Consider the following 126168-nt stretch of genomic DNA (forward strand, 5'->3'; position numbering starts at 1 on the left):
TGAGAAGAAGAGAGAAAAAGCAGAGAAGACAGCTGACTTGAGAAGAAGAGAGAAAAAGCAGAGAAGACAGCTGACTTGAGAAGAAGAGAGAAAAAGCAGAGAAGACAGCTGACTTGAGAAGAAGAGAGAAAAAGCAGAGAAGACAGCTGACCTGAGAAGAAGAGAGAAAAAGCAGAGAAGACAGCTGACCTGAGAAGAAGAGAGAAAAAGCAGAGAAGACAGCTGACCTGAGAAGAAGAGAGAAAAAGCAGAGAAGACAGCTGACTTGAGAAGAAGAGAGAAAAAGCAGAGAAGACAGCTGACTTGAGAAGAAGAGAGAGAAAAAGCAGAGAAGACAGCTGACTTGAGAAGAAGAGAGAGAAAAAGCAGAGAAGACAGCTGACCTGAGAAGAAGAGAGAGAAAAAGCAGAGAAGACAGCTGACCTGAGAAGAAGAGAGAGAAAAAGCAGAGAAGACAGCTGACCTGAGAAGAAGAGAGAGAAAAAGCAGAGAAGACAGCTGACTTGAGAAGAAGAGAGAAAAAGCAGAGAAGACAGCTGACCTGAGAAGAAGAGAGAGGAAAAGCAGAGAAGACAGCTGACTTGAGAAGAAGAGAGAGGAAAAGCAGAGAAGACAGCTGACTTGAGAAGAAGAGAGAGGAAAAGCAGAGAAGACAGCTGACCTGAGAAGAAGAGAGAGGAAAAGCAGAGAAGACAGCTGACCTGAGAAGAGAGAGAGAAAGCTGAGAACAGAAACAGGGATAAATAGAGCAATATTCTCAAGTACTTGCTTTGTCTGTGCAAACTGTGTTTCAAGTTTCTTGTCGTGCAAAGGCGAGAATTAGAACCCACCACCAGCTGATACCCCGCCAGAGTGGCTGGTGATGTTTTTCATCACACTGGCGAGTGGACCAACAAGTTAGTTTCAGGCAAATCAATCAATTAAAATGTATTTTATAAAGCTCTTTTTACATCAGCAGTTATACAGATATCCGGCCTAAAACCCCAAAGAGCAAGCAATGCAGAGGCACGGTAGCTAGGGAAAAACTCCCTAGAAAGACGGGAACCTAGGACAAAACCAAGAGAGAAACCAGGGCCTGCTTACTGTATGGGTATGAGAGAGCCTGGAGCTCAAGCAGTAGTCCTGTCTACTGTCCACAGAATAGGACTATAGGAACAATGTAGCACCACTCCTCAGCCACTGTGCTCCAGGTGGCAGGCTGACTCACCCACACAACTCAGTGTCTGAGAGCAAGGCTCATCTAGGTTAGTCCAAGTAGCATCTGCTTAGTACCCAGGGGAGAAAAGGGCCTCTCCCTCTCTGCAGTGTGAACCAACATTACAGGACTACAGAACTAAATAATTCACTACTTGATTGAGTTGCTAAAAATAATATTGGAAACACCAAATGAAATGAGTGTTTCCAAGAAAAAAACAAGGTAATTTACTGTATGTAGGTTGCATAGGAGATGTACAGGCTTGGTATGCACACATGTGCATTTTGTGCGTGTGCTTTGCATGTATATGCCTTGTGTGCGCTGTGTTTTCCCGGTATACCGTTGGCCAGGTGGCTGTTTGCACCGGGATGGATGAGGTCACCCAGACTCTTCTTCAGTTTCTCGTAGCAGGCGAAGTAGAGAGCATGCGCCGGTCCTGCCCCCACGGCCGTGGCATTCAGCCCTCTCATTGGTCGCCAGACACCCTCTGTGGTTATGATTCGCCGAAGCGCGTCCATCACATTCCGGTAGCGGGCGGCAGGCTCAGGCTGTAGGCTCTGCATTCGCGTCTACACAGGGGAGAGGTTAGAGGTAACAGACCTACTGGTTACCCAAGTCATAACCTAACCACACACTTCTCGCCATACCATAATCTAACCAGAATGTTTCAATTACATTTGAGAAACTTCCATGTTGGAATAAAATCTTAGCAGAGGTGGGATGAGTGCAGTAGTTGTAATATATTCAAAAAGCCAAGTCATACTATTGGCAGTGCTTCCACATGCTAAATAGTTTCACGTTTGAACATTTTGAGTGGTCGTGCCCACCCCTAGTGTTAAACAGAAGGAGACCCAAGGTCAGAGGGACATAAGCTGCCTTTCAGTGAGCCACTCCCCCCAGCAGCACTCACACGCCCTGCCCTTACACAGACTCCTTATTGCTGGGCCAGTGTCCAGGTTCAGAGTTCATCCCGTGAGGCTTAGGGTTGCACATTTTGGGGAATATCCAGAGTTGGAAACTTTCCATGGGAATATATGAGAATTAACAGATATGAAAATTAATACCATTTAAACTGTGGAATTATTTGCATTGGATATATTTACCATATCATACAGAGACAAACAATTTACCTTATCATAAGACATAATTGCAAATTATTAAATCCTTCCAATAGAAAAAAACCAAAAACAATTGAGTGACAAATTGAACTTTAATTAAAGGAGTTGACTCTTCATATGGGATGATTTCACTGAACAACAAAAGGGAATATTGAATTATCTCCAATGATCCATCGTATCTCCCAAAAATTGTATTGGGTCAGTCTGTTGTCTGCTTTGGTGTGTGTGTTCCCAAACAAGGACCAGTTGCGCTCTGATGCAGCTGATGTTGGTGGGATTTGGAGGATAATGGAGGCAACAGGGGAAAGAGCCTCAGATCCACGAAGTCCCTTCCACCAGGTGGCTGATGAGATGTTGGAACGACTGCCATATTGCATCTCCATCCCAAAGCCCTTGCTTGGAAGTGTACTTCGCCAGACTGCCAAGAACCTTGCCCTCATCCAGACCAAGGTGGCGAGACACAATAGTGATGACACCATGGGCCTTGTTGATCTCTGCACCAGACAGGATGCTCTTGCCAGCATACTTGGGGTCCAACATGTACACTGCAGTGTGTTTAGGCTTCAGGCAGAAGGATTCATGCTTTTTGTTGCATTTCAGAACTGAAGTTTCCTCTGCTTGGCACAACAGTGAAGTGGGCAGGGAAGTATGGATTTATTATATTACATCTGCAAGCAGAGTCTGAACAGCAGACAGGATGGCATTGTCTCCCTCAATCTGTGCAATGGCTACTGCTATAGGTTTCACTCTGCTTACCACTCTTTCCCAAAATACATCATCCAGTAGGATCCTCTTGATGGGGCTGTCCATATCGGCAGACTGTGATATGGCCATTTCTTGGAGACTCCTTCCCATCCAGGAGACTGTCAAACATGATGACAACACCACCCCAACAAGTGTTGCTGGGCAGCTTCAATGTGGTGCTCTTATTCTTCTCACTTTGCTTGGTGAGGTAGATTGCTACTATAGCTTGATGACCCTTCACATACCTAACCATTTCCTTGGCTCTCTTGTAGAGGGCATCCATTGTTTTCAGTGCCATGATGTCCTTGAGGAGCAGATTCAATGCATGAGCAGCACAGCCAATGGGTGTGATGTGAGGGTAGGACTCCTCCACTTGAGACCAAGCAGCCTTCATGTTCACAGCATTGTCTGTCACCATGGCAAATACCTTCTGTGGTCCAAGGTCATTGATGACTGCCTTCAGCTCATCTGCAATGTAGAGACCGGTGTGTCTGTTGTCCCTTGTGTCTGTGCTCTTGTAGAATACTGGTGGAGGGATGGAGATCTAGTTAATTATTACTTGCCCACAAACATTTAACCACCCATCAGAGATAGGTTCAGGGTTCATCCTCTCTCTGTGAGGCTAGGGGCCAGTGTCAAGGTTCAGGGTACATCCTCTCTCTGTGAGGCTAGGGGCCAGTGTCAAGATTCAGGGTTCATCCTCTCCCTGTGAGGCTAGGGGCCAGTGTCAAGGTTCAGGGTTCATCCTCTCTCTGTGAGGCTAGGGGCCAGTGTCAAGGTTCAGGGTACATCCTCTCTCTGTGAGGCTAGGGGCCAGTGTCAAGATTCAGGGTTCATCCTCTCCCTGTGAGGCTAGGGGCCAGTGTCAAGGTTCAGGGTTCATCCTCTCTCTGTGAGGCTAGGGGCCAGTGTCAAGGTTCAGGGTTCATCTTCTCTCTGTGAGGCTAGGGGCCAGTGTCAAGGTTCAGGGTTCATCCTCTCTCTGTGAGGCTAGGGGCCAGTGTCAAGGTTCAGGGTTCATCTTCTCTCTGTGAGGCTAGGGGCCAGTGTCAAGGTTCAGGGTTCATCTTCTCTCTGTGAGGCTAGGGGCCAGTGTCAAGGTTCAGGGTTCATCTTCTCTCTGTGAGGCTAGGGGCCAGTGTCAAGGTTCAGGGTTCATCCTCTCTCTGTGAGGCTAGGGGCCAGTGTCAAGGTTCAGGGTTCATCTTCTCTCTGTGAGGCTAGGGACCAGCTAGTGCTGTGAAACGCATAGAGGGTCTTCTAATAACGTCCAAAGGAGAGGCCCGAGCTACAGCTGAATGGACAACACATGCTGATTGCTTGCTGCACTGTGTATGTCAGTGTGTTACAGGAACTGTAAAGCACTGTGGAATGCCGGGCCTGTAAGAGAGAGCAGACTCCTACACGTCAACCAACCATGCATAATGTAGCAGTACCTGGATGGGTTTGAAACCTTTAGAACATCGCCATCTTGCAAGATATTTGATGTCAATGTTTCAATGAGACTTCGGTATGAATCCATGTTAAAGGAAATGAGAACAGTTCTCTCAGCCACGACACATTTATATGTAGCCTATGGTTGTGTATTGCAGAGAGCTTAGCTTGTCTAGAAAGAGCCTTTTCAACCTCAACCTTTGGAATGAGTGTAAACAACGACTTGACATTATCTCTACTGTGCAATCTGTGTGACAACCACTGCAAGCTATTTTCAGAGGATTATCAACTGTTAGTCCACTGGGGTCAGCTGTCAGCTTGAGCTAGTAGGTCCCCTCTGTAGAGATCTGCTAATGTGTTTATAAGTAAAGACGGTCAATGCCATGTTGTTTGACAGGTGACATGATTTATAGATCAGTGAGTCTGTGTCTCAGGCTGCCCTTCCTCTGCAAGCAGACTGTTTCACTGTCTGGGCTGCACCTCAATACTTTAAAGACACACGCTTTCCTAGTCTCCTTTACTTCGTCTGCGCGCATTTGAAAACTCAGTATATGTGAAAGCAACATGGTGGCTGGATGCCAACTGGGAACATGCTTTTTTTCCGACTGTCCTGTTCTTTCATGTCGGTGAAGAGAGGAGACGGGGAGAGGAAGCCATTTTAGACTACTGAGACGAAGCCCAAGCTGTGTGAGCAGCACCTGGATCAGAGGTAGGAAATACAGCTGGGAAAGACAGATGAATCTCCGCTTTGTTCTGAGAGAGCCCTGCTCTCCCACCTGACACTAACAGCTGACTCGTCTCCCTACCTGACCACTCTGACTCGGTTGCTCTGTCTCTGCTAACTGCATAGTTGTACACAATGACCGCAGCGGTCTACAAATCTCCCTGAATCTTAAATAACTACTCAATATTATTTGTAGATCAGTCAGTCACAATTTACCGTTGACACATCACGGGTTTCATGCTCCCAAACACCACCAATCATTTCCATCAGTGACCAAGTCATGACTCTCTCTACAGGGACCACAAAATATACCAGACAAAACACTGGGCTCTCATGTGCAGAGCAGACCTAAATCAGTGAGAGGGCCTGTCAAAACAGCATAGGTTAATGTAACTTAACACATCTTGTTTACATAACACCTAAGTCATCCCGGCTAAGCACTTCCTCCAATACGAATTTAAAGTCTTATAACAATAAACAGAACTATGGTTCTAAGAGTGTGCAGTGGTAGAGCCAACCTGTCAGCCTAATTCTGCATAATGAGCACAGCAACATAGAAGCATTGTGCTCTTAATCCCAGAACATCCAGCCCGGTATTTTCTGTAAACAAAGAACAGTTCTACCCCATCTAAATGCTGCCAGGTAGCAATTAGCATTGCAAGTTCGTTTTGCATGGCCCGATGCCCCGGGTGCACGGAGTTTCGACATTGTACACCATTGGTTTCTATTGAATCTCCTTCCAACCGCGGAACCGGGCCATGCAAAACGAACTCACCCATTGACAATCTAAGACTTTTTGACAGAATCCAGGGTGCCTGTACTAACCTATGGGTTCTCTTCTTGAATACAGGGACAGTTTGGAAATACAGGGAGTTACACCTAGAAGCCATATGCATGCTAAAAGCAGTTTGGAACGTTTTCAAATGTAACGTTAGCTACTAATCGATCACATACTCTTCTACGGTTACTGTTCACCTAGCTAGCTGGTGGGCGACAGTGGTGGGCAACAGTCAACGGGTGATGTGTATACATGTACAGGAAAGGGGGCACATGTGCTGCTTCATTCCACCTAACGGTTTCCTTTCTCAAAGCGAATAATAACTTTGCGTGTTATTAGTATGACAAACTACCTGGGGGGTGCACACTAATGGCAATAGGGACCATAGTAAATTGCAGTAGAAAATTGTTAAGCCTAAACCCATTATATCAGGCGCCAACTAAATAGCTGGCTACAGTACTAGCTAATCATCATGCAACCCCAGACTCGAGCCGATACACAGTCAGAGGCCGACCTTGCGGTTTTGGTTAGCTAACTAACAGCTAAAATGGCTAACGTTAGACAGCTAGCTAATAAGATGACAACAACGGCAATATTAACTTCCGAAAAGTTTACCTTTCCATTTTTTTGAAATTCTGTATGCCAAAGTTAATGAATATGGCGACTAATTATGTGACAAATCTAACTTGTGTGCACTGCAGTAACTAACTAGCTAGGTAACGTTACCTAATCTCGCAAGTAGAGCAGGCTCGATCCACTGATATTCGTAGTGGATGGAAGTTAGCTCGTTAGCATGCTAAGTTAGCGTCCTAGCTGAAATGTTAGCCTGTCTGGTTTCGACCTTGCCTCATATGTGCTGTGACTGACAAACTTATTGACAAGGTGGCCACCAATCGGATTCGCATGATTGCTGAAGCCACATCATGACGAGCAAAGTAATTTCTAACCCTCCAATGTAATGTGCCCAAGCTCCAAGACCAGTCGGTTAACTATCTAAGTTAGCGGCTAACGCTAGCCCAACATAGCCTACCGCGTTACCTTGACACAGTCGATGGGGAACATCAGGCAATGCTCCATGATTCCAGCCACTGCTCCTGCAAACATGTGGGTGCTGGTGGAAGCGCCTTGCGGCAAACCCTCATACTCCGGTTCCGAAGCATCTGCTATTTCAGGAGGGCCACCGCTAAACTGAACAGTCTGTATCTCTGCCTCGCCTCCGATCCGGGGAGACAAATTCCCAACGAGGCTCTCCGACAATCCCCAGATCCTTCCACTGAACCATCGGACCTCTGCGCCGGCTGAGGCTCCAGCAACCCCGGCGTTCCCGCCTGCTGTCTCCGCTGTCATCCGATGCCTTCTCGGGAAACCATCCGCTTCCATTGGAATCTCGATGGACAGTCTTTACTTTATGCCCCGATGGCACTCCGTTTCGTGTTCGCGTACCGTTGGTAGTTTTTTACATTCCCGTCCCAGATGTTTACCGGTCGTACACCGTTTCCACGCCCCGCCTCCCTCAGTCCCCAGAGCGGACAGGTCCACGCAGTGTTTGGGAAAGGCTTGCCTCTACCGAAACCCCAACAACCGGATGTTCCGGTTTTCAGGGGAAGTGGGAAGAGAGCCTGTGACGCGACGGCCGCTTTTGGACGTTAACGTAATGTGGTTGGTTGTGGTATAGCTATCTTAAAAGATGAATGCACCAACTGTAAGTCGCGCTGGATAAGAATGTCTGATAAAATGTAAATGCAGGCTAGATGTTAAAGAATCAGTAATTTGGGTATATATTTGGGCACTTTTTCGCCACTTTTCTACAAAATCTTTAAAGGATACATACATATGGCATACTTGGGCCATTTTATTGTGTTTTCCAGACCCCCTCAAACATTTTAAGACATCATTGGGGTGTATGTACCAATTATTTATGGAGATATGGCCATGTGAATCCTAGCCAATATGGCCATGTGGATCCTGTCCAATATAGCCCAATGGAGCTGGTTGGGTGGTCATTTTAAAAACTGTCCCTTTAGAGTATGAGTATAATATGTTAAATCTGCTATGGAGCTATAGCTAGACATCTTTATTTATACTCTTACTTACTTTGTGTAAAGGCTGAAAGGTCTGTGGGATTCTGTATTTTACATTATAAAAGTGTTTATGTAACCGATGTGAAATGGCTAGCTAGTTAACGATGGTGCGTGTTAATAGCGTTTCAATCGGTGACGTCACTTGAGACCTTGAAGTAGTTGTTCCCCTTGCTCTACAAGAGCCGTTGCTTTTGGGTAACGATGCTTCGTCGGTGTCAGTTGTCTATGTGTGCAGAGGGTCCCTGGTTCGTGGACGGACTAAAGTTGTACTGTTACAATGGGTTTACCCGTCCCTCTCTGCTGGACATAATGCATTCCTATGAGATTTTACCCAAAGTGACAAGTACAGGGTAGGTTTTTTTGTTACATTTCTATAACTTTTTTTCAAAAAGGACTTCTTTAGACATGTGTGTCAAATTTGGTGGACTATCACAGTTTAAACAAATTCACGTAGCTGCTGGGCTACAGTCAAAAGTACCTCAACATGACCTCAATGAAGGGCTTAAGAGTACTTTATGATCAGAAGTATTTTCTATGGCCTCCCGAGTGGCGCAGTGGTCTAAGTCACTGTAGCTTGTGGTTTGATCCCAGGCTACGTCACAACTGGCCGGGACCAGGAGTTGACCGTGTATTATATGTGGGGTTTATTTAGTGGGTAGATGACCCTATTTTCATCTAGAATGTGGCTGCAAATACAGATGTTTCGCGGTCGCCACCCCTCAGGCCCCCACGGAAACTGCTTTCTCAAAGCTAAGGATCCGGATCACGTTCTGTGCTTGTGTTATTTTATGCACACTGCATAGCTGCTGCTCACACTCCCCCTCGTATGTTTCTCTCTTTACTCCCCAGCCTCTCTGAACCATGATGAAGAATCTCTACCTCATATTTCTGAACAGGTGAAAAAAAGAAACTGGCGATTTGAACGAACATTCCCCAAAATATTTATTGAAGGCTATACAACCTTCTATATCAGTTGTAACAGATATTGCATTTGCACAATAATTGCTGCAAAGAAACAACTACTAAAGGACACCAATAATAAGAAGAGACTTGCTTGGGCCAAGAAACATGAGCAATGGATATTAGACCGGTGGAAATCGGTCTTTTGTGAGACACAGAGTAGGTGAACGGATGATCTCCGCATGTGTGGTTCCCACCGTGAAGCATGGAGGTGGTGCGATGGTGATTTGCTGGTTACACTGTCTGTGATTTACTTAGAATTCAAGGCACACTTAACCAGCATGGCTACCACAGCATTCTGCAGCGATACGCCATCCCATCTGGTTTGGGCTTAGTGGGACTGTCATTTGTTTTTCAACAGGACAATGGCCCAACATACCTTGAGGCTGTGTAAGGGCTATTTGACTAAGAAGGAGTGATGGAGTGCTGCATTAGATGACCTGGCCTCCACAATCACCCGACCTTAACCCGATTGAAATGGTTTGGGATGAGTTGGACCGCAGAGAGAACGAAAAGCAGCTAACAAGTGCTCAGCATATGTTGGAACTTCTTTAAGACTGTTGAAAAGCCTTCCAGGTGAAGCTGGTTGAGAGAATGCCACAAGCGTGCAATGCTGTCATCAAGGCAAAGGGTGGCTACTTTGAAGAATGTAAAATATAAAATAGATTTTGATTAGTTTAACACTTTCTTTGGTTACTACATGATTTCATATGTTTCGCTGAGTCATGGCTGAACGACAACACGGATATTATATAGTTGGCTGGGTTTTCCGTGCTTCGGAAAGACAGAACAGGTAAATCCGGTAAGCCAAGTGGTGGTGGTGTGTCTGTCTGTCAATAACAACTGGTGTGTCTAATATTAAGGAAGTCTTGAGGTATTTCTTGCCTGAGGTAGGGTACCTCATAAGCTGTAGAACACACTACCTACAAAGAGTTTTCATTCATTTTTTTCAGAGATGTTTATTTACTACCACAAACCAATGCTGTCACTAAGACCTCACTCATCGACCTGTATAAAGCCATAATCAAACAAGAAAATGCTCACCCAGAAGCGGCACTCCTAGTGGCCGGGGACTTTAATGCAGGCAAATTTGAATATGTTTTACCTCATATTTACCATCACGTCACATGTGCAACCAGAGGGGATAAAAACTCTAGACCACCTTTACTCCACACACAGACATTCGTACAAAGCTCTCCCTCGCCCTCCATTTGGAATTACCATAATTCTATCCTTCTGATTCCTGCTTACAAGCGAAAACTAAAGTAGGAAGTAGCAGTGACTCACTCAATATGGAAGTGGTCAGATGACGCGGACACTATGCTACAGGACTGTTTTGCTAGCACAGACTGGAGTATGTTCCAGGATTCATCCAATGGCATTGAGGAGTATACCACGAGCAATGAAACAGGCAAAGCGTCAATACAGGATTAAGATTGAATCCTACTACACCGGCTCTGACGCTCGTCGGATGTGACAGGGCTTGCAAACTATTTACGGAAACCCAGCTGCGAGCTGCCAAGGTACGCGAGCCTAACAAACGGGATAAATGCCTTTCATGCTTGCTTCGAGGCAAGCAACACTGAAGCATGCTTGAGAGCATCAGCTGTTCTGGATGACTGTGTGTCTCCATAGCCAATGTGAGTAAGACCTTTAAACATTCACAAGGCCGCAGGGCCAGACGGATTACCAGGATGTGTACTCAGAGCATGCACGGATAAACTGGCAAGTGTCTTCACTGACCTTTTCAACCTCTCCCTGACCAAGCCTGTAATAACTACATGTTTCAAGCAGACAACCATAGTCCCTGTGCCCAAGAACACGAAGGTAACCTGCCTAAATTATTACCGCCACGTAGCACTCACATCGGTAGCCATAAAGTGATTTGAAAGGTTGGTTATGGCTAACAACACTATCATCCCAGAAACACTAGACCCACTCCAATTCGCATACGGCCCCAACAGGTCCACAGATGAGGCAATCTCAATTGCACTCCACACTGCCCTTTCCCACACGGAGAAAAGGAACACTTATGTGAGAATGCCGTTCATTGACTAGGAAAGGCAAAGACAAAGGGGGATACCTAGTCAGTTGTCCAACTGAATGCAATTCAACTGAAATGTGTCTTCCGCATTTAACCCAACCCCTCTGAATCAGAGAGGTGCGGGGGGCTGCCTTAATCGACATCCACATCTTCGGCACCAGGGGAACAGTGGGTTAACTGGCTGCAGCTCACTGTTCAACACAATAGTGCCCACAAAGCTCATCACTAAGCTAAGGACCCTGGAACTAAACACCTCCCTCTGCAACTGGATCCTGGACTTCCTGACGGGCCACCACCAGGTGGGAAGGCTAGGCAATAACACTTCTGCCACACTAATCCTCAACATGGGGGCCCCTCAGGGGTGCGTGCTTCGACGCTTCCTGTACTCCCCGTTCACCCATGACTGTCTGTCCAAGCACGACTCCATCACCATCATTAAGTTTGCTGACGACAAGGTTTGGCACTATGTATTCAGGTAGGTAGCGATCTCTTGGCATCCGCCAAACCCAGATTCGTCCATTGGACTGCCAGATGGTGAAGCTTGATTCATCACTCCAGAGAATGCATTTCCAAGGTGTTATGCAATGTAATGTCATATAATATTTTTAATTGTATCTACCTGCCTTAATGTTGCTGGATCCCAGTAAAAGTAGCTGCTACCTTGGCAGGAGCCAATGGGGATCCTTAATAAACACCAGGAAGATTACCTGCTGCCTTGATCAATAGCTAACGGCTACATAATCATCTCCTCCACCAGACTTCTCTCTGCCAACATGGAAACTAGCTAATTGTGTTTCAGTCCAGAGCTGTTTTAACTTAACACTATTATCTATTCTAGTCCCTGAGAGGACCTTCAAGGCAGTGCAGTGTTCAATTTCTGCCGACCAAGGGGAATGAAGTGTTAAGTTCTGCTTACAAGAACAAAAGCCACTGGTTCTGATCAAGTTAGAGTCGATTGTGTGTTGTCCAAAGGCGCTCCTTAAAGGAATACCAAGCCGGAGAAGGGTCATCATTCTCCATTGACCCTAATGTCTCTCTAACACACTCTAACATGTCCTGGGAGAGAAGTGTTACAGGAGGCGAGCGGGAAACCTTAGATCGCTTAGACCCCCCCCCCCCCCCACACACACACACACACAGAGACCATATATCACTCATAACATACTACTTAATTTCCTCTCCTGTGGGACAACAGGAGTTATTTTACCCAGCATAAGCTAAACAAGACAGAAAATTCACATTACACTGCCTGAAAATTAGACGATAACCTGTTTACGTCCTGCTGTTTGGTTGTTTTTGCACATTCAGTGAACACTCTTCCTTGAGTTACAGAACAGATACCTTCCGCGTTGGTTTTCTGTATTCCCTTGGCTGCTGCATTGTTAACTGGCATATTACCTATTATTGTATTTAACACAGGCGTTGGACTACTGAAGATGCTGACGGAGCTCAATGTGACACATTAGGAAACCATCTTCTGTTATGGAGACTCTCAAGGTGGGCCCTTCACTTAAGATGGTTTCCTTTAGTGCTCTTATGGAAGATGTCTGTCAGGGCTCTGTCATGATTTTATGTGGTCCTGTAAGGCTCAGTTGCAACAAGATTATCGTGTGTTCAATTTCTGGGACCACCCATAGTTGAAATGTAGACACACATGACTGGAGGTCGCTTTGGATTAAAGCCTGGTAAATGTTATATTATGTACATGATTTGACGTCTGGCAACTTCAGGCCTCTGAATTTTTCCAATGTTAACGAAAGCGCTTTAGATGTATGCTAAATACTATTAAAATAGGTCATAGAAATGGTTAGAATGGAGTCAAGGCTTACTGGAAAATACTTCAGTTATCTTACTAACAAAAATATTTCTGCATCAACATGCCGTTCACCTGAAAACATATTTATTTAAACCTATTTTCAACATTGTGAAATCTTCTTTTTCTTTAACTGGAATTAAAAGTTGAAATCGCTCACTCTACTTGTTCGTCTATCACTGGCTGATTCAGAATCAGAAAAAAATACTAAAACTATTTCTAGGATTGTGTCAGTGTTATACGAAGCTAAACATTGAAATCACACCATGATATACAGTAGGTCAGTGACATTGTTGAGTGAATAATGTGGATTTGGCCTATGTTAAGTCCAACTGCAGTAAAGGGTTCCATGTGTAGACAATGCCCATTATCTTATCGGTCTGAGATGCCGTCTGTGTATTCAGGGCCTGGATTTAAGTGGAGGACATTGTTGGTTTTATGCAACAGTTGCACCACCATGTGGAAAATAATGAAATGGCAAACAAGAATATATATATTTTTTAAACTGTACACCTATTATTTATTGTCTTTATAGCCATGGATATAAATCAGATTGTATTTGTTTGACTCCTTTGTAAATACCTTTGTAATAAAGTGCAACCCGGTCCTAAACCCAACACAGAGCGAGCAGAAAGAAGCCACACCTTGCAGGAGTTTAACAACCCAAACACGTTGCAGCACAGATGACAGGATAGATAGGTAGAATTCATAGAGGACTCATCTTTGTATCTGGCCATCTCCATTTTGAAGTTGTACATTTTCTTAACGATAGGCTGACAGTGCCTTGCAAAAGTATTCATCCCCTTTGCGTTTTTCCTATTTTGTTGCGTTACAACCTGTAATTTAAATTGATTTTAATTTAGATTTCATGTAATGGACATACACAAAATAGTCCAAATTGATGAAGTGAAATGAAAAAAATGAACTTGTTTCAAAAAACTCTAAAAAATCTAAAACTGAAAAGTGGTGCCTGCATATGTATTCACCCCCTTTACTTTGAAGCCCCTAAATAAGATCTGATGCAACCAATTACCTTCAGAAGTCACATAATTAGTTAAATAAAGTCCACCTGTGTGCAATCTAAGTGTCACATGATCTCAGTATATATACACCTGTTCTGAAAGGCCCCAGAGTCTGCAACACAAGAAAAAAATAAGCAAACACATTTGGTGTTCACCAAAAGGCATGTGGGTGTAACGGTTTTCTTGTGGTGAAGGAGAGGCGGACCAAAACGCAGCGTGGTGATTATTCATGGTACTTTAATAAAGAAAACTACACATGAATAGACTAACAAAACAATAAACGTGAGAAAACCTGAACAGCCCTATCTGGTGCAAACACAGAGACAGGAACTATCACCCACAAACACACAGTGAAACCCAGGCTACCTAAGTATGATTCTCAGTCAGAGACAACTAATGACACCTGCCTCTGATTGAGAACCATACTAGGCCGAAACATAGAAATACCCAAATCATAGAAAAACAAACATAGATTGCCCACCCCAACTCACGCCCTGACCATACTAAATAATAACAAAACAAATGAAATAAAGGTCAGAACGTGACAGTGGGAGACTCCCCAAACATATGGAAGAAGGTACTCTGGTAAGATGAGAATAAAATTAAGCTTATTGGCCATCAAGGAAAATGCTATGTCTGGCACAAACCCAACACCTCTCATCACCCCGAGAATACCATCCCCACAGTGAAGCATGGTGGTGGCAGCATCATGCTGTGGGTATGTTATTTTCATCGGCAGGGGCTGGGAAACTGGTCAGAATTGAAGGAATGATGGATGGCGCTAAATACAGGGACATTCTTGAGGGAAACCTGTTTCAGTCTTCCAGAGATTTGATACTGGGAGGGAGGTTCACCTTCCAGCAGGACAATGACCCTAAGCATACTGCTAAAACACTCGAGTGGTTTAAGGAGAAACATTTAAATGTCTTGGAATGGCCTAGTTCAAGTCCAGACCTCAATCCAATTGAGAATCTGTGGTATGACTAAAAGATTGCAGTGTTAGGCATTGTGTAAATCAAATGATACAACCCCCCCCCCCAAAAAAAAAATACATAAAAAATACTAAACATTTTAATTCCAGTTTGTAAGGCAACAAAATAGGAAAAAATGCCAAGGGGGTGAATACTTTCGCAAGCCGCTGTAACTCGATGACTCGGTTGGACATGACTCTAACAGGGTCATCATGAGGGATTAGCCAGTGAAGTTGGAGGTCCCACCCAGTTGACTGCATTAAAATGGTGGAAGCTAATACTGCCTTTTGGCCACTAATGGCCTCTATCATTCTCTATGGGAGCATCTCAATTGCATACTCCTTGCACACCCTCTCTCCTCGCATTCTCAAAACCCATTGGAGGAAAAGGTCAGAGGGGAGGGACCTCTGGCTTTCTTATTCAATGGGTTTTGAGAAGGAGTTGAGGGAATGCTAACATAGTCAAAGGCCGATAGATTAGGAATGGGCTAATATCAGCCCAAAATACCATCCCAACCGATTGTCGGTCGGTCTCTAGTTGGCAGCACTTTTTACAATTTTCTTCACACTCATCTCTAGTTGGTCAAGTTCCTTATTCTGCACAGGTGTAAAGATAAACTATTTCCACTCCATAACAGAAGTGATACGTAGGGGGGGGGGGGCATGTGTACTAATGATGCAGTGAAGAAATTCTACTCAAACACAATATGGATTTGTTTGACAAACTACATTTATTTTTTACCACTTCTGCAATTGCAATAAAAAGTGTATTTTGGAAATAAGTTATTCAACAGCAGAATTGTTACAAAAAAACAAGTGCAAATAGTAAAAGGAATGAACAGGACAGGTGAAAATTTATATAGGTAGGTCAATCCTACTCGGATTCATCTTTTGCATTGTTCAACAAAGTGCCTGAAAGAAATCACGTGACGTTTGTTCACTTGAAGTGATTTACCTGAGAAAGTGGAACATGTAGACAGTTGAGTCCCAAATGGCACCCTGCTCCCTATATAATGCACTACTTTTGACCAGAGCCCCATGGGACCTGGTCAAAAGTAGTGCACTACACAGGGAATAGGCCGGGGTGCCATTTTGGATGGAATCTTGGTCCAGTCTAGACGACAGGCAGTGGGTGTAGACAGGCACAATTCTAAATGGAAGCAGCCAGGTTATCTTCCATTGCATTCTTCTTTGGTTTCTTTCTGCCTCCTTCCTTCATATAATCTTCATCCCTCCTTTCTGTGCTTCTCCCAGTCTCTTCCTTCAGTTCGGTGCTTCTCTCTGCTTCCCTTGATTCTCCACCTCTTTGCCCCATGTCTGAATCTTTCTGCCTCTCTCCTCAGTCTCTCCCTTCCGTCTGTTCTTCCCTTCTCTCCTCTACCGCTGCTTCCCTCTTTTCTGTGACCCTCAGTTCTACTTCTGTCCTTTCTGCCACCATGTCTTCCATATCTGGTTCCTCATCTGAATCCTCTCGCGTAAGTTCCACCACCTCCTCCATCTTTAGGAATGTATCTTCTTCGTCCCCCTGAATGTCCCTTTCTTCCTCCGCTTCCTCCATGACTAAGTGCTTTTCTGGTGTCTTCTCTTTCTCATCGCTCTCATCCTCCATTGCCAAAGTCTTCACTGCAATCCTCACCTCGTCCCCCTCATCTTCTTCTCCTTCCACCTCCATGACCCTGTCCCTCTCTCTCTCTTCCTCCCCGTCGCTCTCCCTGTGGGAGTGTTGGCTCTCCTGGCTGCTGCTCACAGCATCCTCAGGCGGAGGCTGCCAGAAGTCATACAGTTTATCCTAGAGGCAATACACACATTATAAAACATATCACATTGCTATCAAACACATAACCACAGCTTACCCTGTAGGGAAGAAACATAATATTATTCTAACACTTTTACTCTGCAATAATAAACACAGCATTAAACCAAACACATACTGCGATACTATAGTTACCCTGGGAATACTTCCCCGAACTAACTAACTAACTAACTACACACACACATATACATACAGTAACAGTCATAAGTTTGGACACCTACTCATTCAAGGGTTTCTCTTTATTTAACTATTTTCTACATTTTAGAATAATAGGGAAGACATCAAAACTATGAAATAACACATATGGAAGCATGTAGTAACCGAAAAAAGTGTTAAACAAATCAAAATATATTTTAGATTCTTCAAAGTAGCGACCCTTTGCCGTGATGACAGCTTTGCACACTCTTGGCATTCTCTCAACTAGCTTCATGAGGAATGCTTTTCCAACAGTCTTGAAGGAGTTCCCACATATGCTGAGCACTTGCTGGCTCATTTTTCTTTACTCTGCGGTCCAACTCATCCCAAACCATCTCAATTGGGTTGAGGTTGGGTGATTGTGGAGGCCAGGTCATATCTGATGCAGCACTCCATCACTCTCCTTCTTGGTCAAATAGCCCTTATACAGCCTGGAGGTGTTTTGGGTCATTATCCTGTTGAAAAACAAATGATAGTCCCACTAAGCCCAAACCAGATGGGATGGCATATCGCTGCAGAATGCTGTGGTAGCCATACTGGTTAAGTGTGCCTTGGATTCTAAATAAATCACTGACAGTGTCACCAGCAAAGCATCCCCACACCTCCTTCTCCATGCTTCAATGTGGGAACCACACATGCGGAGATAATCCGTTCATCTCCTCGGTTGGAACCAAAAATCTCAAATTTGGCCTCATCAGACCAAAGGAGAGATTTCCACCAGTCTAATGTCCATTGCTCGTGTTTCTTGGCCCAAGCAAGCATGTTCTTCTTATTGGTGTCCTTTAGTAGTGTTTCCTTTGCAGAAATTTGACCATGAAGGCCTGATTCACACAGGAGCGGCAGGGTAGCCTATTGGTTAGAGCGTTGGACTAGTAAACAGAAGGTTGCAAGTTCAAACCCCCGAGCTGACAAGGTACAAATCTGTCATTCTGCCCCTGAACAGGAAGTTAACCCACTGTTCCTAGGCCTGGTAAAATAAATAAATAAATAAAACAGTCTCCTCTGAACAGTTGATGTTAAGATGTGTCTGTTACTTGAACTCTGTGAAGCATTTATTTGGCTGTTAACTCTAATGAACTTATCCTCTGCAGCAGAGGTAACTCTGGATCTTCCATTCCTGTGGCGGTCCCCATGAGGTCAAGTTTCATCATAGCGCTTGATGAAGAAACTTTAAATTCTTGAAATGTTCTGGTTTGACTGATGGACTGTCATTTCTCTTTGCTGTTTTTGGACTTGGTCTTTTACCAAATACGGCTATCTTCTGTATATCCCCCTACCTTGTCACAACACAACTGATTGGCTAAACCACATTAAGGAAAGATATTCCACAAATTAACAAGGCTGGTTGAGAGAATGCCAAGAGTGTGCAAAGCTGTCATGGCAAAAGGTGGCAATTTTGAAGAATCTAAAATGTTAAATATGTTTTGATTTGTTTAACACTGTTGGTTACTACATGATTCCATGCGTTATTTCATAGTTTTGATGTCTTCACTATTATTCTACAATGTAAAAAATAGTCAAAATAAAGAAAGATTGATTCCAGGGTTTATCTACACACACACATCTAGCTATGGCTTTATGTACTATAGCTGTACTGTATCTCTCTATGCATGTCTACCTGGAGAGGCCTGGTTCTCTGGACCAGCACGTGCCACTTGGTGTAGATCCTGGCAACAAGGTCCTTCACCTGGAGGGAGAAAGAGTGAGCGATGAGGAAGAGAGAGCGAGAGGTGGGGTGGATGAGGAAGAGTGCGGAGAGAGAGGAAGAAGAGAAGAAAGAGGGGGGTTAAGAGCTGTTTAACTAGAGAGAACATATCATCATTAATGCATTAATGTGGGTTACAGTTCCCATAGAAAGGTTGTCTATATGGAAGAAGTAACTACATACCCTGCTCCTGTAAAGCATCTTCTCACTCTCCCTGATGTCACTTTTGATGTGTTTCTCCAGCTCAGCACTTAGCAACAACAACTGGTTCTTTTGCTCCGAAGGGAAGAACTCAAAGTTGGTGGCTTCGTTGGCCAAGGCCAGGAGGCTGTAGCATAGGTAGTAGGCCTGAAAACAACAGTGTGTTCATTAGGCACCAACCGGAAGAAAACAGGGATGACTTTGACAATTGGTCATATATATATATATATATATATATATATACACATACACACACACACACACACACACATGTACATATATATATATATACACACAGTTGAAGTCAGAAGTTCACATACACCTTAGCCAAATGCATTTAAACTCAGTATTTCACAATTCCTGACATTTAATCCAAGTAAAAATTACTTGTCTTAGGTTAGTAAAGATCACTACTTTATTTTTAATAAAGTGAAATGTCAGAATAATAGTAGAGAGAATCACTTATTTCAGCTTTTATTTCTTTCATCACATTCCCAGCGGGCCAGAAGTTTACATACACTCAATTAGTATTTGGTAGCATTGCCTTTAAATTGTTGAACTTGGGTCAAAAGTTTTGGTAGCCTTCCACAAGCTTCCCACAATAAGTTGGGTGAATTTGGCCCATTCCTCCTGACAGAGCTGGTGTAACTGAGTCAGGTTAGTAGGCCTCCTTGCTCACACACGCTTTTTCAGTTCTTCGCACACGCTTCATTCATCAAATGATGTCAATCAGCCTATCAGAAGCTTCTGAAGCCATTACATAATTTTCTGGAATCTTTCATGCTGTTTAAAGGCACAGTCAACTTAGTGTATGTAAACTTCTGACCCACTGGAATTGTGATACAGTGAATTATAAGTGAAATAATCTGTCTATAAACAATTGTTGGAAAAGTTACTTGTGTCATGCACAAAGTAGATGTCCTATCCAACTTGCTAAAACTATAGTTTGCTAACAAGACTTTTGTGGATTGGTTGAAAAACGAGTTACAATGACTCAGGTCTAAGTGTATGTAAACTTCCAACTTCAACTGTATATACACTTCCCTTGCAAACCACTGTCGGTTGTGTGACCTAATGAACACAACCCCAGTTCTCCTGATTTAACCGGACAACAAGTGTAGTCACTTTGAACCAGACGCAAACAAACCTGGGAGGAACTAGCTGCTGCTCTTGTCCAATAAGAAACTCTTATTTTGTTGCAAAACAAATTGTTGCAAAAATACCCTTATATACACCCTGGTAAATAACCCTTTGTTGACCTGCTGGTCCAGAGAGGCACAGTCCTCCTCTTCCTCCCGCTCTCTGTTTGGGTGGTGACTCCTCCTGTGGCAGGAGGTGGCCAGCCCCCGGAGGAGTGAGGAGGGACGCATTTGGGAGAGGTAGGGGCGCAGGTCTGACAGCTGGAACTCTGTGTTGGAGGGAATGTAAGTGCATCTGTTGTTTAGCAGCTTGGAGATGGCCGACACACTGAGGTGTCTCCTGAGTTGCTTGCCGCGCTTGCTGTCTGGCAGGAGCTCAACCAGCCAGCGCAGGTTGTGGTGGTCGTCAGTCAGGGCAATCAGCGACATGCAGATCCTGGGTAGCTACAGAACAGGACAGGAGATCGATCAACATCAACAATCAGACAGGAGAAACAGACACACAACACAGTGAGATGAGTTTACCTAGGAAAGGAAAGAAATAAAGTTCAAACTAGCAAAATAAAGAAATGGTGACAAGCATTCATTCATCTCCAGCATCAAAAGTATTGGGACAGTAGCTAGGTTTCCATCCAATTTGTGACAGATTTTCATGGGAATATTTAAAAAAAATCTGCATAGAATAACATGCTCATTTTCCACCAGAGATGTGTTTCCATCAAACTAACCTTTTGCGGATAAAAGGCTGTGCACGATGATGTAGTGCACATAAAAATAACTTTTGCAGTTAAATTACAAGTTAAATGGGTTTCCATGGGGCCTCCCGAGTGGCGCAGCGGTCTAAGGCACTGCGTCGCAGTATTTCCTCTGACACATTGGTGCAGCTGGTTTCCATTGGTGCAGCTGGTTTCCATTGGTGCAGCTGGTTTCCATTGGTGCAGCTGGTTTCCATTGATGCAGCTGGTTTCCATTGGTGCAGCTGGTTTCCATTGGTGCAGCTGGTTTCCAGTGGTGCAGCTGGTTTCTGGGTTAAGCGAGCAGTGTGTCCAAAAGCAGTGCGGCTTAGCAGGGTCGTGTTTCGGAGGACACATGGCTCTCGAGCTTCGCCTCTCCTGAGTCCGTATGGGAGTTGCAGCAATGAGACTGTAAATACCAATTTGATCCCACGAAATTGAGAAAAAAAGGGGTAAAAAGTAACATTATATTTGTATATAAAATATGAGTTTCCATCACATTTTCAACTTTACTGATGGTTTTGTAACAAAATTTGTTGCGCTATATTGCAAATGTGCCCACTCTAGTCTTGGCACATGCACATTAACCAACATCTCGCAGATACAGTGCTGGTAGGCTACCTACATTATGAGATTATTATGGAGAAGAGTGATATTTTTTGTATTTGTCAAACGGCAGCCAAGCATTGATGATCATGTCACCAGAATAAGACCCTCGATATTCATTGGAAAAGAGCATCAAGCTCATCACCTTGCACTTTCACCTCCTAACTTAGTTAATCTGTAGCCTAATAAACAGCATGGTTTACAGATTGGTAGTGGGAGGACCACACAACATCGCGTGCCTCCAAGTTTACTTAAAAATGATGGTTATATTAATATTTGCTAATAAAGGCATTTCCACTGCCATTTCTCACATCATTTATTTTAGACTTAAAAAGATCCCACCATGTCGAACAAATTGTCTGTTGGCATTTATAAAATTGTACCGGCATTTCATGTTTCCATCAGCCCAGTGTGAAGGACTTTTTTCATGCGTCAGGTAATTCAGCTGCATGAAATGGTTGACTGGAAGCCTGGTTGGTGACACATTTTTGGGGTTTAGGCTATGGTCTACAGCACTTTGGATTTGAAATGATACAAAGTTACAGAGGCACAAACATCATACCCCCTAAGAAATGCTAACCTCTCCTGTTCTTGTAGTGGTGAGAGGTTAGCATGTCTTGGAGGTATGATATAAAATGCTAATCTCTCCTGTTCTTGTAATGGAGAGAGGTTAGCATGTCTTGGAGGTATGATATAAAATGCTAACCTCTCCTGTTCTTGTAGTGGTGAGAGGTTAGCATGTCTTGGAGGTATGATATAAAATGCTAACCTCTCCTGTTCTTGTAATGGAGAGAGGTTAGCATGTCTTGGAGGTATGATATAAAATGCTAACCTCTCCTGTTCTTGTAGTGGTGAGAGGTTAGCATGTCTTGGAGGTATGATATAAAATGCTAACCTCTCCTGTTCTTGTAGTGGTGAGAGGTTAGCATGTCTTGGAGGTATGATATAAAATGCTAACCTCTCCTGTTCTTGTAATGGAGAGAGGTTAGCATGTCTTGGAGGTATGATATAAAATGCTAATCTCTCCTGTTCTTGTAATGGAGAGAGGTTAGCATGTCTTGGAGGTATGATATAAAATGCTAATCTCTCCTGTTCTTGTAATGGAGAGAGGTTAGCATGTCTTGGAGGTATGATATTTTAAAATGCTAACCTCTCCTGTTCTTGTAATGGTGAGAGGTTAGCATGTCTTGGGGGGAATGATATAAAATGCTAATCTCTCCTGTTCTTGTAATGGTGAGAGGTTAGCATGTCTTGGGGGGAATGATATAAAATGCTAATCTCTCCTGTTCTTGTAATGGTGAGAGGTTAGCATGTCTTGGGGGGAATGATATAAAATGCTAATCTCTCCTGTTCTTGTAATGGTGAGAGGTTAGCATGTCTTGGAGGGATGATATAAAAAGCTAATCTCTCCTGTTCTTGTAATGGAGAGAGGTTAGCATGTCTTGGGGGGATGATTTTTGTGCATCTGTAACTTTCTCATTCATCATTTTTCATCATTGGGGCGGCAGGGGAGCCTAGTGGTTAGAGCGTTGGACTAGTAACCGAAAGGTTGTAAGTTCAAATCCCCGAGCTGACAAGGTACAAATCTGTTGTTCTGCCCCTGAACAGGCAGTTAACCCACTGTTCCTAGGCCGTCATTGAAAATAAGAATTTGTTCTTAACTAACTTGCCTAGTTACATTAAATAAATGCAGTGCCTGTTAATTCATCATCGAATCACAGCCTACTTCGTCAAACGGGTGATGATTTAACAAGCACTTTTGTGAAAAAAAGCACTGTTGTGGCACCAATGTGTACCTAAACATCAATGCCTTTCTTAAAATCAATACACAAGTATATCTTTTTTTAAACCTGCATATTTAGTTAAAAGAAATTCATGTTAGCAGGCAATATTAACGAGGGAAATTGTGTCACTTCTCTTAAGTTCAGTACAAGCAGAGTCAGGGTATATGCAGCAGTTTTTGCATTATTTAAACTAAATTGTTTTTATTTATGTATTATATTAAGTTAAAATAAAAGTGTTCATTCAGTATTGTTGTAATTGTCATTATTACAAATATATATATAAAAATCGTCCGATTAATAGGTATCGGCGTTAAAAAAATCATAATCGGTCGACCTCTAGCCAACACACCGTAATGTTGTTGTCCACCATCCTTCTTCCATCTTCATATTTGACAGGGAAGCCTAAATGCTCCCACCCATGAGACTTAAGTGAAGCGGGAGGCTTTTCCAGTTCTTCAGCTCCTCCTCCAGCCATGGCTGTCACCTCTCTTTTCTTCTTAGCTTTTTGCAACACGAGCATCCAGGATTGATACGTTGGGAATCAACATGCCCTGTTCACGTGAACAGTAAACACAACTGCTTTTAAACAATTATTCAATCAGGCTTCAGAGCAAAACACAGCATCTTTTCACTGCAACTTTGCATCGAGATTTAGGGAATTACTTTAAAAAGTAACAGCAGCAGTAAAATCACACTATGATGATTAAACTCTGCAATTGATCTGCGGTTCACATGCATGCTGAGCCGTGGGGGGTGATCCGTACGGACCACGGATCAACTACGGTCCGTTACATGGGACCGTGTTTAAAACAAGTCAGTGCTAACTCTGCTCCGGAGCAGGGCCAGCTAGCCCTGGACAAAGGATGGTGCTAGTCCACTTTACAATGTGCAAGTGTGAACACTCCCTTAGCCCTGGGCTTATTTAGACTGCAAATAACTGGATGGGAGAGACAAGCAAGTAGGAAATGAAGTTCGAAACACTAAAGCAGGGATTGAACCCACAACCATTGGGTTTGCACATGTGCACGTGTTTCTACGGCACCACGCAGAAGACACAGAAGAAGAAAGAAATAAAACAGTTGACTGACCATGATGTTCAAGTCCCTTATGCTGTTGACCAGGTTGTGCAGTAGGGAGCGGAGGTGCTCAGTGGGCTGGAGGGCGAGCTGCGTGTCCAGGCCCACTCTGCTCACCACCGTCAGGAGTAACAATAGTTCTCTGTCACTGTAGACCCGCGGGCACAACGACGTAGAATGACACATGTACTTGACGACATTGTCAAAGTTGTGTTCAGGGAAAGTTCTGATCTCCTTCTTGCTGGACAGGCTCTCTGTGCTGATCTGGAGGTCCTCTCTACAAACACACAGGTAGTTATTATCTGTCTATCAGAAAAATTGTATGAATAAAGTAGTTATTGACACACACACAGACTTACATCAGGTCTCCCTCAGTGAAGGGGGGTTGTAGGTTCTCCAGGGGGAAAAGGGTGACAAAGGGAACCCCCATGTTCATGAAGACCAGGGTCACGTCTCCAATACTGGGCACCCACACCTCAAACCTCTCACTCTTATTCAGCACCATGTGTTCAGCAGCGGAGCAGGCAATATCTCCAAGGGCCTTTAGTACCTGATGACAGGTCAGCCTGTCTGAGTGGACTGACATCATCTACAGGAGGGGGAGAGAGAGAGAGGCTGACGTTTTGTCTGTCTTTAATGAGCCATCCTCATTTGATTAAAAACACTTACGTACCCCCTGGTTAGTCCTCCCCCTATGTTAGTCCCCCCCCCCTCGTTAGTCCTCCCCCGGGGCGGCAGGGTAGCCAAGTGGTTAGAGCGTTGGACTAGTAACCGGAAGGTTGCAAGTTCAAACCCCCAAGCTGACAAGGCACAAATCTGTCGTTCTGCCACTGAACAGGAAGTTCACAAATTGTTCCTAGGCCGTCATTGAAAATAAGAATTTGTTCTTAACTGACTTGCCTAGTTAAATAAAGATAAAATCTTAGTCCTCCCCACAAAAAAAAAAGAGTTGCAAACCACCAGACATTGATCAATTGCAATTATACAAACAAATCAATCAATGTGATTAGTCAAGAGCAGGGACAGGTAAAAGGGGGTGTAGAGTAGTACCTGGAAGAGCCAGCGGGTCACCTGGGGAGGACAGGGGGAGGAGCAGTAGGCTCTCTGGAACAGCTGGGAACTGACCTGGGTCCTGAACTGGTCTGGAGAGGAGCTGAGAGACACAGAGGGAATGAGAGATGGTAGAGAGAGGGGAAAAACACACACCAGAGAGATGAGAGGGGGGAAAACACACACCAGAGAGATGAGAGGGGGAAAACACACACCAGAGAGATGAGAGAGGGGAAAAACACACACCAGAGAGAGGGGAAAAACACACACCAGAGAGAGGGGAAAAACACACACCAGAGAGATGAGATGGGGAAAACACACACACCAGATTGATGAGAGGGGAAAAACACACACACCAGATTGATGAGAGGGGAAAAACACACACCAGAGTGATGAGAGAGGGGAAAAACACACACCAGAGAGATGAGAGGGGAAAAACACACACCAGAGAGATGAGATGGGGAAAACACACACACCAGATTGATGAGAGGGGAAAAACACACACCAGAGTGATGAGAGAGGGGAAAAACACACACCAGAGAGATGAGAGGGGAAAAACACACACCAGAGTGATGAGAGGAAAAACACACACCAGAGAGATGAGAGGGGAAAACACACACACCAGAGAGATGAGAGGGGGAAAACACACACCCGAGAGATGAGAGAGGGGAAAAACACACCAGAGAGATGAGAGGGGGGAAAAACACACACCAGAGAGATGAGAGGGGGGAAAAACAAACACCAGAGAGATGAGGTGGAAAACACACACTAGAGAGATGAGAGGGGAAAAACACACACCAGAGAGATGAGAGGGGAAAACACACACCAGAGAGATGAGGGGGAAAACACACACCAGAGAGATGAGAGTGGAAAAACACACACCAGAGAGATGATAGGGGAAAAACACACACCAGAGACATGAGAGGGGAAAATACACACCAGAGACATGAGAGGGGAAAAACACACACCATAGAGATGAGAGGGGAAAAACACACACCAGACACATGAGAGGGGGAAAAACACACACCAGAGAGATGAGAGGGGAAAAACACACAACAGAGAGATGAGAGGGGAAAAACACACAACAGAGAGATGAGAGAGGGAAAAACACACACCAGAGAGATGAGAGGGAAAAACACACACCAGAGACATGAGAGGGGGGGAAAACACACACCAGAGAGATGAGAGGGGAAAACACACACTAGAGAGATGAGAGCGGGAAAAACACACACCAGAGAGATGAGAGGGGGAAAACACACACCAGAGAGATGAGAGAGGGGAAAACACACACCAGAGAGATGAGAGGGGGAAAAACACACACCAGAGAGGGGGGAACACACACACCAGAGAGATGAGAGGGGGAAAACACACACACCAGAGAGATGAGAGGGGAAAATACACACCAGAGAGATGAGACGGGAAAACACACACCAGAGAGGGGGGGGGGAACACACACCAGAGAGATGAGAGGGGGGGAACACACACCAGAGAGATGAGAGGGGGGAAAACACACACCAGAGAGGGGGGGAAACACACACCAGAGAGATGAGAGGGGGGGAACACACACCAGAGAGATGAGAGGGGGAAAACACACAAAAGAGAGATGAGAGAGGGAAAACACACACCAGAGAGATGAGAGGGGGAAAACACACACACCAGAGAGATGAGAGGGGAAAATACACACCAGAGAGAAGAGAGGGGGAAAACACACACCAGAGAGATGAGAAAGGGGAAAACACACACCAGAGAGATGAGAGGGGGGGGAAACACACACCAGAGAGATGAGAGGGGGGAAAAACACACAACAGAGAGAGGGGAAAAACACACACCAGAGACATGAGAGAGGGGAAAAACACACACCAGAGAGATGAGAGAGGGGAAAAACACACACCAGAGAGATGAGAGGGGGGGGAAACACACACCAGAGAGATGAGAGGGGGGAAAAACACACACCAGAGAGAGGGGAAAAACACACACCAGAGACATGAGAGAGGGGAAAAACACACACCAGAGAGATGAGAGGGGGGGGAAACACACACCAGAGAGATGAGAGGGGGAAAAACACACACCAGAGAGATGAGAGAGGGAAAAACACACACCAGAGAGATGAGAGAAGGGAAAAACACACACCAGAGAGATGAGAGAGGGGAAAAACAAACACCAGAGAGATGAGGGGGAAAACACACACCAGAGAGATGAGAGAGGAAAAACACACACCAGAGAGATGAGAGAAGGGAAAAACACACACACCAGAGAGAGGGGAAAAACACACACCAGAGACATGAGAGGGGGGGGAAACACACACCAGAGACATGAGAGAGGGGAAAAACACACACCAGAGAGATGAGACGGGAAAACACACACCAGAGAGATGAGAGGGGAAAACACACACCAGAGAGATGAGAGGGGAAAAACACACACCAGAGAGATGAGAGGGGAAAAACACACACCAGAGAGATGAGAGAGGGGAAAACACACACCAGAGAGATGAGAGGGGAAAAACACACACCAGAGAGATGAGAGAGGGGAAAACACACACCAGAGAGATGAGAGGGGAAAAACACACAACAGAGAGATGAGAGGGGAAAAACACACAAAAGAGAGATGAGAGAGGGAAAAACACACACCAGAGAGATGAGAGGGGGGGAAAAACACACACCAGAGAGATGAGAGAGGGAAAAACACACACCAGAGAGATGAGAGGGGGGAAAAACACACACCAGAGAGATGAGAGGGGGAAAAACACACACCAGAGAGATGAGAGGGCAAAAACACACACCAGAGAGATGAGAGAGGGGGAAAACACACAAAAGAGAGATGAGAGAGGGAAAAACACACACCAGAGAGATGAGAGGGGGGGAAAAACACACACCAGAGAGATGAGAGAGGGGAAAACACACACCAGAGAGATGAGAGGGGGAAACACACAAAAGAGAGATGAGAGAGGGAAAAACACACACCAGAGAGATGAGAGGGGGGAAAAACACACACCAGAGAGATGAGAGAGGGAAAAACACACACCAGAGAGATGAGAGAGGGAAAAACACACACCAGAGAGATGAGAGGGGAAAACACACACACCAGAGAGATGAGAGGGGAAAACACACACCAGAGAGAGGGGAAAAACACACACCAGAGAGATGAGATGGGGAAAACACACACACCAGATTGATGAGAGGGGAAAAACACACACCAGAGTGATGAGAGAGGGGAAAAACACACACCAGAGAGATGAGAGGGGAAAAACACACACCAGAGTGATGAGAGGAAAAACACACACCAGAGAGATGAGAGGGGAAAACACACACACCAGAGAGATGAGAGGGGAAAACACACACCAGAGAGATGAGAGGGGGAAAACACACACCCGAGAGATGAGAGAGGGGAAAAACACACCAGAGAGATGAGAGGGGGAAAAACACACACCAGAGAGATGAGAGGGGGGAAAAACAAACACCAGAGAGATGAGGTGGAAAACACACACTAGAGAGATGAGAGGGGAAAAACACACACCAGAGAGATGAGAGGGGAAAACACACACCAGAGAGATGAGGGGGAAAACACACACCAGAGAGATGAGAGTGGAAAAACACACACCAGAGAGATGAGAGGGGAAAAACACACACCAGAGACATGAGAGGGGAAAATACACACACCATAGAGATGAGAGGGGAAAAACACACACCAGACACATGAGAGGGGGAAAAACACACACCAGAGAGATCAGAGGGGAAAAACACACAACAGAGAGATGAGAGGGGAAAAACACACAACAGAGAGATGAGAGAGGGAAAAACACACACCAGAGAGATGAGAGGGGAAAAACACACACCAGACACATGAGAGGGGGAAAACACACACCAGAGAGATGAGAGGGGGGAAAAACAAACACCAGAGAGATGAGGTGGAAAACACACACTAGAGAGATGAGAGGGGAAAAACACACACCAGAGAGATGAGAGGGGAAAACACACACCAGAGAGATGAGGGGGAAAACACACACCAGAGAGATGAGAGTGGAAAAACACACACCAGAGAGATGAGAGGGGAAAAACACACACCAGAGACATGAGAGGGGAAAATACACACCAGAGACATGAGAGGGGAAAAACACACACCATAGAGATGAGAGGGGAAAAACACACACCAGACACATGAGAGGGGGAAAAACACACACCAGAGAGATCAGAGGGGAAAAACACACAACAGAGAGATGAGAGGGGAAAAACACACAACAGAGAGATGAGAGAGGGAAAAACACACACCAGAGAGATGAGAGGGGAAAAACACACACCAGACACATGAGAGGGGGAAAACACACACCAGAGAGATGAGAGTGGAAAAACACACACCAGAGAGATGAGAGAGGGGAAAAACACACACCAGAGAGATGAGAGGGGAAAAACACACACCAGAGAGATGAGAGAGGGGGAAAAACACACACCAGAGAGGGGGGGGAACACACACACACCAGAGAGATGAGAGGGGGAAAACACACACACCAGAGAGATGAGAGGGGAAAAACACACACCAGAGAGATGAGAGGGGGAAAACACACACCAGAGAGATGAGAGGGGGAAAAACACACACCAGAGAGGGGGGGAACACACACACACCAGAGAGATGAGAGGGGAAAACACACACACCAGAGAGATGAGAGGGGAAAATACACACCAGAGAGATGAGACGGGAAAACACACACCAGAGAGGGGGGGACACACACCAGAGAGATGAGAGGGGGAACACACACCAGAGAGATGAGAGGGGGGGAAAACACACACCAGAGAGGGGGAAACACACACCAGAGAGATGAGAGGGGGAAACACACACCAGAGAGATGAGAGGGGGAAAACACACACCAGAGAGATGAGGGGAAAACACACACCAGAGAGATGAGAGGGGAAAACACACACACCAGAGAGATGAGAGGGGAAAATACACACCAGAGAGAAGAGAGAGGGGAAAAACACACACCAGAGAGATGAGAGAGGGGAAAAACACACACCAGAGAGATGAGAGGGGGGGGAAACACACACCAGAGAGAACACACACACACCAGACACATGAGAGGGGGAAAACACACACCAGAGAGATGAGAGGGGAAAAACACACAACAGAGAGATGAGAGGGGAAAAACACACAACAGAGAGATGAGAGAGGGAAAAACACACACCAGAGAGATGAGAGGGGAAAAACACACACCAGAGAGATGAGAGAGGGGGAAAAACACACACCAGAGAGATGAGAGGGGGAAAAACACACACCAGAGAGGGGGGGGAACACACACACACCAGAGAGATGAGAGGGGGAAAACACACACACCAGAGAGATGAGAGGGGAAAATACACACCAGAGAGATGAGACGGGAAAACACACACCAGAGAGGGGGGGGGGGGAAACACACACCAGAGAGATGAGAGGGGGGGAACACACACCAGAGAGATGAGAGGGGGGGGGAACACACACCAGAGAGGGGGGGGAAACACACACCAGAGAGATGAGAGGGGGGGAACACACACAAGAGAGATGAGAGGGGAAAACACACACCAGAGAGATGAGGGGAAAACACACACCAGAGAGATGAGAGGGGGAAAACACACAAAAGAGAGATGAGAGAGGGAAAAACACACACCAGAGAGATGAGAGGGGGAAAACACACACACCAGAGAGATGAGAGGGGAAAATACACACCAGAGAGAAGAGAGAGGGGAAAAACACACACCAGAGAGATGAGAGAGGGGAAAAACACACACCAGAGAGATGAGAGGGGAAAATACACACCAGAGAGATGAGACGGGAAAACACACACCAGAGAGGGGGGGAAACACACACCAGAGAGATGAGAGGGGGAACACACACCAGAGAGATGAGGGGGGAAAACACACACCAGAGAGGGGGGGAAACACACACCAGAGAGATGAGAGGGGGGGAACACACACCAGAGAGATGAGAGGGGGAAAACACACACCAGAGAGATGAGGGGAAAACACACACCAGAGAGATGAGAGGGGGAAAACACACAAAAGAGAGATGAGAGAGGGAAAAACACACACCAGAGAGATGAGAGGGGGAAAACACACACACCAGAGAGATGAGAGGGGAAAATACACACCAGAGAGAAGAGAGAGGGGAAAAACACACACCAGAGAGATGAGAGAGGGGAAAAACACACACCAGAGAGATGAGAAGGGGGGAAACACACACCAGAGAGGGGGGAACACACACACACCAGACACATGAGAGGGGGAAAACACACACCAGAGAGATGAGAGGGGAAAACACACAACAGAGAGATGAGAGGGGAAAAACACACAACAGAGAGATGAGAGAGGGAAAACACACACCAGAGAGATGAGAGGGGAAAACACACACCAGACACATGAGAGGGGAAAACACACACCAGAGAGATGAGAGGGGAAAACACACACCAGAGAGATGAGAGAGGGGAAAAGCACACACCAGAGAGATGAGAGGGGGGGGGGGGGGGAACACACACCAGAGAGGGGGGGGAAACACACACCAGAGAGATGAGAGGGGGGGAACACACACCAGAGAGATGAGAGGGGGAAAACACACACCAGAGAGATGAGGGGAAAACACACACCAAAGAGATGAGAGGGGAAAACACACAAAAGAGAGATGAGAGAGGGAAAACACACACCAGAGAGATGAGAGGGGGAAAACACACACACCAGAGAGATGAGAGGGGAAAATACACACCAGAGAGAAGAGAGAGGGGAAAAACACACACCAGAGAGATGAGAGAGGGGAAAAACACACACCAGAGAGATGAGAGGGGAAAATACACACCAGAGAGATGAGACGGAAAACACACACCAGAGAGGGGGGAAACACACACCAGAGAGATGAGAGGGGGAACACACACCAGAGAGATGAGAGGGGGGAAAACACACACCAGAGAGGGGGGGGGAAACACACACCAGAGAGATGAGAGGGGGGGAACACACACCAGAGAGATGAGAGGGGGAAAACACACACCAGAGAGATGAGGGGAAAACACACACCAGAGAGATGAGAGGGGAAAACACACAAAAGAGAGATGAGAGAGGGAAAAACACACACCAGAGAGATGAGAGGGGGAAAACACACACACCAGAGAGATGAGAGGGGAAAATACACACCAGAGAGAAGAGAGGGGAAAACACACACCAGAGAGATGAGAGAGGGAAAAACACACACCAGAGAGATGAGAAGGGGGAAACACACACCAGAGAGAACACACACACACCAGACACATGAGAGGGGAAAAACACACACCAGAGAGATGAGAGGGGAAAAACACACAACAGAGAGATGAGAGGGGAAAAACACACAACAGAGAGATGAGAGAGGGAAAAACACACACCAGAGAGATGAGAGGGGAAAAACACACACCAGACACATGAGAGGGGGAAAACACACACCAGAGAGATGAGAGGGGAAAAACACACACCAGAGAGATGAGAGGGGGAAAAACACACACCAGAGAGATGAAAGAGGGGGAAAAACACACACCAGAGAGATGCGAGGGGGAAAAACACACACCAGAGAGGGGGGAACACACACACACCAGAGAGATGAGAGGGGGAAAACACACACACCAGAGAGATGAGAGGGGAAAATACACACCAGAGAGATGAGACGGGGAAACACACACCAGAGAGGGGGGAAACACACACCAGAGAGATGAGAGGGGGAACACACACCAGAGAGATGAGAGGGGGAAACACACACCAGAGAGGGGGAAACACACACCAGAGAGATGAGAGGGGGAACACACACCAGAGAGATGAGAGGGGAAAACACACACCAGAGAGATGAGGGGAAAACACACACCAGAGAGATGAGAGGGGGGAAAACACACAAAAGAGAGATGAGAGAGGGAAAAACACACACCAGAGAGATGAGAGGGGGAAAACACACACACCAGAGAGATGAGAGGGGAAAATACACACCAGAGAGAAGAGAGAGGGGAAAAACACACACCAGAGAGATGAGAGAGGGGAAAAACACACACCAGAGAGATGAGAGGGGGGGGAAACACACACCAGAGAGATGAGAGGGGGGAAAAACACACAACAGAGAGAGGGGAAAAACACACACCAGAGACATGAGAGAGGGGAAAAACACACACCAGAGAGATGAGAGAGGGGAAAAACACACACCAGAGAGATGAGAGGGGGGGGAAACACACACCAGAGAGATGAGAGGGGGGAAAAACACACACCAGAGAGAGGGGAAAAACACACACCAGAGACATGAGAGAGGGGAAAAACACACACCAGAGAGATGAGAGGGGGGTGAAACACACACCAGACAGATGAGAGGGGGAAAACACACACCAGAGAGATGAGAGAGGGAAAAACACACACCAGAGAGATGAGAGAAGGGAAAACACACACCAGAGAGAAGAGAGGGGAAAAACAAACACCAGAGAGATGAGGGGGAAAACACACACCAGAGAGATGAGAGAGGAAAAACACACACCAGAGAGATGAGAGAAGGGAAAAACACACACACCAGAGAGAGGGGAAAAACACACACCAGAGACATGAGAGGGGGGGGAAACACACACCAGAGACATGAGAGAGGGGAAAAACACACACCAGAGAGATGAGACGGGAAAACACACACCAGAGAGATGAGAGGGGAAAAACACACACCAGAGAGATGAGAGGGGAAAAACACACACCAGAGAGATGAGAGGGGAAAAACACACACCAGAGAGATGAGAGAGGGGAAAACACACACCAGAGAGATGAGAGGGGAAAAACACACACCAGAGAGATGAGAGGGGAAAACACACACCAGAGAGATGAGAGGGGAAAAACACACAACAGAGAGAGATGAGAGATGAGGGGGAAAACACACAAAAGAGAGATGAGAGGGGAAAAAAACACACACCAGAGAGATGAGAGGGGGAAAACACACACCAGAGAGATGAGAGGGGGGAAAACACACACACAGAGAGATGAGAGGGGGAAAACACACACCAGAGAGAAAACACACACACACCAGAGAGATGAGAGGGGGGAAAACACACACCAGAGAGATGAGAGGGGAAAATACACACCAGAGAGATGAGACGGGAAAACACACACCAGAGAGATGGGGAAACACACACCAGAGAGATGAGGGGGGAACACACACCAGAGAGATGAGAGGGGGGGAAACACACACCAGAGAGGGGGGGAAACACACACCAGAGAGATGAGAGGGGGAACACACACCAGAGAGATGAGAGGGGGAAAACACACACCAGAGAGATGAGGGGAAAACACACACCAGAGAGATGAGAGGGGAAAACACACAAAAGAGAGATGAGAGGGGAAAACACACACCAGAGAGATGAGAAAACACACACACCAGAGAGATGAGAGGGGAAACACACACCAGAGAGATGAGAGAGGGGAAAACACACACCAGAGAGATGAGAGAGGAAAACACACACCAGAGAGATGAGAGGGGAAAATACACACCAGAGAGATGAGACGGGAAAACACACACCAGAGAGGGGGGAAACACACACCAGAGAGATGAGAGGGGGAACACACACCAGAGAGATGAGAGGGGGGAAAAACACACCAGAGAGGGGGAACACACACCAGAGAGATGAGAGGGGGAAACACACACCAGAGAGATGAGAGGGGGAAAACACACACCAGAGAGATGAGGGGAAAACACACACCAGAGAGATGAGAGGGGGAAAACACACAAAAGAGAGATGAGAGGGAAAACACACACCAGAGAGATGAGGGGGAAAACACACACACCAGAGAGATGAGAGGGGAAAATACACACCACACACACACAGAGAGATGAGAGGGGACACATGAGAAAAACACACACCAGAGAGATGAGAGGGGAAACACACACCAGAGAGATGAGAGGGGAAAACACACACACACACACTAGAGAGATGAAAGGGGGAAAACACACACCAGAGAGATGAGAGAGGGGAAAACACACACCAGAGAGATGAGAGAGGGGGAAAACACACACCAGAGAGATGAGAGGGGGGGAAAACACACACCAGAGAGATGAGAGGGGAAAACACACACAAGAGAGATGAGAGCGGGAAAAACACACACCAGAGAGATGAGAGGGGGAAAACACACACCAGAGAGATGAGAGCGGGAAAAACACACACCAGAGAGATGAGAGGGGGAAAACACACACACCAGAGAGATGAGAGGGGGAAAACACCAGAGAGGGGGAAACACACACCAGAGAGATGAGAGGGGGAAACACACACCAGAGAGATGAGAGGGGGAAAACACACACCAGAGAGATGAGGGGAAAACACAGAGAGATGAGAGGGGGAAAACACACAAAAGAGAGATGAAAAAAAACACACACCAGAGAGATGAGAGGGGAAAACACACACACCAGAGAGATGAGATGGGAAAATACACACCAGAGAGAAGAGAGAAAAACACACACCAGAGAGATGAGAGAGGGGAAAAACACACACCAGAGAGATGAGAGGGGAAAATACACACCAGAGAGATGAGACGGGAAAACACACACCAGAGAGGGGGGGAAACACACACCAGAGAGATGAGAGGGGGGAACACACACCAGAGAGATGAGAGGGGGGAAAACACACACCAGAGAGGGGGGGAAACACACACCAGAGAGATGAGAGGGGGGAAACACACCAGAGAGATGAGAGGGGGAAAACACACACCAGAGAGATGAGAAAACACACACCAGGGAGAAAAAAACACACAAAAGAGAGATGAGAGAGGGAAAAACACACACCAGAGAGATGAGAGGGGGAAAACACACACACCAGAGAGATGAGAGGGGAAAATACACACCAGAGAGAAGAGAGAGGGGAAAAACACACACCAGAGAGATGAGAGAGGGGAAAAACACACACCAGAGAGATGAGAAGGGGGGAAACACACACCAGAGAGGGGGGGGAACACACACACACCAGACACATGAGAGGGGGAAAAACACACACCAGAGAGATGAGAGGGGAAAAACACACAACAGAGAGATGAGAGGGGAAAAACACACAACAGAGAGATGAGAGAGGGAAAAACACACACCAGAGAGATGAGAGGGGAAAAACACACACCAGACACATGAGAGGGGGAAAACACACACCAGAGAGATGAGAGGGGAAAAACACACACCAGAGAGATGAGAGAGGGGAAAAACACACACCAGAGAGATGAGAGGGGGAAAAACACACACCAGAGAGATGAAAGAGGGGGAAAAACACACACCAGAGAGATGCGAGGGGGAAAACACACACCAGAGAGGGGGGGAACACACACACACCAGAGAGATGAGAGGGGAAAACACACACACCAGAGAGATGAGAGGGGAAAATACACACCAGAGAGATGAGACGGGAAAACACACACCAGAGAGGGGGGGGAAACACACACCAGAGAGATGAGAGGGGGGAACACACACCAGAGAGATGAGAGGGGGGAAACACACACCAGAGAGGGGGGGAAACACACACCAGAGAGATGAGAGGGGGAACACACACCAGAGAGATGAGAGGGGAAAACACACACCAGAGAGATGAGGGGAAAACACACACCAGAGAGATGAGAGGGGGAAAACACACAAAAGAGAGATGAGAGAGGGAAAAACACACACCAGAGAGATGAGAGGGGGAAAACACACACACCAGAGAGATGAGAGGGGAAAATACACACCAGAGAGAAGAGAGAGGGGAAAAACACACACCAGAGAGATGAGAGAGGGGAAAAACACACACCAGAGAGATGAGAGGGGGGAAACACACACCAGAGAGATGAGAGGGGGAAAAACACACAACAGAGAGAGGGGAAAACACACACCAGAGACATGAGAGAGGGAAAACACACACCAGAGAGATGAGAGAGGGAAAACACACACCAGAGAGATGAGAGGGGGGGGAAACACACACCAGAGAGATGAGAGGGGGGAAAAACACACACCAGAGAGAGGGAAAACACAGAGACATGAGAGAGGGAAAACACACACCAGAGAGATGAGAGGGGGGGGAAACACACACCAGACAGATGAGAGGGGGGAAAAACACACACCAGAGAGATGAGAGAGGGGAAAAACACACACCAGAGAGATGAGAGAAGGGAAAAACACACACCAGAGAGATGAGAGAGGGGAAAAACAAACACCAGAGAGATGAGGGGGAAAACACACACCAGAGAGATGAGAGAGGAAAAACACACACCAGAGAGATGAGAGAAGGGAAAAACACACACACCAGAGAGAGGGGAAAAACACACACCAGAGACATGAGAGGGGGGGGAAACACACACCAGAGACATGAGAGAGGGGAAAAACACACACCAGAGAGATGAGACGGGAAAACACACACCAGAGAGATGAGAGGGGAAAAACACACACCAGAGAGATGAGAGGGGAAATGAGAGGGAAAACACACACCAGAGAGATGAGAGAGGGGAAAACACACACCAGAGAGATGAGAGGGGAAAAACACACACCAGAGAGATGAGAGAGGGGAAAACACACACCAGAGAGATGAGAGGGGAAAAACACACAACAGAGAGATGAGAGGGGGGGAAAAACAAACACCAGAGAGATGAGAGGGGAAAAACACACAAAAGAGAGATGAGAGAGGGAAAAACACACACCAGAGAGATGAGAGGGGGAAAAACACACACCAGAGAGATGAGAGGGGGAAAAACACACACCAGAGAGATGAGAGGGGGGAAAACACACACCAGAGAGGGGGGAACACACACACACCAGAGAGATGAGAGGGGAAAACACACACACCAGAGAGATGAGAGGGGAAAATACACACCAGAGAGATGAGACGGGAAAACACACACCAGAGAGGGGGGGGGGGGAAAACACCAGAGAGATGAGAGGGGGAACACACACCAGAGAGATGAGAGGGGGAAACACACACCAGAGAGATGGGGGGGAAACACACACCAGAGAGATGAGAGGGGGAAACACACACCAGAGAGATGAGAGGGGGAAAACACACACCAGAGAGATGAGGGGAAAACACACACCAGAGAGATGAGGGGGAAAACACACACCAGAGAGATGAGAGGGGAAAAACACACACCAGAGAGATGAGAGGGGAAAACACACACCAGAGAGATGAGAGGGAAAATACACACCAGAGAGAAGAGAGAGGGGAAAAACACACACCAGAGAGATGAGAGAGGGGAAAAACACACACCAGAGAGATGAGAGGGGAAAACACACCAGAGAGATGAGACGGAAAACACACACCAGAGAGGGGGGAAACACACACCAGAGAGATGAGAGGGGGAAAAACACACACCAGAGAGATGAGAGGGGGGAAAAACACACCAGAGAAAACACACACCAGAGAGATGAGAGGGGGAAACACACACCAGAGAGATGAGAGGGGGAAAACACACACCAGAGAGATGAAAACACACACCAGAGAGATGAGAGGGGGAAAACACACAAAAGAGGATGAGAAAAACACACACCAGAGAGATGAGAGGGGGAAAACACACACACCAGAGAGATGAGAGGGGAAAATACACACCAGAGAGAAGAGAGAGGGAAAAACACACACAGAGAGATGAGAGGGGGGAAACACACACCAGAGAGATGACACATGAGAGGGGGAAAAACACACACCAGAGAGATGAGAGGGGAAAAACACAACAGAGAGATGAGAGGGGAAAACACACAACAGAGAGATGAGAGAGGGAAAAACACACACCAGAGAGATGAGAGGGGAAAACACACACCAGACACATGAGAGGGGGAAAACACACACCAGAGAGATGAGAGGGGAAAAACACACACCAGAGAGATGAGAGAGGGGAAAAACACACACCAGAGAGATGAGAGGGGGAATAACACACACCAGAGAGATGAGAGAGGGGGAAAAACACACACCAGAGAGATGAGAGGGGGGAAAACACACACCAGAAAACACACACACACCAGAGAGATGAGAGGGGGAAAACACACACACCAGAGAGATGAGAGGGGAAAACACACACCAGAGAGATGAGAGGGGAAAACACACACACCAGAGAGATGATGAGGGGGGAACACACACCAGAGAGATGAGAGAGGGGGGGAAAACACACACCAGAGAGATGAGGGGGGAAAACACACACCAGAGAGATGAGAGGGGAAAACACACACCAGAGAGATGAGAGGGGGAAAAACACACACCAGAGAGATGAGAGGAAAACACACACCAGAGAGATGAGAGGGGGAAAAACACACACCAGAGAGATGAAAAAACACACACCAGAGAGATGAGAGGGGAAAACACACACACAGAGAGATGAGAGGGGGAAAACACACAGAGAGAGAGAGGGGGAAAACACACACCAGAGAAAAAAACACACACCAGAGAGATGAGAGGGGAAAACACACACCAGAGAGATGAGAGGGGGGAAACACACAAGAGAGATGAGAGGGGGAAAAACACACACCAGAGAGATGAGAGGGGAAAACACACACCAGAGAGATGAGAGGGGAAAACACACACCAGAGAGATGAGAGGGGGAAAACACACACCAGAGAGATGAGAGGGGAAAACACACACCAGAGAGATGAGAGGGGGAAAACACACACCAGAGAGATGAGAGAGGGAAAAACACACACCAGAGAGATGAGATGAGAGATGAGGGGGGAAAACACACACCAGAGAGATGAGAGAGGGAAAAACACACACACCAGAGAGATGAGAGGGGGAAAACACACACCAGAGAGATGAGAGGGGGAAACACACACCAGAGAGATGAGAGGGGAAAACACACACCAGAGAGATGAGAGGGAAAACACACACCAGAGAGAAGAGAAGGGAAAACACACACACACCAGAGAGATGAGAGGGGGAAAACACACACCAGAGAGATGAGACGGGAAAACACACACCAGAGAGATGAGAGGGGAAAACACACACCAGAGAGATGAGAGGGGAAAACACACACCAGAGAGATGAGAGGGGAAAAACACACACCAGAGAGATGAGAGAGGGAAAACACACACCAGAGAGATGAGAGGGGGAAAACACACACCAGAGAGATGAGAGGGGGAAAACACACACCAGAGAGATGAGAAAAACACACAAAAGAGAGATGAGAGAGGGAAAACACACACCAGAGAGATGAGAGGGGGAAAAACACACACCAGAGAGATGAGGGAAAACACACACCAGAGAGATGAGAGGGGGAAAACACACACCAGAGAGATGAGAGGGGGAAAACACACACCAGAGAGATGAGAGGGGAAAACACACACAGAGAGATGAGGGGGAAACAGAGAGATGAGAGGGGAAAAACACACACCAGAGAGATGAGAGGGGGAAAACACACACCAGAGAGATGAGAGGGGGAAAACACACACCAGAGAGATGAGAGGGGGAAAACACACACCAGAGAGATGAGAGGGGGAAAACACACACCAGAGAGATGAAAAAACACACACCAGAGAGATGAGAGGGGGAAAACACACACCAGAGAGATGAGAGGGGGAAAACACACACCAGAGAGATGAGAGGGGAAAACACACACCAGAGAGATGAGAGGGGGAAAACACACACCAGAGAGATGAGAGGGGGAAAACACACACCAGAGAGATGAGAGGGGGAAAACACACACCAGAGAGATGAGAGGGGGAAAACACACACCAGAGAGATGAGAGGGGAAAACACACACCAGAGAGATGAGAGGGGGAAAACACACACCAGAGAGATGAGAGGGGGAAAACACACACCAGAGAGATGAAAACACACACAGAGAGGGAAAAACACACCAGAGAGATGACCAGAGAGATGAGAGGGGGAAACACACACCAGAGAGATGAGAGAGGGGGAAAACACACACCAGAGAGATGAGAGGGGGAAAACACACACCAGAGAGATGAGAGGGGGAAAACACACACCAGAGAGATGAGAGATGGGGGGAAAACACACACCAGAGAGATGAGAGAGGGAAAACACACACCAGAGAGATGAGAGGGGAAAACACACACCAGAGAGATGAGAGGGGGAAAACACACACCAGAGAGATGAGAGAGGGGAGAGATGAAAAACACACACCAGAGAGATGAGAGGGGGAAAACACACACCAGAGAGATGAGAGGGGAAAACACACACCAGAGAGATGAGAGGGGAAAACACACACCAGAGAGATGAGAGGGGGAAAACACACACCAGAGAGATGAGAGGGGGAAACACACCAGAGAGATGAGAGGGGGAAAACACACACCAGAGAGATGAGAGGGGGAAAACACACACCAGAGAGATGAGAGGGGGAAAACACACACCAGAGAGATGAGAGGGGAAAACACACACCAGAGAGATGAGAAAACACACACCAGAGGGAAAAACACACACCACACACACCAGAGAGATGAGAGGGGGAAAACACACACCAGAGAGATGAGAGGGGGAAAAACACACACCAGAGAGATGAGAGAGGAAAACACACACCAGAGAGATGAGAGAGGGGGAAAACACACACCAGAGAGATGAGAGGGGGAAAACACACACCAGAGAGATGAGAGGGGGAAAAACACACACAAGAGAGATGAGAGGGGGAAAACACACACCAGAGAGATGAGAGGGGAAAACACACACCAGAGAGATGAGAGTTGGGAAAACACACACCAGAGAGATGAGAGGGGAAAAACACACACCAGAGAGATGAGAGGGGGAAAACACACACCAGAGAGACGAGAGGGGGGGGAAACACACACCAGAGAGATGAGAGGGGGAAAACACACACCAGAGAGATGAGAGAGGGAAAACACACACCAGAGAGATGAGAGGGGGGAAAACACACACCAGAGAGATGAGAGAGGGGGAAAAACACACACCAGAGAGATGAGAGGGGGAAAAACACACACAAGAAAGATGAGAGGGGGCGAAACACACACCAGAGAGATGAGAGGGGAAAAACACACACCAGAGAGATGAGAGTTGGGAAAACACACACCAGAGAGATGAGAGAGGGGAAAAACACACACCAGAGAGATGAGAGGGGGAAAACACACACCAGAGAGATGAGAAAAAACACCAGAGATGAGAGAGAGAGAGATGAAAGAGAGAGGGGGGAAACACACCAGAGAGATGAAAGAGAGAGAGAGGTGAAAGAGAGAGGGGGGAAACACACCAGAGAGATGAAAGAGAGAGAGGAGAAAGAGAGAGAGGAGAAAGAGAGAGAGGAGAAAGAGAGAGAGGGGGAAAAACAGAGAGAGGGAGATGAAAGAGGGGAAAAACACACCAGAGAGATGAAAGAGAGAGAGGGAGGAAAACACCAGAGATGGGGTATTGGGGCAAGAGAGGAGAGGACTGAACATTTCCTCTCAGTCACACACACACACCTTACCATAGGATTGTTTTCTGTGTGGTGTCACACGGGGTGACGTTACAGCGTCTCAGCTGCAGTGTGTGTTGACTGAAGAGACGGCCAAAGTTGTCCAGGTTGAACACCGCTTCCCCGGGGTGCAGGTCCTGGATGGCACTAGACAACACCGAGAAACGCTGCAGGAAATCCCTGGGGTTGACAAGAGATACACACATGGAAGTGTGGGATTGTGGTTATTAGTCCTCCTCTTGTGTGTGTAGTTACCTCTGCTCCTAGGATTAACTGGAAATGGGGTACCTAGACAGTTCAACAGAAGATGTCCGATGCATTTATCTGCCTTAAATTGACGTCATCGGCACCCGTAGAGCGGTTGTTGTTAAGTGCCTTGCTCACGGACAGAACAGCAGATTTTCCCACATTGCCCGGCTCAGAGATTCAAACCAGCGACCTCTCTTAACCTCTAGGCTACCTGCACTCTGTTTTCTGTACGCTCCTCTTTTGTGTTTATATGGATGTACAGTACCAGTCAGAAGTACTAGGTTGACTTTATTTGTACTATTTTCTACATTGTAGAATAATAGTGAAGACATCAAAACTATGAAATAACACATATGGAATTGTGTAGTAACCAACAGTGTTAAACAAATCAAAATATATTTTATATTTGAGATTCTTTAACGTTGTAGGAAAGGAAGACCCAGAGTTACCTCTGCTGCAGAGGAAAAGTTCATTAGAGTTAACAGCCTCAGATTGCGGCCCAAATAAATGCCTCACAGAGTCAACTGTCATCAACTGTTCAGAGGAGACTGAGTGAATCAGGCCTTAATGGTCAAATTTCTGCAAAGGAAACACTACTAAAGGACACCAATAAGAAGAAGATACTTGCTTGGGCCAAGAAACACGAGCAATGGACATTCGACTGGTGGAAATCTGTCCTGTGGTCTGATGAGTCCAAATTTGAGATTTTTGGTTCCAACCGCCATGTCTTTGTGAGACGCAGAGTAGGTGAACGGATGATCTGCACATGTGTGGTTCCGACCGTGAAGCATGGCTACCACAGCATTCTGCAGCGATACGCCATCCCATCTGGTTTATGCTTAGTGGGACTATCATTTGTTTTTCAACAGGACAATGACCCAAAACACACCTCCAGGCTGTGTACAGGATATTTGACCAAGAAGGAGAGTGATGGAGTGCTGCATCAGATGACCTGGCCTCCACAATCACCCAACCTCAACCAAATTGAGATGGTTTGGGATGAGTTGGACTGCAGAGTGAAGAAAAAGCAGCTAACAAATGCTCATCATATGTGGAAACTCATTCAAAACTGTTGGTAAAGCATTCCACGTGAAGCTGGTTGAGAGAATGCCAAGAGTGTGCAAAGCTGTCATCAATGCAAATGGTGGCTACTTTGAAGAATTTCAAATATATTTTGATTTTTTAAACACTTTTTGGTTACTACATGATTCCATATGTGTTATATCATAGTATTGATGTCTTCACTATTATTTTACAATGTAGAAAATAGTTAAAAATAAAGAAAAACCCCAAACATTTGACTGGTACTGTATGTTTTAAGTGTATGTGTGTGGGTGCATGCGTGCATGCAGTTACTTTTGCTGCTGTGAGATAGCCTCCTCAATGTTCTCCTCCTCCTCTTCCTCAGCCAATCTCAGCAGTTTCTCCTTACAGGAGAGATGCAGCTTGGCTTCCATCTCCTTAGACCTGGGGAGAATAACCACGACATAGAACACATTGTTATGACATAGAACTCCTTTAATTCTTAAAGTCTAAGCCGTTGGGGGGGTTCTCAGCTGACATATGGAATTGTTTTAATGTGGTCATACTATGGATCATTTAGCTATTTGATTTAGAATTTTTAGGTCACTAACAAAATATATATATTTGATAAAATATTGAATTTGGCCTTTACTACTATAACCCAGAGAAACGCATTGAAAAACACATTCATAAATGGGAAAAAAGACAGCCAAAAACTAAATCATGAGAAACAAGGGTTTGAAGTGTTTGCTCTATATCTAGAGACATAAGAAAGTTCAGGAAATATACAGTGGGGAGAACAAGTATTTGATACACTGCCGATTTTGCAGGTTTTCCTACTTACAAAGCATGTGGAGGTCTGTAATTTTTACCATAAGTACACTTCAACTGTGAGAGACGGAATCTAAAACAAAAATCCAGAAAATCACATTGTATGATTTTTAAGTAATTCATTTGCATTTTATTGCATGATATAAGTATTTGATCACCTACCCCCCAGTAAGAATTCCGGCTCTCACAGACCTGTTAGTTTTTCTTTAAGAAGCCCGCCTGTTCTCCACTCATTACCTGTATTAACTGCACCTGTTTGAACTCGTTACCTGTATAAAAGACACCTGTCCACACACTCAATCAAACAGACTCCAACCTCTCCACAATGGCCAAGAACAGAGAGCTGTGTAAGGACATCAGGGATAAAATTGTACACCTGCACAAGGCTGGGATGGGCTACAGGACAATAGGCAAGCAGCTTGGTGAGAAGGCAACAACTGTTGGCGCAATTATTAGAAAATGGAAGAAGTTCAAGATGACGGTCAATCACCCTCGGTCTGGGGCTCCATGCAAGATCTCACCTCGTGGGGCATCAATGAGGACGACTGCGCCGTATTGAGGGGAGGATGGATGGGGCCATGTATCGCGAGATCTTGACCAACAATCTCCTTCCCTCAGTAAGAGCATTGAAGATGGGTCGTGGCTGGGTCTTCCAGCATGACAACGACCCGAAACACACAGCCAGGGCAAGTGGTTCCGTAAGAAGCATCTCAAGGTCCTGGAGTGGCCTGGCCAGTCTCCAGACCTGAACCCAATAGAAAATCTTTGGAGGGAGCTGATAGTCCGTATTGCCCAGCGACAGCCCAGAAACCTGAAGGATCTGGAGAAGGTCTGTATGGAGGAGTGGGCCAAAATCCCTGCTGCAGTGTGTGCAAACCTGGTCAAGACCTACAGGAAACGTATGATCTCTGTAATTGCAAACAAAAGTTTCTGTACCAAATATTAAGTTCTGCTTTTCTGATGTATCAAATACTTATGTCATGCAATAAAATGCTAATTAATTACTTAAAAATCATACAATGTGATTTTCTGGATTTTTGTTTTCGATTCCGTCTCTCACAGTTGAAGTGTACCTATGATAAAAATTACAGAAATTACATGCTTTGTAAGTAGGAAAACCTGCAAAATCGGCAGTGTTTCAAATACTTGTTCTCCCCACTGTATATATTCTTCACACATATTTAACCCCTTTTGGGGTAGGCACAAATCTACCTTCATCCTTCCATTCCTTTTTTAAAATGGTACAGGTTACCTTCAGACGATACTTGTGGGGGTCATAGAGCAAAACGGCAAACACCATCGTGTTTGTGTTTTGAAGCAAGAAATAGATCTCTGAACATTTCACCTATTACTACCTGTCAGGGCAATGAGATTTAGACTGTAACCTCATAAATATCTTGGAATTTTAATTGATGATGGCCTCTCTTTTAAATTGCATATTCAACAACTTACAAAAAAATTGAAGCTGAAGTTGGGATTTTATTTTAGGAATTTTTTTAAGGCCTGTTTTTCTTTTGAAGCCAGAAGCTAGTATCAGCTTCTTTTATGCCTTTACTAGACTATGGGGATATTTTATATATGAATGCTTTCGCTCAGTGTTTGAGATCAATTGACACTCTTTACCATGGAGCATTGAGATTTATTTTAAACTGCAAATCCCTTACGTACCACTGCACTTTGTATACCAGGGTTGGCTGGCCTTCTCTAGTCACTCGTAGGCTCAGTCACTGGTATACTTTTATGTACAAAGCCATTTTGGGTTTACTTCCATTTTATTTGGGCAATTTTATTGTTCATAAATGTGGTGGGTCGTCTCTTCGTTCGCTGGACTTAATCCTGCTAACTGTTCCAAATGTCCGAACTGAATTTGGTAAGAGGGCCTTAATGTACTCTGCGCCATCGGCTTGGAACGCATTACAAAAATACTTTTAAACCGGAAGAACTTGTCCTGATTGGTGTTTTTAAATCACAGATGAAGGACTTTGAGACTGATTCCCTGACCTGTCAATGTTTTTTTGAATTTGCTGTTTTATGATTTTGTTATATACTTGTGAATTCTATGGTTTGTACTAGATTACTTGTAGTTGTTCATGTTGTCTGTCTGTAATTGTGTAATGACTTGGTGCTGCCTATCTTGGCCAGGACGCTCTTGAAAAAGAGATTTCAAATCTCAATGAGCCCTTCCTGGTTAAAAAAATGTTTTATTAAAATTTTAAAAAATGGTACATTGTCATTTTAAAGCAATGCAGTGATTTCTCTATCTCCAAGACCCACATGGAGAAAATAGCACTATAATGTCACTTATGATAAAGCAATACCTTTGAATGCCCTCCTTTTCCTTCAGCATCTCATCCAGGTTGTTCCTGTAACTGGTGGCTTTAGATGAAGATGGCTGCCAGAGAAAACATCATATCAACGTTATCAACCCTTTTAGACTGAGGTAAAACACTGTAGCATTGTTAGAGACGACTTGTACACTGTTTTACGGCATTTCAAATTAGTCAATTGAACCTTTCTCACCTTCTACAATAAGTTACAACTAAATCATATAAATGCCATTATAATAGAAAGTAGCTCCTTACAGACTGTTTATAGTGGCTATACTGGACCCCATTTAGACCTACATCAAAACTGGAAAATTACAATAAGTGAATAAAACATTGTTGACCCATAGGGACACAGCCCTAAGAAAGCTGCATCTTACTGGTTGGCTGTGGTGTGGGAGCCCAACTAGGATGCTGGGTGCAGGGATGGTTCCTTTTTCTGGGGTGTCTGGGGGATAGGAGGTACGGTCCAGGATCTGCTGCAAGGACGGCAGCTGGTCCTCGTCACTGCTGCTGCTGGTCTGGGATAGCGCCAACTCTAGCCCCAGGCTCAGGTCGAGGCCTAGGCTCAACTCCACATCCACAGGGTCCCCCTCCAGACTCTTACGGGAATTGTTCTTGTTGCTTCTTTGTTCTCCTTCCTCAAGGAACGATAAACTCTTATGGACCTTCTGGTCTACTTCCTTCCTCTCTTCACCCTCCTTTACTTGTCCATGTTGGTCCAGGGTTGAGAAGGGACTGGTTTTGAGGTTTGCCGTGTCCATGCTAAATGACTTGTCCTTCCATGAGGATGAGGACTTTGCAGAGGCCGAGAGGGGGATAGTTTTCAGAACGGAGGACTCAGTCTTGAGGTAGGCATTCTCATCCTCATTCACAGTTGACACCAACTCTGCTGAAGCAATACCAGAAGATCTTGTTTTCGGTCCTGAGGCGACATCCTTAGGGGATGAGGGCTTCCCTGAGGAAGATACAGTCCTGGTGATGGCTCTGTACAAGCCGGTCTCTAGTTTAGTCAAGTCAATCCTGCTCAACTCCAGCCTTACAAAGGAGGAGTAGATTTTGGGGTCCAGGAGTAGCTTACAGGGGTCCATTGCAGTGTCCGTACAGGAAGAGATCTTGGGACATGGGATTCGCTGTGAGCGGGATTTTGGGGGTATTTCTCTAGGGCTTGTTACATAGGGAGACCCCGGTCCCATACTAGCATCACTGACAGTAGCCAACACAACAGAGAGAGGAACCTTGTTGTGTACAGAGGGCGACCTGTCTCCTCTCTGGGGACTGGGAGAAAAGGTCATCGCTGCTCTAGACAGGCTAAAGGTTATGGGGTCAGGGGTAAAAAGGTCATTCAGGTCATCCGGCAAGGCATACGTTCTCCGTGGGCGAGAGACGTGTCGCTTCTTTTCCAATGCGTGAGAACTAGGGCAGCTCGACTCCGAGCTCTGAGATTTTGAGTCGGGTTTGGGGGTTCTCCCGTCGGGGCGAACTGTCGGTTCTCTTCCTCCACTCTCTCGCTCTCTGGTCTCTTTAGCTCTACTACATTCTCCTCTACTAAGGATTGTGACTGGCAGGTTGGCTGGGTTGCCAGATTGGTGATTCATTGCCCTGTATCCGGCCTGAGGGTTGCCGTTCTCCCTCACATTATTGCAGCATGGCGTCTTTCCATGGCCAGTGCAGCGCTTCCTCGCAGGTTTGGGTGTGGAGAGTGGATAGGTCGGGAAAGTACTCCTGTCTCTCTCCATCCCTTCCTCTGTCTTCTTAGGGGTGAGACTCTCCTTCAACCTTAGAGTAGGACTTGAGCTCAGATTGTTCTTCATGAAGACTTTCTTCAGGTAGGATGGGTTGGGGTTGGTGGACATTTTAGAACTAGGAGTAAAGGGTCAAATTAAATCAAATTTATTCATAACAGAGCACTTAGCCATCACAAACCAGGCTTTACAAAGATCACAATTAGTAACATTTCTGGCTTTTCAATTGATGATATTATGTTCATTGATCCTTCTAGAAGGCCTTATGAGCTTAGTTAGTACAATTATCTAAATTATCATAAGCCAAAATATAAGGTTCACTCCATCGTCCATCTTTCTGTAGTCATTTCCAGCTACTACACGGCATACAAAGTTAGCACTAATAGTAATTGCTGAAGGGGACAAATAAAGTTGCATTGAATTAAATGTTTACCCCCTGACCTGGCTGTTCCATCGGGTGGGTAACAGGTACTGATAGGGTCTGGGATATAGTCCTCTGGATGAAGTCTCTTATTAGCCATGTCCTCTCCTCTTCCTCTGTTTCTCTCCTCCAAGTCTGGGTGTCTGAGTCTCTTCAGAGACATGGATCTGGTGCCTCCTGGTGGGAAACATCATAATCAACATTCACAGTAAAAACAATATTTCATATAAAGTTCAACAAATAAAATACTAGAGAACGAGTATGTGGGTTTTTACAAGGCCCCTCAACAAATGACAAAATATTACATGAATTGTGAAGTCAATTGTGATAACCCCTTTTTCAAGCGCTTTAGCACACATAACAGAGAGGCCTACTAGATAACTAGATAAAAGTGCACTTCATGCAAAATTAGCCTGAATTTGCATAGTATACTACTCTCAACAACTCATTAGTCAAATGGCAGAAGGGGCATCAGAAACTACTATACATGTCTGCATCAGCATTGTTACTGTACAAAAAGAACAACATTGAAACATATCATTTGGAGATGGTTAACCTATTGATGTGTTTATAGACTCATTTTACAAGGGTTCTGGATTCTAAAATAGGTCTATGATGGGCTTGTTATTTACATACAAGTTAGTAGGTCTAATTTGTACCTGGAGTGAACTGCTTGTTAGAGGGAGTGGTTCCTCTGTGGTCCAGGGAACCACGACTCTGTGGAAAGAACGAAAACAGAAGAGAACCAAATATCAACATCATTGAATTGTCATTATTGACGTGCCTGTGTGAGGTGAGAGTGAGACAGTTTAGATTATATTCTATTTGTTCGTATCTGCTTAGGACACAGACTTCCGGGATTAATGAAGTACAATACATGGTCAAAGGTATGTAGAGACCTGCTTGTCGAACATCTCATTCCAAAATCATGGGCATTAATATGGAGTTGGTCCCCCTTTGCTGCTATAACAGCCTCCACTCTTCTGGGAAGTCTTTCCACTAGATGTTGGAACATTGCTGCAGGGACTTGCTTCCATTCAGCCACAAGAGCATTAGTGAGGTCGGGCACTGATGTTGGGCGATTAGGCCTGGCTCGCAGTCGGCGTTCCAATTCATCTCAAAGGTGTTCAATGGGGTTTAGGTCAGGGCTCTGTGCAGGCTAGTCAAGTTATTCCACAATGATCTCGACAAACCATTTCTGTGTGGACCTCGCTTTGTGCATCGGGGCATTGCCATGCTGAGACAGGAAAGGCCCTTCCCCAAACTGTTACCACAATGTTGGAAGCACAGAATCGTCTAGAATGTCATTGTATGCTGTAGGGTACAGAAACCCATTTCATGAAGCTCCTAACGAACAGTTCTTGTCCTGGCATTTCTGCCGGGGGCAGTGTGGAACTCGGGAGTGAGTGTTGCAACCAGTGTTTTCCCCACTGAAAAGCATTGAAGAGAGTTGGAATGGGAATTACAGTGTACTTCCTGAATTGACTGGAATTGACCCCAACCCTAATAGGGAAGTGATCAGAGAAAAGAGAACAAACTCAAATGAAACTCTACCTTGAGTTTCTTGTTCATGTCTTCCCTCAGCACCACTCCATAGTCCCTCCTTCTGCTGGGGGCACTGACTCTGCATGGGGGAAGGGAGGAGGGCGACAGTGGGTTGTCCCTTCCCATACCACCCCAAGTGTTAAAGTTCTTGCCCCTATAGGGGTCAGGGGTCACAGGGCTGTGGGAATGCTGGGTTTTCCTGATTAGGGTGTTTGTAAAGTTGGCTGGGCCATCCTTGGCTTCACCCCCAACTCCAACCCGGGAGGCTCGGTGGTGTACCCCTGGCAGGTGGGGAGGGGGAGGAGGCAGGCCAGGAGCGGGCCTCGCCCTGGGTTTGGGCAGGGGGTAAGTGTTGGGGTTGGACAGGTGTCCGGGGGGCTGAGAGGGTTTCATCTCGGTCTCCTGGAGGGAGGAGAGGGCCGGTGATGGTTCAGGACGAGGAGACCCCAAAGGGATGATGTCTTTGACTGCAAACACAGGTGGAAAAGGGATACAGGTGTGAGCACATCGACCAACAGAGATATGATCCATCACCATTTGGAGGAACCATCACCTCCCATTTCACAGCAAGCTTTGCTCAAAGGGAAAATGCACTGTATTAATGCAGGTTAACAGCCCCAAAGCATTTCTTGGCCCACCACCATACGATGGGCAACAAAATATTAGGGTTGTCACAATACCAGGATCGCGATACTACGATACCCGATTTTCCATGGCAAAAAAGAAAACACAAATTAGACTGAACTCTACAGCCCTATATTAACCTACTTTAATGTTAAATTGTGGGTGCTACAGCTTGCAGATTAAACAAATGTGACTCTAGATTGTCAGCGCAATGGTGAGAGATTTTGGCGTGCCTACGGTTTGTGGACCGACTAAGGTCCACTGTCATCCAGAAGGCTGTGTCCATGGCCTCTCTCCTGCACACGGTTATGGCCAACTACTCCAATTTTGACACCATCGTCACTGACGTAGGTTTTAACAACCTTAAGTTTTCGGCGATCTGAGGAAGGACTACAAACATTTTTTCAAGCCCTCGCTGGCACAGGGAAGAGAATAATGACCTCTGCCCCTCCAGTAATACAGAAGGGCTTCAGGACGTTTCAGACGACTCTTTGCCCTAAACGAAGAAACTAACTAACCTGAAGAAACTTTGCAATGACAGGAATATCTCTTTTTGTGACAACTTTGATTTGCTGTGGGAGCAACCAAGACGTTTTAAAAGAGACAGGATTCAGCCTAACTGCAGGGGTTCCAGGATTATTTCCAGCAACATGGCAAACTGTTTTACAGACTGACAGACAGGGTCTGGCAGCGCTCCAGTTCTCCCTGGCAGAATAAGCAACATAGAACTCAGAAAGCATATCAGCTCCTGTAGAAATTTCACTATGGTTATTGTGTGACCTAATTTATGTTCCTTTAACTCCACCTACTGTCATCTACCATTCTGATAGATTGGAGACTGTTAGAAAATGTGGTTGTAATGTTGATAGGTCTGGTTACCTCTAGGCAGACGCCCACACTCATTGAATGTCACTTTTAAATGTTAGAGCAATCACTAGTAAAAACCTCATTACTGACTGCAAAGTTCATTGCATGTTTCTCACTGTCGAGCCACTCTTATTGAAGCTGCCCGGGCCTAAAGATGTTCATACTCTATCAGAAAAGGGAAAAAGAGTGGGGGGGGGGACAGACACTATTTTTGCTAATGCTCTCAGCTGTAAGGACATTTCTTTTGGATACTTTGGGTCTTTTCAGGATCATGCTATACTTTTTAAATGTCATTGTGTTGGGAGATGTTATATTCATGTTGACAAAGAGAATTTAATCATTTTTTGAGCTCTATGGACTTTATCCAACATGTTACTGGGCCCACCCATAAGCACAGCCATTCTCTGGACCTGGTTATTACCAAGAGGCTTTCTATTGACATATCCTGTATTGTTGATGTTGCTTTATCTGATAACCACTGTGTGTTCATTACTACCTTGTTGCCCATAGCACAGGGTAATACTGAACACATTAAGAAACACTATTGAGTGTATGAACAATAACTACTCCACCACCTATTCTGCCTTCCTCTTGTGATGATTGAGTTTAATAACACATGAAGGGTAACCATTGATGCCACAGCTCCAGTAAAGTTGACAAAGGCCACATCCAAATGGAGACTGAGGAAACTAATCAATTAAGGAGAAATTGCAGAAAGGCAGATCGGAAGTGGAGAAAGACATACTCATCTCATATGTATATACTGAACTCGATACCATCTACTGTATCTTGCCTATGCTGCTCTGCACCATCACTCATTCATATCTGTATGTACATATTCATTATCCCCTTACACTGTGTATAAGAAATTAGTTTTGGAATTGTTAGTTAGATTACTTGTTGGTTATTACTGCATTGTCGGAACTGGAAGCACAAGCATTTCGCTACACTCGCATTAACATCTGCTAACCATGTGTATGTGACAAATACAATTTGATTTGATTTGCAGGTCCATTAAGATACTCCGAGAGCAACTTGGCATATAATGCATTCGGAAAGTATTCAGACCCCTTGACGTTTTCCACATTTTGTTATGTTACAGCCTCATTCTAAAATGTATTAAATAGTTACACACAATACCCCATAATGACAAAGCAAAACAGGTATTTAGAAATTGTTCCAAATGTATATACAAAAAAAATTGGAAATATCACATTTACATAAGTATTCAGACCCTTTACTCAATACTTTAATGAAGCACCTTTGGCAGCGATTACAGCCCTGAGCATTCTTGTGTATGACGCTACAAACTTGACGCACCTGTATTTGGGGAGTTTCTCCCATTCTTCTCTACAGATCCTCTCAAGCTCTGTCGGGTTGGATGGGGAACGTCGCTGCACAGCTATTTTCAGGTCTCTCCAGAGATGTTCGATCAGGTTAAAGTCCGGGCTCTGGCTGGGCCACTCAAGGACATTCAGAGACTTGTTCTGAAGCCACTCCTGCGTTGTCTTGGCTATGTGTTTAGGGTCGTTGTCCTGTTGGAAGGTGAACCTTCGCCCCAGTCTGAGGTCCTGAGTGCTCTGGAGCAGGTTTTCATCAAGGATCTCTCTGTATTTTTCTCCGTTCCTCTTTCCCTCGATCCTGACTAGTCTTCCAATCTTTTCCCTGAAAAACATCACCACAGCATGACGCTGCCACCACCATGCTTCACCATAGGTATGGTGCCAGGTTTCCTCCAGATGTGAGAATTGGCATTCAGGCCAAAGAGTTTGATCTTGGTTTCTTCAGACCAGATAATCTTGTTTATCATGGTCTGAGATGCCTTTAGGCAAACTCCAAGCAGGCTGTCATGTGCCTTTTACTGAGGAGTGGCTTCCGTCTGGCCACTCTACCACAAAGGCCTGATTGGTAGAGTGCCGCAGAGATGGTTGTCGTTCTGGAAGGTTCTCCCATCTCCACAGAACTCTGGAGCTCTGTCAGAGTGACCATCGGGATCTTGGTCACCTCCCAAACTTCTTCCATTTAAGAATGATGGAGGCCACTGTGTTCTTGGGGACCTGCAATGCTGCAGAAATGTTTTGGTACTCTTCCCCAGATCTGTGCCTTGACACAATCCTGTCGGAGCTCTAAGGACAATTCCTTCGACCTCATGGCTTGGTTTCTGCTCTGATATGCACTGTCAACTCTGGGACCTTATATAGACAGGTGTGTGCCTTTCCAAATCATGTCAAATCAATTGAATTTACCACAGGTGGACTCCAATCAAGTTGTAGAAACATCTCAAGGATGATGAATGGAAACAGGGTGCACCTGAGCTCAATTTCGAGTCTCATAGCAAAGGGTCTGAATACTTATGTAAATAAGGTCTGTTTTTCATTTTTAATAAATGTGCAAACATTTCTAAAAACCTTTTTTTGCTTTGTTATTATGGGGTATGGTGTGTAGACTGAATTTTTTTTATTTTTAGAATAAGTCTGTAACGTAACAATATGTGGAAAAAGTCAAGGGGTCTGAATACTTTCCGAATGCACTATATAACAAGACAATTAGAAAGCCAGACAGACTTAGTTTTCTAACTTGATCACTAATAATCAGAATAATTCTAGTGCTCTTCTCAACCATTGATGGCCTGATAAATCCTACCCCCACAACGTATGTGAACTTTTCTCCACATCTAAATGTGATGGGTTTGCGGCATATTTCAGAGATAAGACAACAAACATTAGGTTGGGTATCAGTCAAGCTAGACATGATGAAATGTTTGATATGTGCCCTAGTCTACTACGCAAAGGCACTAGGGACTTATTTTCCCTGGCTGACACAGACATGCTCAGGAAAGTGATATCACAACTTCAGCCTTCTACCTGCCTTCTGGATCCTATCCCCACCACCTTCTTCAAAACAGTTTTTCATTGCATATCTGAAGAAGTGCAAGCTATTGCTAATCCCTCCCTGTTCACAGGCACTTTCCCCTCTGCACTAAAAACTGCTATGGTGAAACCCCTTCTGAAGAAAAATGATCTAGATTCAACAGTTCTTAGCAATTTTCAGCCAATCTACAACCTTATATTCTTAAGCAAAATTCTGGATAAATTTGTTTCAAACAAGTAAATTACTTTTTCAGTGCCAACTGTATTTACACAAAATTCCAAATCTGGTTTTCTGGCCCAACACAGTAGAGACAGCATTAGTTAAAGCAGTACATGATCATAGAGCCAACAGATGCCAAACAGCTCTCTGTCCTTGTACTCTTGGATTTAAGTGCTGCATTCAACACTGTTGTCCATGATGTCCTTCTGGAAAGACTGGAGAGGTGAGTTAGCCTCTCCGGTTCAGTTCTAAAGTGGTTTGGGAACAACTTCACCAGTGGAGAGGTTGTTGTCACCCTTGGTGAACATAACCTAGAGAAAATACATACCACATGTGGCATTCCACAAGGTTTGATTTTGGGTCCGGTATGGGTCAGTTTCTATATGTTACTCCTTAGCAGCGTTAACAGAAAGCATCTTCACTGCTACGCAGACCATACACAACTTACAATTTGTGTCACCAGAGGATTTTAGCTTCACGGATAAATTATTAGACTGTATTTGTGATTTAAATACTTGGATGGCTCACAACGTCCTCCAGCTAAATCAAGACAAGACTGAGGTACTTATTGTTGGAGCAAAAGCACCGAGAGAATCTGTCCGCAGTTTAATTCACAGGCATTAAATATAAAACACCAGGTAAAAAAAACCTAGGTGTTATTTTAGATTCTGAACTCAATTTCAAATGACACATTAGGAATGTAGCTTTTTATCACCTGAGGAACATTGCCAAGGTCTGGCTGTTTCTGTCTCCGGCTGATGCAGAGAGACTCCTCCATGCTTTCATTACAAGCAGGCTTGACTACTGTAATGCTCCTGTCTGGTCTACCCAAGAAAGCCATTGGTCAACTGCAAAACATACAGAATGCTGCAGCACAGGTACTAACCAAGACCAGACAGGGAGCACTCATTACACCGAATTTAATGTCTCTGCACTGGCTGCCTGTGAGTTTAGAATTAATTTAAAGATTATTATTGGTTTTTAAATCAATCCATGATTGTGCACCCCAATACATACCAAGTAATGCACCCATTAGATCCCTCTGGCACTGGCCTTTCAACGATCCCAAAGCCTCGGACCAAGAGGCATAGAGAGGCAGCTTTGAGTTATTATGCCCCCAGCCTCTGGAATAGCCTGCCAGAGAACCTGAGGGGGGCTGAAACTGTGGACACATTAAAAAGAGATCTTAAAAACACACCTTTTTTTAGCTTTGCTTTTCCTTAAGATTATTTTGGGTAGTTCAGTTATTGTTATTCTGTAGTTTTTTTTATCCTCTTATGTTTGTTGTGTATTAAATATTTCAGCTATTGTGTTGCATTCCATGTCTGAAATGTGCTTTGGAAATACATCTCGATTTGATAATGCTGTTTGTTTCTAACATTAGGACTGTTTTCCTCAAGAAATCTGCTTCATGATTTGTTTCCTTGCCACGATACTTCTGAATATGGCGATACTGGTATTGTGACAAACCTACAAGACATTAATGGTAACTTTTCAGAATCCAGGGCAAGTGAGTGAGTGATAGTTTTGGTCGAGCTAGGAAGAACCCTGTAGGCAATATAGTTAGTTGTGGTTATTGTGCCGAGTGGTCAAACAAAATCCACAAAGACAGAGTAAGACACAGCCAGAGAGACAGAGAAAAACAGACACACCCACACTACACTGTAGCAGCAAGGGTTTTGACCCAGTTCAAACGTTAGCGTTAGCATAGCGTCAAATGATCCAACGATGAAGCATTATGCTGTAGAGTGTTAGTGCTCCATGCCCCAACTCAATACAAACTCTGTTTCTCACCCGCATTGGTGAAGTACTGCCTAAGGCTACTCATCCTTCTATATAGGTACAATCTCACTCCTTTACATTAGCATGGGGCAGCTCCTAAGGCAGTCACACAAAGCAGCAGGTGCCACAGTCATCTGTGTGTGGAGTCAAATCACTTGGGTTTAACTACAATATTTCAGTGTGTGTGTGGATAGAGTCTCATAACAAGTTCAGTGTTGTTTCATCAGTTCTCAAGATCTTACATCCACCAGTAATGCTTTTCGTAGCGAAGTAGTCTGCAATTGATCTGCAAAAAAAGACAAGACAAAAGTCAATCGAGAAGTAATTTCCATAAAAACCATTATGCTTTGTTTGAGTCAATTAAACATCAACAAGAAATATTGCATACAATGGAAAGAGAAACTTGCCCTTTGAATTTTATTTAACTAGCCAAGTCAGTTAAGAACAAATTCTTATTTACAATGACGGGCAAACCAGGACGACACTGGGCCAATTGTGCGCTAGCTACAACCGTCATAGACTGTTTTTTGCGGGCTTGCTGGCCTCCGCCCAGTACCCTGCTCTGAACTTATTCACTGTTAATAGCCAGCTACTACCCAGTACTCTACACTGCACCTTATAGACTGCTGCCCTATGTACATAATCATTGAAAACTAAATTTAATAATGATTACATACTGTTTTACCAAGTTCATATGTATATACTGTATTCTAGGCAAGGATCATCCTACAGTGCATTCGGAAAGTATTCAGACCCCTTGACTTTTTCCACATTTTGTTATGTTACAGCCTTATTCTAAAAATGACTAAATAGTTAAAACCAAAAACTAATCACCAATAACCCATAATGACAAAGCAAAACATATATATTTTTTAAAACATTTTGGCAATTCTATTAACAATAAAACACTGAAATATGACATTTACATAAATATTAATTGCCTTTACTCAGTACTTTGTTGAAGCCCTTTTGGCAGCAATTACAGCCTTGAGCTTTGTCAACATGAATATAGAAATCTCCCAACACAAGGATTTTTTATCAAAGTTGTCAAGGACAATAGACAATAGTTCAGAGAGATCCGTCAAGAAAGTGTTTCATTACTTTGGTGATACAGGGTGATGGGCAGCACTGGTGGCTGACATTTAAACAGTATAACATGATGTACTGGTGGCTGACATTTAAACAGTATAACATGATGTACTGGTGGCTGACATTTAAACAGTATAACATGATGTACTGGTGGCTGACATTTAAACAGTATAACATGATGCTCTGGTGACATTTAAACAGTATAACATGATGCTCTGGTGACATTTAAACAGTATAACATGATGCTCTGGTGGCTGACATTTAAACAGTATAACATGATGCTCTGGTGACATTTAAACAGTATAACATGATGCTCTGGTGGCTGACATTTAAACAGTATAACATGATGTACTGGTGGCTGACATTTAAACAGTATAACATGATGTACTGGTGGCTGACATTTAAACAGTATAACATGATGTACTGGTGGCTGACATTTAAACAGTATAGCATAATGTACTGGTGGCTGACATTTAAACAGTATAACATGATGCTCTGGTGGCTGACATTTAAACAGTATAACATGATGCACTGGTGACATTTAAACAGTATAACATGATGCACTGGTGACATTTAAACAGTATAACATGATGCACTGGTGACATTTAAACAGTATAACATGATGCACTGGTGACATTTAAACAGTATAACATGATGCTCTGGTGACATTTAAACAGTATAGCATAATGTACTGGTGGCTGACATTTAAACAGTATAACATGATGCTCTGGTGGCTGACATTTAAACAGTATAACATGATGCTCTGGTGGCTGACATTTAAACAGTATAACATGATGCTCTGGTGACATTTAAACAGTATAGCATAATGTACTGGTGGCTGACATTTAAACAGTATAACATGATGCTCTGGTGGCTGACATTTAAACAGTAAAACATGATGCTCTGGTGACATTTAAACAGTATAACATGATGCACTGGTGACATTTAAACAGTATAACATGATGTACTGGTGACATTTAAACAGTATAACATGATGCTCTGGTGACATTTAAACAGTATAACATGATGCTCTGGTGACATTTAAACAGTATAACATGATGTACTGGTGGCTGACATTTAAACAGTATAACATGATGCTCTGGTGACATTTAAACAGTATAACATGATGCACTGGTGGCTGACATTTAAACAGTAAAACATGATGCACTGGTGACATTTAAACAGTAAAACATGATGTACTGGTGACATTTAAACAGTATAACATGATGTACTGGTGGCTGACATTTAAACAGTATAACATGATGCACTGGTGACATTTAAACAGTATAACATGATGCTCTGGTGACTGACATTTAAACAGTATAACATGATGCTCTGGTGGCTGACATTTAAACAGTATAACATGATGCACTGGTGACATTTAAACAGTATAACATGATGCACTGGTGACATTTAAACAGTATAACATGATGCTCTGGTCTGGTGGCTGACATTTAAACAGTATAACATGATGTACTGGTGACTGACATTTAAACAGTATAACATGATGTACTGGTGGCTGACATTTAAACAGTATAACATGATGTACTGGTGGCTGACATTTAAACAGTATAACATGATGTACTGGTGACTGACATTTAAACAGTATAACATGATGTACTGGTGACTGACATTTAAACAGTATAACATGATGCTCTGGTGACATTTAAACAGTATAACATGATGCTCTGGTGACATTTAAACAGTATAACATGATGCTCTGGTGGCTGACATTTAAACAGTATAACATGATGTACTGGTGGCTGACATTTAAACAGTATAACATGATGTACTGGTGGCTGACATTTAAACAGTATAACATGATGCTCTGGTGACATTTAAACAGTATAACATGATGCTCTGGTGGCTGACATTTAAACAGTATAACATGATGTACTGGTGGCTGACATTTAAACAGTATAACATGATGCTCTGGTGGCTGACATTTAAACAGTATAGCATGATGCTCAAAAGACCCGAATCTCCTCACAGCTGGGAGCATTAGCAAAAAGAGGCTGTCCCTCCCACACTTTTCTGATAGAGTATGAAAAGCTTCAGCCCGGGGGGGGGGGGGGGCTTCAATAAGAGCATCTCTACAGTCTGAAGACAGCCATGTTTAGTGAGAAGCATGCCATCAGCATGAACACTTATGTAAATGTTAAATTTCCATTTAAAAAAAATAATATACAGTGGGGCAAAAAAGTATTTAGTCAGCCACCAATTGTGCAGGTTCTCCCACTTAAAAAGTGAGAGGCCTGTAATGTTCATCATAGGTACACTTCAACTATGACAGATAAAATGAGAGAAAAAAATTCTGAAAATCACATAGTAGGATTTTTAATGAATTTATTTGCAAATTATGGTGGAAAATAAGTATTTGGTCACCTACAGACAAGCAACATTGCTGGCTCTCACAGACCTGTAACTTCTCTTTAAGAGGCTCCTCTGTCCTCCACTTGTTACCTGTATTAATGGCACCTGTTTGAACTTGTTATCAGAATAAAAGACACCTGTCCACAACCTCAAACAGTCACACTCCAAACTCCACTATGGCCAAGACCAAATACCTGTCAAAGGACACCAGAAACACAATTGTAGACCTGCACAAGGCTGGGAAGACTGAATCTGCAATAGGTAAGCAGCTTGGTTTGAAGAAATCAACTGTGGGAGAAAATATTTGGAAATGGAAGACATACAAGACCACTGATAATCTCACTCGATCTGGGGCTCCACGCAAGATCTCACCCCGTGGGGTCAAAATGATCACAAGAACGGTGAGCAAACATCCCAGAACCACACGGGGGGACCTAGTGAATGACCTGCAGAGAGCTGGGACCAAAGTAACAAAGCCTACCATCAGTAACACACTACGCCGCCAGGGACTCAAATCCTGCAGTGCCAGATGTGTCCCCCTGCTTAAGCCAGTACATGTCCAGGTCCGTCTGAAGTTTGCTAGAGAGCATTTGGATAATCCAGAAGAAGATTGGGAGAATGTCATATGGTCAGATGAAACAAAAATATAACTTTTTGGTAAAAGCTCAACTCGTGTTTGGAGGACAAAGAATGCTGAGTTGCATCCAAAGAACACCATACCTACTGTGAAGCATGGGGGTGGAAACATCATGCTTTGGGGGTGTTTTTCTGCAAAGGGACCAGGACGACTGATTCGTGTAAAGGAAAGAATGAATGGGGACATGTATCGTGAGATTTTGAGTGAAAACCTCCTTCTATCAGCAAGGGAATTGAAGATGAAACGTGGCTCGGTCTTACAGCATGGCAATGATCCCAAACACACCGCCCGGGCAATGAAGGAGTGGCTTCGTAAGAAGCATTTCAAGGTCCTGGAGTGGCCTAGCCAGTCTCCAGATCTCAACCCCATAGAAAATCTTTGGAGGCAGTTGAAAGTCCGTGTTGCCCAGCAACAGCCCCAAAACATCACTGCTCTAGAGGAGATCTGCATGGAGGAATGGGCCAAAATACCAGCAACAGTGTGTGAAAACCTTGTGAAGACTTACAGAAAACGTTTGACCTCTGTGATTGCCAACAAAAAGTACATAACAAAGTATTGAGATAAACTTTTGTTATTGACCAAATACTTATTTTCCACCATAATTTGCAAACAAATTCATAAAAAATCCTACAATGTGATTTTCGGGATTTTTTTCCTCATTATGTCAGTCATAGTTGAAGTGTACCTGTGATGAAAATTACAGGCCTCTCTCATATTTTTAAGTGGAAGAACTTGCACAATTGGTGGTTGACTAAATACTCTTTTCCCCCACTGTATATATAAAAATAATAATTAAATCGCTGCCAAAGGTGCATCAACAAAGTACTGAGTAAAGGGTCTGAATACTTAAGTAAATGTGATATTTCAGCAAAAACGAATAAGACTGTAAAGTAACAGCTTGTTACTAAAAAAATTAAAAAGACAATGACAAAGCAAAACAGGTTTTTAGAAATGTTAGTAAATGTATAAAATAAAACTGAAGGATCACATTTGCATAAGTATTCAGACCCTTATTTCAGTACTTCGTTGATGCACCTCTGGCAGCGATTACAATCTCGAGTCTTCTTGGGTATGACGCTAAAAGCTTGGCACACCTGTATTTGGGGAGTTTCTCCTATTCTTCTCTGCAGACCCTCTCAAGCTCTGTCAGGTTGAATGGGGAGCGTCACAGCACAGCTATTTTCAGGTTTCTCCAGAGATGTTCAATGGAGTTCAAGTCTGGGCTCTGGCTGGGCCGCTCAAGGCTCTAGGACATTTAGAGACATGTCCTGAAGGGACTAATGCGTTGTCTTGGCTGTGTGCTTAGGGTCGTTGTCCTGTTGGAAGGTGAACCTTCGCCCCCAGTCGGAGTCCTCTCTCGAAGAGATTACGAGCTAAATAACTTCTATGCTCACTTCGAGGCAAGCAACACTGAAGCATGCATGAGAGCATCAGCTGTTCCGGACGACTGTGTGATCAGGCTCTCTGCAGCCGATGTGAGCAAGACCTTGAAACAGGTCAACATTCACAAGGCCGCAGTGCCAGACGGATTATCAGGATGTGTACTCCGAGCATGCGCTGACCAACTGGCAAGTGTCTTCACTGACATTTTCAACCTGTCCCTGACCGAGTCTGTAATACCAACATGTTTTAAGCAGACCACCATAGTCCTTGTGCTCAAGAAGACCAAGGTAACCTGCCTAAATGACTACTGACCCGTAGCACTCACATCGGTAGCCATGAAGTGCTTTGAAAGGCTGGTCATGGCTCACATCAACACCATTATCCCTGAAACCCTAGACCCACTCCAATTTGCATAGTGCCCAACAGATCCACAGATGATGCAATCTCTATTGCACGCCACACTGCCCTTTCCCACCTGGACAAAAGGAATGCCTACGTGAGAATGCTATTCATTGACTACAGCTCAGCGTTCAACACCATAGTACCCTCAAAGCTCATCACTAAGATATGGACCCTGGGACTAAACCCCTCCCCCTGCAAGTGGATCCTGGACTTCCTGACAGGTTGACCCCCCCCCCAGTTGGTAAGGGTAGGTAACAACACTTCTGCCACGCTGATCCTCAACACGGGGGCCCCTCAGGGGTGGGTGCTCAGTCCCCTCCTGTACTCCCTGTTCACCCATGACTGCATGGCCAAGCACGACTCCAACACCATCATTAAGTTTGCCAACGACACAACAGTGGTAGGCCTGATCACTGACAATGAGACAGCCTATAGGGAGGTCAGAGACCTGGCAGTGTGGTGCCAGGATAACAACCTCCCCCTCAACGTAACCAAGACTAAGGAGATGATTGTGGACTACTAGAAAAGGAGGACCGAGCACGCCCCCATTCTCATCGACGGGGCTGTAGTGAAGCAGGTTGAGAGCTTCAAGATCCTTGGTGTTCACATCACCAACAAACTAGAATGGTCCAAACACACCAAGACAGGTGTGAAGAGGGCACAACAATGCCTATTTCCCCCCAGGAGACTGAAGAGATTTGGCATGGGTACCCAGATCCTCAAAAAGTTTGACAGCTGCACCATCGAGAACACCCTGACTGATTGCATCACCGCCTGGTATGGCAACTGTTTGGCATCTGACCGCAAGACGCTACAGAGGGTAGTGCATACGGCCCAGTACGTCACTGGGGCCAAGATTCCTGACATCCAGAACCTCTATACCAGGCGGTGTCAGAGGAAGGCCCAAAACATTGCCAAAGACTCCAGCCACCCTAGTCATAGACTGTTCTGTCTGCTACCACACGGCAAGTGGTACCGGAGCGCCAAGTTAGGTCCAAAAGGCTTCTTAACAGCATCTACCCCCAAGTCATAAGACTCCCGAATAGCTAATCAAATGGCTAACCGGACTATTTGCATTGTCCTTCCCCCACCCCCATTTTTACGCTGCTGCTACTCTGTCTAATACTCATGCAGTCACTTTACCTCGACCTACATGTACACATTACCTCAATTACCTGGACTAACCAGTGCCCCCGCACATTGACTCTGTACCGGTATCCCCTGTATATAGCTTCAATACTGTTATTCTATTGTTGCTCCTTAATTTATTTATTTTTTTTTTCAGTTGATTTTAGTAAATACTTAAAACTTTATTTTCTTAAAACTGCATGGTTGGTTAAGGGCCTGTAAGTAATACTTTCACTTGTTGTATTCGGCGCATGTGACAAATAAAATTTGATACTCAAGCTTTCTCTGTACTTTGCTCCGTTCATCTTTCCCTCGATCCTGACTAGTCTCCCAGCCCTGCCGTTGAAAAACATCCCCACAGCATGATGCTGCCACCAGCATATTCACCGTAGGGATGGTTCCAGGTTTCCTTCAGATGTGAAGCTTGGCATTCAAGCAAAATAGTTCAATCTTGGTTTCATCAGACCAGATAATCTTGTTTCTCATGGTCTGAGATGCCTTTAGGCAAACTCCAAACGGGCTGTCATGTGCCTTTTACTGAGGAGTGGCCACTCTCCCATAAAGGCCTAATTGGTGGAGTGCCGCAGAGATGGTTGTCCTACTAAAGGTTCTCCCATCTCCACAGAGGAACTTTGAAGCTCTGTCAGAGTGGCCATCGGGTTCTTGGTCACCCCCGACCAAAGCCATTCTCCCCAGATTGTTCAGTTTGGCCGAGCGGCCAGCTCTCGGAATTGTCTTGGTGGTTCCAAACTTCTTCCATTTAAGAATGATGGAGGCCACTGTGTTCTTTGGGACCTTCAAGGCTGCAGACATTTTTTGGTACCCTTCCCTAGATCGGTGCCTATACAAAATCCTGTCTCGGAGCTCTACGGACAATTCCTTCGACCTCATTTCTTGGTTTTTGCTCTGACATGCACTGTCAACTCTGGGACCCAATATAGACAGCTGTGTGCCATTCCAAATCTTATCCAATCATTTGAATTTACCACAGGTAGACTCCAATCAAGTTGTAAAAATATCTCAAGAAAAATCAATGGACTCAGGATGCACAGGAGCTAAATTGAGTCTTATAGCAAAGGGTCTTAATATTTACGGAAATAAGGTATTTGAAAAATATTCTAAAAACCTGTTTTTGCTTTGTCTTTATTGGGTATTATATTTAGTTTTTTTATTTAATCCATTTTAGAATAAGGCTGTAAGATAACAAAATGCGGAAAAATGAAGGGGTCTGAATTAGAGTTCGACCGATTAATCGGAATGGGCAATTAATTAGGGGAGATTTCAAGTTTTCATAACAATCGGAAATCGATATTTTTGGACACCGATTTGGACGATTTTTTTGTTTACATCTTTATTTAACTTGGCAAGTCAGTTAAGAACACATTCTTATTTTCAATGATGGCCTAGGTTAACTGCCTCGTTCAGGGGCAGAACAACAGATTTTTACCTTGTCAGCTCGGGGGATTCAATCTTGCAACCTTACAGTTAACTAGTCCAACTCTCTAACCACCTGCCTCTCATTGCACTCCACGAGGAGACTGCCTGTTACGCGATTGCAGTAAGCCAAGGTAAGTTGCTAGCTAGCATTAAACTTATCTTATAAAAAAACAATCATAATCGCTAGTTAACTACACATGGTTGATGATATTACTAGTTTATCTAGCGTGTTCTGCGTTGCATATAATTGATGCGGTGCGTATCATTGTTTCAATGTGTACCTAACCATAAACATTAATGCCTTTCTTAAAATCAATACACAGAAGTATACATTTTTAAACTTGCATATTTAGCTAAAAGAAATCCAGATAAGAAGGCAATATTAACCAGGTGAAATTGTGTCACTTCTCTTGCGTTCATTGCACGCAGAGTCAGTGTAAATGCAACAGTTTGGGCCGCCTAATTTGCTAGAATTTTACGTAATTATGACATAACATTGAAGGTTGTGCAATGTAACAGGAATATTTAGACTTATGGATGCCACCCGTTAGATAAAATACAGAAGGAACGGTTACGTGTTTCACTGAAAGAATAAATGTCTTGTTTTCGAGTTAATAGTTTCCGGATTCAACCATATTAATGACCTAAGGCTCGTATTTCTGTGTGGTATCATGTTATAACTAAGTTTACATTTACATTTACATTTAAGTCATTTGGCAGACGCTCTTATCCAGAGCGACTTACAAATTGGTGAATTCACCTTATGACATCCAGTGGAACAGCCACTTTACAATAGTGCATCTAAACATTTAAGGGGGGGGTGAGAAGGATTACTTTATCCTATCCTAGGTATTCCTTAAAGAGGTGGGGTTTCAGGTGTCTCCGGAAGGTGGTGATTGACTCCGCTGTCCTGGCGTCGTGAGGGAGTTTGTTCCACCATTGGGGGGCCAGAGCAGCGAACAGTTTTGACTGGGCTGTGCGGGAACTGTACTTCCTCAGTGGTAGAGTGGCGAGCAGGCCAGAGGTGGATGAACGCAGTGCCCTTGTTTGGGTGTAGGGCCTGATCAGAGCCTGGAGGCACCATGGTCTTGTAGCGGATGCGAGCTTCAACTGGAAGCCAGTGGAGAGAGCGGAGGAGCGGGGTGACGTGAAGTTTATGATTTGATAGAGCAGTCTGACTGAGCGATGGTAGGTACCAGCAGGCCTATCAACTCCTGAGATTAGGCTCGTGTAACCGATGTGAAATGGCTAGCTAGTTAGCGGGGTGCGAGCTAATAGCGTTTCAAACGTCACTTGCTCTGAGACTTGGAGTGGTTGTTCCCCTGGCTCTGCATGGGTAACACTGCTTTGAGGGTGGCTGTTGTCAATGTGTTCCTGGTTTGAGCCCAGGTAGGGGCGAGGAGAGGGACGGAAGCTATACTGTTACACTGGCAATACTAAAGTGCCTATAAGAACATCCAATAGTCAAAGGTTAATGATATACAAATGGTATAGAGAGAAATAGTCCTATAATTCCTATAATAACTAAAACATAAAACTTCTTACCTGGGAATATTGAAGACTCATGTTAAAAGGAACCACCAGCTTTCATATGTTCTCATGTTCTGAGCAAGGAACTGAAATGTTAGCTTTCTTACATGGCACATATTGCACTTTTAGTTTTTTCTCCAACACTTTTTGTGCATTATTATTTTTTTGCATGATTTAAACCAAATTGAACATGTTTCATTATTTATTTGAGGCTAAATTGATTTTATTGATGTATTATATTAAGTTAAAATACATGTTCATTCAGTATTGTTGTAATTGTCATTATTACAAATAAATACAATTTGGACGATTAATTGGTACCACTAGTCTGAATACTTACCGAATGCACTTGAAGTACTGCTGTACACCTTTTCTAATCATATACTGTCCATACTGTCTATACACACCACCACATACATATATATTCATACTCCAGACTCTGACATTGCTTGTTCTGATATTTTTAAATTCCCGTCTTAACATTTTGGGATTTGTCTGTATTGTGAGGTATTACTGCACTTTTGGAGCTAGAAACATAAGAAATATGCTACACCTGCATAAACGTCTGCAAAATATGTATACGTGTATACAATACAATTTTATTTGACAACTTCCATAACATTAACAAATATGGTCAGACTAGCTACAGACTAGCTACATGATCTATATTGGTTGTAATTGTCAAACACGCATTTCACAGAGTCTCCCACTTGGGAGGGTCAGTCAACTGAAATGTCTCACTGGGAACTAGGAGCTTCCGATAATTCCGAACGGTGGGTTAACTGCCTTGTTCAGGGGCAGAACGACAGATGTTCACATTGTCAGCTCGGGGGATTCAATCTTGCAACCTTACAGTTGACTAGTCCAACGCAATAACGACCTGCCTCTCTCTCGTTGCACTCCACAAGGAGACTGCCTGTTACGCGAATGCAGTAAGCCAAGGTAAGTTGCTAGCTAGCATTAACTTATCTTATAAAAAACAATCAATCATTTACATTTACATTTAAGTCATTTGGCAGACGCTCTTATCCAGAGCGACACATCATAATCACTAGTTAACTACACATGGTTGATGATATTTCTAGATATTATCTAGCATGTCCTGCGTTGCATATAATCTGACTGAGCATACAAGTATCTAAGTATCTGACTGAGCAGTGGTAGGCAGAAGCAGGCACATAAACATTCATTAAAACAAGCACTTTCATGCGTTTTGCCAGCAGCTCTTCGTTGTGCGTCAAGCATTGCGCTGTTTATGACTTCAAGCCTATCAACTCCCGAGATGAGGCTGGTGTAACCGAGGTGAAATGGCTAGCTAGTTAGCGCGCGCTAATAGCGTTTCAAACGTCACTCACTCTGAGCCTTCTAGTAGTTGTTCCCCTTGCTCTGCATGGGAAACGCTGCTTCAATGGTGGCTGTTGTCATTGTGGTGCTGGTTCGAGCCCAGGGAGGAGCGAGGAGAGGGACGGAAGCTATACTGTTACACTGGCAATACTAAAGTGCCTATAAGAACATCCAATAGTCAAAGGTTAATTAAATACAAATGGTATAGAGGGAAATAGTCCTACAATTCCTATAATAACTACAACCTAAAACTTCTTACCTGGGAATATTGAAGACTCATGTTAAAAGGAACCACCAGCTTTCATATGTTCTCATGTTCTGAGCAAGGAACTGAAACGTTAGCTTTCTTACATAGCACATATTGCACTTTTACTTTCTTATCCAACACTTTGTTTTTGCATTATTTAAACCAAATTGTTTCATTATTTACTTGAGGCTAAATTGATTTTATTGATGTATTATATGAAGTTAAAATACGTGTTCATTCAGTATTGTTGGAATTGTCAGTATTACAAATAAATATATACATACTACCTCAATTGGGCCGACCAACCAGTGCTCCCGCACATTGGCTAACCGGGCTATTTGCATTGTGCTCCCCCAACCCCTCTTTTACGCTGCTGCTACTGTAACAGTATAACTTTAGACCATACCCGGGCGCGAACCAGGGACCCTCTGCACACATCAACAACAGTCACCAACGAAGCATCGTTTACCCAGTGCGCCACAAAAGCCGCGGCCCTTGCAAAGCAAGGGGAACCACTACTTCAAGGTCTCAGAGCAAGTGACGTCACCGATTGAAACACTATTTTGATACACTATTTACCGCGCACCACCAACTAAGCTAGCGTTTCACATCCGTTACACTACTCTCTGTTGATCATGTATGCACAGTCAATTTAACTATACATTCAAGTACATACTACCTCAATTGGCCCGACCAACCAGTCCTCCCACACATTGGCTAACCGGGCTATTTGCATTGTGCTCCCCCCAACCCCTCTTTTACGCTGCTGCTACTCTCTGTTCATCATATATGCATAGTCACTTTAACCATATCTACATGTACATACTACCTCAATCAGCCTGACCAACCGGTGTCTGTATGTAGCCTCGCTAGTTTTATAGCCTCGCTACGGTATGTAAGCCTGTCTTTTTACTGTTGTTTTATTTCTTTACTTACCTATTGTTCACCTAATACGTTTTTGCACTATTGGTTAGAGCATGTAAGTAAGCATTTCACTGTAAGGTCTACTACACCTGTTGTATTCGGCGCACGTGACAAATAATCTTTGATTTGCTTTGATCTTCAGGTCGGAAAGTCAGAAATTTCGAAAGATGTTCCGAGTTTCCGACTTGGAATTCCAAGTTGGACGATCTTTAAAAATGATTTCTCCCAGTCTGAGCTTGTATTTTTACGATTTCCCAGTTGTCTTCTATGAACATACAGAGTAGAGTATCTGACAGTAATAGACAATCACACACAAGTCGACGTGTCCATTTGCATTGAGTCAATATGCATGTTCACAAATAATTTGTCTCACTCGTCAATTTCACCGGAACAGATTATTTGAATTAAAATTAATTGAAGTTGATTTCCTGGTGTTTTAAGTCTTATGTCCAACAATGAAAACAAAATGTGTTTGTTTTTGTTTTTTTTTGTGGGGGGGGGGGGCGGCAAATAAAACCACCCGCAGGAAGTCAGTTGGGGAACCTTGACCTAGTGGTAAACTAGCTAGCTTTCTAACAAGCAGACAGTCTAGCTTGCTGCGGTCTAGTTTCTGTTGCACAGGAAGTGTAAGGACTAAGGTAACTTAATGAAATGCAGCGAACTCGTTTCTTATCTCCCATTTCCATTAGATCGTATTTTGTTTCATTATGACAGAATAAGTTGTCCGTTAAACACTAAGCTTGCTATGTTATTTGTTTCATATCAGGATATCAATGGTGCTTTCAAGACAAATGGTAACGAGAGAGAGAGGGGGGGAGAGAGAGACTTCTGTATGTGTGATGTCTACTGTTAATTTCACTTTATATATTATCTACCTTACTTGCTTTGGCAATGTTAACACATGTTTCCCATGCCAATAAAGCCATTGAATTGAGAGAAAAAAAAGGTCAAAATCTGACATCGTTTATATTAAGGTCGGAAAGTCGGAGCTCTACAAAGATGTTTGCGTTTTTGACTTGGAATTCCAAGTTGGATGACCGTTCAAAAATATTTTTCCCAGTCTGAGTTCGTATTTTTACGAGTTCACAGTTGTCTTCTAGGAACATAGAGCGTATATGCTTGTTCCTAGGTTGTCTAAAACACACTGAAGTTGGATATTTCCGAGTTCCGACTTGTTTTGAACGCGGCATCTGACTGTCGACCTGTCTGTCCATTTGCTTAATATACCTATGTCCACAAAGCAATTTGTCTCACTCGTCATTTTACCTGGAATTTGTATAAAGTCATCCTGAAACAATTTATTAAATCTAGCAACCAAATAGTGTCGACTTGTTAAAAACCAAAATCTCACATTTCGTAAACAGGTGTGGACTTAACAATGACACGTTAATTAGGGCCCTTCCCAACAATGCAGAGAACAAAAAGAGCAATAGAAACATATCTAATAACAAGGAATAAATACACAATCATGAGTAATGATAACTTGGCTATTTACACGGGGTACGTTATTCAAACTCCCGACAATAACATCTAGCTAACTGGGTTGTTGTTACCCAGCAGTTTACACATCGGTGTGATATGACTAGCTAATTCTCTAACCAACAGATTTGACACGCCAAGACTCTAGATTTGCTGCTGACTAGTTTCTGTTGCAAAGGAAGTGTAAAGACTAAGGTAATTTAATGACATGTAACTACATTCTTACCTCCTATTTCCTTTAGATTTTTTTCATTATGACAGAACAAGTTATCCGTTAAACTAACTTCGCTATGTATTTGTTTCCTATCAGGATATCAAGACAACTGTAAAACCACAAAAAAGTTTCCGAGTTTGATGACCATTCAAAAGGATTTTTCCCAGTTGGGACTCTTTCCCCCCCCCCCCCCCTGAGTTCCCAGTTGAATTCGGAGATGTCAGAGTTCCCAGTTGTTTTGAACGCGATATATGAGAGCGCTTTTCCATTCTATCACGCCAACTGTAAAGTCACAGTAAAGTTACGATACCTGACATTTTTTTGTGACGGAAAAACGTCACGTCCTGGCTGCACAGGTGTGCCACTGAGAGGCCTACTAAACCAGTGTCCTTAGATTTCTATAATAAAAATATAGACCAAATACATGTTTATATTTTTCCACACATTTATTGGTTCAGCACAGGCTTCAGAAACAGTGCATTACAATGAGGTTTAACACTAATAAATAACCTTTTATTACAAAGGATTTTCCTTTCAGTCAGAAGATTGGCAACAATGTCAAAGGAGAATGTCTTGGGAAGGATAGAACAGGCATATCCTATAGGAATGGGTACTTGCATTGCAGTTTTCCCACTTAGAGGTGTTACAAACAGAAAAGGCAAACGTCAAGTTACCCCAACAAAGTAAAATTAACACAAATCTTTTCATAGTAGAAGTGGTTCTAGCAGCAGACAGGGTGGTTAAGATATACTTAGAGTATGGGCCTACTCAGATTGTAGAATGCTCACAAAGTTGTGATATAAACGAAACGTATATAAACGAATCAGCTCGCTTGGACGTGGAAGAAGCGAGTTGGTCTGTTACGTGCAATCTATTTCTATCTGCATCTATGAATGTTTAGCCCTGAATGCCACTGATGTAGGCTAAAGCAGAAACAGACCGACAGTGCAGGTACCAAACGTTTGATCCCACTGACAAAACAGTATCAATGGGACACACTACTCAAGAGGAAATGGGATGGAAAAACATGTTACAAACAGCAGTACATGCACATAGAAGCACCATCCAAGGCTAGGAAAGGTATTCAGTCAACTTCTGATGTGGTTTTACAGTGAATTGTGAAAATACATGACACACAGAAGCAACATCAAGGGAAGGGGGCATGGGAGAAAGAGCTATTTGGTCTCTGCCACAGCTCTTAAAACCTCTACAGGACCAGTGTCCCTATACCGGGACAGTTGAGCTAACGTGCACTAATGTGATTAGCATGACAGTTGTAAGTAAAAGCAAACTTTCCAGGACATAGACATGTCTTATATGGGTAGAAAACTTTCATTCTTGTTAATCTAACTGCACTGTCCAATTAACAGTAGCTATTACAGTGAAATAATACCATGCTATTGTTTGAGGAGAGTGCAGTTATGTACTTAAATGTATCAATAAACCAATTAGGCACATTTGGGAAGACATTTCGAACAGTAATACAATGGTGCATTGGAGCAGTCTAAAACTTTGCACACACACTGCTGCCATCTAGTGGCCAAAATCTCAATTGTACCTAGACTCCGAAGTCATATAATGAATGGCCTCTTGCATTTCAAAGATGGAACAAAATTGGAAAAGCATGTTTTTTTCTTTGTATTATCTTTTACCAGATTCTAATGTATTATATTCTCCTACATTAATTTCCACAAACAAAGTGTTTCTTTTCAAATGGTATCAAGAATATGCATATCCTTGCTTCATGTCCTGAGCTACAGGTAGTTAGATTTGGGTATGTCATTTTAGGCGAAAATATGGAAAAGGGGCGAATCCTTAAGAGGAGATGGACACTGTCGTCCAACTTATGATGTGGTTATACAGTGAATTGCGCAACCACAGACAGGGCAGAGGAAAACAAAAAGTGAAGAACCAGTACAACCATGTGTGTTGTGCAAATATTAATTATTTCTCCCTTCTTGTGGTTTTAACTGTTTATTAATTTGGCTATTTTTTTTGTTGTTTTCTTTGGGTAGAAATCACATGACTGTTTACATTTTTAAGTGCAAAAATGATTCTTTAACATCTAAATATATACTATTTTCTAGAGAAACTTGGAAGTATAATAACGCAAGACCAACTATATTCAAATCAATGAGGCTTCATCACCACATTCGTAATCTCAGTGATCCATCGTCAAACAGGGGAAACACTTTTGTTGCACTTACAGAAACAGTAATAAGCCAGTGGAATGATGACTGTGTGATTTGATAGTCAGTGGTCCCCATATAAGTAGCTTGGTCAATAAATATCCACTTATACTAACTTATTAGTTACTTTATAATCATCTTTTAAAACATTCTATGCACAGTAGAGTTGAATATGAACTCGCATTCTTAGTGCCTGTTTCTTGGACTGCATGTACAGAGTGTGTGAGAGCTCCTTTGAGAGCTGTAGTATTGTTGACCCTCTACTCCGACCCATATCCCTTTACCCCTACTCTGAGCCACATGGAGTAGAATGAAGCTTCCCACAGAGAATGATCTAGGGTCAGTTATACATGCTTCCTTCCTGATGAAAGGTTGGGAATAGGTGGGAGGCTAAAATCTGATCCTAGATAAGTGCAACTTCCTACTGCACGATACACACAAGTGCCCCCTCGCTCTCCCTCTACTTCTTGGCTTTGCCCTGGGCTGCCACGGCCTCCATAGCCTTCCTGACGGTCTCCTCATCCCCCAAGAACTGCATGGGTTTAACAGGCTTCAGGTTCTTGTCCAGCTCGTACAGGATGGGGATGCCTGTGGGCAGGTTCAGCTCCATGATTGCCTCCTCTGACATACCTGCAGGGGGCAGCACAGAGCAGGACATGGTTGACAACATGCTGTAAATCATGTCAATTAAAATATAATGACAAAAGAAAGTGTACACAAAAAAAATAAAGAGCACACAGATGGACACTTACACAGGGGGGTTGAGGTGCAACATATTTCAGTGTTTTCAATATCATACATTCAATATGTGCCGATTAGAATGTATAACCTCAGGCCTGAATATACGATACAACCACAGGTAGTTCCTAGAAACTAATCAGGGTTCTCCAATTCCACTCCTGGGGATCATTGGTGTTTAGGCTTTTGTTTCAGCCCAGCTCTAACACACCTGATTTGACTAATTGTGACCATGAACAGCTTATAAATTAAAAACTGGTGTTCATTTTCCAAAAATATGCATTATTACTAGGCTGTAACAAAAACCTGCACACCATGTGGCTCTCCAGAGCCAAGAGGTTAGAGATATCACTGTTCTAAGCAGTTCCTACTACCTACCCTCCAGGTGCTTGACAATGCCCCTGAGGCTGTTGCCGTGGGCAGCAATGAGAACCCTCTTGCCCTGTTTGATCTGGGGGACAATCTCGTTGTTCCAGTAGGGCAGTGCCCGGGCGATGGTATCCTTCAGGCTCTCACAGGACGGAAGCTGCTCCTCCGACAGGTCGCCATAACGACGGTCCTAAAGAAAATATAGTACGTCAACAAACAAAAAAATGCCTAACAGCAACCTGGGCCTGAAGCCTCATACAATCATATTGCTTTCAATCAAATCACATTTATAAAGCTCCTTTTACATCAGCAGTGGTCAGCAGAGGCTTTATTTACAAAGGCAGCCCAATTATGATCTTTTACCCAATTATTGGCAGAAGAGCTGATATGATTGGTCAAAAGACCAATTACACTGAACAAAATTATAAAACACAACATGTAAAGTGCTGGTCACATATTTAATGAGCTGAAATAAAAGCACCAGAACATTTCCATACGCACAAAAAGCTTATTTCTCTCAAATTCTGGACACAAATTTGTGCCCCTGCCCAGTCATGTGAAATCCATTGATTAGGGACTCATTTATTTATTTAAAATGGAATGATTTCCTTATATGACCTGTAACCCAGTAAGATTGTTGAAAGTGTTGCATTTATTTTTTTGTTCAGTATAGTAAAAAGAATATCAGAATTGAGCTGCCTGTGTAAACGCAGCCAAAGAGATTTTACATTAACCCGGCCTAGACACCAAAGAGCAAGCAAAAGGCACATTGGCTCAGAAGAACTCCCTAAAATAAATACATCTGTGTATTCCCTAGAGAAGGAAGAAACGTTCAACTGTCCAGTGCTTTCAGTTCTATGTACAGTCGTGGCCAAAAGTTGAGAATGACAAATATTAATTTTCAAAGTTTGCTGCTTCAGTGTCTTTAGATATTTTTGACAAATGTTATTATGGAATACTGAAGTATGATTACAAGCATTTCATACATGTCAAAGGCTTTTATTGTCAATTACATGAAGTTGATACAAAGAGTCAATATTTGCAGTGTTGACCCTTCTTTTTCAAGACCTCTGCAATCCACCCTGGCATGCTGTCAATTAACTTCTGGGCCACATCCTGACTGATGGCAGCCCATTCTTGCATAATCAATGCTTGGAGTTTGTGGGCCCACCCACCTCTTGAGGACTGACCACAAGTTCTCAATGGGATTAAGGTCTGGGGAGTTTCCTGGCAATGGACCCAAAATATTGATATTTTGTCTCCCGAGCCACTTTTGCTTTATGGCAAGGTGCTCATTCATGCTGGAAAAGGCATTGTTCGTCACCAAACTGTTCTGGATGGTTGGGAGAAGTTGCTCTCAGAAGATGTGTTGGTACCATTCTTTATTCATGGCTGTGTTCTTAGGCAAAATTGTGAGTGAGGCCACTCCCTTGGCTGAGAAGCAACCCCACACATAAATGGTCTCAGGATGCTTCACTGTTGGCATGACACAGGACTGATGGTAGCTCTCACCTCGTCTTCCCCGGACAAGCTTTTTTCCGGATGCCCCAAACAGTCGGAAAAGGGATTCATCAGAGAAAATGACTTTACCCCAGTCCTCAGCAGTCCAATCCCTGTACCTTTTGCAGAATATCAGTCTGTCCCTGATGTTTTTCCTGGAGAGAAGTGGCTTCTTGCTGACCTTCTTGACACCAATCCATCCTCCAAAAGTCTTCGCCTCACTGTGCGTTCAGATGCACTCACACCTGCCTGCTGCCATTCCTGAGCAAGCTCTGTACTGGTGGTGCCCCGATCCCGCAGCTGAATCAATTTTAGGAGATGGTCCTGGCGCTTGCTGGACTTTCTTGGGCGCCCTGAAGCCTTCTTCACAACAACTGAACTGCTCCCCTTGAAGTTCTTGATGATCCGATAATTTAGGTGCAATCTTACTGGCAGCAATACCCTTGCCTGTGAAGCCCTTTTTGTGCAAAGAAATGATGACGGCACGTGTTTCCTTGCAGGTAACCATGATTGACAGAGGAAGAACAATGATTCCAAGCACCACCCTCCTTTTGAAGCTTCCAGTCTGTTCTTCGAACTCAATCAGCATGACAGAGTGATCTCCAGCCTTGTCCTTATCAACACTCACAGCTGTGTTAACGAGAGAATCACTGACATGATGTCAGCTGGTCCTTTTGTAGCAGGGCTGAAATGCAGGGAAAATGTTTTTTTGGGGGGGGATTCAGTTCATTTGCATGGCAAAGAGGGACTTTGCAATTAATTGCTATTCAGCTGATCACTCTTCATAACATTCTGGAGTATATGCAAATTGCCATCATACAAACTGAGGCAGCAGACTTTGTGAAAATGTATATTTGTGTCATTCTCAAAACCTTTGGCCACAACTGTACATTGAATAAGTCTGACAAATGATTTGCATTACCCAAATGTTTAGTCTATGAAGATCAGTTGGCCAATGCACCTGTACTCTATACCTCTGATAATCCTACGTGGCAAGTTAACACATCTGTCAATACTGATGACGCATTCACCAATCGATTCTGATCTCAGCTTAACTTTGAACTTTACATCATACTCCTCTGAAATACATTAACTCAGAGATTGAAACACAACACCAAAAGACCCTGTTCTATATAAGAGCACCATGAATTAAAAAAATACTTCAAACATGTATGCATGTATGACCAGGCGAGGCAGAAGCCATTTTGTTTTAATGGTGAGGAGGACTAACCACCAGTATGCTTGAGGAAATGCTGCCCCTGTAGATTGTATCCAGTCCTGATCATAGCAACTTCATTTAAAGATCATTACTTCAATCAAATATTATAGTTCAACAATAAGTGCAAAGATGGAACGAAATCCTGCACACAACAGCAGCTCTCTCGGGCTGGAGTTGGCCCTACCCTGGCCTGTGGTCTTCCCATTTGACCTGGTGGTGCAGACAGAGGGCACAGACACATAGGTTGTATCCCAAATGGCACTCTATAAGGAACAGTGTGCACTACTCCTCTAGTTAAAAGTAGTGCACTATATAAAATAGGGTGTCATTTGGAACATAGCCATAACGTAAAACACTCTCCTCAGCATAACACACAGCCCATACTAGTCTCTACTTCTGCCCCTCTGTTGAGTCACGGTAATTAGGCATCTTCAAGCTCTGATGCTGCTGATGGTCATTAAGTAACCTACCAAACTTTAACTGTCTTATTCAGCACTCTATTGTCCCTCTAATCATTCTGACATCAATGCAAATGTATTCGATAATCCAATCAAACACTTCATGAGATCCCATGAGCTCATGTTGAGCAACATTTCTATAGGCTAAGCAATAGGCACACTGCTTTGCAACAGGAGAATAGCCTCCTTGGCTGGCCTGAAGATGAACCATGGGGAAAGCGTCCTCCATACACTATTTAAGTGCATAGATTTTTTGGGGGGTCCATTCTAAATAAAAACTAATATCACATATATTATTTAGTATATGTAAGGACAAAACTAAAAATTAAGAATAGTCTGATGTGTGGCAATATTAGCCTATCACTTGTGAATGATGCCCAGCTTGTGCATTAAGGCAAGAAACAGCGCAATTTTTTTTTGCGACTTTTTCAAATCAGTATCACACCTCATGTAGCCTAGCCCATAGGCCTATATGTTTTAATAAGGTTAGTATCACACCTCATATAGCCTAGCCCATAGGCCTATATGTTTTAATAAGGTTAGTATCACACCTCATGTAGCCTAGCCCATAGACCTATATGTTTTAATAAGGTTAGTATCACACCTCATGTAGCCTAGCCCATAGGCCTATATGTTTTAATAAGGTCACTATCACACCTCATGTAGCCTAGCCCATAGACCTATATGTTTTAATAAGGTTAGTATCACACCTCATGTAGCCTAGCCCATAGGCCTATATGTTTTAATAAGGTCAGTATCACACCTCATGTAGCCTAGCCCATAGACCTATATGTTTTAATAAGGTCAGTATCACACCTCATGTAGCCTAGCCCATAGACCTATATGTTTTAATAAGGTCAGTATCACACCTCATGTAGCCTAGCCCATAGGCCTATATGTTTTAATAAGGTTAGTATCACACCTCATGTAGACTAGCCCATAGACCTATATGCTTTAATAAGGTCAGTATCCCACCTCATGTAGACTAGCCCATAGGCCTATATGATTTGATATGGTTTGTCCCACAACTAAAGTGGCCAAATAACTTCTTAAAATGAAGCACATTAATCCGCTATATAACCGGTGTAAAGCCTAACTTGCATACATAGGCTGTGCATGAGTTTCAAGTTTGGGGAAGATAATTCTCACCATAAAAATGCACCTTTAAAATAAAGCATTACATGCGTAATCACATTTGCAGTCACTTTCAATAAGAGTTTTTCCCCTCTAATTGATTGTGTTTGGAACATTCTCGCTTGTAGCCTACTGTGCGCATGTGAAAAAATATCCTAATAGTTTATCAAAATGTTAAGATAAACAATCATCCTCATTGCTTTAAATGTTTTTTTTTATGCAAGTTGTATTAATTTGGGATCTATCACATCCCACTAATGTCCCAGACCATGTTTGGAATATTTATTTATGGCACTGAAGGACAAGTTGACCAAAAGAATAGGACTGTCACATTCTGACCTTTATTCCTTTCTTTTGTCTTTATTTAGTATGGTCATGGCGTGAGTTGGGGTGGGCAGTCTATGTTAGTTTTTCTATTTCTGTGTTTGGCCTGATATGGTTCTCAATCAAAGGCAGCTGTCTATCGTTGTCCCTGATTGAGAACCATATTTAGGTAGCCTGTTTTCCTTTGTCTTTTGTGGGTGGTTATTTTCAGTCTTTGTGTGTCTGCACCAGATAGAACTGTTTCGGTTGTCACTTTGTCGTTTTGTATTTTTGAAATGCTTAAGTTTCTTATTAAAAAGATGAACACTAACCACGCTGCGCTTTGGTCCTCTCCTTCTTCCACCGATGACAGCCATTACAAGGACAACATTTGTACTATGGGGGATAGTATATTGATACAGGCTAGTGTTTTGGCTGTTCGTTACTCCGCTTGTTGGCTGATAAAAGTAGGATACGTGTGGACAGTTCTAACAACTTCAATATGCACCTCAGAATTCAATAAGAGTGACGCAAGCATTTGCATCCCTGATGTGTCGGTCTTCATTCACTTGTAGCCTACTTCTTAGCTGAAATGCCTGTGTAAAGGACCCAATCACGGGATGGGCATTGGCTACATCTGAGAGAACCATGTGAGTAAGAGGTGCTTTGAAGCTTTGCCCGCAAAAGGCATGGATTTTTATAGGGGGCATTACAGTCACACAGGGGGAATGCTGCCTGTAAATTCGAGGCCTGGTGAGAATATCAAGTTCTTGTCAAATTGTGAATGAGAGACTGATGAAGTGTGGGCAGCTTGTGACTTTTTTCAAATCATCATTAGAGTCCCATCATGCAGCCTTAGAATGTATTAAACATCAAAACATATACCCCAATGTTTGTATCACAACTAAAGTTGCATAAATATCTCTAAATGAAGCATATAGGAGGACCAGTTTCTTTGTTTTCAACACAGAATAACTGCTTGTGCGCACTTCCTTTGAAATCATTTGGAGAAAATATCCTTTCTATTTTATTCTAAGCAAATCTTGTCTGCTAAATGAGCTAGTGTAGCCCACAGCCATATGGCATATTCAGATCAGGGCCTAACATAAGGACAACTCAGAGTATGCTATTATTTTCTTCTGAAATAGACTACATTTTCTTCATATCATGTTTATTTAGACCTGTATAAAATAAAAGATGTATTTATTGTGATGGTGTAGGCTATATTAAATCGATATTCTTAGACTTTTAAAAATGTATATGTTCCAAAGGTCTGCATCAGTGGCTTGTAGGCTATTTGTGGAAGCCATGAGATGCTAAATATGTTTATTCTAATTAACGGTAAATTACTGTGAGACAGGCGGTTATTTGCTTGACAATCACCGCCACAGCCCTAAACAAGACTGCCACTATAGGCTCTTCTCAATGTGAGTGAGCCTAAAGACAGATTCACAAATTATGTTGATGCCATAGCAGGTCAACTCTCCCCCATGTTAGCGAGTGTGTCCCTCACCTTGCTGATGACGGTGTAGAAGTCGTGGTCCGGATCCATAGTGGGAGGAGGGATATCGAAGCTCCGCCTCCAGATCTTCACCTGAGCCTCTCCGTGCTTGGCGGCAGTCTCCGACTTGTTTAATCCCGTCAGGCCACCGTAGTGGCGCTCGTTGAGGCGCCAGGTCCGGTGGACGGGAAGCCACATCTGGTCAATGCTGTCCAGACACAGCCACAAAGTGCGGATGGCCCTCTTTAGGACTGAAGTGTAGCACACGTCAAACTCATAGCCAGCATCTGAGGAAGAGAAAGGATGTATTCAGTGTTTGATTCAGGTTGATTTTGGTGGGTGGTTGGACTGCTATGTAAGCAACATCTTTGGTCAAATTCAAATCAAATCATCAGGGTTACTCGAAGCCTAAGTTTTGGCCCACATATGTCTAAACTTGAGTCAGAAAGCCATATATTTCCCTAACCAACACACTGAGTAAGTTTGATTTCATTAATTGCATGAAGCAGCACGTCATGTTCACATCACATCATGTTCACATTGGAAGAGCTGTGACATCAAAAGCAGTGGATGCAGGATCTCCGTTGCTCCTTCGTCCATAGTAAAAGGGGGCTGAACTAATAGGCCCACCATAGATAGCAATACCACAGAACAAGTAATGGGTTAGTTATAAAAGTCACACCCAAGTCATTTCCTAGTTCAAGTCTAGGCCGAAAATATAAGATTATCATCTTCAACCTAGACTTGAACCAGGAAGTAGCTGGGACTTTCATAGGGTGTGGAAACAAGGGGTACAGTCACAACCATGGTAAAGTTGATTTGACATAGTCGCTGGACATTTGGACATTTACGTCATTTAGCAGACGCTCTTATCCAGAGCGACTTACAAATTATCAAACCTCAATAGCTTGTAAACGGTTTGAGCTCCAGACCTCAAGTTAGGCTCTTTATGAAGGACAAAAGGTGTACAACATTGCACGTCTAGCTTCCAGATTTCAACCAGAGCATCACAATATCATGTCAAAGTTGTAGGCAGGCTGCCACAAGGTCTATGCAACTAGTTAGGGACCATCAAAAAGTGCATTATCACAATATTCAAATTCTGGACACATCACCTAGAAACTTCAAACTGTTCAGAAGGGATGGACACATTCTGCACATCCTTTGTCCTCCTCACAAAATGATTTTAATATAAAAAAATATATAAAAAAACAGATGGTATCTAACCACATTTTCACAATCTCGCAAGATGAAAGAATCATATTTCTCCACTCCCGTCCCAGAGTCTAAATTTTGCACATAAATTTACTGCAAGAAATGCTTAAATTCTGCAGGAGTTAATATTAAGGCTATGTGAGTTGTTATAGACCTACAGTCAGTGTCCAGATTTCAGTTTACATTTAACCCATCTGAACATTAGACTATAGTTCCCTTGACTTGCCATACGCCTATTTAAAGTCCCCATCTTGTGCCTGTCAATATTTGTATTGCCCCTCACAATCACACATACCTGGCACTTTTCTGCCGGTTCCCAAAAGCATGTTAATTGGTGTGTAGGCTATTTGGCGTGAGTGTACAGTTAAGCCCTAAAGTTTAGGTTTATGCTCTAATGCCAGAAAGGTTATTATTTCAGGCTAAATGTAGCCCATAAATAACAATAATTATACAGTTATAGGTTTTTATTTTATTATTTTAGGCTAGATTTATTTTTTTAAATTATGTTTTTAACTAGGCAAGTCAGGTAAAATCAAATTATTTACAATGTGTAGCCTATAAATAACAATAATTATACATTTATGGGTTTTTATTTCATTATTTTAGGCTACATGTATATTTATTGTTATTTATAGGCTACATGTATGGATTTGTAAGGTGTTTTATCTTTATTCAACCCGCAAGCCACCCACCTGCCCCTCATCTATCCATAAACGGATAGGCTACGACGGGGACTACGGGTTGAGAGACAACCCGCGCATCACTAATGCATAGTAATGTTCAGACCGAGCATCAAGATTTTAATAAAACTCCCCCTACAGAAGACGCCTTGGTCCAATGACTCGTGTGTAGCGTAATGGAACGGAGTGTCACACTCAAGGGATCGCATAGGATGTGCAGCAGACTGCCAACATCGTTGCTGTGAGATTATTAAAAACTCGGTCGAAATCGGGAGAAAAAAAACGAAACCCTTTTTTCCTCCATAAAGAGCCTACCAGCCTTAGGTCTGTAGCGCAAACCGTTCACGAGCAATTGAGGTTTGAAGGTCCGGCGAATATCGAACAATCAAACCAACTTTACCACACCTCCATCCTATGTCAAAATCGATGAGGTCGTCACGTGACATTGCTGGTATTGGTAACAAGTGTTTCAACAACTACAATGTTTATAGTGAATAGACATCAAATAAGATAGTTGATCTTCCTTCAGGCAGCAAAATGGCCAACTGGACTGGCACTACAGGCTTCCAAAATACTGTAGGGCTGGCAGTTGCGACCGATATTTCAAACAGATTATGAAAATGTACAATCAATGTCAGTGTCTTCAGTGAGGAAACATTTTGTGTCTGATATAAAGTGAGTAGCTAGCTGGTCAAATAAAAAATAACAAGATTCCACCTTTCAGGGCCTGTCCTCCTCTCCTCGCCTCCCGCTCTCCAGTCTCACTCAGATCTGCGTCAAACCAGCCGCAGAATCGATTATCCTGGTTCCAGTTGCTCTCTCCGTGACGGATCAACACCAGCTTGTAGGCGGCCATAAGTGATATTTTCCTTTGCGTTGATTAAGCTCCGAAAATAAGGAATAAACGGAAATGTTCGAATTGAAAAGACAGCAACAGAATGGGTGGACATGGACAGCTATCTTTGACGCTAGAAGATACGAGTGATGCGATTGGTTATTTTTCTCGCTCTTTGTTTTACAGCAGTCTAATAGGATCCCCCTGCGGTACTTCCTGCATATTCCTAGACCAATGAAACAGGGGACCATTTGCACATCGTTACAACACTATATATATATATATATATATATATATATACATAATATGACATTTGTAATGTCTTTATTATTTTTGAACTTCTGCGAGTGTAATGTTTACTGTTCATTTTTATTGTTTCACGTTTGTATATTATCTACCTCACTTGTTTTGGCAATGTTAACATCTGTTTCCCATGCCAATAAAGTCCCATCACCTCCAATAGGAGTTATTTTACACTAGTTCGGGTTGAACTGCGCAAAAGCCACTCACGTCATCGGCTAAAGCGAAAGGGAGGAGCGCCCTTCTGCGTCGCTTGGTAATTTGTCAACAAGCAGCATGATGCATCGCCCAGAAGCATACAGCATCACGTTTCCAAAAAATAAATGTTCTAATTTTCTATTTTTCATTGTGACGGCAGGTAAAGCATTTTTATCAAAAGCAAATAACTTTTTATTGAAAACACAGAACTCTACTAATTAGCCAACGACACATGATTAATTGCGTCATTTTTGTTTTGAACCGGGGCACCTAGTTTATGCCCGGGGGGCAGCCCGATTCCAAATCGAATGCAAAACACGCTTTTACGGGCGCCCGGCCGAGATTATTCGAACCCCCCGAGGTGCTTTATTGCTATCATAAACTGGTTACCAATTTATACCATAGGTATGACAAAACATTTATTTTCACTGCTCTAATTAGGTTGGTAACCAGTTTATAATAGCTGGTTACAAACTTATAGAAATTACTATAGAAATGGTAGTTTACAGTTATGTAAATTGAATAAAGCTCAGTGATACTAGCAAGAGCAGTGTGCAGGTTTCTGCTTTTTTCTCATCCTATTTAACTGCTACCATGCACCTGCAACAAAGATATCTCATATGCGCAAGTGCCTTTTTGTAACATCATACCAAATGGGTGATGGACATCCACAAATGATTATATACCATAATAAATTTACTCTCCCGGATTTACATACAGAATAATATGAAATGCTCTGAGACCAGGTTGCTCTACTACAAAGTGACTACTACCGCATTTCAGTGGAATCGAATGCAACCACTGAATTTGACTGAAAGTGATGAAGAATCGTAAATGTTATGATAGAACACTTGAGACGTAATTTGAACTACCAGCGCCCAATTTTGCCTGATTTACCACATTCATTTGATCAGTGGGGTGATCAGAATATCGATGAGAATCATCGGTTACGTTAAGCATATTTTATTTCACCGATTTCACTACACAACAAGCGTTCCCTCAGAAACGGGGCGGTACCACGAGGAGGCTGGGCAGAGGAAACGCCAATTGCAAGTCTCTATTCCGAGTGGGTGGGTCTTTATGCAGAGGATGACAGTCATGTTTTGTTTGAAAGCTTGGAATCAACAGCATCGAAACAACACCTCGTCTGATTCCCTGGCTCCTGTCCGTCCATTTACTGGCCGCTGTAATACCCGAAATCCCACGCTGAAATGGAAGAAACGAGCCCCCTCGTCTCTCCTCTCCAGCACTCCATAGACTCCAACAACTGCCAGAGAGAAGCCACCAGTCCAATAACTCCGGGTTCTGTGGTGCGAGTGTCGGCTGGGAGCCCTGGACGCAGCCGGGAGAGACAGCCGCTTTTGGTCAGGGACAGAGGGAACTCTCCGCGGGATCCACACAGGAATGAGTTTCCAGACGACCCAGATTTTCGGGAGATCGTGAGGAAAGCAGAACAAGCCATAGAAGAAGAGATCTTTCCAGAGATCATCTGCCAAGGATCTAGTGGTAGTTACTTCGTGAAAGACTCTCAAGGGGTGAGACGGACGACCTTCGTCCCGCAACTAGCTGTTTAAATGACCATTTATATAAACAATTTTGACTTTGACTTTTTAATTTTACATGTCATCTGTAACTTTAAAACAGACTAGCTTCTTCTAGCTAGGACTGCTAGTCTTTCGAGAGAGAAATGTACACACTGACTGACAGGCAGACATGGAGACTGATGAGGAGAGGATGCAATCTGTCATTTTTTTTAAACGCCCTTTGTTTCCAAGTAAGCCTTATAACTCAGTCTTATGCAGCAACACCAGCACATGATTTTGCTTCCACTGTCTGTCTGCTCTGGCAACCTGCTGTTGCTGATTCTAACTCTCACAGTGTAGTTATGTCATCATGTTCTGTATTGACTTCCACCAGCATCTCTCTGCAGTGTTGCTTTTTGGGTGATGTGACAGTTGAGGTGAGCAATTTACACATGGTGGTTTTTAGCCATAGTAGACCTTGTTGTATAGTAGATACGGGATGTAGTTTGACCATGCCAGGCTGGGGCTGTGACCTGGCATCATCACATGGCACAGTGGCAGTCAGGGTGGGAAAAACCTCTGTGGGCTGCCAGCCCCACGGTGGAGTGACGCGTTGGTGTGATGCATGAAATAGAAAGAAGTTGCCCCCAGACCTCGATCTAAGGATAAGGACACTGTAAGATCCTAGACATGCCTTGGGGCAACTTCTATTAAAAACAGTGTGGTACACAGGCCCAATCTTTCAAAGATTAGCTGTCACTATCAGTTCGTTAATGTGATCTGCCGTGGACCAGTCGAGGAGCGTTTTTTTTTATTTTCTTTTTTTTAAACCCATAGTAAATCAATTTACTCAATGTGTACTGTGCAGGCTGCTGTCTGTGTGAATATGTTGTAGCTTAGGAGAAGTCATGTGCTAGCAATCTGAATGGATAAAGGCAGAGCTCTCCATTTTCTCTCCAGAGGTAGGCCGAGTAATCAGAATCCTCACACTCTCTGAAGAAAATGGATACTCCATTTCCGTTCCCTAGCCTGCCTCTCTCCCTCTCCTTTCAATTCAACACCTCTGTTCCTCTCCTATGGACCAGTGGCTATTAAACGCAACAGATATAAACTTACAGGGTTGCATAGGCTGCGTTCCAGGGCATCTTTACTGTTGTCGTACCGTGTATATGTGGCGGAGGTGAGTTGGACTCACAATTTCATGAGGCAGTCCACCCTGCTAGTGACTTTACCAAGCTTTGTCAGCCTTTGCCCAAGAGGGAATGTTCTCTTGGTCTAAAGGTTAAGACGTTGGTTTTGACCAATAGACCAGGGTTCAGATCCCTGGCCGACATCCAGGTCACAGCCCCAGCCTGGCATGGTTGAACTACATCCGTATCTACTATACAGCAAGGTCTACTATGGCTAGAAACCACCATGTGACAGTTGAGGTGAGCAATTTACGCATCACCCAAAAAGCAACACTGCAGAGAGATGCTGGTGGAAGTCAATACAGAACATGATGACATCACTACACTGTGAGAGCTAGAATCAGCAACAGCAGGTTGCCAGAGCAGACAGACAGTGGAAGCAAAATCATGTGCTGGTGTTGCTGCATAAGACTGAGTTATAAGGCTTACTTGGAAACAAAGGGCGTTTAAAAAAGCGGGAGACCAGGGTTCAGATCCCACTCATGGCACATGCACTACATGACCAAAACTATGTGGACACCTGCTTGTCAAACATCTAATTCCAAAATCATGGCCATTAATTATTATAAATGTAACCTTTTTATTTAACTAGGCAAGTCCGTTAAGAACACATTCTTATTTACAATGACGGCCTAGGAACAGTGGGTTAACTGCCTTGTTCAGGGGCAGAATGACAAATGTTTACCTTGTCAGCTCTGGGATTTGATCTAACAACCTTTCGGTTACTGGCCCTGGACTTGCTCCCATTCAGGTCTGGGCTCTGTGCAGGCCAGTCAAGTTATTCCACACCGATCTCGACAAACCATCTCTTTATGAACCTCACTTTGTGCACAGGGGCATTGTCATGCTGAAACAGGAAAGGGCCTTCCCCCAAACTGTTGCCTCAAAGTTGGAAGCACAGAATAGTCTAAAATGTCATTGTATGCTGTAGAGTTAAGATCTCCCTTCACTGGAACTAAGGGGCCTAGCCCAGACCATTATTCCTCCTCCTCCAAACTAAACAGTCGGCACTATGCTTTTGGACAGGTAGCGTTCTCCTGGCCTCTGCCAAACCCAGATTTGTTTGTCGGACTTCCAGATGGTGAAGCAGGACTCATCACTTCATCACATGATTCAGCCAACACATTTCCACTGCTCCAGAGTCCAATGACAGCGAGCTTTACACCACTCCAGCCGACGCTTGGTATTGCGCTTGGTGAACTTATGCTTGTGTGCGGCTGCTCGGCCATGGAAACCCATTTGATGAAGCTCCAGATGAACAATTCTTGTGCTGATGTTGCTTCCAGAGCCAGTTTGGAACTCTGTAGTGAGTGTTGCAACCGAGGACAAACAATACCTCTGTGCTACGCACTTCAGCACTCAGCGGTCCTGTTCTGTGAGCTAAGGCACATCAGTGGTTCCAGAGAAGTTAAACACTTCTCCAGGTGTTGTGAGATATGATCTTCTGGTACAGTCAGTGAGACTGCATTAAAGATGACCTGGAACGTGCCCTTAGACTACAAAGCTAGCCTCAGTCTCTGTGCTTAACCTCCTGTGTGGCTCCCTCCACAGTCGATCATGTGAGGAAACTCAAGTTAATCCGATTGACTTTAATGGCCTGCAAAACTATTCCAATTCCAGCTTGTTAGCCCCATTCTGCAGGTTCTGCTGCACCATGAATCACCCTCTTTGATTGGCAACGTTTGTGTTATGTCACTTCCTCTGACATTACCACTCTGTCTCTTACTATGGGTAAAGAATATTAGTAGAGTGTAACAAGAGTCCTAATAATAATCCCCAGTCTGTCCATCTGTCTCTAGAACGTAATCGGTGTGTTCAAGCCTAAGAACGAGGAGCCGTATGGTCAGCTGAACCCAAAGTGGACCAAGTGGCTCCAGAAGCTGTGTTGTCCCTGTTGCTTCGGACGGGACTGTCTGGTCCTGAACCAGGGCCATTTGTCTGAGGCCGGGGCCAGTCTGGTGGACCAGAAACTACAGCTCAATATCGTGCCCCAGACCAAGGTAGGGGGGGTTACAGGCAGGAATGCATGCATTCACACTCATACGCAGTCAGTCATACACACACACACACACACATAGGATATGGACAATAAATTATTTCTCTCCCCCTCTCCCATTCATCACTATCTCTCTCTCTCTCTCTCTTTAGGTGGTGTACCTGGCCAGTGATACGTTTAACTACAATGCTATAGACAGAGTCAAGTCTCGGGGAAAGAGGCTAGCTCTGGAGAAAGTTCCCAAAGTTGGACAGCGCTTCAACAGAATAGGCCTCCCTCCTAAGGTAGGTTCAGCTGCTGCCTGGGGTTCAGAACCTACAACTGGGCAGTGTTCATTCGGCATGAAATGGGAGGAAGCAATCTAAAACAGCTTGAAACAGTGAGGCATTGTCTGAACTTGTCCAATAAGAAACACACATTTTGTACAACGTTTAGAAATGTTTTGCAACAGTGAACACAACGCTGTTATGGTGCTTCTGTTTCTGCTTTAGCCAACACTTAATGGGTCATACATGCCACATGTAGCGTTGTTGACTAATTCAACCAATCAAGGGCTTGAGGAGCAGTTGAGTTGAATCAGGTATGTTAGTGCTGGGTTAGAACGAAAGCCTGCAATCCCCAGGACTACAGTTGAAGAACACTGCCCTAAAGTAAATAATATGGTAACCCTTAAAGGGGAAACTTACAATTGAAACAATAACAAAGCTGGTACCCCGCCTCAGTTTTAGTAAAAAGCTGAGAGATCAGGCCTGACTAAATGTAACCACTAAAATGCATCATCAGAGCTATTGATGTAAAGACTGACCATCTAAGATATGAACATTGTAGTTGTAAGCATGTTGAGGTTAACATTTACAATGTTGACAAACATTGGGGTAAAACAAGCTTAAATTTTGGGTTCTGATGGGGTACAACAGTTGAACTAAGCTCATGAGGCATTCATACAGTGGCTTGTGATAGGAAAAAAATGCCAAGGAGTGTGAATACTATTTTGTTGCTTTACAAACCTGCAATGAATTTATTTGGGGGGAGTTTGTATCATTTGATTTACACAACATGCCTACCACTTTGAAGATGTAAAATATGTTTTATTGTGAAACAAACAAGAAATAAGACAAAAAACAGAACTTGACCGTGCATAACTATTCACCCCCCCCCCCCCCCCCCCAAAATCAATACTTTGTAGAGCCACCTTTTGCAGCAATTACAGCTGCAAGTCTCTCGGGGTATGTCCCTATAAGATTGGCACATCTAGCCACTGGGATTTTTGCCCATTCTTACAAAACTGCCCCATCTCCTTCAAGTTGAATGGGTTCTGCTGGTGTACAACAATCTTTATGTCATACCACATATTCTCAATTGGATTCAGGTCTGGGCTTTGACTAGGCCATTCCAAGACATTTAAACTTTTCTTCTTAAACCACTTGACTGTTGCTTTAGCAGTATGCTTAGGGTCATTTTCCTGCTGGAAGGTGAACCTCCATCACCAGTCTCAAATCTCTAGAAGACTGAAATAGGTTTCCCTCAAGAATGTCCCTGTATTTAGCGACATCCATCATTCCTTAAATTCTGACCAGTTTCCCAGCCCCTGCCGATGGAAAAACATCCCCACAGCAAGATGCGGCCACCACCATGGGATGGTGTTCTCAGGGTGATGAGAGGTGGTGGGTTTGTGCCAGACAGCGTTTTCCCTGATTGCGAAAAAGCTACATTTTAGTCTCATCTGACCAGAGTACCTTCTTCCATATGTTAGGGGAGTCTCCCACATGCCTTTTGGCAAACACCAAACATGTTTGCTTATTTTTTTGAAGCAATTACTTTTTTTCGAGCCAGCTCTGTGGAGTGTACGGCTTAAAGTGATCCTATGGACAGATAATCCAATCTCCTCTGTGGAGCTTTGCAGCTCCTTCAGGGTCATCTTTGGTCTCTTTTATGCCTCTCTGATTAATGCCCTCTTGCCTGGTCCATGAGTTTTGGTGGGCGGTCCTCCCTTGGCAGATTTGTTGTGGTGCCATATTCTTTCCATTTTGAATAATGTATTTATTGGTGCCCTGTGAGATGTTCAAAGTTTCAGATATTTTTTTATAACCTCAACATTGATCTGTACTTCTCCACAACTTTGTCCCTGACCTGTTTGGAGAGCCCCTTGGTCTTCATGGTGCCGCTTGCTTAGTGGTGTTGCAGACTCTGGGGCTTTTCAGAACAGGTTTATATATACTGAGATCATGTGACACTTAGATTGCACACAGGTGGACTTTATTTAACTAATTATGTGACTTCTGAAGGTAATTGGTTGCACCAGATCTTATTTAGGGGCTTCATAGCAAAGGGGGTGAATACATATGCAGGCACCACTTTTCAGTTTTAGATTTTTTAGAATTTGTTGAAACAATATATTTTTTTTTCATGTCACTTCACCAATTTGGACTATATTGTATGTCCATTACATGAAATACAAATAAAAATCAATTTAAATTACAGGCTGTAATACAACAAAATAGGAAAAATGCCAAGGGGATGAATAATTTTGCAAGGCACTCTAAGTTATATTCTTCAAGAATCAATGGGTATCATTCCTTTATAAGTCCAAAAATGGATGTAGCTACTGCAGATTGTCTCTTTTTAAAGCCTGCAGGTATAATAACTTCCTGTATGAGCCTTTGTCTTATAATAATCCATTTTCCTCCATGGCACAGGTGGGATCATTCCAGTTGTTTGTGGAGGGCTACAAAGACGCAGACTATTGGCTAAAGCGGTTTGAGGCAGAGCCTCTTCCAGAGAACACCAATCGGCAGCTGCAGCTTCAGTTCGAGAGACTGGTGGTCCTCGACTATATAATTAGGAACACAGGTGTGTGCAAGAAACCGAGAAACTAGTGGTTCTGTATTTCATCGTCAGGAGCACCGGTGTGTGTGGAAGGGAGGATGAATAGCTGAATTAGATGCAATGTAGCTTGATGCCGTGTTGATGCTTGCAGATCGGGGGAATGACAACTGGCTGTTAAAATACGACTGTCCAATGGACATAGAAAGGAACCGGGTGAGTATACTTACAAAATACAATTTTAAACGTAAGATTTTGACTTGTAGCATTAGTTTTAAATGGAGTTGTTAAAGAAAGTGTGAAACTGGATTGTAACATTCTTATTGTCGCTCTCTCCCTGTGTGTGTGTGTGTGTGTGTGTGTGTGTGTGTGTGTGTGTAGGAGACAGACTGGGTGGTGGTAAAAGAGCCTATTATCAGACTGGCAGCCATAGACAATGGTCTTGCCTTCCCAATCAAACACCCTGACTCCTGGAGAGCCTGTGAGTGTCTCTCACACACATACATGTGTGTGTATATGTGTGTTAAAGTCAGAAGTTTACATTCACTAAGGTTGGAGTTGTTAAAACTTGTTTTTCAACCACTCCACAAATGTCTTGTTAACAAACTATAGTTTTGGCAAGTTGGTTAGGACATCTACTTTGTGCATGACACAAGTAATTCTTCCAACAATTGTTTACAGACAGATTATTTTACTTATAATTCACTGTATCACAATTTCAGTGGGTCAGAAGTTTATATACACTAAGTTGACTGTGCATTTAAACGGCTTGGAAAATTCCAGAAAATGATATCATGGCTTTAGAAGCTTCTGATAGGCTAATTGACAACATTTGAGTCAATTGGAGGTGAACATGTGGATGTATTTCAAGGCCTACCTTCAAGGCCTACCTTCAGTGCCTCTTTGCTTGACATCATGGCAAAATCAAAAGAAATCAGCCAAGACCTCAGAAAAAAATTGTAGACCTCCACAAGTCTGGTTCATCCTTGGGAGCAATTTCCAAACGCCTGAAGGTACCACGTTCATCTGTACAAACAACAGTACGCAAGTATAAACACCATGGGACCACGTAGCCGTCATACCGCTCAGGAAGGAGACTCGTTCTGTCTCTTAGAGATGAACATACTTTGGTGCAAAAAGTGCAAATCAATCCCAGAACAACAGCAAAGGACCTTGTGAAGATGCTGGAGGAAACAGGTACAAAAGTATCTATATTCACAGTAAAACAAGTCCTATATCGACATAACCTGAAAGGCCGCTCGGCAAAGAAGAAGCCACTGCTCCAAAACCACCATTAAAAAGCCAGACTACGGTTTGCAACTGCACATAGGGACAAAGATCAGACTTTTTGGAGAAATGTTCTCTGGTCTGATGAAACAAAAATGGAACTGTTTGGCCGTAATGACCATTGTTATGTTTGGAGGAAAAAGGGGAGGCTTGCAAGCCAAAGAACACCATCCCAACTGTGAAGCATGGGGGTGGCAACATCATGTTGTGGCGGTGCTTTGCTGCAGGAGGGACTGGTGCACTTCACAAAATAGATGGCATCATGATGTAGGAAAATGATGTGGAAATATTTCCACATCATCTCAAGACATCAGTCAGGTTAAAGCTTGGGCGCACATGGGTCTTCCAGATGGACAATGACCCCAAACATACTTCCAAAGTTGTGGCAAAATGGCTTAAGGACAGCAAAGTCAAGGTATTGGAGTGGTATCACAAACTCCTGCCCACAAATGTTCTATGGGTTTGAGGTCAGAACTGAAAAAGCGTGTGCAAGCAAGGAGGCCTACATTCCTGACTGAGTTACACCAGCGCTGTCAGGGGGAATAGTCCAAAATTCACCCAATTTATTGTGGGAAGCTTGTGGAAGGCTACACGAAATGCTTGACCCAAGTTAAACAATTTAAAGGCGACACACTCTAAGTCTTTAGTATCATGTAAACTTCTGACCCACTGGGTATGTGATGAACGAAATAAAAGCTGATATAAATAATTCTCTCGACTATTATTCTGACATTTCACGTTCTTAAAATAAAGTGGTGATCCAAACTGACCTAAAACAGGGAATTTGTACTAGGAATAAATGTCAAGAATTGTAAAAAAAAAAAAAATGCATTTGGCTAAGGTGTATGTAAACTTCCGACTTCAACTGTATGAGAGGAACCCACACTACTTCATTCCTCCTCTCTGTAGATCCATTCTACTGGGCGTGGTTATCTCAGGCTAGGGTTCCTTTCTCTGAGCAGATTATGGACTTGGTTCTGCCAAAACTGACCGACCCCACCTTCATCAAAGACCTGGAGGAAGACCTCTACCAACTCTTTAAGGTTAGCAGGGGGTTTAATTTGCCTGGCCCCAGATCTGTTTGTATTTCTGCCAACTCTTATGGACAGCACAAACTTACCTGGGACCAAGGTTTTCATGGCCTTGATGTCACTTGACGTAGCAACAAAGTTCTATTCTACTCCATTCGGTCACCCTCACAACACTTCTTGAATCATGCCAGAGTTATTATAGTGACATCTTGTCCTGTGTTCTCTACAGAAGGATCCAGGCTTTGACAGAGTACAGTTCCACAAACAGATAGCTGTGATGAGAGGACAGGTGAGGTGGGGGGGGGGAATACCTGGACATCTGAACAGTGTCAGTATTTCTCATTGTCCTCCTACTCGAATCGTGTTGGTCACATACACATATTTAGCAGATGTTATTGTGGGTGTAGCGAAATGCTTGTGTTCCTGGCTCCAACAGTGCAGTAATATCTAACATTACACAACAATACACACATCCTAAAAGTAAAAGAATGGAATTAGGATATATATAAATATTAGGATGAGCAATGTCTGAGTGGCATTGACTAAAATACAACATACATATGAAATGAGGAAAACATTGTGTAAAGTGACTAGTGTTCCATGTCTATGTACATCGGGCAGCAGCCTCTAGGGTGCAGGGTTGAGAAAACCGGATGGTAGCCGGCTAGTGATGGCTATTTAACAGTCTGATGGTCTTGAGATCACTATGGTGTTGAAGGCAGCGCTATAGTCAGTGAACAACATTCTTACATAGGTATTCCTCTTGTCCAGATGGGATAAGGTAGTGCGATGGTGATTGCATCGTCTGTGGATCTATTGGGGCGGTATGCAAATTACAGTGGGTCTAGGGTATCAGGTAGATGTGATATGATCCTTAAATAGCCTCTCAAAGCACTTCATGATGACAGAAGTGAGTGCTACGGGGCAATAGTCATTTAGTTCAGTTACCTTAACTTTCTTGGGTACAGGAACAATGGTGGACATCTTGAAGCAAGTGGGGACAGCAGACTGGGACAGGGAGAGATTGAATATGTCCATAAACACTCCACACAGCTGGTCTACACATGCTCTGAGGATGTGGCTAGGGATGCCGTCTGGGCCGATAGCCTTATGAGTGTTAATTAACACACTTGGGTATTACTCATGTCGGCCATGGAGAAGCAGAGCCCACAGTCCTTGGGAGTGAGCCGCGTCGGTGGCACTGTGTTATCCTCAAAGTGGGCAAAGAAAGTGTTTAGCTTGTCCGGGAGCAAGACGTCGGTGTCCGCGACGTGGCTGGTTATCCTTCTGTAGTCCGTGATTGTCTGTAGACTCTGCCACACACGTCTCGTGTCTGAGCCGTTCTCTGTACTGACGTTTTTCCTGTTCCACTAAGTGTATGTGTGTGATGCTGAAGCTGTGTTTCTGTCACCAGATCTTATGTGTGTGTGTGTGTGTGTGGTGGGCTTCCATCTGTTTGTGTAAACCTGTGCTGAAGATCTGTATGTCTACCACCAGATTTTGAACCTGAGCCAGGCCCTGAAGGAGCGTAAGACCCCCCTACAACTGGTCCAGATGCCCCCAGTCATAGTGGAGACAGCCAGAGCACCACAGAGAGCCAACAGTGAGTCCTACACACAGAGCTTCCAGAGCAGGAAACCCTTCTTCACCTGGTGGTAGAGGAGGAGGCCAAGTAGAAGAGGAGGTAAGAGGGGGAGAGACTTGAGATGGAGGAAGACTGTATAGCACTGGAGCAGAAAGAGAGGATAGTGAGAAGCGAGACAAATGAAGAGAGAAGAGTAGGGAGGAAGAATGGACCAGATTGAGAGACTGGAGAGGAGGAAGAAGAACACCGTTCAAAAACCTCTGCCTTACTTCAGTTTCATCAGCCAATCAAGCTCTTCCCTGCTCATAACCAATACGAAGTCTGATGGGTTCCGGGGAAGGTAGAAACATATCTGAGAGTTGTGCTGTAACTACAGACATAAGAGAGAGGAAGTAGTGTCAACATTCAGAACTAATGTATCTTACAAATTATCTTTTCAAATAAATATAAAGGGGTAAAGAATGGTATGTTAAGACAGTTGGGTAGCCCTGCACTGGTAGTCGGCTGAAAGAGATGATTATAAAGACCCAAAACTGTGAAAGACTCCCACTGTGGCAGAGGTTAGGTTCCCATTGCCAATTGATGGTTGTATTTATTGTAACCAGTCACTGAAGGAGAATGCTAAGTCTTTTTTTCATTACAAAATGTCAACATATGGTAGTCCAATCAAAATTCAAGTCCACAGAATATCTTTTTACATTAAACATGTCAGCCCCAACTGGTCACTTTCCTTACCAAGTTACAGCCTTCTAGCATCTCTTGTGGCCTCTGAAGCATGACTACCATGAACAGTATGGCCTGTAGCTAGCAAGCAGAGAAGTCAAGTGTCCTGATATTCGTAGCTATAATCTTTATGGTCTGTTAGGGTTGCAACATTACAGTAACTTTCTCAAAGTTCCTCAGTTTTTCAGAAATCCTGGTGGGAAAATTTCCTGCTTTTACCCTTCTGATTCCAGGAATTTTCCAACCAGAAAACCTAGGAATGTTGTGAACGTTACTGTAATTTTGCAATCCTATGGTGGTATGTATGCATGTATGCTGTGGTCAGACATTCAGCATTTGGGCCTTATTTGAATGAGTGTCTTCCTTTGACCCAGAAGAGCCTGACCCCAGGAGGTTGGTGGCACCTTAATTGGGGAGGACGGGCTGGTGGTAATGGCCGGAGCAGAATGGTATCAAATACATTAAATAAAATGTTTCCATGTGTTTGATGCCATTCCATTCACTCCATTCCAGCCATTATTATGAGCTGTCCTCCCCTCGGCAACCTCCACGGAGCCTGACTGAAGTAGCCTGGTTAAACCAGAATGAACGCAGCGCTCACCATTGTTTCACTTCATGAGTGCAGTGTTAAATATGGGTTAACCAGGCTATGACAGAAGGGCCACGTTACAGGTGGTACTAACTACTCATACTGGGATTGAAGTTTGTACTGGGTCATGTTCATTAGGGCAAACCGTGGGAAAATGTTTTGCAACAGAACAAAAATAAGCATGTCTTATTGGACAAGGCCAGGTGGTACCCTCTGATTTCACTCCTTTTTGGACACCTTTTGTCCATTTCTTGCCTACTGAACATAAACCAGGTAACAGCGCCTGTTGTGTTATGCGCATCTGCATGTGATGGCAGCCCTGTGGCGCCACCTATGGGATGACTGCAATGTACTGTCTCAGAAACGCACATTGCCTGTTTCCTCACATATCGTTTATTTAAATGTACATTTCCTGCTGTAGTAACAACTGTCCTACAGATATATTGTGTTGACAAATCACAGGAGGTTGGTGGCACCTTAATTGGGGAGGGGCTTGTGGTAATGGATGGAGTTGAATGGGAGGGGCTTGTGGTAATGGATGGAGTGGAATGGGAGGGGCTTGTGGTAATGGATGGAATGGGAGGGGCTTGTGGTAATGGATGGAGTGGAATGGGAGGGGCTTGTGGTAATGGATGGAGTGGAATGGGAGGGGCTTGTGGTAATGGATGGAGTGGAATGGGAGGGGCTTGTGGTAATGGATGGAGTGGAATGGGAGGGGCTTGTGGTAATGGATGGAGTGGAATGGGTGGAATGGTTTCCATGCGTTTGCCATTTCATTTACTCTGTTCCAGCCATTATGAGCTGTCCTCCCCTTCGCAGCCTCCACTGATACGATTTGTACTGTATGTAAAGAATGAAATGCATAAAGAATTGTACTATTCCATTATCAAGGTTTCTTGTACTTTTCTTGTCTCTTAGATTGCATCCTGATTTTCTACCCTTCTCCCAAAGCGAGCCCTTGCACACTTTTCCAACATGGATTTAGCAATCGTGGCAACTCAATCCAGCCCATGCTTACACCAGTCACATGTTTTTAAATCCATGACTGGGAGTGTCCAATTGCTGACTTCTAGAGAGGGCGGAGAATTGGGAGCCAGAGTTGGTTGATTTATTTCAAAGGAATGTTGATCAAATAAAATCAGGTCATTATTATGTATTGACTTCCTCTTAGCCTACTATTTCCAGGTAAACACCAGATGATTTAGCGGTACCTTCCGGTCTGCTGGTTTATGTCATTCCACAGTTCAGTCGTGGACACTGGCGGGCGAGCCACAGGATAATTCTGTTATTCTCTGATGTCTCATTTTAACACGACATAAAGTTTTATAGAGAACCAAGGATTAGTTAGATTTGTTTTTTTTACTGAAGATTGTTTCATATGATCGTGTTTAGCTTTTTGTGGTGTTTTTCATGTATAGTGAAATGTGTGTGTGTGTGTATATAGATGGGTATAGCGAAATTGGTGTGTGTGTGTGAAAGAGACCATGGTTAAAACAGTATGACTGTGCAGCTGAGCTCGCTGGCTTCTGATACCGTTGGTTTCTGAGTAGAAACCGGTCTAAAATGCCATGCGACACAAGCTCTACTGAGAGCCTGTGTGTGCAAAAGGGGGAAACGGCAGCTCTACTGAGAGCCTGTGTGTGCAAAAGGGGGAAACGGCAGCTCTACCTAGAACGTCTAAGTGTTGACTTTCTTCTAAATCTCTCCTTCTTACCTGTTTTAGGTCAGTTAGGATCATCACTTTATTTAAAGAATGTGAAATGTCAGAATAATAGTAGAGAGAATTATTTTATTTCATAAATTATTTCTTTTATCACATTCCCAGTGGGTCAGAAGTTTACATACACCCTATTAGTATTTGGTAGCATTGCCTTTAAATTGTTTAACTTGGTCAAATGTTTCGGGTAGCCTTCCACAAGCTTCCCACAATAAGTTGGGTGAATTTTGGCCCATTCCTACTGACAGAGCTGGTGTAACTGAGTCAGGTTTGTAGGCCTCCTTGCTCGCACACGCTTTTTCAGTTTGTCCCACAAATTTTCAATAAGATTGAGATGAGTGCCTTGTGATGGCCACTCCAAAACCTTGACTTTCTTGTCCATAAGCCATTTTGCCACAACTTTGGAAGTATGCTTGGGGTCACTGTCCATTTCAAACATCCATTTGCAACCAAGCTTTAACTTCCTGACTGATGTCTTGAGATGTTGCTTCAATATATACACTTAATTTTCCTGCCTTGTGATGCCATCTATTTTGTGAAGTGCACCAGTCCCTCCTGCATCAAAGCACCCCCACAACATAATGCTGCCACCCCCGTGCTTCATGTATGGGATGGTGTTCTTCGGCGTGCAAGCGTCCCCCTTTTTCCTCCAAACATAACAATGGTCATTATGGCCAAACAGTTATATTTTTGTTTCATCAGACCAGAGAACATTTCTCCAAAAAGTATGATCTTTGTCCCTATGTGCAGTTGCAAACCATAGTCTGGCTTTATGGCAGTTTTTGAGCAGTGGTTTCTTCCTTGCTGAGCGGCCTTTCAGGTTATGTCAATATAGGTCTCGTTTTACTGTGGATATAGATACTTGTGTACCTGTTTCCTCCAGCATCTTTACAAGGTCCTTTGCTGTTCTGGGATTGATTTGCACTTTTCGCTCAAAGTGCGTTCATCTCTAGGAGACAGAACGCGTCTCCTTCCTGAGCGGTATGATGGCTGCGTGGTCCCATGGTGTTTATACTTACGTACTATTGTTTGTACAGATGAACGTGGTACCTTCAGGCGTTTGGAAATGGCTCCCAAGGATATACCAGACTTGTGGAGGTCTACAATTGTTTTTTTGAGGTCTGATTTTTATTTTGATATTCCCATCATGTCAAGCAAAGAGGCTCTGAGTTTGAAGGTAAGCCTTGAAATACATCCACAGTACACCAACAATTGACTCATGATGTCAATTAGTCTATCAGAAACTTCTAAAGCCATGACAAGCTGTTTAAAGGCACAGTCTACTTAGTGTATGTAAACTTCTGACCCACTGGAACTGTGATACAGTGAAATAATCTATAAACAATTGTTGGAAAAATTACTTGTGTCATGCACAAAGTAGATGTCCTAACCGACTTGCCCAAACTATAGTTTGTTCACAAGAAATTTGTGGAGTGGTTGAAAAATGAGTTTTAATGACTCCAACCTTAACTGTATGTAAACTTCTGACTTCAACTGTGTGTATGTATATATGTGTATACACTTATATTATTTATGGAACTTTGCAAGTCAGGTAATAATAAATTCTTATTTACAATGACTGTCTACCCCGGCCAAACCCGGACGATGCTGGGCCAATTGTGCACCGCCCTATGGGACTCCCAATCACAGCCGGATGTGATAGAGCCTCTTGCGCTGAGAAGCAGTGCCTTAGACTGCTGCGCCACTTGGGAGCCCAGCTGGGCCCTCCGCCGTGACACAGATTCATGGTCACCTGTTTACCCACGGTAAAAAATTCCATACATAATTGCCAGTTTTCTTTTGAGTCTTTTCAACCAGGTAAGTCATTGAGAAGTAAGAACACATTCTCTTTTACAGTAACTACAGCTGTCAGATTGAATGATTCCTAACCTTGATGCTTACCCTAACCTCACCTCCTTAGTTCTAACCTCACCTTAAAAACCTTCACCTGTCAATCCCTGTGCTGAACCTTTAACTTCGGCTCTGCCAACTGAATATCCACATCTTAAATGATAACAAACTCACCCAGTCAAAGATGTTCCCTGAGCCCCCCTTCCTACTCCTCCACTCTGGCAGACACTACTGTGTGGAGGGCCCCGCCACCGTGGAGAAGGGAGACGGAGATGCTGCCTCCGCATCCATCCTCCCCAGGGGAGAGACACCAAGTGTGGTGAGAAGATCCCACCAGATGGGCCTACCTGTGGAGGATATGAAAGGTTAGGGTTAAGGGCTAGCACTCACTCGTTGCATTTGCATTGTTTTTCATGCGAGTTTGTTTCTAGGTGCAACTTGATCTTACTCAGAGGAATGACTGTGCCAGTTACAGACTTAGTTACAGACCCCACTCTCACACTCGCCCAAGCCAATGGTATGTACCAGATGCTCAGCAGGCTCTGCTCACACTTACTGGCCTGAGGCCAAACCACGACCAACAACATTGGACACTTTATGGAACAAAAAGCCTTTACTATTTCATCCTGGAATATCCAAGGCCTGAGGTCATCTGCCTTTGGCCTGAAGAGCAGAAACCCGGACTTCACCAAAGAAATCGGTAATACAGACATTGTCATCCTGCAAGAAACCTGGTATAGAGGAGACAGACCCACTGGATGCCCTCTAGGTTACAGAGAGCTGGTAGTCCCATCCACCAAACTACCAGGTGTGAAACAGGGAAGGGACTCAGGGGGTATGCTAATTTGGTATAGAGCAGACCTAACTCACTCATTAAATTAATCAAAACAGGAACATTCTACATTTGGCTAGAAATTCAAAAGGAAATTATCCTAACAGAGAAAAATGTCCTCCTGTGTGCTACCTATATCCCCCCACTAGAATCCCCATATTTTAATGAAGACAGCTTCTCCATCCTGGAGGGGGAAATCAATCATTTCCAGGCCCAGGGACGTGTACTAGTCTGTGGCAACCTAAATGCCAGAACCGGACAAGAACCTGACACCCTCAGCACACAGGGGGACAAACACCTGCCTGGCGGTGACAGCATTCCCTCCCCCGTATGCCCCCCTAGGCACAACTATGACAACATAACCAACAAAAACGGGTCACAACTCCTGCAGCTCTGTCGCACGCTGGGTATGTACATAGTCAATGGTAGGCTTCGAGGGGACTCCTATGGTAGGTACACCTATAGCTCATCTCTTGGCAGTAGTACTGTAGACTACTTTATCACTGACCTCAACCCAGAGTCTCTCAGAGCGTTCACAGTCAGCCCACTGACACCCCTATCAGACCACAGCAAAATCAGTCTACCTAAACAGAGCAATACTCAATCATGAGGCATCAAAGCCAAAGGAACTGAGTAACATTAAGAAATGCTATAGATGGAAGGAATGCAGTTTGGAAACCTACCAAAAAACAATTAGGCAACAACAAATTCAATCCCTTTTAGACAATTTCCTGGGTAAAACGTTCCACTGTAATAGTGAAGGTGTAAACTTGGCAGTAGAAAATCTTGACAGTATATTTGACCTCTCAGCTTCCCTATCAAATCGAAAAATCTCAAATAGAAAACCGAAGAAAATTAACAACAATGCCATTTGTTTGATGAAGAATGCAAAAATCTAAGAAAGAAATTGAGAAACCGGTCCAACCAAAAACATAGAGACCCGAGACCCGAACATAGTCTACGCCTTCACTATGGTGAATCACTAAAACAATACAGAAATACACTATGGAAAAAGAAGGAACAGCATGTCAGAAATCAGCTCAATGTAATTGAAGAATCCATAGACTCTAACCACTTCTGGGAAAATTGGAAAACACTAAACAAACAACAACACGAAGAATTATCTATCCAAAATGGAGATGTATGGGTAAACCACTTCTCCAATCTTTTTGGCTCTATAACAAAGAATAAAGACAAAAACATATACATGATCAAATACAGATCTTAGAATCAACTATTAAAGACTACCAGAACCCACTGGATTCTCCAATTACATTGAATGAGTTACAGGGCAAAATAAAAACCCTCCAACCCAAAAAGGCCTGTGGTGTTGATGGTATCCTCAATGAAATGATCAAATATACAGACAACAAATTCCAATTGGCTATACTAAAACTCTTTAACATGATCCTTAGCTCTGGCATCTTCCCCAATATTTGGAACCGAGGACTGATCACCCCAATCCACAAAAATGGAGACAAATTTGACCCCAATAACTACCGTGGAATATGCGTCAACAGTAACCTTGGGAAAATCCTCTGCATTATCATTAACAGCAGACTCGTACACTTCCTCAATGAAAACAATGTACTGAGCAAATGTCAAATTGGCTTTTTACCAAATTACCGTACAACAGACCATGTATTCACCCTGCACACCCTAATTGACAACCAAACAAACCAAAACAAAAGCAAAGTCTTCTCATGCTTTGTTGATTTCAAAAAAGCCTTCGACTCAATTTGGCATGAGGGTCTGCTATACAAACTGATGGAAAGTGGTGTTGGGGGTAAAACATACGACAGCATAAAATCCATGTACACAAACAACAAGTGTGTGGTTAAAATTGGCAAAAAACACACACATTTCTTCACACAGGGTCGTGGGGTTAGACAGTGATGCAGCTTAAGCCCCACCCTCTTCAACATATATATCAACGAACTGGCGCGGGCACTAGAAAAGTCTGCAGCACCCGGCCTCACCCTACTAGAATCTGAAGTCAAATGCCTGCTGTTTGCTGATGATCTGGTGCTTCTGTCACCAACCAAGGAGGGCCTACAGCAGCACCTAGATCTTATGCACAGATTCTGTCAGACCTGGGCCCTGACAGTAAATCTTAGTAAGACCAAAATAATGGTGTTCCAAAAAAGGTCCAGTCACCAGGACCACAAATACAAATTCCATCTAGACACTGTTGCCCTAGAGCACACAAAAAACTATACATACCTTGGCCTAAACATCAGCGCCACAGGTAACTTCCACAAAGCTGTGAACGATCTGAGAGACAAGGCAAGAAGGGCATTCTATGCCATCAAAAGGAACATAAATTTCAACATACCAATTAGGATTTGGCTAAAAATACTTGAATCAGTCATAGAGCCCATTGCCCTTTATGGTTGTGAGGTCCGGGGTCCGCTCACCAACCAAGACTTCACAAAATGGGACAAACACCAAATTGAGACTCTGCACGCAGAATTCTGCAAAAATTTCCTCCGTGTACAACGTAGAACACCAAATAATGCATGCAGAGCAGAATTAGGCCGATACCCACTAATTATCAAAATCCAGAAAAGAGCCGTTAAATTCTATAACCACCTAAAAGGAAGCGATTCCCAAACCTTCCACAACAAAGCCATCACCTACAGAGAGATGAACCTGGAGAAGAGTCCCCTAAGCAAGCTGGTCCTGGGACTCTGTTCACAAACACACCCTACAGAGCCCCAGGACAGCAGCACAATTAGACTCAACCAAATCATGAGAAAACAAAAAGATAATTACTTGACACATTGGAGAGAATTAACAAAAAAACAGAGCAAACTAGAATGCTATTTGGCCCTACACAGAGAGTACACAGCGGCAGAATACCTGACCACTGTGACTGACCCAAAATTAAGGAAAGCTTTGACTATGTACAGACTCAGCGAGCATAGCCTTGCTATTGAGAAAGGCCGCCATAGGCAGACATGGCTCTCAAGAGAAGACAGGCTATGTGTTCACTGCCCACAAAATGAGGTGGATACTGAGCTGCACTTCCTAACCTCCTGCCCAATGTATGACCATATTAGAGAGACATATTTCCCTCAGATTACACAGATCCACAAAGAATTCGAAAACAAATCCAATTTTGAAAAACTCCCATATCTACTGGGTGAAATTCCACAGTGTGCCATCAGAGCAGCAAGATTTGTGACCTGTTGCCACGAGAAAAGGGCAACAAGTGAAGAACACGCACCATTGTAAATACAACCCATATCTATGCTTATTTATTTTATCTTGTGTCCTTAACCATTTGTAGATTGTAAAAACACTGTGTGTATATATATAATATGACATTTGTAATGTCTTTATTGTTTTGAAACTTCTGTATGTGTGATGTCTACTGTTAATTTTTGTTTATTTCACATTATATATTATCTACCTTACTTGCTTTGGCAATGTTAACACATGTTACCCATGCCAATAAAGCCCCTTGAATTGAATTGAATTGAATTGAATTGAAATTGGTGTGACTGAAGCATGTCCTGGCCAAGGAGAAACTCTGGGCCCTTATTTGTTTACGGCCAGGTTATGGTTTAGGAAAACCTCCAGGCCCTTTGCAAGGGAAACCCGGTGGGGTGCAAGGCAAGCTGCTGTCAGTCTACCTGTCCTTGATTGTTTAATCCTGCTTTGAGGAGCAGAGAGAGGAACCCGGTCCATCCGGTCCCAATGACTATTACACTGCATATGGTAAGAACCAGTCTACTGATACAGTAACTCTGTTAAGAACCAGTCATCTAATTAAGTCTGCTTGGTCACACATGAAGAACTGACATAGTGGCAGACAGTGTAATGGTATTATCAGAGTTATGTAAGGTACAGTAGTTACCTGGCTGTGTCACTAGGTCAACTGTAGCCGACTGGAGGAAAGTGGGGCTTCGCTCCAATATCCATACTAGAATTCCATTTAAAAAACATGCCCAATACATTGCTCCATTTGAAGTTGTATGTTAGTGTGGTTATTTGGAATGTAGCCATTCTCTCTCTCCACCATATGGAATTAGAAAGCATTTGATCTAATTCAGTTAATTTAGATTGTATGATAGGCCTATCTACTGTGTTTCTGTTGAGGTTCTAGAATAGACGGCAACCCGAGAAAGTCACTTTAGAATGTTATGCACCAAAGGTGACTCACATCAATAATGTAAGTGAAATGCTGCACTAAGTAAAATATTGCATTAACCCTTGAACTGTCTCTTCTTGAAAAACAATTCACCTTAAAATTCTTATTACTAACAACTGAAATAAGAACTTCCCATAGTTTTTTTTCCAACTTCATGTTTATTTTGGAAATAACAGGAGTTCTACTAGGAGGTTGAGTCAGAAGGTCATACCAGCAATGCCATATTAGAATGGCAATTTGCATAGCATTTGTGACCGACCACCTCGATTTGAAAGTAATTTTTTTATTTTTTACATAGGATAAGAGATTCAGAGCTAGAAAATAGTATATCATACACTGCAGTTGAGGAACAAATGGGAAAGTAATTCTGCTTTTAAAGTTGATAAACATGTAACCACACTTTTGAGAAAATAGACCTTGAATGTTTTGGCAAACCTACAGGAGAGCTCTTCTTTGTCTACACCCATTCAGCATCGTTCACACCCTCTTAACCTCTCTGGCCCACCCGGGACGCAACCGCACCCCCTTCCAACAATAAATGCAAATGCGCTACGCCAAATGCTAATAGCACTCGTTAAAACTCAAACGTTCATTAAAATTCACATACAGGGTAGTCAATTCAAGCTACACTCGTTGTGAATCTAGCCAACGAGTCAGATTTGTAAAATGCTTTTCGGCGAAAGCATGAGTAGCTATTATCTGATAGCAGGCAACACGCCAAAATACCAGAAGGGCACGTAAACAAAGGAATTAGCGTAGCCTTTTGACGAGATTCTTTGTTGGCACTCCTATATGTCCCATAAATATCACAAATGGGTCTTTTTTTTCGATTAAATCGGTCTTTGTGCACCCAAAATGTCAATTTATGAACACCGTCAGATCCAGTAAAAACACATTTATTTAAACGCGACGTTATTTTTTAAAATTAAAAAAGTTGCCTATAAACTTTGACAAAACACTTCAAACTACTTCTGTAATCCAACTTTAGGTATTACTAAACGTTAATAAACGATCAAATTGATCACGGAGCGATCTGTATTCAATAAGCAAGCGTATGGGTAACGTAACTAACTTTTCCGGTTCCATTGTTTACATCTGTGGACTTGACAACCGGATGTGGCTATTACTCAGATGACCAAGGATTTAGTTGAATCGAAATCACAACACTGGCAGCATCATGTGGAAGCTGTTGGAACTGTAATCTCACTCTTAATTATTTTTCCTTCCAATAGACAATACTTGGGGTGGCGGATTGATTTTTTTTCTTCGTCGATTTAGTGACCAGGTTTTCTGGCGATTTTGACCACGGAACTCGTTCTGTTATAGTCACAGACACCATTGAACCAGTTCTAGAAACTTCAGAGTGTTTTCTATGCACACATACTAATCATATGCATATACTATATTCCTGGCATGAGTAGCAGGACGTTGAAATGTTGCGCGATTTTTAACAGAATGTTGAAAAAAGTAGCCCGATCTTTAAGAGGTTTTAAGCCTTCGCCCCACACATCTCTTTAATGATTCACATGTGAGGCCATGTGCAAAATAGTGAGTACGGTAGTTTTCTAACAAAAGATTTCCAGACTAGACGCCGGTTTATACTACTTCTATCTACATGTCTGTATACAGTTGTCGCAGTGACATCATGAACATTCTATTGTCGTCCAACATCAAACATGTCGTTATGAAAAAGTATAAACACACAAGAACAACAGGCTGCATGACATCATGCAGCCTGGGGGTCCGAAATAGAATAACTGGTGTTTTTTACACCAATAAACCCATCTGTTTAAAAATGTATTTCGTATATGTCAATCTAGCAAACCAGGCAACTAAAATGAAATTTTACCCCTTTTTTGTGATATCTAATTGGTAGTTACAGACTTGTCCCCATTGCTGTAACTCCAGTACGGACTCGGGAAGAGGCTAGGGTCGAGAGCCATGCGTCCTCCGAAACATGACCCCGCCAAGCCGCACTGCTTCTTGACACACTGCTCACTTAACCCAGAAGCCAGTCGCACCAATGTGTCAGTGGAAACACTGTACACCTGGCAACCATGTCAGCGTGTATGCGCCCGGCCCATCACAGGAGTCGGTAGAACGCAATGGGACAAAGACGGCTGCAACCCGAATCTGTAGTGACGCCGTTAGCATTGCGATGCAGTACCTTAGAGACCGGGCAACAACCTCTCCCTCAAAGTCTGTGAAACAAAGGAGCTGATCGTGAATTTCAGGAAATGGAGGGCTGAGCAGACCACCATTCACATCGACAGGGCTCTAGCTGAGCGGGGCCGAGAGCTTCAAGTTCCTCTGTGTCAACATCACTAATGATCCATCATGGTCCAAACACACCAACAAAGTTGTGAAGAGGGCACAACAACGCCTCTTCTGTGCAGGAGTCTGAAAAGAATTGTCATGGGCTCTCAGATCCTGAAAAAGTCCTACAGCTGCACCATTGAGAGCATCTTGACTGGCTGCATCACTGCTTTGTATGGAAACTGCTTGGCATCCAACGGCAAGGCGCTACAGAGGGTAGAGAGGATGGCCCAGGTCCTCTATACCAGGCGGTGTCAGAGGAAGGCCCTAAAAATTGTCAGACTCCAGCCACCCAAGTCATAGACTGTTCTCTCTGCTACCACACGGCAAGCAGTACCGATGCTCCACATCTGGAACCAACAGGACTCTGAACAGCTTCTACCCCAAGCCATAAGACTACTAAATAGCTAGTTAAATACAGAAGTTAACCAACTAGCTACCCAGACTATCTGCATTTACCCTTTTTGTGCTAAAAAAATATTGGACAGAAGAGCGCAGTGACTTTCAACATGGCACCGTCATAGGATACCACCTTTCCAGCACACAATGACATTCTAGATGATTCTGTGCTTCCAACGTTGTGGCAAAAGCCCTTTCCTGTTTCAGCATGACAATTTATTTTATTTTAATTTTACTAGGCAGGTCAGTTAAGAACAAATTCTTATTTTCAATGACGGCCTAGTAACAGTGGGTTAACTGCCTGTTCAGGGGCAGAACGACAGATTTGTACCTTGTCAGCTCGGGGATTTGAACTTGCAACCTTTCGGTTACTAGTCCAACGCTCTAACCACTAGGCTACCCTGCCACCCCAATTCCCCAATGCACAAAGCAAGTTCCATACAAAAATGGTTTGTCAAGACTGGTGTGGAAGAATTTGACTGGCCTGCATAGAGCCCTGACCTCAACCCCATCGAACAGCTTTGGGATGAATTGGAATGCCGAAGAGCCAGGCCTAATCGCCCAACATAATTGCCCGACCTCACTAATGCTTGTGGCTGAATGGAAGCAAGTCCCGCAGCAATGCTCCACCATCTAGTGGAAAGCCTTCTCAGAAGAGTGGAGGCTGTAGTAGCAGCAAAGGGGGAACCAACTCCATATTAATGCCCATCATTTTGGAATGAGATGTTCGACCAGTAGGTGACTACTTACTTTTGGTCATGTAGTGTATAACCCTCAATGTACCCTTTGTAAATAACCACTTTATCGTTACTCATTGTGTATCTATTATTACGTTTTACTTTATTTCTCTATTTTCTTTCTCTCTGCATTGTTGGTAATCATTTCAATGTTAACCCACACCTGTTGTTTACGAAGCATGTGACAAATACATTTGATTTGATAGGCGACCTTTCTTAAGGCTAGGCGTCCCGCTAGCGGGACAACTTCTGGTGAAGCTGGAGGGCGCGCAGTTCAAATAAATATTCATAAAAATAACGGATATACAACATTTAGGAACATACAAGTCTTATATTGGTTAAAAGCTTACATTCGTGTTAATCTAACGGCACTGTACGATTTACAATAGCTATTACAGCGAAAGCATGCATGTGGTTGTTTGAGGACGGCGCCCCACATCAAAATATTTTTCCATCAGTTTCATCAATTCACAAATAGCGATTAAATATACTTACTTTTTGAAAATCTTCCTCTGATTTGTCATCCAAAGGGTCCCAGCTACAACATGTTGTCGTTTTGTTAGATAAGATCCTTTTTTATATCCCAAAAAGTCTGTTTAGTTGGCACCATCGATTTGAGTAATCCACTCGTTCAACATGCCAAGATAGGAATCCGAAAATCTTCCCCTAAACTTTGTTTCAACAAGTCAAAATACGTTTCTATTTATGTAATTAAACTATCATATTTTATAAGGAAGGAAGTATGTTCAATAGGAAAACGATATTAGCAGGTGCGTGTCCTCTTCCTCGCGCGCATACACGGATTTCAAAGTCTATCCCTGTGGTAAAGCATATCATTCCTCCTCGTTTTGGAAGAAACAAGCTTGAAACCTTGAACATAGACTACTGACACCCAGTGGAAGCCATAGGAATTGCATCCTGAGAGCTAGATTTCAGAATAACCCTATACTTTCCACTATAAGAGCATGGGCTCTCAAATGGTTGGTTTTTCTTTGGATTTTCTCCTACCATATCTATTGTGTTATAGTCTCCGACATCATGTTAACATTTCTACAACCTTCAAAGTGTCTTCTTTACCAATTATATGCATATCCTGGCTTCAGGGCCCGAGCAACAGGCAGTTTACTTTGGGCATGTCAGTCAGGTGGAAATTGAGAAAAAAGGACAATAGCCCTAACAAGTGTTAAGTCTGAATATTGATGAATTGACCCAATATGTCATGAAATGAGGTTTATTATATATTATAATATAGTGTGTTGTCAACGATTCCATCATGGGGCGGCAGGTAGCCTAGTGGTTAGAGCGTTGGACTAGTAACTGAAAGGTTGCAAGATCAATCCCTGAGCTGACAAGGTAAAAATCTGTTGTTCTGCCCCTGAACAAGGCAGTTAACCCATTGTTCCTAGGCTGTCACTGAAAATAAGTATTTGTTCTCAACTGACTTGCATAGTTAAATAAAGGTTAAAAAAATGCACAGATAGGACTCTAGTAATTATGCTGCAATAGTTTGTGTTGGGGGGCTAGGGTCAGTCTGTTATATCTGGAGTATTTTTCCTGTCTTATCCAGTGAAAATAAACAAACACGTTTACTTTTCTTTTGTTAATCTGCATCAAAACATACGTATTTAGACTCCTTTTGTGTAAAGGTACGAGGCCAGAAACGACTGTATTTCAGCTGCAAACAAAGAGTTTTGGAAATGAGTCTTCCACCCAGCCAATATAGGTCAAGGATGGTCTCGTGCGTAACAGCCGAATACACAACTCTGGAATAACAAATACTTTAGGAAACACGTTCTTACCCTAAAATGATAGTGACACGTTGTTCGTATGCTTTTTCCAATATCATTTACTCTATGTTATTTTGTTCTGTTCTGCACTGCGGTATATCCGGTCAGTTATGGATAATAAAGGACCTTTGATTTATCAATGGCTCTGTGTACTCAGTGTTGTCAATTGGCCGCACTCTGTAGTTTTGGCCGCACTCTGTAGTTTTGGCCGCACTCTGTAGTTTTGTCATCTCAGGCACAGTGGTGTAGACCCATCTACCAATGAGAATGGACATGGTAATTAACCCCACCTTATAGGGCCGGATGGAATGTTTTCTCGAGCAATCAGAGTTTGTGGGCGGAGCATGGTGTGAAGATCTGCCCCTCGGCCACGTAGTTAATCTATTGACGTCAATGCTCCTGGCACGAAGCTGTGTGTGACGGGCTTGACGATTATGTGTGAGACAAAAATCACTCCCCTACAGTGTGTGTGCCTTTGCCTGCTTGGGTACGAAATGTCCCTGAAGTGTATGGCATCTCCCTGTGCACACTAACTTCACACTTTCACAGTGGGTTACAAGATTGCAAGAGTTGAATGCACTCATGACATAAAACTGTATAATTGTGCATCATCAAGAAGGGACATGGCATCATACTGACATTTAGAAACCTACGTGAACTCGTCATCTTTAGGTTGCCATTATGTGTTCTGCCCTGACGTCAACGCACTCAGTAACTGATGGAAGACTATTGATTACTGCACGACCTTTGGCTTCCATGACCTCCAGCCATTGACCTGACCTAATCATATCTACAATGATCAGACTGACATGTTGCATCATATCTTAGAAGGCTATAGTGTAATGTGTATTACCTATGCCCTGTGTGTCTGTGGGTGTGATGTGTGTATGGCCTAGTTAAATAAATGTTTTAAAAAATATATATATTTTTAATGCATATAAAATATTGTGCACAATTAGGCTGTGTGTGTTGTAAGTCTGTGTGTATGTGCGTGCGTGCGTTCATGTGTGAGTATGTACAGTATGTCAAATCAAATCTTTGTGTGTGTAAGCCACCAAGGGGCATCAGAGTGCTTCTGAAGGATTCGTAACCTCTTGGAAGTAACCTACTGCTGGAGATTATTTGAGAACCAGGGAAGGAGCCTATCACGACGAAGTGTCTCCTCATAAAACAGGAAAACAGACTCACTAAACATTTCTGACACTCAGCCAACTCTCAAGATTCCTTCAAGATAAACAGATATTATTTTCTGCTCTATTCTTATGCATCACATTCCAAGGTTTTGGCTACACTCTGAAAACAGCACGTGTCTTTTTGACAACTTGGCATGAAAAGAGTGCATGGTTTAGTCAAACTCAACTTTTTAAATCTACTTTAATACAGCCAGCTAACGAAACACATTGTTGTATTAACGTTGTCAGGAGTGTGAACAGATTTGAATGCGTTTAAAGAACAGAGATTGATGAGGAACAAAGAGATTAACATGAATCAAACAAACTCTCAGCAAAGCTCTCAGTCTCTCTCAATTCAGTCAATTTCAATTCAAGGCGCTTTATTGGCATGGGAAACATATGTTAACAATGTCAAACAATCTCTCTCTTGCGCGAACACACACACACACAATATGACCGGCGGAGAGTGAGAGAGAGAACAAACACCATTGTAAATACAACCCATATTTATGTTTATTTATTTTGCCTTTTGTACTTCAACTATTTGCATATTGTTACAACACTGTACATAGTCGTAATATAATATTTCAAATGCTTATATTCTTTTGTGAGTGTAATGTTTACTGTTAATTTGATTGTTTTTCACTTTTGGTTATTATCTATTTCACTTGTTTTGGCAATGTAAACATATGTTTCCCATGGCAATAATGTCCTTTGAATTGAATTGAGAGGAGGAGCGGTCTTTGAATTTGAATCCGTCCCCCTTTCGGTTTCCTACCCCAACCCCCGAGAGAGAGAGAGAGGGGGGGGGGAGTGGAAAGGAAACGGAAAAGACGAAACACACACAATCCTCCTAATTTCAAAACCCTGGACTGTGCAGAAGAAAAGACAACTCGCTGAAAGAAATTACACTTCTAACCACCTATTGACAAATAAATCTACCCTCCCTTTTACTTTTCCGTTTTTTCTGTCCTTATTATCAGTTGGTGGTAGATTGAACTCCCCTGCTCTACTCAGTAAAAGGTCCCAGTGTTCGCTGGAGCAGAGATGCCCCCCCAGCCGGAGGTGAGCACACATTTCCGGGACTTCCTCAAGAGTTTTCTCGGCATCATCCGAATTCTCCAAATCCTATTCGGAGCTGGACTATGGGTCACAATCGCCGCCAACAAATACGAAGGCTCCATCCACTTCGTCCTGTTAGTGGCAGTCCTCTTCTGGCTCCTCACCCTCGCCGCCTTCTTCATCACTCTCCTGGACAAGAAGGACCTCGTCCCCATTTTAGGAGGGGACCGGTGGTTGCTTAGCAATGTTCTTCACGACATCGCGGCTGCGGTACTTTATCTACCGGTGATCGGCGTCATGATCTACAAAACGGAGCGCTACGCATACTGCAACCTGGAGCAATACAAACACAACTGTCTGTATAAAGTCTACCTGGCTGCCACTGTGTTCGCATGTCTGGCCGCTGTGGTGTATCTTGTCTCCGCGGTGTATATGGGCTGTAGGAAGTGCCGGGGTGAGCAGACGGTGGTTTGAGAGAGAAGGGAGGACACAGGGGAACAGAGTGAGGGATAGGGCAGAGGACTGGTGGAGGGAGGCAAGAGCTTTCCCTGGATAGGGGAGAGGACACGGGTGGAGATGGGGTATTTTTATGTCCTCCAAAACTGAGTGTCTTCTTGGCTCAAACTCCTACAGGTTTGTCCATATTCTGTTCCGTAATTTAATGTCAGTATCATTTCAGTAGCTTACCAAAGTATATATTTTATATTTTTATCTGTGTGTTTTTTTGTTGGACTATAATAATTTTTGGTAGGCCTAGTCCAGTGTTTTTGTTTTGACTGGCAACAACATTCCAAAGCTCTGAGATGTCCAGGCATGGGCGTGTTATCTGTGCCTTTTAAAAACAAATACCTGATGCTTTTCAGCCTACAACAAGCTGTAATAGCAAGGACATGAGATTATATGCCTTTGATATGAAAATAACTACACCATATTTGTTGCTAATGTTTTTAAGTGTTCTTTTAGCAAGAATGAATCCTTGTCTATATCAAAAACAAAACCAAGTCTGTTCCTAATTAAAGTGTCCTTCATGTTAAGACCAAATGTTGATGCATTAAAACTAATATCAGGGTTCTTTTCTTTGGTAATATCACTGTCATTAATGCCGGAGCTGAGTACCAGCATCTCAAATGTTCTGCTGCTTGAGCTTCTGTTCCTATTATAGAATATTAGCTCAAAAGCATTATGGAGCTCCTGAACCTACATATAAAGTGTACTGGCACACATAATGAGTACCGGAACCTATTTCAGTCCAAGTCAAGCATTGCCTACAGTAGTCCTGTTTGTTTCCAATAATAACAATTTCCAGAGTTTTTTTCTAATCTGAAAAGTATGCCTCTGCAAACTCTGTCTGGCCCTACTTATGTGTGTGTGTCTATGTGAGTGTGTGTGTTGAAGTGCAGATGATGGTGTTGGTTTCCCAAACGAGAGCCAGATTGGGGTGGGGAGCCCAGACGAACTGGCTTAACCAATCAGCAGGGGTGGCTGGGATGCCACACAGCCACATGAAAGACAGAAGAGTGTGTGCCTTTACTCTGTAATCACTTCCCCTGTGACTGGAATTGTGTATGTGTATGTATTTATGTGATTATTGTTATATCTGTGAGTGTGTGTGTGTGTGTGTGTGTGTGTGTGTGTGTGTGTGTGTGTGTGTGTGTGACAGAGAGAGAGATGAAGATCATAGTGATTGGGAAAGTGGCAGTTCTTACAGGAATTAACTGTGGGGGTTTAGGGTGTGGAGGGGAGGGGAGGGGAGGGGGAGGGAAGAGAAGGGTTGTTGATTAGTGATTTAGAAGTGGTCTGCAGGGAGACGAGATGAGTAGTGGTCTATTCCTGGGAAACACACATTTCCTGCTAACTTCCTCCTCAGGAGAGAAAAAAGAAACAAAGCACGACAATGAAGCAGAAATAAATCCAGCCACAGAGTTTATGACACAGCCTAAACCTAGTGGACCCATGTTCTGTGCTGAGCCAGAGAGACATGAAGGAAGAGATGTGAAAATGTTGGAACAGGACCATGTTCTGTGCTGAGCCAGAGAGACATGAAAGAAGGGAGGGATGTAGGAAGCGATATTAATATTGTGGAACAGGACCCATGTTCTGTGCTGAGCCAGAGAGGCAAAAAGCAAGGGAGGAAGGAAGCATTGTGAAAATGTTGGTTTCTGAGCCCTGAGTAGACTGGAGGACACAAAACACAAGATGGAATCGTAAGGCTAATGTTGAACAGATGCATTGAAGGGATAAAGTAAATCTATGTATGTATGTATGTATGTATGTATGTATGTATGTATGTATGTATGTATGTATGTATGTATGTATGTATGTATGTATGTACGTACGTATGTATGTACGTATGTATGTGAGAGAGAGATACATACATAAGTGATGGGTCTGCAACACAGGCCAAGCAAACAGCTCAGATAGAAAGTAGATCCTTCCCTCCTCAATAAGACCTGCTAACTCCACCCCTCCTGCGCTCACAACTTCAATCAGTAACAAATACTTCTCATTTGATACTCTTTCCAAAAGTACAGTTATGTGAATATGATTTGTTTTTGGGGAAGCTGACAGCTAAGCTTATGTTGCATAAAGGAGTTGTCATTTTCTCTCTAGTCAGAACCAGATATTTTGACTCAACCGTGTATGGACTGAATGTAAGAGCAGACACTGTACCTAAGAGCGTCTGCCAAGGAACTATGTGTAATGTGTGTCGGAGCTGCTGCCTAGTGTTTAAGAACATGGGTGAGTGAGAGAGAGAGAGAGAGAGAGAAAGAAAGAGAGCTATTGGACAGATGTGGAATAGAGTGAGATTGTGTTTTACCATCTTAACGAAGAAATAAAGTGAGTAGGGGGAGGTAGGACAGAGATGGAGGGAAAGGAAGAAAGATGGGGACGAGAGAGAGAGAGAGAGAGTGTGAGGAAAATATAAAGAGTGAAAGAGAATGAGCGAGTGAGAGCATTGGGATAGAGAGAAACCCTGGGAGAAGGGCACTTCAACACATATAAAGCCAGACAGATTAGTTAAGAGTGCCAGCCCAGTGATATTTACTCTGGCTACTCAACCAGAGAGACATTTCCTGTATGGACTCAAACTGGACTAGAGTAGACTGGGCGAGACCAGTTAACACTTCAATGGTCTCTCTCTATCTCTCTCAATTAAATTCAATTCAAAGGGGTTAGGAACATATGTTTACATTCCCAAAGCAAGTCAAATAGATAATAAAAATGAACAGTAAACATTACACTCACAAATGTCCCAAAGGAATAGAGACATTTTAAATGTCATGTTATGGCTGAACAGTGCCTTCCATAAGTATTCAGACCCCTTGACTTTTTCCACATTTTGTTAGGTTACAGCCATATTCTAAAATGGATAACAAAAAAAGCTCAGCAATCTACACACAATACCCCATAATGATATTTTTGCAAATGTATTAAGAATAAAAAACTGAAATACCTTTTTTTACATAAGTATTCAGACCCTTTGCTATGAGACTCAAAATTGAGCTCAGGTGCATCCTGTTTCCTTTGATCATCCTTGAGATGTTTCTACAACTTGATTGGAGTCCACCTGTGGTAAATTCAATTGATTGGACAAGATTTGGAAAGGCACACACCTGTGTATATAAGGTCCCACAGTTGAGTGCATGTCAGAGCAATAACCATGCATGAGGTTGAAGGAATTGTCCGTAGAGCTCCGAGACAGGATTGTGTCAAGGCACAGATCTGTGGTAGGATACCAATTGTTTTTTTTACATCATTTAAGGTCCCCAAGAACACAGTTGCCTCCATCATTCTTGGAAGAAGTTTGGAACCACCAAACTCTTCCTAGAGCTGGCCAAACTGAGCAAATGGGGGAGAAGGACCTTATTTACAATGACGGCCTACACCTTCCAAACCCGGACGATGCTGGGCTAAGTGCACTGCCCTGTGGGACTCCCAATCACGGCCAGTTGTGATACAGCCTGGATTCAAACCAGGGTGTCTGTAGTAACGCCTCAAGCACTGAGATGCAGTGCCTTAGCCCGCTGTGCCAATCAGGATCTCAACAAAGCAGCAGGTAGCCTAGTGGTTAGAGTGTTGAGCCAGTAACTGAAAGGTTGCAAGATCCAATCCCTGAGCTGACAAGTTAAAAATCTGTCTTTCTTCCCCTGAACAAGGCAGTTAACCCACTGTTCCTAGGCTGTCATTCTACCCCTGAACAAGGCACTTAACCTATTGTTCCTAGGCTGTCATTGTAAATGAGAGTTTGTTCTTAACTGACTTGCCTAGTTAAAGCAAAAATCAACAAGGCATGAGAAGATTTCGTCTTTGTTTGTTTGTCAATTAGGGTGTGCAGGGTGAATATGTGTTATGTTGTACAGTAAATATAGCCATTTGGAAATTTGATCAGGTGTAGAAGGGGAATAAACTGATCTGTGGGAGTGTGGCTGGGGTTTGTTTGGGGAGGTGTCGACTGGTTGGGGTGGGGATGTGTCTCTCTCTCCATGTCCCTATTACCTGTCTTTTTTCTATCTGTCTCTCCCTGTCTGTCTCTCTCAAACCCCTAAAAATGAGTGCAGAGTGAAACAAGTCCTAAAGGATAGGGAGAGACAGTGAAGTACTGTATCATACAAAACAATACTGTTGCTATGGACTGACATCAACTAGCTGAATGACTGATAGGGATGTGTTGTTGGCCATTTTCTGCCAAGAAATCTAAAACGGACTTCATCATTCCAAATGGCCCACAATGACTCGACTGTGATTCACAGCTATAATTACATCACGGGCAGGCTTTCTGATTCAGAGTGGTTGGGTTAAATGCAGAAGACACATTACGGTTGAATGCATTCAGTTTTGCAACTGACTAGGTACCCCCTTTCCCTTTCAGTATCTTCAAGTACATGAACAAAGTGCCGTCTGTCTTTCTATTTGGGAATTTCTGTGCCCATATTAACAAATCATACCCAGAGTAGAGTAGGCCCTCATCCTAGATCAGCTGTACCTGGGTCTGTACAGAAGAAAAAACAACTCTGACAAATTTGACACTTCTAACCACCTATTAAGAAATCTACCCTCCTTTTTTTCTATCTTTTATTTGAGTCGGTGTTAGATTGAAATCCCCAGCTCTACTCAGTAAAAGGACCCAGTGTTCTCCAGAGCAGAGATTCCCCCCCCGCCCCAAACATTTCCCAGGACTTCCTCAAGACTTTTCTCAGCTTCATCTAAATCCTATTCGGAGCTGGACATTGGGTTACAATTGCCGCCAACAAATACGAAGGCTCCATCCACTTGGTCTTGTTTGTGGCAGTCCTCTTTCTGGCTCCTCACCCTCGCCGCCTTCTTCATCACTCTCCTGGATAAGCAGGACCTCGTCCTCATCTTGGGAGGGCAACCTAATTCATTACATGGCGGTCGCGGTGCTGTATCTACCAGTGACTGGCGACATGATATAGAAGACCAAGCGGTACGCACACTGCAACCTAGAGCAATGTATAAAGTCTACCTGGCTGCCAACGTGCTCGCATCGTGGTGTATCTTGTCTCGGCGGTGTATGTGGGCTGTAGGAAGTGCCGGGGCGAGAAGACGGTGGTTTGAGAGAGAGAGGGGAGGACAGAGGGGACAGAGGAGTAAGGGATGGGGGACTAGGGGAGGGAGGCAGGAGGTCTCATATGGGAGAGGAGGGGAGGGGGGTATTTTCTGTACCCCAAAGATAAGGGAGTGTCCTCTTGTCTTCTTGGCTCAAATTCCTATTGGTTTGTCCATATTTTGTTCTGTAATTTAATGTCAGTATTAATTTATTAACTTATCAAAGTATATATTTTAGTGTGTTTTTTAAAATATGGCAGCAAGCTATCAACCAAAAACCTTTAAAAAATAGCAGTTTTTTTGGGGGGGGCGTGACTATAATAATTTTTGGTAGGCCTCGTCCAGTGTTTTTGTTTTGACTGGCAACAACATTCCAATGCTCTGAGAAGTCGTCAGGACATGGGCGTATTATCTGTGCCTTTACAAACACACCACTTGTGTTTTGCAGCCTACAACAATTTGTAATGGCAAGGACATGAGATTACATACCTTTGATATGAAAATAACTACACCAAATTTGTTGGCAAGAAAGAATCCATGTCTATATCAAAAACAGAACCAAATCTGTTCCTAATTATTCCTGAAATGTCCTCCATGTTAAGGCCAAATGTATTAAAACCAATGACACTAAACACCAGAGACCGGGTTCTCTTCTTCGGTAATAACACCCTCATTAATTAACATTCTACATTTGACATTTTTTGTCCTTTAGTAGACGCGACTTACAGTTAATGCATTCATCTTACGATAGCTCTGTGGGACAACCACATATCACAGACAAGAGACCTGAAGTGGCAGAACGGAGTGCTCGGGTTGGGGTGTGGAGTTTGATCATAGCCTGAAGGTAGGGAGGGGCAGTTCCTCTTGCTGATCCGTCAGAAAGCACCATGGTCTTGTAGTGGATGCAAGCTTCGACTGGAAGCCAGTGGTTGTACAGAGGAGTGGGTGACATGAGAGAACTTGAGAAGGTTCAAAACCAGGCGGGCTGCAGCATTCTGGATAAGTTGCAGGGGTTTGATGGCACAAGAGGAGAACCCAGCCAACAACGAGTTGCGGTAGTTCAGATGGGAGAGGACAAGTGCCTGGATTAGGAATTGTGCTGCTTCCTGTGTGAGGTAGGGTCATACTCTACTGATGTTGTGGAGCATGAACCTGCAGGAGCGAGTCACTGCTTTGATTTTTGCAGAGAACGACAGGGTGTTGTCTAGGGTCACGTGAAGGTTATTTACGCTTTGGGAGGGCGACACTGTGGAGCTGTCAACCACTGGTGGAGAGGTTTTTGAGCAGGCAGGCAGGCCTCCCCGGGAGGAAGAGCAGCTCTGTCTTGTCGAGGTTGAGCTTGAGGTGGTGGGCTGACATCCAAGTTGAGATATCTGCCAGGCACGCAGAGATGCGTGTCGCCAACTGGGTGTCAGAAGGAGGGAAGGAGAAAAGTAGTTGATTGTCATCCTCACAGAAATGATAGGAGAGACAATGTGAGGATATGACTTGGTATATAGAGGGAAGAGGAGAGAGACTAGAACCAGGGGACACCAGTAGCGACAGTACGTAGTGCAGACACAGATACTCTCCACGTCAAGTGGTAGGAGCGGCCGGCCAGGTAGGATGCAGTCCAAGAGTGTGCAGCGCCTGAGACGCGCAGCCTTGAGAGGGTGGAGAGGAGGACCTGATGGTTCACGTGTCGAAGGCAGTGGATAGATCTAGGAGGATGAGAACAGAGGAGAGAGAGTCAGCTCTGGCAGTGCAGAGAGCCTCCGCGACACAGAGGAGAGAGAGTCAGCTCTGGCAGTGAGGAGAGTCTCCGTGACACAGAGGAGAGAGAGTCAGCTCTGGCAGTGAGGAGAGCCTCCGTGACACAGAGGAGAGAGAGTCAGCTATGGCAGTGCGGAGAGCCTCCGTGACACAGAGGAGAGAGAGTCAGCTATGGCAGTGCGGAGAGCCTCCGTGACACAGAGGAGAGAGAGTCAGCTATGGCAGTGCGGAGAGCCTCCGTGACACAGAGGAGAGAGAGTCAGCTATGGCAGTGCAGAGAGCCTCCGTGACACAGAGGAGAGAGAGTCAGCTCTGGCAGTGCGGAGAGCCTCCGTGACACAGAGGAGAGAGAGTCAGCTATGGCAGTGCGGAGAGCCTCCGTGACACAGAGGAGAGAGATTCAGCTCTGGCAGTGCAGAGAGCCTCCGTGACACAGAGGAGAGAGATTCAGCTCTGGCAGTGAGGAGAGCCTCCGTGACACAGAGGAGAGAGAGTCAGCTCTGGCAGTGCAGAGAGCCTCCGTGACACAGAGGAGAGAGATTCAGCTCTGGCAGTGAGGAGAGCCTCCGTGACACAGAGGAGAGAGAGTCAGCTCTGGCAGTGCAGAGAGCCTCCGTGACACAGAGGAGAGAGATTCAGCTCTGGCAGTGAGGAGAGCCTCCGTGACACAGAGGAGAGAGAGTCAGCTCTGGCAGTGCAGAGAGCCTCCGTGACACAGAGGAGAGAGAGTCAGCTCTGGCAGTGAGGAGAGCCTCCGTGACACAGAGGAGAGAGAGTCAGCTCTGGCAGTGAGGAGAGCCTCCGTGACACAGAGGAGAGAGAGTCAGCTCTGGCAGTGAGGAGAGCCTCCGTGACACAGAGGAGAGAGAGTCAGCTCTGGCAGTGAGGAGAGCCTCTGTGACACAGTGGAGTCTCATTTGAGTGACCCGTCTTGAAGGCTGTCTGGTTAGGGTCAAGAAAATCATTCTGAGAGAGATGGCGATAGAGTTGATCCTAGACAGCATGTTCAAGTGTTTTGAATAGAAAAGAAAGAAGGGATACAGGTCAATCGTTTTTGACACCAGATGAGTCGAGAGTTGGTTTCTTTTGAGGAGGTGAGCAACTTGGCCAATTTTGAAGTCAGAGGGGACGTAGCCAGTAGTCAGGGATGCGTTGATGAGGGAAGTGAGGACTGGGAGAAGGTCTCCAGTGATGGTCTGGAGAAGGGAGGAGGGGATGGGGTTGAACGGGAAGATTGTCGGGCAGCCAGACCTCACTCGTCGCAGGATGTCATCTGGAGAGAGAGGGGAGAAAGAGCTCAAGGTGTAGGGTAGTTCTGTGTGAGTGAGATCAGTGGGCTCAATCGCTGGGATGCCACTGAAGAGTTGTGCCTTTACTCTGTAATCACTGCCTCTGTGTTTGGAACTGTGTATGTGTGTGATTATTGTTGTATCTGTGTGTGTGTGTGTGTGTGTGTGTGTGTGTGTGTGTGTGTGTGTGTGTGTGTGTGTGTGTGTGTGTGTGTGTGTGTGTGTGTGTGTGTGTGTGTGTGTGTGTGTGTGTGAGAAAGAGACACGGAGAGGACAGCAACACAATTACACTCAACCAAATCACGAGAAAACTGAAAGTGAATTACTTACACTTTGGAAAGAATTAATAAAAAAACAGTGCAAACTAGAATGCTAGTTGGCCCTAAACAGAGAGTACGCAGTTGCAGAATACCTGACCACTGTGACTGACCCAAAATGAAGGAAAGATTTGACTATGTACAGACTCAGTGAGCATAGCCTTGCTATTGGGAGGGGGAGAAGGGTTGATGATTAGTGATGTAGAAGTGGTCTGCAGGGAGATGTCTGTCTGCGTATTTCAAAGACATGGCATATGAGGGTGCAATGAGATACCCGATACTCTTCTCGTCAATCGTCTTCAAATCCATTTTGACTTTTAACGGTAAACCAATCCTCCAGCATTAACACAATGGAAAGGTCAAATTATTTATTATCTAAATGCTGAAAGTGCGTGGGCGACGGAGAGAAACTGTTGGTGCAGTTTGAGGCCATGTGGTGGAGAGTGATACGGGCGCTGGAGATGGGGGTGTGAGCAGGTGTGTCCGGGCAGGGCTGATGTTGTGCATGTTTGTATGCATCTGTATTGTTATCATTTTGGATGTGCATATTTTGTGTTATAAAAAATCAGTTATCACAAATAAAATATTTTATAAAAGGAAATAACACATTGTGAATGTGAATCAGTGGTGTGAGCAGGTGGCTGATGTGGCCAAAACCAATGGTATATTCCTGGAAACACACATTTCCTGCTAACTTACTCCTCAGAGAGAAAAAAGAAACAAAGCACAACAATGAAGCAGAAATAAATCCAGCCACAGAGTTTATGATACAGCCTAAACCTAGTGGACCCATGTTCTGTGCTGAGCAAGAGAGACATGAAGGAAGAGTTGTGAAAATGTTGGAACAGGACCATGTTCTGTGCTGAGCCAGAGAGACATGAAGGAAGAGATGTGAAAATGTTGGAACATGACCATGTTCTGTGCTGAGCCAGAGAGACATGAAGGAAGAGATGTGACAATGTTGGAACATGACCCATGTTCTGTGCTGAGTCAGAGAGACATGAAGGAAGGGAGGGATGTACGAAGCGATATGTATTTTTCTGTCTGGTTCCTCTATCGAGTTTCTCCCTATCTGTCTCTCAAATCCCTGGACACTAGTGCAGAGTAAAGCAAGTCCTAAATGACAGGGAGAGACCGTGAAGTACTGTCTTACAAAAAAATATTGGAATAAAACATCATAGATACTATGGACTGACATCAATTAGCTGAATGACTGATAGGAATGTCTTGTCAGCCATTTTCTGCCAAGAAATCTGAAACGGACTTCATCAGTCAAAATGGCCCATAATGACTAAATAATGATTCACAGCTATAATTACATCACTGGCAGGCTTTCTTCAAGAGCATGAACAAAGTGCCATCTACCTCTCTCTTTGGGAATGTCTGTGTCTAGTTACAGAGCGTATTCAGAGTAAGAGTGCTGATCTAGGATCAGACGCTTTATGAATATGTGCGTCCTGCTTTAATTTTTGCTTGAAAGCAGGAATCAGGAGGATAGAATTATGGTCAGATTTGCCAAATGGAGGGCAGTGGGGAGCTATGTACGGGTGTTTGTGTGTGAAGTAAAGTCTATACAGGACTCGCTTGGTGTGGTCTATACAGGACTCGCTTGGTGTGGTCTATACAGGACTCGCTTGGTGTGGTCTATACAGGACTCGCTTGGTGTGGTCAATACAGGACTCGCTTGGTGTGGTCTATACAGGACTCGCTTGGTGTGGTCTATACAGGACTATACAGGACTCTTGGTGTGGTCTATACAGGACTCGCTTGGTGTGGTCTATACAGGATACAGGACTCGCTTGGTGTGGTCTATACAGGACTCGCTTGGTGTGGTCTATACAGGACTCGCTTGGTGTGGTCTATACAGGACTATACAGGACTCTCTTGGTGTGGTCTATACAGGACTATACAGGACTCTCTTGGTGTGGTCTATACAGGACTCGCTTGGTGTGGTCTATACAGGACTCGCTTGGTGTGGTCTATACAGGACTCTCTTGGTGTGGTCTATACAGGACTCTTGGTGTGGTCTATACAGGTGTGGTCTATACAGGACTCTCTTGGTGTGGTCTATACAGGACTCGCTTGGTGTGGTCTATACAGGACTCGCTTGGTGTGGTCTATACAGGACTCGCTTGGTGTGGTCTATACAGGACTCTCTTGGACTGTGGTCTATACAGGACTCTCTTGGTGGGTCTATACAGGACTCGCTTGGTGTGGTCTATACAGGACTCGCTTGGTGTGGTCTATACAGGACTCTCTTGGTGTGGTCTATACAGGACTCGCTTGGTGTGGTCTATACAGGACTCGCTTGGTGTGGTCTATACAGGACTCGCTTGGTGTGGTCTATACAGGACTCTCTTGGTGTGGTCTATACAGGACTCTCTTGGTGTGGTCTATACAGGACTCGCTTGGTGTGGTCTATACAGGACTCGCTTGGTGGTCTATACAGGACTGGTGTGGTCTATACAGGACTCGCTTGGTGTGGTCTATACAGGACTCTCTTGGTGTGGTCTATACAGGACTCTCTTGGTGTGGTCTATACAGGACTCGCTTGGTGTGGTCTATACAGGACTCGCTTGGTGTGGTCTATACAGGACTCGCTTGGTGTGGTCTATACAGGACTCGCTTGGTGTGGTCTATACAGGACTCTCTTGGTGTGGTCTATACAGGACTCTCTGGTGTGGTCTATACAGGACTCGCTTGGTGTGGTCTATACAGGACTGGGTGTGGTCTATACAGGACTCGCTTGGTGTGGTCTATACAGGACTCGCTTGGTGTGGTCTATACAGGACTCGCTTGGTGTGGTCTATACAGGACTCGCTTGGTGTGGTCTATACAGGACTCGGTGTTGGTGTGGTCTATACAGGACTCTCTTGGTGTGGTCTATACAGGACTCTCTTGGTGTGGTCTATACAGGACTCGCTTGGTGTGGTCTATACAGGACTCGCTTGGTGTGGTCTATACAGGACTCGCTTGGTGTGGTCTATACAGGACTCTCTTGGTGTGGTCTATACAGGACTCTCTTGGTGTGGTCTATACAGGACTCTCTTACAGGACTGTGGTGGTCTATACAGGACTCGCTTGGTGTGGTCTATACAGGACTCGCTTGGTGTGGTCTATACAGGACTCGCTTGGTGTGGTCTATACAGGACTCGCTTGGTGTGGTCTATACAGGACTCGCTCTATACAGGACTGTGTGGTCTATACAGGACTCTCTTGGTGTGGTCTATACAGGACTCTCTTGGTGTGGTCTATACAGGACTCGCTTGGTGTGGTCTATACAGGACTGGTGGTCTATACAGGACTCTCTTGGTGTGGTCTATACAGGACTCGCTTGGTGTGGTCTATACAGGACTCGCTTGGTGTGGTCTATACATACAGGACTCTATACAGGACTTGGTGTGGTCTATACAGGACTCGCTTGGTGTGGTCTATACAGGACTCGCTTGGTGTGGTCTATACAGGACTCGCTTGGTGTGGTCTATACAGGACTCGCTTGGTGTGGTCTATACAGGACTCTATACAGGACTCTCTTGGTGTGGTCTATACAGGACTCTCTTGGTGTGGTCTATACAGGACTCTCTTGGTGTGGTCTATACAGGACTCTCTTGGTGTGGTCTATACAGGACTCGCTTGGTGTGGTCTATACAGGACTCGCTTGGTGTGGTCTATACAGGACTCGCTTGGTGTGGTCTATACAGGACTCTCTTGGTGTGGTCTATACAGGACTCTCTTGGTGTGGTGGTCTATACAGGACTCGCTTGGTGTGGTCTATGGTGTGGTCTATAGGACTCTCTTGGTGTGGTCTATACAGACTCTCTTGGTGTGGTCAGGACTATACAGGACTCTTGGTGTGGTCTATACAGGACTCGTTGGTGTGGTCTATACAGGACTCTCTTGGTGTGGTCTATACAGTGGTGTGGTCTATACAGGACTCGCTTGGTGTGGTCTATACAGGACTCTCTTGGTGTGGTCTATACAGGACTCTCTTGGTGTGGTCTATACAGGACTCTCTTGGTGTGGTCTATACAGGACTCTCTTGGTGTGGTCTATACAGGTGTGGTCTATACAGGACTCGGTGTGGTCTATGGTGTGGTCTATACAGGACTCGGTGTGGTCTATGGTGTGGTCTATACAGGACTCTCTTGGTGTGGTCTATACAGGACTCGCTTGGTGTGGTCTATACAGGACTCGCTTGGTGGACTGGTGGTCTATACAGGACTCTCTTGGTGTGGTCTATACAGGACTCGCTTGGTGTGGTCTATACAGGACTCGGTGTGGTCTATACAGGACTCGCTTGGTGTGGTCTATACAGGACTCGCTTGGTGTGGTCTATACAGGACTCTTGGTGTGGTCTATACAGGACTCTCTGGGTGTGGTCTATACAGGGACTCTCTTGGTGTGGTCTATACAGGACTCTCTTGGTGTGGTCTATACAGGACTCTCTTGGTGTGGTCTATACAGGACTCGCTTGGTGTGGTCTATACAGGACTCGCTTGGTGTGGTCTATACAGGACTCGCTTGGTGTGGTCTATACAGGACTCTCTTGGTGTGGTCTATACAGGACTCTCTTGGTGTGGTCTATACAGGACTCTTGGTGTGGTCTATACAGGACTCTCTTGG

General features: G+C 44.0%; 5 protein-coding genes across 10 annotated transcripts in view; 2 read left to right on the forward strand and 3 right to left on the reverse strand.

Moving 5' to 3' along the window:
- The window catches only part of LOC135523486 (mitoferrin-2-like), a 14208-nt gene extending 6642 nt beyond the window's left edge, over positions 1–7566 (reverse strand). Inside the window, exons 1-2 of one of the 2 annotated variants that reach the window (XM_064950184.1) lie at positions 7032–7566; positions 1536–1764 (exon numbers count right to left, since the gene is read on the reverse strand). In XM_064950184.1, the coding sequence (XP_064806256.1) occupies positions 1536–1764; positions 7032–7373 (571 nt within the window). In that variant the 5' untranslated portion in view covers positions 7374–7566. Of the gene's footprint in view, positions 1–1535; positions 1765–6719; positions 6932–7031 lie in introns of those variants that run through there. The other variant, XM_064950186.1, reaches the window with a different exon arrangement.
- Positions 7567–14130: 6564 nt separating this feature from the next.
- LOC135523488 (SMC5-SMC6 complex localization factor protein 2-like) lies at positions 14131–69972 on the reverse strand. Of its 4 annotated transcripts, none has more exons than XM_064950189.1 (16): positions 69601–69972; positions 57030–57303; positions 50664–51121; positions 49769–49826; positions 49130–49286; positions 47324–48806; positions 46938–47011; positions 44122–44232; positions 42529–42696; positions 25187–25289; positions 24496–24725; positions 24149–24413; positions 20057–20380; positions 18780–18944; positions 18510–18578; positions 14131–16672 (listed from the first exon to the last, which is right to left on the reverse strand). In XM_064950189.1, the coding sequence occupies exons 2-16, from the start codon at positions 57061–57063 to the stop codon at positions 16223–16225; spliced, it is 4149 nt and encodes a 1382-aa protein (XP_064806261.1). In that variant the 5' UTR covers positions 57064–57303; positions 69601–69972; the 3' UTR covers positions 14131–16222. The 4 variants fall into 4 exon arrangements, with proteins under 4 accessions (XP_064806261.1, XP_064806262.1, XP_064806260.1 ...); XM_064950190.1 differs by having other exon boundaries at positions 57260–57303; positions 69601–69971; XM_064950188.1 differs by lacking the exons at positions 57030–57303; positions 69601–69972 and adding an exon at positions 56253–56675.
- A 1659-nt stretch (positions 69973–71631) lies between these two features.
- LOC135523489 (phosphoglycerate mutase 1-like) lies at positions 71632–83538 on the reverse strand. The gene is made up of 4 exons (XM_064950192.1): positions 83228–83538; positions 80628–80902; positions 74510–74690; positions 71632–74023 (listed from the first exon to the last, which is right to left on the reverse strand). The coding sequence occupies exons 1-4, from the start codon at positions 83364–83366 to the stop codon at positions 73854–73856; spliced, it is 765 nt and encodes a 254-aa protein (XP_064806264.1). The 5' UTR covers positions 83367–83538; the 3' UTR covers positions 71632–73853.
- Positions 83539–84875: 1337 nt separating this feature from the next.
- Positions 84876–97945, forward strand: LOC135523490 (phosphatidylinositol 4-kinase type 2-alpha-like). Of its 2 annotated transcripts, XM_064950193.1 has the most exons (9): positions 84878–85378; positions 88356–88556; positions 88705–88836; positions 91249–91402; positions 91530–91591; positions 91757–91856; positions 93572–93705; positions 93923–93982; positions 95191–97945. In XM_064950193.1, exons 1-9 carry the CDS (start codon positions 85055–85057, stop codon positions 95350–95352), a joined length of 1329 nt encoding a protein of 442 aa, XP_064806265.1. In that variant the 5' UTR covers positions 84878–85054; the 3' UTR covers positions 95353–97945. The 2 variants fall into 2 exon arrangements, with proteins under 2 accessions (XP_064806266.1, XP_064806265.1); XM_064950194.1 differs by lacking the exon at positions 93923–93982 and having other exon boundaries at positions 84876–85378.
- Positions 97946–112349: 14404 nt separating this feature from the next.
- LOC135523492 (MARVEL domain-containing protein 1-like) lies at positions 112350–113696 on the forward strand. Its single transcript, XM_064950195.1, has one exon. The coding sequence runs from the start codon at positions 112605–112607 to the stop codon at positions 113091–113093; it is 489 nt and encodes a 162-aa protein (XP_064806267.1). The 5' UTR covers positions 112350–112604; the 3' UTR covers positions 113094–113696.
- The last annotated feature ends 12472 nt before the right edge of the window (positions 113697–126168 follow it).

This window comes from Oncorhynchus masou, chromosome 31 (genome assembly GCF_036934945.1).
Source record: "Oncorhynchus masou masou isolate Uvic2021 chromosome 31, UVic_Omas_1.1, whole genome shotgun sequence".
NCBI classification, from domain to species: Eukaryota; Metazoa; Chordata; class Actinopteri; order Salmoniformes; family Salmonidae; genus Oncorhynchus; species Oncorhynchus masou.

Excerpts from the sequence above, each read along its gene's own strand:
- LOC135523489 (XM_064950192.1), bottom strand. The coding sequence starts at position 83,366 with ATGGCCGCCTACAAGCTGGTGTTGATCCGTCACGGAGAGAGCAACTGG. Across the intron at positions 74,691-80,627 it reads TCTACACCGTCATCAGCAAG|GACCGTCGTTATGGCGACCT; the intron begins GTGAGGGACACA and ends TATTTTCTTTAG. Across the intron at positions 74,024-74,509 it reads CATTGTCAAGCACCTGGAGG|GTATGTCAGAGGAGGCAATC; the intron begins GTAGGTAGTAGG and ends TGCCCCCTGCAG.
- LOC135523488 (XM_064950188.1), bottom strand. The coding sequence starts at position 56,409 with ATGTGTCCACAGTTTCAGCCCCCCTCAGGTTCTCTGGCAGGCTATTCC. Across the intron at positions 49,827-50,663 it reads ACATGAACAAGAAACTCAAG|AGTCGTGGTTCCCTGGACCA; the intron begins GTAGAGTTTCAT and ends TTCTTTCCACAG. Across the intron at positions 24,414-24,495 it reads TTCACTGAGGGAGACCTGAT|AGAGGACCTCCAGATCAGCA; the intron begins GTAAGTCTGTGT and ends GTGTGTTTGTAG.
- LOC135523492 (XM_064950195.1), top strand. The coding sequence starts at position 112,605 with ATGCCCCCCCAGCCGGAGGTGAGCACACATTTCCGGGACTTCCTCAAG.
- LOC135523490 (XM_064950193.1), top strand. The coding sequence starts at position 85,055 with ATGGAAGAAACGAGCCCCCTCGTCTCTCCTCTCCAGCACTCCATAGAC. Across the intron at positions 88,837-91,248 it reads GAATAGGCCTCCCTCCTAAG|GTGGGATCATTCCAGTTGTT; the intron begins GTAGGTTCAGCT and ends TCCATGGCACAG. Across the intron at positions 91,592-91,756 it reads TGGACATAGAAAGGAACCGG|GAGACAGACTGGGTGGTGGT; the intron begins GTGAGTATACTT and ends GTGTGTGTGTAG.